The sequence below is a fragment of the Diadema setosum genome, chromosome 4, assembly GCF_964275005.1.
Source record: "Diadema setosum chromosome 4, eeDiaSeto1, whole genome shotgun sequence".
NCBI classification, from domain to species: Eukaryota; Metazoa; Echinodermata; class Echinoidea; order Diadematoida; family Diadematidae; genus Diadema; species Diadema setosum.
In genome coordinates this window covers 45,377,383-45,490,924 of record NC_092688.1, presented here as the reverse complement: position 1 = coordinate 45,490,924, position 113,542 = coordinate 45,377,383, and the positions used below count along the sequence as shown (strand labels likewise).

The 113,542-nt window shown below is 37.9% G+C and overlaps 4 protein-coding genes across 5 annotated transcripts; 2 read left to right on the top strand and 2 right to left on the bottom strand.

Annotated features, from left to right (window-relative positions):
• Window positions 1–1,148: 1,148 nt before the first annotated feature.
• Window positions 1,149–29,819, bottom strand: LOC140228046 (septin-2B-like). 2 transcript variants are annotated; one of them, XM_072308446.1, is made up of 14 exons: window positions 29,783–29,819; window positions 29,632–29,645; window positions 19,914–20,019; window positions 17,237–17,323; window positions 16,283–16,406; window positions 15,762–15,896; window positions 14,689–14,806; window positions 12,323–12,424; window positions 11,194–11,290; window positions 8,790–8,838; window positions 7,105–7,206; window positions 5,739–5,811; window positions 4,475–4,606; window positions 1,149–3,686 (listed from the first exon to the last, which is right to left on the bottom strand). In XM_072308446.1, the coding sequence occupies exons 1-13, from the start codon at window positions 29,790–29,792 to the stop codon at window positions 4,517–4,519; spliced, it is 1,107 nt and encodes a 368-aa protein (XP_072164547.1). In that variant the 5' UTR covers window positions 29,793–29,819; the 3' UTR covers window positions 1,149–3,686; window positions 4,475–4,516. The 2 variants fall into 2 exon arrangements, with proteins under 2 accessions (XP_072164547.1, XP_072164546.1); XM_072308445.1 differs by lacking the exons at window positions 29,632–29,645; window positions 29,783–29,819 and adding an exon at window positions 29,454–29,520.
• Window positions 29,820–40,413: 10,594 nt separating this feature from the next.
• Window positions 40,414–61,412, top strand: LOC140227936 (uncharacterized). The gene is made up of 15 exons (XM_072308320.1): window positions 40,414–40,539; window positions 46,695–46,816; window positions 49,423–49,667; window positions 51,781–52,029; window positions 52,642–52,759; window positions 54,109–54,344; window positions 54,800–54,935; window positions 55,421–55,644; window positions 56,182–56,275; window positions 57,049–57,278; window positions 57,494–57,620; window positions 58,117–58,250; window positions 59,472–59,642; window positions 60,234–60,356; window positions 61,170–61,412. Exons 2-15 carry the CDS (start codon window positions 46,714–46,716, stop codon window positions 61,410–61,412), a joined length of 2,433 nt encoding a protein of 810 aa, XP_072164421.1. The 5' UTR covers window positions 40,414–40,539; window positions 46,695–46,713.
• A 12,122-nt stretch (window positions 61,413–73,534) lies between these two features.
• On the bottom strand, window positions 73,535–104,282 carry LOC140227339 (ras-related protein Rab-34-like). The gene is made up of 8 exons (XM_072307754.1): window positions 103,843–104,282; window positions 102,652–102,740; window positions 92,042–92,209; window positions 81,985–82,049; window positions 78,555–78,685; window positions 76,657–76,750; window positions 74,970–75,107; window positions 73,535–73,952 (listed from the first exon to the last, which is right to left on the bottom strand). The coding sequence occupies exons 1-8, from the start codon at window positions 103,891–103,893 to the stop codon at window positions 73,885–73,887; spliced, it is 804 nt and encodes a 267-aa protein (XP_072163855.1). The 5' UTR covers window positions 103,894–104,282; the 3' UTR covers window positions 73,535–73,884.
• A 482-nt stretch (window positions 104,283–104,764) lies between these two features.
• Window positions 104,765–113,094, top strand: LOC140227340 (large ribosomal subunit protein uL23-like). The gene is made up of 6 exons (XM_072307755.1): window positions 104,765–104,839; window positions 106,523–106,632; window positions 106,969–107,108; window positions 108,802–108,978; window positions 112,362–112,431; window positions 112,999–113,094. The coding sequence occupies exons 1-6, from the start codon at window positions 104,773–104,775 to the stop codon at window positions 113,011–113,013; spliced, it is 579 nt and encodes a 192-aa protein (XP_072163856.1). The 5' UTR covers window positions 104,765–104,772; the 3' UTR covers window positions 113,014–113,094.
• The last annotated feature ends 448 nt before the right edge of the window (window positions 113,095–113,542 follow it).

Here is a 113,542-nt window from a genome sequence, read left to right as displayed (position 1 = left end):
ATACATTATAACCCTTCCTTGTCAATGATGATTTTAACATAGTTTCCCAAGTGCATTTCACCATGATCATCTCGGAGAACCTCCTTGTTCAAATATATGATTTGTATAATGAGTCATTGCCAATTTCAGATTTTCTCAATTCAAAAGTTTTGTGTTTAAAGTTAATCACAAACAAGATGTATTGAAATTCCTATAAGAGGTCTGTTCCGTTGGTTAAACTCAAGAAGAAAGTTAGGTTTGGATCAGAATGATGGCTATAGAAGAGTATGATGCAATGATCGTGGTGCACTTGGAATGTGGTAGTATTAACCCATCAAGGACAGACTGATTTTACTATAACACGCATTTCCCATAGACCCCTGCCTGAGTATACTCGGCAGTTATCTTTACTTGTTCGTAGAATGCCCCTGTAGATGAATTCCTGAGGCTGACCATCAAATTACAGTGCAGCATTTTCTCCAAATGTCACCAATCTTTTACTTACATTTCATTGCCTATGTTCAACTCATTGTAAAAGTTACAGCAAGCCTCTAGGTCTAGTCATTCTTTACTTCCATAATACTGTATGAGCTGAAATTTTCGCGTGCAGATATTTTCGCAAATTGGTACTTCGAGGTCGCGTGTTATTAATTTCGCGGTTGCAAGGGTCTAACTGAACTTACTTATTTGCGCATCGTTATTTTCGCGTGTTATTTTAGCGATTCGCGAAATTCGCAAAAATAAAACCACCGCGAAAAATTTCAGCTCGTACAGTAGCTGGTGGAAGAGTGGGTACCTCTCATGTATCTACAGTAATCCTTATTTACTAGCACAATTGTTTTCATCACTGAGAGGAAACTCCTCACATACACAACAGGATTCCAACCCACCAGAAAAGATAGATCACGTTCACCTGCAATTTTTGAAGTTTTCTGTATGAATATCCCTGCACATGCCAACATTTCACTCTTTGATTCCAGCTGATTTTACATTAACTGCAGAGCAAGTGTCAAAATTTTTGGGTCTGTTTTTAACAAAACGGAAATGAAAAATAATTGTTTACACACACATGTACCCACCCACCCCATCCACTCACACACGCACACACACCCATAAGCATAATAAGCATACACTTATACAACACAGTTGCCATGAGATATTGCAGTATATCATTTGTAGTAAATATACATATTTATTAATATCACTGAGAGATTTGCTTCTCTCTGGTGTAATGACAATTAAGACATTTTTTCCATTATCATCTATGTATTAAACATTGTTACAGGTCTTTCCGGTACACACATTCTATTTGAGATGATGTGTTTATCCTGCAACAGCAGGTGGATAAAGGGTCACGGTCGGTTTCACGATTTAAATGGACCAAAGATGTGATCAGGACAACTCTATGTGGGAATGCTACAGGAGTGTAAGTTACTTGGTCATATATATCAACTCGAACACTAGAATGATATCTAGAATCTGCCAAAGGATTATAATATCTGATCTACAACTACCCACGGGAATAGAATTTAAAATCAAAAACATAAAAGTCTCAGCCAGGAAGGTGGGATAATGTTCCTTAAACAAAAAATTAAATTGTTTTTTACTTCCTACTTACATAAATAAATAAGTACATGAAATATTTTGTTAGTTTTGTCTTTTATATAAAAAAAAAAGTTTATAAAAGAATATGCAATTGTTAACATAGTGTTAAAAGTTATTTCATATAGCGACACTTATATAGAAACAGAAAGGCAGATGTCGTGAGTAATGTCGTTCTTAACTTTGGTATAGAGAGAAATTTCAAAGACTTGCAACAACTGAGCCCGATTTCCCATCAATATTTACTGCTCCCAAATGCTACCCTGCCATTTACATAATGGTTGAGCATGATTACGATTCAACTTTTACATCAACTATTCTACCTTGCCCAAGAGCTAACTTGCTACTTGCTTAATTGCAGGGAAATATAAGAAACAAGATGCCATTTCTGTGGTCTGAGCAAATTCGTAACTTGAGCACATCTTGATCACAAATTGAAATAGCTGGAGCTAGTTTGTAGCAACACAAGACGAGGGTACAATGCACTAAATATGTATATATGTACAAGGCAAATTAAATAATGACAATGAGTATGCGATACACAAATGAAAAATGAACTAAACGTTTAAAAACAGAATACATATGACCCCAACAAACCAACTACTCTGTCCCTTAAAGGCAGCATCTCGTATTGTGCACCATTAATTGTCTCTCTTCAATAGGGTTTTGCATGACAAATGCAAGCTGACCAAAAAGTTATCAATTTTGATGCTTGACCACTACCATCAATGTCACATTAAGACAATGTAATTTCATATCTGGTATCAAGAACTCGAACCATTTCACAAAACTTTTATATCAATCAAAAGGCAATAAATTTTGACAATTCACATCAAAAAAAAAAAAAAAAAAAAACAGGCTCAGTATAGACGTCTGAAGACCAAGTCATGCTTCATATATTTTTGTACAGGACGGCGCCAAATGACGCAAATGAAGAAAACCACAGCATGAGAACTTGGGTGGTCTTAAAGATATTTCTGTGTTTCTTTCAGGATGATACTTTTGAGGTACACTGTGAGGGAGATGCAATGTGCCGCTCCAGGATAGAAATTTGTCAAAAACCAAAGGATATCCTTGACCACCTTGTGTGCATGCAAACCTCTACGTAGTTCATATCTTGTCCTCATCTAATTCCAATTGTCATGCATATCTATTGGACTACATTTAAAAACAATGATTAAACCTCAATACTTTGAACTATGCAAATTTGAATTTTAAGCTATCACATTTATTTAATCATCTTGTTTTCTATTGTTTGGGGGGCGGAGGGAAGAACAAAATGAGATGATTTTGCTACAATTTATGTCAAACTCCTCAAAATTTAATAATTCTATATGTGAAGACTAAAAAAACAGTGCATAGCTTGTTTCACCTTCTACATCATTCCACCTCCATGCTCCCTACCTGAGTGGACTTAGCCTCAAACCGATAGAAGTAATGTAACCTTTGAAGTATGAATCAGAGAAAACAAAACAGCAGGAGCTTTTCTTTGTGTTTTCACACACCAAATAATCATGATTACTTCACTGCTACAATCCCCGAATGCCAAAGAGATTTCTTTTAGCTTTGTGTTTTAATCTCTCTGCTGTTCTCTTGCGTGCACATTCCTTGCATAGTTTGCATGTTTACACCTTAAACAGTTTCTTCAGATCAAGTATTATGACAGAGATATATATACCCTGCATGAGTTGGAATATCAGCTAGGTCAGAGTAGCTTGTATTATAATCTGGCTATATCAATTTTTTGTTAATGCACGCTGCTGAGTTTTCAAGGTTGTAGTGGGGAGGGGGCAGCGAAAAGCATGCAATCGTGTGGATACTGAAAGAATTGATTATGAGAACTCTCGTGTCCGTTGCTACTTCTGCTTCCGATCAGTCCCGTTATCACACTTTTGAAGCGGGCACAGAGGCGAGTCAATACACAAGGGATCTCTACAGGTTACTCGTGCATTTCTGTAGCTTGAGACAGGAAGAAAGGTGAAGCATCCAGAAAGTCCTATCTCCAGTGGAAGCAAAGGAAAGTGAAGAGTGGAATAAATGGTCCCCAAAAGCTGCCCAGCAGTTTTCTTTCTTTTTCTTTTTTCCTTAATACTTGTGTGATCCACCTGTAAGAAGTGTAGAAGCAAATGAGAACAGTATAAATAAACTGTAGAATCTTCATTTCTATTATGTATTTATTACTACTTTTTTTCTTGGGGGGGAGGGGGACATTTTTTGAAACGATAGTATCAGTACTGACTGCTTTCGTAACTTCTGATGCGGTAATGATGGCTTGGCCTCACAGGTCTCACACTGACCTGCAAACAAAATTTCACTAAATTTTTTTGTGGCAATGAAATCAAGGAGGAAAAAAAAATAGACATTGCATCAGCTTTTCGCCATGTTTCAATAACCTACCAAGGTAGAGCGGAGGGACTGAGGCTGCTAAATAATACCCCAAAAAAATTGTTTATTTTGCAATTAAAAACAAACAAACACACAAACCAATGCAAGAGAGCGTTGTGCACCATCACCTGAGGTGATGCAGTTGCAACCATTAATATTACTCTTCAGTGAAAACAAAAGTGGAGCTTTAACATTCCACGGTTTTCTCATCTTTGCTATTTTTAAAGATTTCAATGACATTTCTACTATTCTGTCTGTATGGTTTGAGCCTATTCATTAAATCAACGTTGTGGGTGGATTTAAACTTTCAAGTTGTCGGGTTTGAATTGATGAAAAGAAAAAAAAATGACCAACTAACTATTCCTAGCTACATCCTTTAAAGACTACCAAAGTGGTAAAACAACAAAACTTGAGTTATGGCACATTTCTTAATCCAGGGATGCAGCTTTCTTTCTTTTTTATTTATTTACTTTCTATTTTCTACTACAAGACTGAGTGAGGTATGTACCATAAAAGGCTTGTCTGTGGTCCCCCATCCGTGGCCCGAGGCTCACACCTCCTCCGACTGAAGGCCACCAGACTGGGCTTGCTGCTGCATCTGTTTCTGCATCTGGGCCAGCATCTCTTGCATCCGTCGCAGCTGGAAAGAGAAAACACGGACATGCACATAATCAGATTGGGGCAAAAATTTCAGACAATAGCCATATAATGCTGGTGTGAGATGTATTAAGCAAATAATCATCGACTGGGAGGGCGATGGTTACAATCCAACATTGCCAAGGTGATCCACGAGGTGTCTATCAGGCTGAGCCGAAGGCGAGGGCTGATAGACACGTCAAGGATCACTGAGGCGATATTAGATTGTATCCATTGCCCGAGAAATAGGAGATGATTATTTGCTTTATATCCCACATCGCTTTACAAACTTGAGATTTGATAAAAATGTATTCCATCTACCACGCAGATTTTTATTTTATAATCGTGCTGAATGTTTACAACACAGGTGGTTGTTCCGTAAAACCATGGTCCGTGGCACGGCGGCAGTTGAATGAACGAGAGTAACATTAGATCTAAAAGACGATAACAAGTGATACTGATGTATCGATAACTGTGCGATGTGCACGGATGTGTGCCATTAGAACTTGCGAGCATCCCACATGGCCGATAGATGTGAGTGATACCTTTAGAGATTTCAATCGCAGGTATGTAAAAAGTGCTAACAAAAAAGATAATCACATGTGACCTGTAGTTCCACTGCACACTGTCGCTGTCAGCCATGTAATTTTGTATGAACAAAAATGGATATCGCATGGCTGACATCACCAATTTCCATTGACTCCCATGCTAAACTCATGATTGTGTGTGCCATGCACACTCAACAGTTACAAGTGTATTTACAACTGCGCATTTTGTCACTCGTTTTACTTCAAACAACTTCGACCGATTGGTTTCAATTCACGTAAGTAGTACTGTACACGACTGAACCGACTGTGACAGTGTTACTCATTTGCCTTTTGTGAAAATGGTTGCCATTTCTGTGCTTATTTCAAGAATCTGTGTGGACCACATCTGCTGACGTTCAAGGTGTTGTATAAAACAAATAGTGTATGGTCTTTACTCATGCAAAGGAACAAGATTTTGCACTTGGTGAAAGATGAGGTGCTCTATTCAACTCGGCTTTGCCTCATTGAATAGAGCACCTCTATCTTTCACCTCATGCGAAGTCTTTACAATCCCACTTGTGACCATTCACTATTTGTATACAATCTTACCTCAGCCTCCTTCTCTTGAAGCATCCTGTCCTTCTCACTGGCTGGCTCCTCAGTAGCCATTCCACCTCTCTTCCTGCTCACATCAATACACAGAGAGAGACAAGGACTCAGTGAGGTGGGTCATATTTGTGTGTGCATACTGCGAAAGCTGGTATTTTTTGCAGACATATATTTTTGCAAATGAGGAGGTCACAAACATTTCCATGAGATGTTGTTTTTGCGATTTGACACCGAGGCTATCGTAAGCGCACTAATGCCTGTCCGTTCACTCCACCACTTTAACTGTACATGTACTTACACTATAGTATACGACTGAGTGCACAAACATGCTAGTACATACCCTAGTGATTGCGACTAGACTGGGAGAAAAAATACATGGCCATGCACGCCCTTATTCACGGTGCATTAGTATACCTGGCTGTGGTGATATTTTCAAATGTTAAATTCGTGGCCCAACAGTGATTCCCAAAATATGCAAAATAAACCCTCTCAAAATAACATCTTTTACAGCGTGTACAAAGAACTATAGGGAGAGCGAGCGAGCAAGCGAGAGAAAATATAAAGAGGAATTCCACAATACATAATTTCTCAATGAAAGATACACAGTCCTTAGACTTGCTACTGATAAATCATGAGAAGGGCAAGATCATTTTCCCCCGACTTCAGAAAGAGGTTAGTGTTTCATTACTAAGACAAAGCTTGAAAAATGGAAATACATTGAATTCTCATTCCATTTATTGTACATCAATGTCCATTTTCATATCCAGCAAAGAAGGCACACGGATTTGTCCAAAACTTTAAAAAAGTTCACAACTTTTGTACAAATTGTACAGTTTTCCTGAAACTTCACTGCTGTGCATTAAATCATATTTCTCCATTCACTGGATCCCAACGATATATTTGGAGTAAATTCTACTTTAAAGGAATGGTACAGTATTGGTGGAGATGAGAATTTGGCTTTTAACTTTTTGTGAGGTACCAAGAAAACACTTATGAAATAGTACAGAGCATATCATTTTAAGAGGAATTCAAAGTTTATTTGATGAAAATCAGGGTTTGGAATCACTGAAACATCCAGAAACAAAGTAAAACAAAGCGATCGTAATAAAGTGTGGGTCCCACACTTATTAGAATCACTCTGTTTTGGATATCTCAGCCATTTCAAAACCAATTTTCATCAAATAAATGTTGAATTCCTCATGGAATTACATGCTCTTTCATATTTCATAAGAGGTTTCTCATTATCTCACCAAAAAATGTTAGAAACCTGAAATCAGGTCTCAACCAAAACTATATGATCCCTTTAAACTGAGTCACAGATGTCCATCTAAATGTCACAAGACAATAATCATCACAGAGAACTCACGCTGCCTTCTTGGGTGCACCTCCACTCTTTGCTAACCTCTCAGACCGGAAGGCTTCGTAGTGGACTTCGTGTGTCACATCCTTCAAGTCCTCCATGTAGGCACTGTAGTCAAACAGAGAGAGAAACACAACAATGTTTAGCCAAACACAAGGTCTATATAATGTAATTAATTTGTAGTTACTATGGTAACCAACATAATGTGCCTTCTTTACAAGTACTCATAATTTATCATGTGCACAAGCAGATTAAATTTCACAATTTTCCTGGATATTTGCTAATTGCTGTATAGTTACCAGTCTTACTAGTCCTGATATCGTGAACGTAAATCCCGGATATATCTTGAGCAGAAACATGGAGAAAAACAGATGTATTCTCACAACAACAAAGAAATTGAGTATCATTCTCACTAACAAGAACACAAACATACACCCATATTGAAAAACAACAGCAACAACAACCCTGTTTTTTTATGCAGGCTCTTCAACAGAGAAAGAAGTGTCACAAAATACACACAGTACATTTTACCATCCCGTAAGCAATATTACAGTTCCAAAATGATGAAAACTAAATAATTCACTGATAATCACATGGCAAAACCCATCCCAGTATTTTCATGATGTCAACAGCTTTAGGGGATTTTTTTTTTCTTAATGTATCAATCACTTCCCCAAACCTCTACAAATTTCTTTAAAGAAAGGTTTCTCTCTAAGATACAATGCACATTCATTTCCAAACAAGTTGAAGATTCTGATCGCAAAATAGGTTACGGACTATTTTGTAACATTTTCCAGCACATCAATCATCACATAGAAGAAAATAAAACCTTTCCAGTGATATGTCATTTGTTACCTATCAAGGAATATTCTTGAAGTTGTAATAAAAAATATCCCATATTTTCCTATTATTTTCATTGTTTTTAGCACATTCAATCATTAACTTCTCAAATTAAAGGGATGGTACAGTATTGGTGGAGATGAGAATTGGCCTTTTAACTTTTTGCGAGATACCACAAAAACACTTATGATATAGTACAGAGCATACCATTTTAAGTGGAATTCAAAATTAAAAAAAACAAAGTAAAACAAAGCGATCATAATAAAGTTTGGGTATCACACTTTATTAGTACCGCTCTTTTTTTGATATCTTTGCCATTTCAAAACCAATTTTCATCAAATAAACGTTGAATTCCTCATAGAATTACATGCTCTTTCATATTTCATAAGAGGTTTCTCATTATCTCACCAAAAAATATTAGAAACCTGAAATTAGGTCTCAACCAAAACTGTACGCTCCCTTTAACATGACAGGAGTTAATTTGTTTTGCAATTCAACTCTTCAGTTGCATTATGTTAAGCATGGCTGCAACAAAGGTTAAAAGAAAGCAAACTTACATGAGCACGCTCCTGAGCTTGATGAAGTCACAGTGATCTGGATTCTCAACTATTCCTATTATTTTCATTGTTTTTAGTACATTCAATCATTAACATCTCAAATTAACATGAAAGCAGTTATCTTGTTTTGCAATCAAACTCTTCAGTATTCCTATTATTTTCATTGTTTTTAGTACATTCAATCATTAACATCTCAAATTAACATGAAAGCAGTTATCTTGTTTTGCAATCAAACTCTTCAGTTGCATAATGTTACGCATGGCTGCAGCAAAAGTTAAAAGAAAGCAAACTTACATGAGCATGCTCCTGAGCTTGATGAAGTCACAGTGATCTGGATTCTCAACTAAATGGTATCAAAAAGAAAACAAAGGTCACCAAATCAATTGCTGGCTCCGAGTACCATGTGACATTCTCTGCTTAAAGGGGATGGCTAGTAACTGATCAGTGGGAATCAGTGGGAATGCTGGGTGATGATTGTTCCAATCCTTGTGGGATTCATTTAAGAGTACATTATATGTCTTTTGTTGTGTGAAAATTATTTGCTTCAGAATGGTCTCATATTCAAGTAATGTGCAGTTTAATGTTTCCAGGTTAGCATGCCTGTACAGTGACGGGGCGATTAAACTGCACACTACTTAAATATGAGACCATTCTGAAGCTTCACACAACAATAGATATATAATGTACTCTTCAATGAATCCCACAAGGATTGGAACAATCATCTCCAGCATTCCCACTGATAAGTTACTAGCCACCCCCTTTAAACCATAATTCCACATCATGCTAAAATAGACTTCAATACATAATCAGACAAACAAAATGATTAAAGCTTCTTCAAATTTAGATATCAAGTAAGAAAGTTATGAAATATAAGGTTATATACATTGTACAAGTGCATGTTTTTTTTTTTTTTTATACATGCAAATTAGAAGAGGATATGTCATCACATTACAATTTTCCCTTTGGTTTTAAACACACAGACACACACACACACACAAATCATGTTTAGGGCCAATAATTTTGCAACTCCACTACCTCTCCTCTCAGAGGTCCTTATTCATAGGTTTCTTTTTGACTACTGCTGTAATGTGATCAAAAGAATACAACAATGTTGTATGTCATGTCAAAAAGACAATTCAGCAAAGATTTCTGCAATGGTCAAAAGGAACTTGTGGTGGTGACATTATCACATCCTCCAATAGACCGATTTGGGTTCGTTGAGGGCAGCAGGCAAGTTGCGGTTACAGGACGCAGCCATTAGCTCTAGCTGCGGTGTCCCCACCTACCCCCCCCCCCCTCCCCCAGGCAAACATGTTTATCGCGCACTTGTAGCAGGAGTACGCGCACTTGTTACAAAGGTTCGCGCATTAAGCAAGCGTTCGCGCACTCAGACACCTGTTGGCTAAAACAACCATGCAACAGTTTTTCATTTCCGTGCACGTGCATCATTTGCTAATGTAGGGAGAGGGGTGGGGGAGTGGGGTAGGCATGAACACCGCAGTAATGGCGCTGCCCATGCCGATAATACACAAATCGCCTCGTAGAATCGGTCTATAGGCATACATGGCTGTTCCTGATACTGGTTTGCAAAACTATGATGGTAAAATTTCATACATGTCTTACCTCAGATTTTAATGAAATCACTTTATCATTTTCTTTTATATTTCACTTTATCTATTACAGTTAACTTGAAAGAGATGTGGAATTGCACTTAAACAATATTCACAAACAAATACTAAAACTAAGCCATTTTACACAGAATTTCTTTTTTTTATCATGACTGAAAAGTCCTGTCCCTATAGGTATCCACTCCCATTAGATTTATATAGGTCTGATAGATGAATGCACTCCCAAATCTTTGCAGCTAGCTGAGTTACACCTTTAACACAGAACTAACCATGCAAATAGAACTTTGTTTCCTGGTTGGCGGGAGCACTTCCATGCTTCTGATAATGACCACTGATTATCACAGTGCAATTCTTGAAATTAGAGTACAAGGTTTTAATAGGTGCACAATTCATTTCACTTCTTTCTCAAGTGATACAAAACTACATTAAAAAAAGCATGCACAGCGTACTAGGTGCACAATTCATTTCACTTCTTTCTCAAGTGATACAAAACTACATTAAAAAAAGCATGCACAGCGTACTATCAGGAATACAATATATATAATGGGTTTCACATTACCCCCACTGATGAGTGTTATATCACATGAAAGAAAAGTGCAACACCTACTTTCATTCCGAGCACTGCACATGCCATCTGTTTAGAGAGTCTAAGTTTTACGAATTGAGACTTCACAACAATTTCGCGAGTGGTTAAATTCACGATCATTGAGTGCAGTAATGAACGGACAAATGTATGTGTGCATGTCACATTTAAGTCGGGATCGGGGTAAATATCTTTGCATGTTGTTAAATTTGTGAACAGCACTTGACTTGCAAGAAAAAAAAAAGCACCTCGCACAACATATGGTATATAGTGTTAACAGGAGAAAACATTAAAACTGAAAATGCTGAAGTAAGATACTTGTTGCAATAGCATGTATTAACAACCTATTGAAAAGGAAAGTGGCAATGGCAAGTTGAAAAAATTTCAAGGAACAAATATATACAAACAACAGACAGTTCAGGCGCACATTCTGAGCATGTTGTGGTATACATTGACGGTCATGTAAAACAGAATGAGCAAGGCTTACCCTCAACGACTCCCCATGGGTACAGACGACCTCTGACCTTTCTACCTTTGACCTCAATCAGCTGGCTCGACCCACAGACAGCAAATGGTACACTTGCCTGTGAAAAAGAAACTGCCTTCATGAAAAAAACTGTGTAGTCCTGCCTTCCCATACTTTCTGTGCACAATGTAATTTCACATTCACTATGAACAACATTTTCTTGAATTCTCCCCCCCCCCCCCCCCATGAGTGGTATCAATCATTAAAACTTGACTTTGAGGTTAGCTTCCATTTCTATTTCTTAGAAAAGCAGATATACATTTTTCTTTCATATTTCCCAACAGACATGTCAAATGACTACCCTACTGCCTATGATTTCTGTCACACAAAGTCACCACATAATGAAAAGTTTATGGCCTTGATTTGGTGTACTATATGAAAAAGATTAGTGAATTCTACCAAAGGCATAGGACAGAGTGAAAAGTCATTATTGTACTCAGCCGAAATAAAACTAATTGCTTTCCCTTTCAAGAGTTTGTGAATTCTACAATGGATTACAGGCAATGCCTCTTGATCGAGACAAATGTTCGGTGTTCAAAGAGAGTCCTCTTTATGAGGAGTCCACAGTACTCTTATCTCAGACATCACATGGATTTGAACACTTTGTAAAAGAAATAAAAAATTTGAATTAAAAAACAGCGAGATGCCATTTTTTTTTTTAAGTACGGTCATTACCAAATAGAGAGAAAATTAAATCCTTTCAATAATAACCCACCAGTTACATAAGAATACTTTTGAAGATCTTATCAAAATTATCACACATAGTTTAAATCATTTTCTTTGTTTTGATCACATATTTATGACAAACATAATACTTGTGGTATAGTGTACTATACCATGAATATTTCATCATGGTATAGGACACTTTTCTTCATCAGCGCTCTATCTTCAAAAAAGCAGTGATATATTTGGTGGCTTGATGCTTTGTACACCAATCACTCACCAGGATTTCATTCAAAGTAATGAACAATTTCATTTCATTTTATCAATGAAGGATATGATCTTCATTTCATTTTATCAATGAAGGATATGATCTTCATTATTGGGACCATTGACTCAGGGGGATATATTTCATGAGACCTATTCTCACCTTGAGCTGCTTGTTGTGCTCCTTGAAGTCCTCATCCTCGTCGGAGTCGGAGTCCGGCATGTGGTAGATTTTAATCCCATTGTCATGGATCTCATCCAGCACCTGTATTACATACCAGGTATCAATATGAGTTTTATCTATGATTTCCAACTGCAGCAAGTACTGGTGGTTGGTTGTGGTAATGTGTAAATGTCTATGTGTGTGTGTGTGTGTGGGGGGGGGGGGGGGGGGGTTAAGTTGGGATTAAGAAGATGGATCAAAGCTTTCGGTTTTGTTTTTTCTCACCCCTAGCCTTTTTTAAAAACTTTTATGTAATCCTGTCATCCTGTTATCAACTGAATGGAATAAAATGTAGATGATTCAGTATACTATTATTGAAGAGGTGTTTTAAATTAGTGAGAACAAACAACTTTCTCATACTTTCTGCATTAACTTGAATATATTCCGCAAGACTGAAAAACCTCTAATGTACAAGTTTCTTAGCTCTCAGACATATCCCAGTGGGCAATGCTTAATGAGCAAAAACAAGGAAAAATAGAAATTACGCGGTGCGTAATATATGTCCCCGCCGGAAGTAGCATTTTTTAGCAAAATGTACAATATACAAATTTTTAGGTCAAAAATCAAGGTCAAAGGTCAAAGAAGTCAAAGGTCAAAATTCTGTGTAGAAGTTATGAAGCCCTCACCTAGTGCTATCACATAAAGCAAACAGAATCGAAATCGGGTTAGAAATGCCGAAGGAGTAGCATTTTGTAGCAAAATGTACAAAACAGGTCAAAAATCAAGGTCAAAGGTCAAAGAAGTCAAAGGTCAAAATTCTGTGTAGAAGTTTTGAAGCCCTCACCTAGTGCCATCACATAAAGCAAACGGAATCGAAATCGGGTTAGAAATGCCGAAGGAGTAGCATTTTGTAGCAAAATGTACAATATAGGTCAAAGGTCAAGGTCAAAGGTCACGACTGAAATTCTGTATAGAAGTTTCAGAGCTCCCATGTAGTGCTATCATATAAAGCAAACAGAATCAAAATTGGCTCATAAATGACAGAGAAGTAGCAAATTGAAGATTTTGATCACACACGGACGCACACACGGACGGACACACGGACGGACGGACGGACGGACACACGGACACACACACGTACGGAGCCCGTTTCATAGTCCCCTGCTCGAACTCATTCGGCGGAGACAAACGAAATAGTATCTGAACATGTCAAAGAATACAGATGAAGACATTTAAGGACAAGTTCACCTTCATTAACATAAGGATTGAGAGAATGCAGCAATTTTAGTAGAACACATCAGTGAAAGTTTGAGGAAAATTGGACAATCGATGCAAAAGTTATGAATTTTTAAAACTTTTGCATTGAAACCACTGGATGAGGAGACTACTAAGGCTCGTGATGTCATATGAGTACATCAGTATAAAGAAAATGTAAAGAAAATTCGACATATTTTCACTTTTTTTCGCATTATAAAGAGCACTTGACTTGCCTCTTTCTAAAGGCAATGGGAATAATATTACCCATAACATGTCAGTAACGAGTCAAGGGAATGTGTACTTTTTCAAAAGATGAAATTTTGTGAAATTCTCTTTATATATTCCTTAAATTGTTGTACGCATGTGACATCATACACTGCAGTAGTCTTCTCATCCAGCGGTGACTGCACAAAAACTTCAAAAATTCATAACTTTTGAACGGATTGTCCGATTTTCCTCAAACTTTCAATAATGTGTTCTACTAATATTGCTACATTCTCTCAATCCTTATGTTAATGAAGGTGAACTTGTCCTTTAAGCATTCAAGCTGTAATTGAGACTGTGAGTAATCACATGCATTCAATTAAAAAGACACAGCCAAGGCAGGGCTCGACACTAACGGTGGCCGGGTGGCCCGGGGCCACCAAAAATGAAAGTCGGGCCACCAAATTTCAAAAAAGGGCAAATTTGGTGGCCCGGCTCGGGCCACCAAAATTTTTTGAAAAGTATGTCAATAAATTCGTAACTTTTTGCGTCGGAAATTAGCAGTTAAATTTGTTTCAAGGATGGATGAAAAGGACTGAATGAGTGCCTGAGAGTGAGCGTTGCAAGTTTGTTGAAGTTTATTTATGAGTAGATATGTCCAACTTTTAATTCTTACTATCATAAAACTTGTATGTTTGACTCATTAAAAGAAAAGGACTTTTAATGTTTTTTATTGTTTTTTTTCGGGCCACCAAATTTTTCTCTCGGGCCACCAAAAAATTGAAATTTAGGATTTTGGTGGCCCCATCGGGCCACCAAACAAAAAAGTTAGTGTCGAGTCATGGCCAAGGTATTGCAGTCGGGGTCCTGAATGATCGATGGAGAGAAGGAAAGAAGCAGCGTACCTTTTGCTTGAGCTTGTTCAGTTCCCTCTTGGTCAGGGTGTCGGACTTGGCAATGACGGGCACAATGTTGACCTTGTTATGCAGTGCTTGGATGAACTGTATATCAAGGGGCTTCAGCCTTGTTCCAATAAAAAGAAGAGGAGAGTCACAAGAACAACTTTATCATTCATCTTGCATTTCCCTGATCTGCCAATTCATACAGGCCTGGGAGAGGTTTGAATTGTTTCAAAGAGATCCAGATTTTCTAGCTCTCAAGTGGACTGTTTAAAAGGGTACCACGAACGAGGTGTCGTGGAGGTTGTACAAAAATTCACATCACAGAGTATGAAAGTGAGAGTAAATGATGAAGAACATAAAGCATACTTCAGGCGTTACAATTCAAACTTGAATGTATCGTTTACATTGTATGGTGGCTTTGGCAATGTGATGCCAGGAATATCCACAAGTTAATGGGCATAACTTTCATTTTCAGTTACATTCAAAGTATTGAGAACCTAGGGGTCCACTCGTGGTAGACTAGTGACTAGGACTTTCTTGTCTTTCTGTCTCATTCAGGCTATGTACAATTTGTATAGTATCGGTAAGTCTGCATGTATGTTTGCATGCATGTATGTATGAATGCTTGTTATATGTACCAGTATGTATGCATGTGTGTATGTATGTATGTATGGTTATGTGCATGTTCGTATGTGTACACGTATGTTTTACAATGATGTATTAATGTATGTCTATTTGTATGTATGCATGTGTGTATGTATGTATAGGTGTGTATGGATGGACATGTGCATTTCATAAAGCGATTCGGCCTCCTTTTGTAAGGCAGTCCCATCAGTGACTGACACACCATTTGCAGTCAAAAAATAAAACAAGAAGAGCATGCAGCATACAAATATACACTGGCATATTTACAACAAAACACATTAAGACAAATCTCAAAGACAAAGGCGGTTACAATAGGAATGACAAACATTTGTGCACAGCAATAAAGTAGCACTTCTATGAGCAGATCTCTGTCTTCCTACAAATATCGTGCATGATGGTCAGTATGGACGATGTGCCAAATGGTCACTCACCCGTGGCCGGTGGGCGAGATAAAGTAGAAGCAGCAGTGGACGCGGTTGTCGACGATGTTTCTCCTGTTGAGACCGCTCTCGTCGTTGAGGTAGCGCTCGTACTGGTCGTCAATGTATTTCAGGATGGGATCGAAGCTGGGGAGGTATAAAAAGAGAGAAATGAAACAGCCATGTCATGAAATGTTTCTGGATGCACAGTGTCTGTGAGATAGCTAGTAACCTCAACCCATTGTTTGCACAAACCTAGTGGGTCATGAACAAATTCTATGAGGATTCTATAATTGATTTACCTTCAACCACAATTAGAGAGAAAATTTGGTAATACATTAATTATAAGGAAGTTTGCAAAGATATTTGATATTACACTAAGACTTGTTCTCCCAATCAAAACTAAACCCATTACCTCCTAGACATACTTGTAGATAAAATAGAATGAATCCAGCTTGTGGAGCCAACAGGTTAACATTAACAGATTAACAGCCAGAGGCTCAGATCAACATGTGATAAAACTGCAAACTTACCAGTCGTTGTTATTGATGGCATCGCCATAACCGGGCGTGTCCACAACAGTCAGTCGAAGCTTCACTCCTCGCTCCTCAATCTCCACCGTGGAAGCATCAATACTCACAGTCTTGTCAATCTTCTCTGTGACACACACAGGAAATCGAGGGCGATAAACATACATGCCCGAATTCACACGAAGGTGGTACAAATGAAACCATGGACAAAAACCATGGAGCGCCAAGTGTCGCTCGGAATATTTCGTTATGAAATTGGTCATTTCGTCAACAAAATGACCGTTTTGTTAACGAAATTATCATGTCATGGACGAAATGTTCATTTAGTTACAAAATGTCATTTCTTTACAAAATAATCATTTCATCGACGAAATGACTGAATTCGTAACAAAATATTCCATGCAACACTTGGTGCTCCATGGTTTTTGCCCATGGTTTAAACCATGGTTTCATTTGTATCACCTTCGTGAATTCGGGCCTTTGTGTTATACCAGCATTTACAGCCAGGCTCATATTACATGACTAATGCCTTCAGCAAAAATAGATCAAAACACACACAAACCCTTGATGATAGATATTAATATCACTCCCATGTTATGAATTTATCATTCTAAAAAAAGTGGTCAAATGTAATCTGTAAATCAAGCACAAATAAAATTCATGACATATACACCAATTTCAAGATCAGTCCATCAGAGATTGCCCATGTTAGATAGGCAGCACAACAACAGAGCATCTGTTGCAGGAGTGTCCCCTGCACAACACCTTGAGGCCACACGCTTTGCCACAACCACAAACACTGGAGAACAAAAAACTGTGTGGGAGTCTAACTGACCTGAACAGCACTGCATCATTCATTTTGGAGATGGGCATTCCCATTTACAAGTAAACAAGAAGAAGAAATACTGATAATGGTGATATTTAACCAATCCAAGAGTTAATTGCTTTGTTAGTTACCTGCCGCACTAGGAATGTGTCTTTCTGGGTAGAGATCCGTTAGAAACAGACTGTTGATCAGTGTGGACTTGCCCAGACCAGACTCACCTGTGGAATGGGATGATATTACTCACAATTGATCACATAATTTCAAAACATCCAACAAACACTACAAAATACCACAGAGAGCTGGATATTGCCGACGATAATAAAGATTTGATAGATTTGGAAAAACAAAGGTGCAATGTCACATCAATTTTGGTGATAAATATATGATAAAATGAAACAAACATTTTACAGGGCCCAAGGGGAAAAGAAAAAATGCTGCTAATTGTTATATTCTAATTTGATAAACAATTAATGCAAAGTCCAGCAGATATAAGTCTAGACAATGTTTATAGCTATGTTCAAACACATAAAAAAAAAGACAAATGGCATACTGTAGAGAATTAGCACAGATAAGCTACATTACATTAACACTTTCATTATCAACTAGTGCTTTCCATATATTATTCACATGACAATGTGGGCGTTGCCTGTAGGCAGGAAGTTATAAGGGAGCTCATTTTTTGGCACATTTGTTTACTTTTACACCTTCATGTTCTTCCCATCTAAAATAAACAGTGCTCCATTGATTTCCTCCTAATCATTACAATGTTCATTGAGTTTCAACTGCACACAGCTACTCTTGCCCACCACAAGTACCACAGTAGGGGACAGTATTATACAATTTAAATATTAATCATCAGCCTCAGATTCGTTACATGGAAAGCTTTAAACTGCCTTATAAAATTTGCATCTGAACATAACATTTACACAACATTCAAACTGATACACTCATATATGCAGAATTAATCTGATTCTTCAAACTGATTTTACGCTTGCTGAGAATAAATGAAACCATTACAGTCTAGTACCAAAACATTACATTAGAAAGCTAAGCAATTCAGATGCTATGACACTCACACAAGACTAATGCCACATCATTTAAAATGAATTTAAATTTCAATGAGTAATATCGCATTAACATGTTGCAAACAAACCTGTGTTCATCCAGTCTTTCTTAAACAAATTGAAAGTTGATTTTAACCATGGTGAGATAAAAGATTAATCGCCATTTGTTAAATATTTTCTGTCCCCAGGTGCCAAACAATGTGCTATATATCTTGCCCAATGATTTTTAAACCTGATTAAGTTTTCATAGTTATAACTAATAACTCCAATTACAATTTTCACCGCCTACTAACTGATCACATGTACACCCTATGTGAGATGGGATCGACAGAGGCGGCAGCAAGATTTTAATCAAAACATCCTTTCTGAAATACAACGTACAGTGTGTCGAAGGCGGCACATGGAAACTGCTAAGAGGCATGCGGCTTCCGGCAATGACTTTATGACTGTCACAGCCACTTGACTTTTGTCATCTCATGGGCCTGTCTGAGCCATAGGGTCATAAGGTCACTCCTTGCCTGGCTGAGGTATTCATCTATAGCCATGACATCAATTATATTTTATGTGGGAGTCATGTAGGATTAGCTGCAACAGCGTAAAAACATGATTTTCATAAACTCCCCCTGCACATACGATTCTTTTCAGTCCCTCACGTTGCTGTAGAAGTTCCTGTCATTGAATAAAACCAGTACTGAACTGGTTTGTGTATCCATGAACTATCCAGGGCATACCAGTAGTCACAGATTTGATACATAGTGTGAACAGTCCATCAAATACACAAAACAATCATACTGATGACAAATAAAATTCTTTGCTTAGGGTAAACAATAATTCCAACCAGTCTACAGTCTGTAATGACAAAGTCAGTCCACTTTATGAGTATAGGAAAATATTTTGTGTCTTTAAGTGCTGTTGATTGACATTTCCAAGGTTTTTGCTTCTGCATGCCATGCTACATATTGTATACCAAACATATTTTTAGGTGTACACAATTTTGAAGAGTTATTATATCACTCTCACACTGGGGGGAAAAACAAACAAACACATGTACAATTTTGTACAAAAAAAAAACTTTTTTTGAACAATCTTGTGGTAGATAGGTATTGTAGCTCTCTGAAGATTTGATTCTGCTGCTATGCTGTGCATTTGCTCGTCATCTAAAATCAAGATACACTGCATATACCGCCAACTTCTCACAAGTATAAACATGGGCCCCTCAAATGAGTGAGATATCTTCCTTTTTGCAAAAATTTATGAAATTCCCAGAGGAAGCTTACACTGATGTACTCATACATATGTAGGACATCTGGGCCCATATCAAGAGATATTATCGATTATTTCATAAATTTCCTTACCACACAGGCTGCCATAGACTTACCACAGAAATCAACTATATAAGCAGTTACAACTCTTCATAAAACAGGGCCAAGGACCTTTTCAAATTAAAATCTTATGCAATTATCTTTGGTATCTTGCTCTCTTGAACTGAACCCGATACTAAAACAGCAACCTGATTTTACACCACAGTTTGGGTGTGTTTGGAAATTTGTGTTTCTGTTTCTGTCAGGAAGAGCAACCATCAGGCAAATGTGACGATACGTCATCAGCCAACAACACAATTTTACTGAATGCTACTACAAGGTTCAATATCACAATCCCATGCATAATTACATTAGACATTGCATTAAATAATCAGAGTTGGATACCTAAAAAAAAAAGTGAGAGGAAAATTAAGATGACTTACCGACAACCATGAGTGTGAACTCGAAACCCTTCTTGACTGATTTCCGGTGCACCTGGTTGGGCAAGTTGGCAAAGCCAACATACTCTGGGGTTTCTGGATTGCTGAACTGCAAAGTGAATGGTGTATTCATTAGTTTCAGGTACAATTGTAAGAACTTTTTAATTGCTCGTTTCCATGACATTTGTTCCTGTGACAATTGCTCCCACAAAATATCTGCACGCTAAGCCAAACATAACCCCAACCCTAATCCTAATCCTCGCATCAAACTAAACCGAAAACCCTATCACAACCCTAACCCTAACCTCAAAGGGATTGTGTAGTACATGGTTGAGATCTAACTTCAGGTTTCTAACATTTTTCATTGGTGAGATAATGAGAAACCTTGTATGAAATATGAAAAGCATGTAATTCCATGAGGAACAAAACAGAGCGATCCTAATAAAATGTGGGACCCAACTTTGATTACGATCACTTTGTTTTACTTTGTTTTTGGATGTTTCAGCCATTCCAAACCCATTTTTCATCAAATAAACTTTGGATTCCTCTTAAAATGGTAATGCTTGTACTATTTCATAAGTGTTTTCTTGGTATCTCGCAAAAAAAGTTAAAAGCAATTCTCATCTCCACCAAAACTGTACCATCCCTTTAAGTTCTCAGAGAAAATAAGACCGGAGTAAATGTGACAGAGCAGATGTTGTGTCTCCATTTGCATAGGGGTAGACAGTTTTCTCTCTTCTCTCTTCTTGATATAGTAGCATTTCCTTTAATTCATCAAGGATGCATGCCAAGAGAATTTGGATGACTCACAACTTTGATCAAAGAGGAGTACATTTGTAAGCAACCTCAAGGGGTCAGATTTCAAGCCGGCTGTTAAGGCTGTATTGTTCCATGGTACTACAAGAGCACTCCATCCCATGCAGTTGTGATAGTTTGCAATAGTCACAATGTGATTGCAAGCAATTTCTTTGGAATAATATCGGATGTCATGCCGCCCAAAGAAAACAATTATTCCATTATCCAGAGGGCCTGAACAGACAAATATGCATGAACTAGTCACTTCCACAATACAACATAGGTATAGTATACAAATAGTGACTGCTATGAGGGGCACAGTTAAAATTATGGGCCCAAGGTGATGTGAAAACCAGAACTATGCCCGAAGCGAAGCTGAGGGCATAGTTATGGTTTTCACATCACCGAGGGCCTACATAATTTTAACTGTGCCCCGAATATCAAGCTGTCATTATTTGTTTTATATACCGAAAATATAGATTCCGAAATATAGATACCGAAAATATAGATTCTAGTCTCTTTTACAGCACTCGTAATCAACGCTGATCGACAGCGCGGCGGTCGTATCATTGGTGCGTACATATGAGTGATCTATGTGTACGGGGTTGCGACTGTCTCCAAACCTATTTACAGGGCACAGTTGATTCTATGCCCCGAGCACAGTAAATCATGACGTCATTTTGATAAAAAATGGGGCACAGATATTTTCATGACTCCACTTTTAACCAATCAGATGAGAGGAATCTATATATGCAGGGTCCGAAATTGGCGATGGTCCGCTGGCCATTGGCCACCCAAAATCACGTCGGATTAGCTAAAAATTATAAAATTCTGAAGTTACTAGTCCGTCTGGCTAGCCAAAATATTGCTTCAGTGTCAAAATTGATTCTAAGTAGTCCGCCTGGCTAGTTAAAAAAAAAAGTTAAGTGCAACCCCTGATATCTATGAGGTATATAATAATATCTATAGACTAGAGTTCTAAAGACTAGTCGCATTCACCTCAAACTGATACATTCCACAATTCACAATTGTTAAGTGTATTACTCTACATAGAATAATAGGATAAAGTGTATAATAGGATAAAGTGTATTACTCTACATAGAAATATGAATGACATCTGAAAAGTTAACACAGCATCAAGCTTTCAACCCTGTAAAATATCTAAATGACTTGCTACAAGGCCCTGATCTCATACAGAACACTAGTAGTCAGTGGAGTGTTTTTTGCCTGCAGAATCACCAACAATGATTCTCTGTCATGCACGTACCCTCCAACCTCAATTATAGTTCAATATTGATATCAAAAGGAACAGGATATACATGCTTAAGTCAGACAAGTTTTCAATGCAATATCAATATCACACAATAGTTGATAGCATGAATGCAAACAAGGTGTGCACAAGAAACTGCTAGAGGAGAAATATCAAGTTACTCCTCTGATATTCTTTGATATACTTTCCTTTTCCTGCATTAATTGCACTTGGTTCCAGAGTCCAACATAAATACCCACACCCCTATCAAAAGTTTCTATTGTGTAACATCATACACTTTTGTACACAGCCAGTTTTAGTAATTTTGTACAATATTTGCCTAGATATCTAAGAGAAAATAGATATTTGTCAATGACAGAATAACTGTGCATTACATAATCAAAATTTCAGAGCAAATTAAAAGACACATCCAATCCTCTCTATCTCTTTCGCTCAACACATCCCCCCCCCCTCCCCATTTCATTATCAATGTCAACCCATTGAGAAGGGGCTGGTTTTACTACAACACAGATTTTAATGGTATGGTTTCAACAGCTCTGGACATAAATTATAATTCTAACTTGAGAAAGGGGGTGGGGAGGAGAAACAAATAAAACAAAGTTGCAGCTGACACTGAATGCTAAGTGTGTCACCATATAAAACAAACAGCTTTTCCAAACCGCACAGTTTGATGCCATAAGAAACAAAGGTACCGGTAATCTAACTCCACTGGCTGACTGGAAAATGTGCTGGTATCCCTCAAAGACTTCAGCAAACAAACAACAATAACATTTACTTTGGTAAAATATCTCTCCTAATATTTGACCCTGATGTATTTATTGGGCAGACGTTCAGACAGCTGAGTTATGGCCTTGAATATAAGGGTTCCAGGATGTTAAAGGCATAATTTACCATTTGCAGATGAAACAAAAACCCAGCATTAGTGCTTAAAATAGTTCTAAAATGTAAGTTAGGGATAGAAACAACCACTGTCAAAATTTGAATCCATATAATCGATGTTAAGTGTTGTTAAATACACCAAATGTGAACAATAGTTATAATAAAAATGTTTCCAGACTGAACCGTATACAGTTACGGTTTATTGAGAAAAACCCGATATCTCCTTATATTTTAGGTTTTATTGCAAATATTTCATATGGTAGGATGTTTTATGATACAACAGACCTACACATATGCATCAAATGTGATATCTTGAACATTTTTGAAATCACTGCTCCCAAAGATAAACTTGACCTTTAACTTGTGCATGAAATCCAATCTACATTATATTCTCACAGTTTGACAAGCATAATATGAACTAGAGATTGTAATTTGTCATCACTGACAAATTAAGGTGATCCGATTTTTTTTTAATCAATGATTCGAGTCCTGATCGCAATAGGCATGACCATACAAGTGTCATGTGTCATGTGTTTAGAGACATTGGCCGTGTGATGTTTGAATTCTCACTTAGCAAAGAGAGTCATATCTGCCATGTTTGGTACCAAATTCTGTATACACTATAACGAAGAAACAGCAACAAGTACATATGACCTTTGACCCACCTTTGCACTCCCAAGATTGCTGATGAAATAGTGGTTATTTTGTGAAATGATTCTCGCAACATCGTCTATACGTGTGAAAAATATGGGAAAGATAGGACAGGTATTCACCAAGATACAAGATGAAACATTTATGACCTTTGACCCTAATTTACATACCCAAAATGTTGTCCGATCTAGTAGTTGTTATTTTATGAAATAATTTACGTGACATGAACTAAACATGTGCAAAATATGGGGGTGATAGGGCGTGTTTTTCTTGAGTTATAGCAAAGAAAGTTGTAGAAAAAAAAAGAAATATCTCAATACATAGAAGATAAGCTTTAATTTCAACCAAGTTTTTTATCGTGTTCCCGACATTGTATGAAAAAACCATGGGCAACTTAACGATAGCGCAAAGTCTCAGCTACAACATATTAAAATCTGGGAGAAATTCACTTAGGGGTAAGTGAGCTAGTGCTCGATAAAGACAATCATGTCAATTTTCACATTTAAAAAAATTCCCTCCCATAGAGATAACACGTCATGACGAAGGTACAAAAAGTACATATGCCCTTTGACCTCAATTTGCACAGACAAGATGGCATCTGAGTAAAAAGTAGTTATTTTGTGAAATGATCCGTGTAACATGGTCTTTGCGTGTGCAAAATATGGGAAAGATAGGACATGTATTCACTAAGATACAGGATGAAACACTTATGACCTTTGACCCTAATTTACATACCCAAGATGGTGTCCGATCAAGAAGTTGTTATTTTATGAAATAATTTACGTGACATGAACTAAACATGTGCAAAATATGGAAGTGATAGAGGCCGTTTTTCTTGAGTTATTGCAAAGAAAGTTGCAGAAAGAAAGAAATATCTCAATACATTGAAGATAAGCCTGAAATTCAACCAAAATTTTTGACGTGATCCCGACATCGTATGAAAAAAACTAAGGGCACACTTACGCTAGCGCAAAGCCTCAGCTACAACATATTAAAATCTGGGCGAAATTTACCGAAGGGTAAGTGAGCTAGTGCTCGATAAAGACCGTCAGGTCAGTTTTCATTTCCAGAAAAACTGCACTCCCATAGAGATAACACGTAAACTGGTCAAATTTTACAAGGATACTTTCAATCCATTTTTATGAGGTGATGACGTCATCCAATCAAAATTTTGTAATTAAAAATATGAAAGTAAATTCAATAAGCTACAACATACTGAAAACTGGGTGAAAATTGGCAAAGGATAAGTGAGATACGCTCGAGTAAACTTGAAATTTGATGACGTCATTTTGAAAACTTACTTTTTTTACGTTATTAAGAAATTTGATATCTTTTAATCATTTTGCCAGCATTGCCGCCCCATGAAATAACATGTGCAACTCATCAGCTTTCAAAATACGTAAAGAAAATGGGGGGTCACCGTTCATCCTGACGAGTAAAATCGGATTTAAAATTGGCGGTTTTTTGGCATTGTTGCACTGTATATCGCCATTGACGCGCGCGCGGAATTTCAACTTTGACGGGCCCGTATGACGTCATATTGAGTCGGATTGACTTGAAACTTGGTATAAGTATTCCTTGACATTTCAGACATCCGATCAAAGTGAAAAAACTTGAAATTTCAATTGCATATGAGCTGTGCGTGCGTATATGCGCGCGCGCGTACGCGTCCGTCCGATTTTTTCAATTTTTCAAAAAATGCTCCAAATGGTCTGAAACGTGTGCAAAAAAAATTTTGAGCTCGATTGGAGCATACAAATATTTCAACGCGCGCGTACGCGCACGTTTTAAGAGAAAATATGAATTTTGAGAACATGAATAGAATGCGCATAACTTGAAATATATGTGACGTAAATTTCATTGAAAAACTTCATTCCATTAATGAGATATGATTGAGAATGTGTTTTCACATAATGACGTCATAGTGACGTCACGGTCGACTGATCACAATGATACATTAGATTTGCCGTCTTTGGGACATGATGCATGCATGGTATAATTTTGAAATTGATAGGCAGCGGACTTTCTGAGCTAACCTCTGCACAACTTTTGCGGAGAAATAAAGAAATAAAGAAGAAGAAAGAATCCGTACAGATACAGAAGGTGATCCGAGAGGATACTCGGATCACCTAATCATCTTAACCCTTCAACACGCAATCCAATTCCTAGTACACTCTATGGTTTACTACATGATGATTCTAAATGCAGGTTTTAAAGGTAGGGGATACCTTTTACAGACCTCCCAAAATGCAGCAAAACATTAAATATGAACCTCAGGGGACTTGTTTAGGCCACTGCTTAGAAATTTGGAAGTCAACAGTTATCTACAATTTGAATAATGCACAAAACTCAACTGCTCAGTAGTTCTGTGTGTCAGCCACACTTAAGCCTTTTTGTTGTAGTCTTCTGTACTTTTTATCTATAAACACAAATCTAAAAGAATAAGAGCTGATGTAATAACATATAGAGTGTGTGGCAAGAATGTAATGTTTGTAAGTTTTGATGAACTTTATTCACAAAATATACATGATGGACACACATGCAGTGCATGGGTCTGCAAAGGTAGCCTAGTAATGTACTGGAATTTACGGTGAGCCCCGAAAAAAATTCAATTCAAAATCTAACGGTCAATAAAAATGTACTAAATGTTACCTTACACTTTCAATACTTTATGGGAGTTTCTAAAATGATACTCTCTTCACCATACCACTGTATTTATACAACTCTTCATTTAAGGCATGCAAATGGGATTCCCTACCTTTAAGCCTCTTATATTCAGATCCAGATTTGGTCCTGCCTGAATTGGACTGGGCCATGGCCAGGTGGGGTGGTGTCAAACTTAAAACTTGATAGGTTCGTCATTCTAAAACTTATCTAAACCAATTTCAAAGCTGTAGAAACCGGGTGCATCTAATTAAGTTTTTATGCTAAACTATTCCAGAGTTTTGTATTGCGCACTATAGGACAATATTTTTTTTTCCTTGTAGTGGTACGTGATTTAAAATCATACAACTTTTTACCATGCCCGCTTGTGCCTTCTTTTTAATCAGACCTAAATCAGGAAATACTTTTTGATCATATTTATGAAAGAGCTTGAATGCTTCAATCATATCACCTCTCGCCCGGCAATAAGTCAAACTTGGGAGTTCAAAATGAATCAACCTCTACTCGTAAGAGAGAGCTCTTGTTTCAGGTACTAGTACCAGTTTTGTGGCTCTCCTTTGAACATTTTCTAAAACTAATACATGTTTTGTTTTGTTTTGTTTTTCAAATGAGAACTCCATACTGCATGGGCATATTCTAAGTTAAGTCTTACAACCGCTTTACACAAGAACAAGTTATCCTTGTGTAAATGTACAAATGTTCTTCTTGAAATTTCATTAATCTTTTAGTTTTATTAATTTGTGCCTGGAAATTCAGATCAAAAAAAAAGTTTAGAAGGTTATCAACCACCACTCCCAAGTCCTGACATGAGCCTACATGTGAGAAGTAAAATACACAAAATTTCCAATATTCATCGCATAATCATGCCACTTTTCTCGACTGCCAACTGTAAGAACACAGCACTTTTCCGAATGGAACCCGAGAAGCCACTTATCTGACCAGGAAATGAGACATTCAAGATCTTTTTGCAAAGAAGCAGCATCACTATTGGAAGTAACATGCTTGAAATTTGTTGTGTCATGATCAGCAAACAAATAAACATGAACATGTACTTTACATGGTAATACTTTAACTACTGGTACGGTGGTAACCTCTTGTTCTAACCACTATCCAGGCTATCTATGATGAAAGAGAATCAAGATATCAGGTTTACACCAGTGCATCACTGTAGTGTATGTATTACATCTTTACTTCAGAACTGTAAACACTGATCTATCTAATCAACCATCATTGGTTCTAACCAAACAACCATATGAACACTAATAAAACTGAAGTTACGTGATAAGTGGCGGCCAAACAGTCACGGATCATAGCTCAGTAGCTTGTCCGTACACTCTGACTACTGCATTTGGCAATCCAAGGGTTTAGGCTGCATATAGTTAGGACTTTAAAATGACACTTAAAACTTACAAAGTATCAATATTCTAGGTTACAGACTAGTATTGACACAAGTTTCAGTCTTTCAATGGCATACTGATGATCCAACTTTGGCCACTACTATTAAAAAAAAAAAAAAAAATAACAAACAAATGTCATTATTATTGCCCAATGCACACAGAAAAATTGCATTGTTAATGGACTTGCCACTCGCTCACTAAAAATAATGTACTACCAGGCACTTCCTGTATACATTTACATAGTATGCAAGCGTATGCATATGTTCCATTAAACTTAGCCAGCTGCACAGCTCCTCAACTGTTGAACAATTCTGACAATTTCCCCTTGGTGGGTTGTTATGTGTTTGCCTCCTTCAATCTCAGTCTACGTAACAAGAGACAGAGAAAGGGGAAAAAACACACCAAAAACAAACTTATAACCTACAGAGGGGAAATTGTTGCATTCGTCCAAACAGATTAGGAGTGTTATAATAATAGATTATCAGAAGCAAATATAATATTATATGCATACTAGGTCTACAACATGGCAATTCATGTAAAGTCGCTGGCTAATTTCAGCAGTATGCATGCAAGGAGTAGCAAGCAAATAGCAAAACCAGTAGATCTAGATCTAGAGTAATCACCCCAGTTTGCGGCAAGGTGCCTATTTCTGATCTAGGTAGGAGCACTTTCATTCATCAATAAAACAGCTAATGAACATCATGTGTGCTTATTACCAGTCCCACTTTAAAACACACAGGCAGGAGTTTACTTGCAAGTGTTATAACTATGGGAAGTGACACCTGATCCTGAATGGGCCTTTTCATTGATGAATGAAATGGCCCCTGAACAAATACTAGTACCAGTAGGCACCCTGTAAATCTGTACAAAGTCTGTCGCAAACAGAGTAGGGTTGGACCTACTACTAATCGACCGCCTAATGTTTATTTGCTTTATAAGAATATTTAACACTGAAATTCACGTAAAAAACTTGACCTACGTGATTGAGAAAATCCAGCTCTATCAAATGCCGTTGTTCCCTTTTCGATTCGAAGTTTCAGTGCAAAAATATCGCCGACGAACTTGCGTGGCCTCGTTTCAGCTCCCCGCGGTAAATCGCGTTTTTAGGATCGACTGCTGATTTTGCATTGACAATGCACGTAAACTGAGTTGTATTGAACACCGTGTTGTACGAAGCTTTTTAGAAGCCTTTTAGAAACTTCCATAGACATTACATTGTGCTGTCATTACGATTCGGTGAAAAAATTCATTCGAAATTTTGTCCTTGATTAAAACCATTAATGAACAGTGAATTATCGCGTTTTCCCACACCATCCTAATCTACATTCAAAGCCAATCCATTTTTATGTGCTTTGCGCGCAGAGAAGTGCGTACTAAGTGTTCAGTGCGCGAATTATACGCGGTCGGTTTCAATAAGGGTGGTCGATATGTAGTAGGGCTACCATACTATTTTACCCAGCATATGACATTGGAATTTGTAAATACAGCACACATTAACAATGTTAAACTAGGTCTAGAACTAGTAGTAGTAAATTACCCATTTATCCTTTTCTTTTTCTTTTTTTTTTTTTTTTGAACATTGATTTTTAGCTTCCGGTTATCAAAACAGATACCACATAATATCATACTACGGCAGCGTACGTCACAACGACACAATGTCACAAACTTAGTCAGACCATGTCGACCAGTCACGTCACGTCAGTAACACTACAGAAAAGATTAATTTTTATTGTGTGTTGAACTATACAATTACAAATGACCTGAAATGTAGCATGGAGACCTATACTCTCATTCGGATCGTTCATTCCAATCCACAGCGAGTCGAGTAGCCACCCACGACTATCTACACTAGCGGAAGTTCGTGTGCCGCCTTGACTGCCGGCTTACTCGAGCTCGCTGACAGCTCGAGATCTCACTTTTACTGGACGTCTGCCCCATACATAACCCCAACAAGCAACACTTCACCCGTCATGTCCATAGACTTGTGTGCGATACTGGAGTGGAGACCAAGGCGAGTAGCAGTTATACCGGTGAAGAACTGAAACGCCGCAAGTAAATCACTTACCGTAGATCTGGAGTCTGAAAATAGAAGACAAAAAGAACGTCATATTAGTACATGAGGCATCAAGCTTATCTAAAACGACAGTCTCACTGCAAACGACTCGCATTTAAAGACGATTTTCAACAGAGTATTTCTCAAGAACGAAAGATCGTACCTGCCGCCATCTTGAATCTTACAGCGTGTGATTGTGGATAGCGCCACCACGAAGCAGCTGCCACGCCCTCGCCATACCACCAAATAACAAAAGAAAGTTTTGGGCTCTCATAATAACCCATTTTAGACGGGGAAAATAAACATACACCAGGGTAATGCGTTACTAACTCGTCAAAATTAAGTAAAATAATTAAACCTCCTTCCGACAACTATATCCACAACCATAATGTTTGTTTGTTTTTTCATCGCGGGAATTCTGCAGTCATTGATGAAATTGTCGAACTCGACAGTTTTGCGTTTATTTATAGACCCAATAAGTAATTACTGAAGAATGAGGCAAAATTTGAGTGATTATCTACAATGTTGTATACGAAGAGTAAGTCCTCAGATCTCAGCTGTATCGAAGTACTACCCGGCTAACCTTCGTTCTGGCCACACGAACGGAATGAAATCTAACATCGACCCAGTAACAGACAAACAGGCAGACACAGGTGCACACACACACTGAACGCGGATAATAACAACTTATCTCTATTTCCTGTAGAGATCAGTGGTTATCACGAGTAGGCCTATATGCACACCTTGAGATAATTAATTGACCCATTGATTTATCAATAGATTGGTTAATCAATTTAATGATTGATTGTCGACCGTCTCTTTTTTTGTCATCTTTAAGATTTTCTTTAAGATCTTTAAGATTATGTTTTTTCATAATTATCCCACTAGGCAATCTAATGAGTTTCATTTGCCTCTCCTGAGAACTTTATTAGCTCAGAGTACAATATACACCGGTCCTAGATTTTGGAATTCATTAAGCTGTGAAATAAAAAATTCCCCTTCTTTTCATTCTTTTAAACACAAGTTGAAATCATTTCTATTAATCCTCTCTGATATATTTCTTTATTAGTTAGATCTCATCAACCCCAGGGTTCATCATCCATCCACCAATCTTTCGATCACTGACTTCATTATTACGTAATGGATTACATGGATTATTATGTAATAGTCATCAAATCCTTGCAAAGCTGCGTCCAGTACCAGCCCTCTGAAGCACATTCTCAATCACCCCTGTTCCATTTCCCTAGTTCAGCGTGTAGGCATTCTCTTTTTTTCCCTTTCTCTCCCTCCATTCTTTCCGTCTTTTTTTGTCAAGTCGTGTCATGTCTTTTGTATTTCTCCCGTCTTGTTCCGTTCTGTCGTAAATTATATCTGTGCTAAGTATTTGAAGAGTTTGTTTGCAAAAACCGATAAGTCCATTTTTTAAGATTTTGAAGTACGGTCTCTGTCATTAAGTACAAAATAATACCTTTTAAATGATATATTGGTCACTACATATAAAGGTACATTTTTGAAGTTATGGTCAAAAGAAGCGAAACTTTTCTTATTATTCTCTTTATTTTTCTTGACCTTTAATCGCAAATATCTCCATTTGACAAATATGGACTTATCGGTTTTTGCAAACAAACTCTTCATTTGTAAATAAGTAATTCATAAGTTTGTTCATTTTTTGAGTGGTTCACAACATACAAGCTTGCTTTTTAGTGGACCTCTCAATTCTTTTTTTCCCCTCAACTAAAGCATAACTTTGTACTTTTTTGCCAGTATGCATTCTTTTGTTTATCTGTATCATTTATCTTTTGCAAAGTTGAATGTTTATGTTTATGATGTAATTCCAAATTTATTATACGTTATGTTTTTTTGAAAAAAAAGAAGAATGAAAAATAAATGAATTGAATTGAATTGAATTGAACTGAATTGAATTGAATTGAATTGAATTGAATTGAAGATATAATTTTGCTCTGCTTCACCTGGCAGTGTATTGTAATATCAATGAGAGCACATCTTTCTATAAACTTTTCCTAACTCACATACGCATAATGACATGAAAATACAACACTCCATCTATCTTTTTTTTTTTCCTGGAAATTGACATTGTGACTATTTTCTCAGATGCACAATTCTGATTGTTTTGTTTGTTTGTTTTTTCTTTGTAAATATCTTACCAAATGCTTTCCCCCATCTTGTTTTGCTCATAATAAAGCTAACCACTATACTTTTGCTTGCATTAGGTCCACATTTTGATTTTCTTATATAGATCTATATAGGTCTAATATGCTTCTTTGTTTGATTAAAGTAATTTGGGTAATAGAATCTTTGATTGACAATTCTGGACCAGTTAAAAGTTAGTCTGAAAAGAATATATAGCAGGCCCTAAATTATACATTGACAACGGTGAAAGTTTCATTAAAATTGGATAAAAATTAAGGAAGTTACGAAATTCTGTGAAGTTTCGCTAATTTTCACAAGACAGTTCCTGGAAAGTCATAATAGATATGCAAATGATGAGTTGATAATGTCATGACATCGCCTCACAACTTGCAATTATGTACATGTAAAATCTTGAAAATTTCGGGTGTTTTTATTTTGTTCAAACGCAATTTTGTCACAGTCTCATATCTTAATGTATCTGACTAATCATTACTTTGAAATTATTTATCCAGGAGTGACATATTTATTATGTTTCACACTTTTACAGCAGGAAAGTTTTATTTCCGGCAGGGTTCTTTTTTTCTCACCTGTAATTAATAACAAATTGTGAGGTGACATCATCATCATCATCATCATCATCATCTTTCAAAAATAATCTGATTTTTTTTTTTGATTATTGACAAAATCTATTTAAAGGGGATGGCTAGTAACTGATCAGCGGGAATCAGTGGGAATGCTGGGGGATGATTGTTCCAATCCTTGTGGGATTCATTTAAGAGTACATTATGTATCTATTGTTGTGTGAAAATTATATGCTTCAGAATGGTCTCATATTCAAGTAATGTGCAGTTTAGTCGCCCTGTCACTGTACAGGCATGCTAACCTGGAAACATTAAACTGCACATTACTTGAATATGAGATAATTCTGAAGCAAATATTTTTTTTATACACAACAATAGATACATAATGTACTCTTAAATGAATCCCACAAGGATTGGAACAATCATCCCCCAGCATTCCCACTGATTCCCACTGATCAGTTACTAGTCATCCCCTTTAAGTCTTATCACCAAAATTAATGTTTTATAAACATAACATCATGAAATTGTAAAATTGTCTTGATCCTTTAATGGTTGCAAAAGAACCGGAATATCCACATTTATTTTCTCTTAAAAGCAAGCAATTGTTGCTGAGCGGCTCCAACCATTCATTACCACTCCATCATCTTCACACCACGTAATCAGTTTAAACAACCCCCCCCTCTCTCTCTCTCTCTCTCTTTCTCTCTTCCTTTTCTCTTACACTGCATGACAGCGACTTATAGTGTAGGGATTCGTGGTGTTTGTTTCAGGTTTGTTAGGTTTCCATAATATTTTTTATTTTAGTTTGTTTTGTAATTCCACTTCTTGTATATTACAGTAGGCCTAAACATAATAATTGTTGTGTTATGTGGGGGGGGGGGGGAGGGAGGATGCACCCTATACAAGCATTGCTTTTTGGCATTCCTCCCCATCATTATGTCCGTATATATACAATATGTTTTAAACTTATCTTTTATCATGCATTTTGATATGTATGACTTATTCAATTTTTGTGACATGAAAGAATGAATGAATTAATTAATTAATCAGCTTGTACATAGACCCTTATAACTGCTCGATAGCTGTTTTGAAAACATTAACCAATCTGTAACATTTCTTAACACCCTAATTTTTATCCATTTTTGATACAATTTTCACTGTAAAATTCTGCATTTTCTTTTCAGACTAACTTTTACAGACTGGTCCAGAATTAAGATATTTTGAAGACGCTGTTGTGATGGACTACCTGCATCGATGTGTTCCGGAACAGACACCGCAACCACGGCACATGATATTTTAGTCAGCTGCTCGTCACGCTAGATTAGTTCCAGAAAGCTGTAACTTTTATGTTATAGATCCACATGGACTCCAATAGGTCTTCATCGGTTTCAGTTTTGCTTTGCTTTCCTCAGAACTAAAAATGGTTTCTGTCACATTTTGGATTTCAAGGTTCATACAGGCCTATAATTACATGCTAGCTTTTGTTCCCATCATTCCTCTTCCATTCTATACCTCGTCCATTTTTATTTGTTTGTTTGATTTTTTTTTTCAAACCTAGGCACTGGCATCTTTTCTACAATAATAATTATAGAGACACGTGCAGTGGTCCAGTGATCCTTGTGTAACCATTAGCGGGCTCATTCTGTTTTTGGATTTTATTCTATTCATTAAACTTATATCAAGAGTAGACGAAATTACATTCCCACTTGATCTGCATTTTACTGTCGCGGTGTGTGTGTGTGTGTTTGTGTGTGTGTGTGTGTGTGTGTGTGTGTGTGTGAGTGTTTTGGATATGCGTTACGTCGCAGCAAAAGAAATGAGATGTCATGTTTTGTTTTATACATTAAAGTGAATGGAATGCACAGTATCAAGAGTAGACGAAATTACATTAACACTTGATCTGCATTTTCCTGTCGCGGTGTGTGTGTGTGTGTTGTGTGTGTGTGTGTGTGTGTGTGTGTGTGTGTGTGTGTGTGTGTGTGTGTGTGTGTGTGTGTGTGAGTGTTTTGGATATGCGTTACGTCGCAGCAAAAGAAATGAGATGTCATGTTTTGTTTTATACATTCAAGTGAATGGAATGCACAGTATCAATGAGTATAATAGTCAATAGGAATGACATAAAGATATCAAGAATATTTATTCAGATTCAGATTCAGATTCAGATTCATTTTATTGTCCATATAGGAAATTCTTTCTGTTGGTATTTATAAAGGGATAACTACGTTATACATACACCTCATCACTGCATGAATTCCAATTACATATCAAAAAACATTTAAGACAATAGACAATATTACGCAATCACATGCTCACAATACAGTGAACAAATACATAATTACCAGTTTATTATCTATTGTAATTCAGAACAAAGAGACGTGGAGTCCGTACATGTGTATAGGTCATATGCTAAATGTTTGAGGTGAACACTCAGTGCCACGGAGGAAGCGGCGGAGAGGGGGAGGATGTCGGAGCCTCGAAGGGGTATCCCCTAGTGGCCTCCCACACACTGACGAGGGATATTTTGCATTCTTACAAAAGTGAAATCTAAAGATATGGTTACTCACTGTTTATTGTCAATGAATATGCAAGAAAAATTAAGATTAAAGGACAAGTCAGGTAGGCCTACCTCATATGGAATCTATCACCTTCTCTTTTCGTGTCTGCGTTTTCGCTGTGTAGGCCTATTACGGAGATGGACAGAAGGGGGGGGGGGGTTGGGATGGGGTATTCCAATCCGAGGCGAGGGAGGGAAATTTTGCATTTTTAAAATTGAAATCCAACGATCTGGTGAACACGTCGGGGGAATATTTAGAAAATTGTCAATCCAAAAGTGAGAAAAAATAATATTCGAGGACAATTAAAATAGCTAATGTATCTATGACACATATGACCTCTTTTTCTGGGTCTGTGCTTTCACTGTGTGCTATGCCGGCGCAACGTTGTCAAAAGTGGGGAGGGGGCACTTCCGGGTTTCATGAGCTAACAAGCAAAACAAACAAACAAACAAACAAAAAAAAACAAAAAAAAAGGCCCTTCAGCGCAACATCGGGTACCACTTCCGGGTTTCTTCAGCTGACAAGCAAACCAAAAAACAAAAACAAAAACAAAAACAAAACAAAAAGGTCTTCAGCGCAAAAACAAAGCCTTACCGCGCTCACACTTGAAGGTTTCTATCTATTCTTTCTAGTGCCACTAACGCACTTCCGGGGTAAAAAGAGGGGGCGGGTACCAAAGTGGTGACACCTTATGTATTCCTTTGTATGGTGAAAAAAGTGGGGTGGGAGTCCGAGACCCGAGACCCCCCCCCCCCCCCCCCCGCGGTTCCTCCCGCCTTGATATAGGTCTACCAAGCCTACTGAGAGATGGACAAAGAGGTTAGGGTAGGAGTATCCCCCTCCCGTGCAGGCGAGGGAGATTTTGTATCACTTTTCACTCAAGAAGTGAAATCCACATACAGTGCACCAACATCGAAGACATGAACGGGCACCATGTGAAAGCCTTATGTGCTGGGCCCTGTTTTATCAAGAGAGATCGAGTTGATTGATCCTTATCAATTATATTGCCCAACTATAAAATCGAGTATAACTTTCGATCAACCATAAATCTCTCTCTCTCTCTCTTTATCGAAGAGACCACTAGCTGGCTTCTATGGAGGTATACATAGATCAGTGGGAGAGAATTGATTTCAACTCATACTCATCGTCGTGACTCATGTACTAGTAATCACTAGGCTATGTTAATGATACGGCCGGACGTAGCAGATCGTATAAGTTATGATTGAGTAATGCACTTAATTGATTGTTGGGGATCTTAATTCATTTCATTTTGAAATTTAGTTACGATTTTATTACAAATAATAGAACTAACAAGGTAGGAGGAGGGGTTGCATTTTATATTAAACAACATTTTGGATTATTTTGTACGAATGAATGAAACTATAGAATCTTTGGTTGTTGAAATAGATATCCCAAAGTTTAGGAATATTTTGATTACATTGATATACAGACCTCCAAACTCCAGCAGTGCATTATTCTTAGAAGCTTTACAGGATCTCATCCATAACCCAATCTTTGTTAATAAAGAATGTTTTATTATGGGCGACTTCAATATAGATATTCTTAAATGTCACACAGCAAAATGCTTCTCAGAATTTACTTGATAGTATGTTTTCAGCTCCCTTTTTACCACTTATTACTAAACCCACCCGAGTAACAAATAATACAGCTTCTCTTATTGATGATATATTTTGTAATGTTACGCCCACCCCTAAATCGAATATTATTTTATCCGATATAAATTATAGACCACTTCCTAATTTTCACATCCATCCCAGTCACCACGAAACCAATCAGTCCCATTAGAGAAGTTTTCAAAAAAGTTACACCGGATAATTTACAGAATTTGAAGAATAGTTTGAATGAAGAAACTTGGGGAGAAGTGGGGCACTCATGATACGGATCTATCATTTGATGTTTTTATGAATATTTTGAATTCTCATTTAGAAAAATAGAGTTCCTTTGGTTGAAGTTAAACGTAAATGCAAAAAGTATCCTACAGATCACCATGGACAACAAAATCTCTTTTACGATCTAAAAATCGAAAAAATAATTTGTATTATGCAGATAAAATCAAACGCACCGAACAATCTCACTGTAAATATACTACGTATAAAATACTCTTACAAGAATATTGCGTTATGAAAAAAAGAAGTATTACGCGGATCAGATATCTTTTTTTAAGCATGACGTGAATAAGATTTGGAAAATAATAAACAGTGCTATAAATAAAGAAAATGATAAATCCTGTATAACAAGAGTTGTTTCTCATGATAAGGAAATAACAGACCCTGCGTCGATTGCAGATGCATTTAACCTTTATTTTTCTCAGATTGGACATGATCTTGCCAATAAAATTCCTACATGTCAAAAAGAAATTTTATGAATTTCGTCAGTCACCCAATCCAAATTCATTCTTTTTTATCCGATTATTAGTTATGAGGTAAAAGATATCATTATGAGTTGGGAAAGTAAAAGAAGTTCGGGACCTGATTGTAACGATAATGTCATTTTGAAAAGTATATATGAGAGTAGTGTTGAACCCTTAACTAATATTTTTAATTGTTGTTAAGTAATGGTATTGTTCCGTTACGAATGAAAGTTGCCAAAGTAATTCCAATATTTAAGAAAGGTAACAAGGAAGATATTAATAATTATAGACCAATTTTATTGTTGTCATCGTTTTCAAAATTGTTAGAAAAAGTCGTTTATTCTAGACTCCTTAAATTTCTTGATTTTTATGATGTTATATCCGATTCACAATTCGGTTTCCGTAAAGGACATAGCACTTCTCAAGCAATTCTCTCCTTTATTGAAAAAGTAGCCAAAGCAGTAGATAGGGCTCATCACACAGTGGGTGTCTTCCTGGACCTCTCCAAGGCCTTCGATACCATTGATCATATTAAAATATTACGTCATAAATCATGTCACTATGGTATACGTGGTAAGGCCTTGGAGTGGTTCAGGAGTTACCTTTCAGATCGTAAACAGTACTTTTCTTTATCTGGTCAAAACTCCTGCAAACAATCTGTCAACTGTGGTGTTCCTCAGGGTAGTTTACTGGGACCTCTTTTGTTCATTTTGTATATAAATGATATAACAAATGCTTCTAATATTTTATATTTTGTACTGTTTGCTGATGACTCAAATGTTTTTCTTTCTCATTCAGATCCTTACATTTTGGCGGATTTGTTAAATTCTGAATTAAAAAGAATGTTATGTTGGATAAGGTCGAATAAGTTGTCTTAAAATCTTCTTGAAACTAAGTGTATATTATTTAGTAATATTTTGAATAGTCTCCCCAATAATATAAAAATAGATGATATAATAAGCAAAAATCAACGTTGGTGAAGGTGATGGGACAAACTATCACTTCTGAGGCGATCTGGATGTAGCTATCTTTCCGAAGCGCAGCTGAGGAAAGATAGCGTACACATTCAGATCGCCGAGGAAGTGATAGTTTGTCTCATTGCCTGAAACTAAAAGTTGATTATTTGGTTTATATTCCACATCTAGGGTCCTAGATATTCCCATTTTATTCCACATCTGAAACCGTTTTAGCTGTCTTAGGCTACGTAGTTTACTTTATGACGTATGCGCGTAGATGACAAAACGACAAAGCATTTGCTCCGCGCCCCGCGCGTGGCACCGAAATAAAAGTGCGTTGCACTGTGGTCTATCACTTGACCCAGGTCAAATGATAGACCACAGTGCAACGCACTTTCATTTCGCACGTGAGTACTCAAAATTGTAAGTTATATCACGCGTGTGTGGACTAAGCAAAGAGATTTTCCCCTCTTTGGGACTAAGAGATCAGCGAAACAAAATGACTATCATCATAGAGTGTAACGAACTTTTCTTCTCAGGTGATGTGATCTGTGATGGGCAAAACTACGCTTTATCACGTGATCAGCTCTTGACCAATCCTATAGCAAGATTCTTAGTATGTGGAATATAATTATAGATGAAGTTTCATCGATGAACTTTTTAGGTTTGATTATTGATAATAAACTTTCTTGGAAGTCACATATTGATAGAATTTGTCACATAATATCTCAAAATATTGGTGTTATTAATAGAGTTAAATATTATTTCCCTACTCCCACCCTTTTAATGTTATATTCAGCTTTAATTTTACCTTATTTTAATTACGGTATCATAGCTTGGGGGAACATACATCCAACCTATCTCGACAGACTGTCCCGTCTCCAGAAAAAAGCTCTTCGAATAATTTGTCATGTATCTTGGAGAGCTCACACCGATGTTTTATTTTCTGAAAACAAAATCTTAAAGATAACCGATATTTATTATTATTGTCTTGGCCAATTTATGTATAAACGCTCTAATAATTTGTTACCGACTGTTTTCACCAGTACGTTTGTGAGAAACCGCTCGTTCCATAAATATCCGACTCGTCACTCTGATGAATTCCATCTGCCTTTAACTAGAACTATGTTTACACAATCTATATTTACATTTGCTGGACCTAAATATTAATCTGAAGAAAAACATTTTGAACAGTTACAAGAATTTATCTAAACATCATTATGAAAATTAATATTTTGTATATTAATTTCATGAAATTGAAAAATTGTATTGATCCTTTATTCTGTGGTTGCAAAGAAGTGTAAAATCCAACCTTATATTCTGTTGAAATCACAGCCAAGCGGCTCCATCCATCCACTACCTCTCGTCTGGTTATAATCTTCTATTGTTTTGTCCTCGCTCCACGTAATAAGTGATCTCTCTCACACTCTCCCCCCCCCCCCCCCCCTCTCTCTCTTTCTTTCCCTCTCTCTCCCTCTCTCTCCCTCTAATTTCTTTCCCCTCTCTTCCGGTATGACAGCGACTTAGTGTATAGGGATTTGTTCTGGGTTTTTGTTTCGGATTAGTTAGGTTAGTTATAGGTCTTTTTGTCTTAGTTTTTTTGTTTCATCCATTTTCATTGTATATCAGTCAATCGATCATACAATTTCTTGTATTACGTGTGGGGGGAATGCACCCTACAAGCTCAGCTTTTTAGCATTCCTCCCCATTTCCAACATTTTCGTATACTTACAATTTTTCTGTAAACTTATCCTTTACTTTGTATTATGATGAAATCTATGTATTCAATTTCTGTAATATATTTATATGTTTCTGTTGGAAATGAAAAATAAATGAATGAATGGAAAAAAAATTACAAGTAGGCCTAAGTTTTCATAGAGTTATAGACTTACATGGCTAATTGGGGATCTTTTAATTCAATTTTTTCGTTTGTAAATTTTTTTTTTTTATTTTTTTTTTTTTTTTAATGAAACAATGTCATACCATATTACTCATACCCTTAGAATTGTGATTGTACCAAAGATCTGTAAGATCTTTGATTGTACACGTACTCGTAAAGTTCGGTACGTGGAAGATTGCGTAAGAATTTTCAATATTGCTGACTAACAGACTACAGCTAGACTGACTGCATGCAGAAGACAATACAACCGGCCACTTGGTTTGGCGGATCAATCCATCGCAAAGACCGCGCGCCAGTGAAGCCAAGATCGTAGTCATATCGATGTTTGCACACCGAATAGTACTTCCAATTCTGTGAAAGAGATATACTACATGCTGAATAGCTGAGCCGTGGTCAAGCAGATTATGTAAGTTTAGAGTTTGATATTTAAATAACGGGGATATGTGTGTTGCATAGCATGTAATTGCATGAACTGTGTTTGCCGGCTTTCGTTCGATATACCAGTCCCACATATTACTTATTTTGTAAGTGATGTAAACGCTGTCATGGCGTAGGTATATCAAGTGGGCCGGTGGGATGGGATCAGCTGGCCGGCAGGGTGGTTGGACACTAACTGCGACCAGCCCGAACATTAAGATAGAAAATCAGGAATGACAATGAGATTTGTCTGCTGTGAATGTAACTGTGAGTGCTAATTTTGTAGTTCCCCCTGCCTTGATATTTTAACATGTTTAATGCTGATTATTTCCCTCGGGGCCTCGGTCATATCTAACTGTTAGACATGTAACTGTTAAACTTTGTTGTCTTTAATTCAATTTGATCAATGATGCGATGGCTTTTTTTTTTTCCTGCCATTATCAAGCATTTTTAACCAAATGTAATGAAAATATGTGTAATGATTTTGAATCTCACCTGCTGGTGAACTTTTCAAAGTTAACTTTGAAAACGTTTTATACAACTGTAATTTTCAGGTTGACATGCATTACATTTGTTGATACATATCTATGTACCATACCACTACAAGATATTGAAAGTCATGAGACTTGCCTATCATGCAGATTATGGGAACATAAGGCATTGTAAAATACAAGTCACGATTCCCTACTTTGTGCTTTGCCGAGTTATTGAAGTATTGTCTTCTTCCAGGCCTGGCCTTGTAGACTATACGGTAGCTGTGATATCAACATGTTGATCAAAAGAAGAGGAATGCAAGACATTACAAAACATTTTTGCCCAAATTGCCTAAATGGTCACCGGGTTGGTTTGCTTATTTTCATTTTTCATCTGACAAGATGCTGGATAGCCCATGCATTTGCTTCACTGCTCTTTGCAACGAATGAATGAAGCAGGGTGTGTGAAGATGAGACTCTGTCACACACGAGAGCTCCGTTTTATGTCCTATCTGAGGGACAGAGTGTTTTGCTTCTACTAGCCATACTAGAGAGGCTGGCATGGTAAAAACATAACATTGCTCAGTAAGACTCACTTGGATTGAATTTGAACGCACGACCGAACCTGAGCCATTTGATTGAAGGTATACACTACCTACTGAGCCACCTTGTACCCTTTCAGTAATAGATTATGAGGTAAAGACCCCATAATCGTTGTGGGTGTTAAGTTGCTAGTATTTTCACTTGGCCAAGAATGAGTTTTAGCTGCCCGAGGCAATTGGACAATGTGGGTTTGAGTCAAGATTCCCTCTGAAAGTGATGTGCTGATTGCAAAATGAGTGCAGCGTTGCTCCCCAGGTGGTCTCACCAGATTCAATATACTGCCATGACTAACCAGATAATGTCTTACAAACATTTTGCATGGTCTTTGGTTCACCGCAAAGAGGACAAAGGCTTGACATCATTACATGTCAAAGACAGCTCCAAATTTGACAGTAACATCACAGTTTATTTTTGCATAAAAAATAGATTAGCAAAAAACAGTGAATGCACATAAAAGTCAACATCAATGCAGATGGGGAATTATGTCTGTAATCCCATGATTGTAGCTGTGGTTTAGAATTTTGTTTACTCCCTATTAAAAGGAAAGACATTGAACATCAATGCCCAATTATCAATGGTTTGGAAAAGAAAATGAAGGTCTGTATTTTTGGATCTCTAGACCATCTAGATTTTGTTTTGAGTGCACAAAATTGAAGGTCTCATCAATTGCGGATTTTGTCTCCTAGTGAAAGGTAAAACACGACTGAAGCACCCTAGGATATGCAGATTATGCTTTAGAAATCTATAGAGATGGGCAGTGGATAAGTAGTTAGATTTGTTCATATGAGTGTGTATAATTATGTGTGTGTGTTTGTGTATCTTTGGGTATTGAAAATATCCAAATCTGTGTACAGATGTACGATTCCTGAAACAGGTGATTTGGTCATACTTTCATGTCACTTTTATGGAGATTTTAAAAAACATTTTTCTCCTAGGTTTCTTATCTAATCGCTGTAATACTGACATGCAGTGTGGTGTCTTCATTCTTTGTACAGTGATTGTGAAATAATGCAAAGGTGTTTCATACATTCTTTTGGGGAGGGGGAGGGGGAGGGGGGAGGGGGGAGGGGGAGGGGGAGGTGAGGCGAGAGAAGGGGAAGGGGGCTTTTAGTCTATTTGAGCATCCTCCCTTACTAATAATGGGGTTCAGTTTAGCACACTATTGAGAGCAGCACAAAGTTTAAGTGCATAGCCAATACTGCCAGTCAAGTGGGGTTGATGCACTATTTGTTTCAAAATGTTCACATGCATTAAAATGTGTTTGTTTGTGTGTGTATCTGAGTGTGTGAGTGCATGCATGTGTACGTACAATCTATTATGTACAATTTTGATTTTATGACTGAATTGACAGGATAATGTGCATACTGTAGATGTTTGTTCAGGAAATCTACATGCAGACAATGTCCACACACAGTGGACTTTGATAAGAAGCACACACAGATTAGCTGACCTGATGATGTCATCAACACAGCTTTTACATTGATTTGACCTTAAAATACATCAGTACATTCATGTCTTTGGATGATAAATTCAACAACTACTAACCCCTTTCCTTTGAAAAATCAGAATTGGTAGGAACAATATTTAAAAAGCCTGTTTTTATTTTAAAAAAAAAAGAATTGTAAAACTCTTCAACTATCTTGTTTTAGTGTGATTTGAATGAAATTGCTACTATTTCTTTGAACTCCTGCCAGTATTAAATGATAGCAGCCTTAAACAAAGACTATTCACAACTCTTCATGTGCCTGGGCATTTAGCCTAACTTGTCTTTTTTTTTTTTTTCATCAGCATTTTGAAAATCTGCCAAAACTGACATAATTTTACAGAGCTCAGCAAACCCACGACTGAAAGTATAGTAATGTGCCTCAGTCAAACAAGAAGGCCTTGGACATAAGTGACACAATGGGGATTACATTAGTAGGTGGATTATGTAATCTCTATTTATAGACAATTTGTTTGCAGACATCCGTTTCAATCAATGAAGAAAGCAATGAGAGTGTGTGACATACCATTTGGCTAACACAGCACAGTAAGGGTTAGAGATGTTGTAATTTCAAATGTGTTACATCTTGTTATGTTGTTGTTTTTTTAACAATGGATGCTAGATAGAGATTCTTGTAAAAGAAGGAATTTAGAGTGATTTTGTATGTTCAGTGAAGGAGAGATTATACAGTGCTTACGTTGTAGTTATTGCAAGTCCTGTGTGTTCTACTACTCAGTCTTTTTTGAGTTTATCATCTACTGTAAGTTTAATTCTTTCATATAAATTCAAGTGCTTGAATGTAGCATGGAAGCATTACCAGTGATGAATCAACAGTAGAGAGTGGCATTCCCGTGGAAAGCGAAGCATCAAATTTCCGTAATGAGGTACACTTGCATAAAGATGCACTTTGTCCACTTCAGTCATCACCAGTAGTACAATGTAGTCTAGCTTCCAGACTATTAAAAACCCTTGTACCATCTTCTCTTCAAATTGAGTGTCCTGTGACTAAAAGGGACATTACATCAGGGGGGTGTTTCATCAACGAGTTCGTCGGAGTTTTCACCGACAAATTTGCTATCAGCCAATCAGACGCATGATTTCATAAGCTTTTAACAGTTGTCAGTGTAAATCCTTGCGTCTGATTGGCTGATAGCAAATTCGTCGGTGAAAACCTCCGACGAACTCGTTGATGAAACGCCCCCCTGCAGGTTCTGTATTTATACCCCCGCCAAACGAAGTTTGAAGGGGGTATATAGGAATCAGCGGACGGTCGGGCGGTTGGTCGGGCGGTCGGGCGGTCGGTCCGTTGGTCCGTTGCAAATCTTGCGTTGCGAACTACTTCCTCAGTTTTCAACCGATTCCCATAAAACTTGGCACAGATGTGTGCCTTGGGTTGTAGATGTGCAAGATGTATTTTTTGACAGTACCCAAAAGTACGTTGCCATGGTAACGGCATATTATGGGCAAAAATGGGTACAAATCTTGCGTCGCGAACTCCTCCCACAGTTTTTGATCAATTTTTATGAAATTAGGTACAGATGTTCATCTGAATATGTTAATGTAGAAGACACATATTTCCGCAGTGGCAAAAAGTGCGTTGCCATGGTAACGGCATGTTATTGGTAAAATATAGGGCAAAATGCTTCATGGCAAAACTGCTTCATCGGTGTTCTTTCAATTCTCATGGAATTCATATTGAATGTTTGTCTTAGGATATAGGTCAGCATGACACATTTCTTGACAGTGACAAAACGTATGTTGCCATGGTAACAGCTCACATATTACATGTATGAGCCAAAATGATGGAAAATTTTGTGTTGCAAACTACTTCCTCAGTTTTTGCCCAATTTCCATGAAACTTGGTACAGATGTGTGCCTTTGGTTGTAGATGTGCAAGACGCATTTTTTGACAGTACCCGAAAGTACGTTGCCATGGTAACGGCATATTAAATGCAGAAGATCAAGGAAAGATCTTGCGGATTTAACTACTTCCTCAGTTTTTTGACTGAAGCTTATGAAATGTGGCACACACCTTGATCTTGGTGGGAAGATGTGGAAGACATATTTTTCGGACGTGTCGGAAGCTGCGTTGCCATGGTAACGGCATATAAATGGCAGAAGATCAAGGAAAGATCTTGTGGATTGAACTACTTCCTCTGTATTCGACTGAAGCTCATGAAATGTGGCACACACATTGGTCTTGGTGGGAAGATGTGCAAGACATATTTTTTGGACGTGTCGGAAGCTGCGTTGCCATGGTAACGGCATATTAATGGCGGAAGATCAAGGAAAGTTCTTGTGGATTGAACTACTGTAAAAGTGGAAATTTTCGCGGTGTTGAAATTTTCGCGCATTTCGTGCAACCAGAAACTAGCGCGAAAATAAAAACACGCGAATATTTTTGCTTGCCATACGTTCCTGTGCGTGATGTCTTGATTCCGCGGAATTAAAAACACACGAAACTCTTCTGACCCGGCCAAGCGCGAAAAATTAGTCGCGCGAAAATATCCACTTTTACAGTACTTCCTCAGTTTTTGACAAAAGCTTATGAAATGTGGCACACACAATAGTCTTGGTGGGAAGATGTGCAAGACATTTTTCGGACGTTTCGGAAGCTGCGTTGCCATGGTAACAGCATTTAAATGGCAGAAGATCAAGGAAAGATCATTCCTTGGGTAAGACTGTCGTCACGGGGCGGGGGTATTAATCACCTTCAGTGATATTTCTAGTTGAATCTTGATAGGTTGCTGAATTTAATGTCCCCACAAGGGGGAGTTCCTGTCATTCTGTCAGTGTTATTTTGCTTTAAGAGGGATCGACACCCACTTAGAAAAAAACCAAACAAACACATTTTGCTGCTTCTAAAATGTACATTGTCTTCTTGCTCACTTCCCTCTCTCCCTTCCATGTCAACATCAATCCTTATTCTGTCTGTTTAATCACTTATTGTGTGAATATTTTAAGCATTCATATCTAAAAGTGTACCATTTGCATGGGTCTTGAAGAACTGGTGAAAGCTACGGTACCAGTTGCTTCCCCTCTGTGTGCAACAAGTAACCACACATTGCACAAGTTGTTGTTGTATATAGTGAAACATATGTATGTGAAATTCATATCATCTTAACATATCTGTGTCCTGAAGGATTTTTTTTTTTTTTGGCTTTTTTTGTTGTTGTTGTTGCAGTGATTATCATCTTGTCAGCATTGCTCAGGTGGTACCTCTGAATTTTAGCGCTTATATCTTTTCTTCAAAATCAACTAAATAGAACTGGTTAAATCAATAAAATCTGCACAAGGTTAAAAAGGAGGATTGTCTAAAATGTATTACTTTAAGGGAAAGAGATGATATTTACTCTTCTGGAGCAGTTTAATGATATGATTCATGAAACTTTCCATTGTGTGTTAGAAGATGGAGAGATTTTTGTGTGGTACTAATCCTTTAAAGTACTGTTTGGATGAAAGACAATGAATCAGGTACTTGTGTAGGGTTTTCGACTGCTTGCAATCATGATCAAAAGCGTGAATTTTTTAAGGGAGCATTTACTCGAGACATAATATGTTTTATCTTTCTTATATCTTCGCCAGAGATTAACACGACAGCAGCATGGCGAAGGTCCGCTATTCAATGCCATTCTGGCGCTTCAGCACTCTCATGCGCTTTTTCCTGCTCATCGACGGGACAACATGCCTGGTACTCTGGCTTACAGGTGAGTGAGTGAGAACTCTGTGGCAAAGGAGATGTCGAACCTTCAGCTAACTGAGTAACGGTGACATTATGATAATCATTCCTAGATGAATGAATGTTGCTCATCGCAAGAATAAAGTAACCCCACGCTTATATATGACAAGCAAGAACCCAGCCAGTCTTCCTGGTGTGAAAAAGAAATGGTGTAGTTTCAAATTTCCATGAGGAGTGTACTATTACAGTTCAGCCTTTGCTATAAATAAATCAAATGTTCGTGATGAATTCTATTCTGAGATGATTTAAGGCAATTGAAAACTGAATCCTATAGTGGTCTTGTCGGACCCTATCTGTTGAAATATGCAGTAGTTCAAATCCTTTCCATCTTCATATGAGAGCTTTTAAGTTAGATTTGATTTCATTTCATTTGATGATGGTTTATTGAAACAAACATGCAAAGTACAGGAAATGCACATGATTTCACAGATAGATTGTAAATGTTTCCCGTGTACCTTATTGATAGCTATTTGATAACTGTTGATAACTAGAAAATGGCAAGAAATGTATAATGTCACAGCTCTCATTTCATTCTGAGGTGAGATGTATTTGTCATAGTGTGACTGGACGACCTTCTATTCAATTACTGAAAATCTGAAAGAGATATCTTTCTTATCGCACTTTGAAAACAAAATGCGGAATGTTGGTGGAAAAAAAAAATGACCCACAAACTGTACTGTCTTGATGGTGATTTTGATGTCTAGGAGAAGTTTGGTAGAAGGGTAGAAGGCTAACGAAAGATTGAGGGCCGTGAACTTTGAGCTCATTATCCGATGCAATCCACAAAAGGTCTTGCATACCTGTCCTGATAGTTTGCGCAATGCATGTTTAATCATTTCATTGTGTGTATGGTGGTGCACGTGTTTGTCATGCACATCAGCTCTAGCTATATACTGTACCTGCTAAAGCTGTCTTTGCCAGGGAGAGGTTTTTTATTTTTGTGTACCTGCTGTCTGTACAATGCACAGTTTCTGCACAGCAATGGTGTCCCCTTTTGGTGTAGTTTTGTGTACTGCTATCAAGGCGCAATCTACAGCAACCTGTATCAGTGTCAGAGGGGGATCCAGAGGGGGGCGTATCGGGCGCGCTCCCCTCTTTATTTTTTGTTAAAACAAAAGAAATAAAAAGAAAAAAATGGGGGGGATACGTGCACCCCCCTTTAATTTTGTAAATGCGCCTCCCCTTTACGGACGGATTCCTGGATCCACCCCTGAATGTAGCGATAGTGAGATAAAATGTACATTTAAAATGCAAACTGATGTTAGTCAAGCTAATACACAGGTTCGTAAAAGCTGGTTTACAAGGAAATATACTTTAGGAAAAGATCCACCTGATTGAAAATAACAACAACTACAAAAACAAGCAAAATCTATTTGACTTCAAGTAATGTGACCTTAAGTTCACATGTTCTGCTTTTACTTGTGAAAGTAGAGATTGGTGGAATTAATGTAATATCTGCTGTTTACATCGCAAAATGACTTGGAAGAGTATGTCCAGTTCATGGTTGTGTGAGGATCATTAAAATCAGAATCAGAATCATGAAGATTGGGGGGGGGGGGGGGAGGGGCGTGCTACGAGCACTCGTTGAGTACATAATAACTACATGGTATACTTAACGCTTCATTTGTACATGTATGGAACACGAGATAATATTTCCCTATGGATTATTTCTGCCACTTGAATGAGTTCATGATTACCTGTGGCAATAAAGGGAGAGTAGACTTATCTAATCACATGAATTGTCAATTTTAACTGGAGTCCTTTTCACCTTTTACAAGTATTGGACTTTGATGCCTCCCAAAGGGCTTTACAAAGATTGGATTATGTAGAATAGATTCAAATTGTTCAGCTTGATAATAATAATGTATTACATGTGTAAGTATGATTATCTGCAGACATACATTTTGATTATATCAGTTCCTTCATACAATAACTTCTGAAGCAAGGAAACTAAAAAAACTAAGATAAAATATATGGTGGCAGTCTGCTCTTGGTATCAAGTTCCTGTTCAGTAGATGCATTCATAGTGACGGTGAATGTACAATGACGGTGAAATAAGACTGCAGTATTATATGTGGTAATTTTTATCATGAATGCAAATACACCACAAAATGACATCACAAATGATGTTTAGGGTGGTAATTCAAACTTTATATGAAACACACATGTGAGATTTGAGTGTACATTGTGTCACATAATACCACTGTTCATACAGTAGCATTTATTATGTTACCTGACACATGTCCAGGCTTCTCCTAATTAGAGATATGCTTACAAAATTACTGTTGTATGTGCAGTGCTTACCAGAAATACCATGGTTATTTTGTGATTGAGAACTGTGTCAAATGAATTATTGCAGTATCTAGTATCTTGATGTTTAATACCACACTAAATTCCAATGTGAATGCAGGTTGTACTGAAGAGCAGAGCGAAAATGAGACATAGTTTTACATTCCGAGTGAATTAAAGTGATGATTGTTGAATGGGATGAATCAGGTGTGGAGTGCCCAAACAAGTGAAGAACCAGTCATGTCTGTCATAACTGTTTGACATCCCGACTGGTCAAAATGGCAGGAGGACACTCCGCCTACCTGGAGTCCGAGGTGGTGCACTGGACGATCATGGGGTCAGCCTTCGAGCTGGCCTGTCTGGCCCTGGTCCGGATGATGCTTCTCTTCTATGCCTTCACCAGGATGGAGGACTATGCCCTGGCCATGCTTGACCAACCCTACAATGCCTCGCTGACCGCCTGGAAGCGCTGGATGCACATCTTCACCATCGTCTTCAGTCTTCTCGGTCTGGCCTATTCAGCCACCAAGGTCAGCAGCCACAAGCTGTGCTAGTCAAACCTTTAATATTTTTCACTTTATTTCACTTCTTTTTCTGTTATTTTTTCTTTTTCTTTTTATGGTATTACATTTCATTTTGTTTCAATTCACTTCATTTCATATCATATCACTTCATTTCAATTCACATCATTTCATTTCATTTCATTTTGATCTATATTCATATCGGTGCATTTCATTTTCTCACTTTTTTTTTTTCATATACCTTCTGCCTTGATTTTATATTATTTAAATGTTCCTATCATTACATTTCATTTTTACATAAGATAGAGAAACACCAATGTGCTGACAACACAGCTGAATCTGAAGTTGAAAGTAGAAATACAGTATTCATCACATAATCGGGACAGGTTGGGAGTAGCAAACACGGCCCCTTTAAGCGGGGTGCCCGATTTCGCGATGAGCATTCACCATACACTAACGGCATACGACATGTACATGTAGTGCACACACACACACACACACACATGCATACTGACGTAGTACTGTACATGTACATGAACACACAACCACGCTACCCCTCGGCGCTACCCTCTAGCTCTCCCTGCACATGGCTTTGCTTATATGTAGGGGAGAAGAATGTTTTTATTAAGAGTAATTCTCGATTATTTTCATGATTATTCTACTCAAGTTTACCAATTTTTGTCAAGTTAAAAATTCTAGCCATTTATGAACTTGTTTGATTTAATGTATTAGTGTTTATGTTTAAGTATCATAAAGGCATCCTCCCATTTTTGTTTCATGATATGTCTAAATGGAATTTGTATTTTCATGATTATTCTACTCAGGTAAGATATAGCCTGAGAATGCCATTAGCCTGCTTATGCCCCAGTCACATAGACATCCCGGATCACCCTGGACCACCCCGGATCTGATCCGGGGAGAGATCTGTGTTGACGCCGGGAGGCCAACACGGCAACTTTTGGAGGTCAAAAACATCCGGCATCATCCGGGGATTGCCGTGTTGGCAGAGCAATCCGGGGTGGTCCGTGTGGCTGCTGTGTAGCTGCCGTGTTGATCCGTGTAGATGCCGTGTTTGTCCGTGTAGACGCCGCGCTCTTCCGGCCTTATCCATGTAGCTGCTGTGTTGATACCGTGTGTACAGTCATACCAAAATCCCGGATCTCCCCGGATATCTCCGGATCTCCCCAGATCACCGTGTAGATCCTTGAGCATCTGTGTTTATATGTGACTGGGGCATTAACAGTTAGGACTCATTCAATTCATTTTACAGGTGTACATGAATGGAATTCAATTAGTCCAGATCTCAAGTCCAGCACTACACTTTCTCGCTTCAGAACACTGTTCAAACAGCATACTTTTAAGAAACTGTTATCCATGACTGAGTAGATTGCTTGTTACAAAATTCATTCTTCTGTTCACTTCTCTGATCCTGACATTGCTATTGAGTGTGTGTGTTACGTGTGTGATAAGAGCATGGTGTATGTAGGGCTGCTAAGTGTTTTTTTTTTTTTTTGTGTGTGTGTTTTTTTTTTTCTTTTCATTTTGCACAATACGCCATTTAATGACTGTACTTTGTGTAATATTGTTTTGGGCCCTGCTGACGTTGCTAACAAGCACTAGATGCTTCAAAGGGGTTCCGGCATTAATTTCTTTAACATGTGCATGTATATACACATTGCTTTTGTTTTTATTGTGTACATAATGTACTTTTGATTTATTTTGCGCCGAATAAAAATTGAATTGAATTGTTTCAGAGACTTTAATATGTCTCCAAGGAACACACCTGTTGCTTACAGAGGATGCCAGTGAAAAGAGTTGTTTCATATTGCTCCAACCAACCATAGCTTGTATGTAGCAGCTGCAGTAATGAAAATAAACCATGCATGTCATTTTATACCAAAAATGCACATAGTATGTTATGGTTTGAATGCAGAGTAATCTGAATCTAAACATCCAATCACTATTAAAGCATAAATTAAACCAAATGTCAAATCTGCAAATTAGCAACATATATATGTTTACAAGGACTTGTGTGATAGCTAGGAAGTATTTGACAGGTCAAAGGTCAAAAGTCATTACGGGTATTAAAAGGGACCATACCTGATCTTGATGCGGTTTGCAGGGAGGGCTTGTGCTCAACGCCATCCTGAACTTTACGGACTACACGCCGATGCACATCACCTACAACGTGCTGGTCATCGCGTCCGTCGTCTTCACGCTGGTCGAGCTCGTCGCCTCGCTGGCCGCGCCCCACTACATGCGCCGCCTCCAGCTCATCCGCATCGAGCACCAGATCGACGAGGAGGAGGAAAAGGAGAAGGCGTCCAAGTCGAAGGCCGACCTGGCCCGTGTGCTTGCCCTCGCTAAACCGGTGAGCAGAAAAGAAATCGGGCTTCCGGCCTCATATTGCAGTGCAGAATAAATCACGACAGACAAAGTCTTGATGCAAGTCTACGCCAATAATATCAATTTTCTCACCCTTGTCCTTGCCCATGACCTGTTCACCAATGTCAGTCATTGCCACATAAAAGAGTATCAAAAAATTAAACATCCCATTCTGATGGATACTAACATGAACACTGCAGCACCCAGATTAGCACATGACATCTTCGGATTATTGCTACAAGTAAAAATTGACAGTGCACTTGTCAACCCGTTAAGGACGAGTCCTGAGTATACACGGGCAGGTGTCTGTGGGAAATGCATGTTGTAGCAAAATCAGCCCATCCTCAGTGGGTTTAGCCATTGAATGGAGTTGCTCTCTCTAGAATTTGATTGATCTCTTCAATCATTTCTGTCAAGAAGAAAACAAATTTTGCTCATCATGACTGTGTATTCATTCATCCAGTAGTTTTGCTTTTGTGATGTTAAAGCGGGCCACCCCTTTTCTTGTATGAATTACATTAGGCTGGAATGACAATTGGAGACACAGAATATTTGCTCTTTGTGATGACATCTTACATTGCTCCTTCCCATTGTGTAGGAAACTGGTATTATCACTCTGGGAATGGTAGCCCTCATTGGATCCAGTGCCTCGACCATGGCTGCTCCCCTCTTCTTCGGCAAAGTGGTGGACCAGGCCCTAAAGGCGTCCAGCATGTGTAAGAATTGTCCAACGATTTGATGTGTGTGTGTGTGTGTGTGTGTGTGTGTGTGCGCGCGAGTGTGTTTGTCCAGAGCTCTGTATTTTTTTTAATTTCCTTCTTAAACTGAATAGCATTAGCTTATTTTACTTCATAAAAATAACTTGTTTTTTATATACATTTTATATCACACAAAATACATCTATATAGTGTATGTTGTTTGAGAGTTTGTATTGGTGATGTAGATGAGAAAGAGAGGTTTGCGGTAACACCATGCGTATGTAGCGCATGGGTGCGTTTAAGTAATACTCTAAAGCGAACCAAAGTGAACTGAATTGTGGGAGATTTGGAGCATTTGAGTGCTCTGTGGAGAAAGCGTACCTCATGAGTTATTTTTAGAGGGAGTCATGCCTTTTGTAGCAAAAGGGTCATTCACCTGGCGCGCTTGAACTATTTACAGATGTCCCGAACAAAGAGAATGAATTCTTTGCATTATGATGTACATGTATGTGTATGTTACGCACATTCTTCACATGCGAACTTTGGGTACGCTTTTGGTATCCTTTTGGAGCACATCGGGAAGTGGTCCAGTTCGAGCACCCCTCTGGTACGGATACGGTACAGTACAGTTCACTTGAAGAGAGCGTTCGAACGCACCCCATGAAAGGACTGTTGTTTGGAGAAAGAAGACCCTGGAAAGAGGGTATAAAAGAAGGGAAGGGACATGGAGAGTGTGTAGGAAAGGCAAATAGTGACAGTAGCAGAGCAGCCGTGAGCTGGAAGTTGAGGTTGCACTGAGGGAGACGGGAGGATAGGAGACAGAGGCTGTAACAAATGATATAGCGAGGATTAAGAAAAGGGTTAGAAATCAATGGGTGGAGAAAGATGAACCAGAAAGGAAGGAGAGGGGGCAGGAGGAGGTTTGAAAATCAGGCATATAAGAGATAGAAGTAATGAAGATGTGAAGATACATGTAATTAGACAATCTGTTCAACAATTATTATTATTATTTTTTCAGGGGGGGGGGGGTGGTCAAATCCATGTACCCTCTTTGGTGGAGAAGAAGGTGAACAATGAATAGAAAGTAGAAAGAGAATTCTATCAATACTTGACTCTTGACACTTGACTTAACTCCTTTAAAAGGTAGGAGGAATCATGTTACCCCTAACATTTTAAGTCAGTAAAAAGCAATCAGGGAATGTTGACTTTTCAGTAATCGACATGGAATAATAATCACACTGGTGTTGTACAACCCACTGGGCCTTTGGATGTTGTACCTAGCATGCAGGGCAACTCAAGAATACTTTATTCCAGCAAAATTATGTATATGGGACTGAAGAAAGTGTTTGCCCCACTTGCTTTGACAGATCAAGTCAATAGGATGGTGGTCATCCTGTTCCTCATCTTTGCCGGGGGCGCTGTTTGTTCCATGATCCGCTCCTGGGCGTTCACCCTCGCTGGGATGCGAGTCGTCTGCCGCCTCCGCACGCGCCTCTTCGGTGCCATCATCCGGCAAGAGGTGGCGTTCTTCGACACCAACCGGACTGGCGAGCTGACCAATCGCCTCTCATCGGACACGCAAGTCGTGCAGAATGCTGTCACGGTAGGTTCACATCACACAGACCCCAGAAGCAGTCTGTAGAATGTATCATGCCGTATACTACCCAGTATCTGTTGTGAATTATCTGTTAAATTGGAAATGGTATGCATATTTCCATATACTTTTGTTTATGGTAGATCAGTCATAAGTAATAGTCATAGTAACTTATGCAAACTTGTTAAGAGATTTCATGAAAACTAAAGCCTGTAGCCAAAATAAATGTATGTGGGGCCATGTAATTATTGTGTTGCCACTTGATTTCTTAGCACATTGGCTAGATGTGTGTAATGCATGATGCTTTATTTTAGATCAAAGTTAGATTCAAGGGTTTCCTTGAGGTAAAAACCATTTTGATATTGCAAAATGAATTTAATGTTGTAAAAAGAATGAATTATATCTGCCTATCACCGAATGATGTATTCAAATCTAGTATCCTCATTTCTGGACAATATTCACAGGTGAATGTCTCAATGCTGGTGCGATACAGTTTCCAAATCATCGGCTCCATCGCCATCATGTTCAGTCAGAGTGCAGCTCTTACGGGAGTGCTGCTTTCTGTAGTCCCTATCATAGCAATTGGTGCAGTGCAATATGGTGAGTGCTTCTTCTTACCTTTTAATACAACCTCACAAGTACTTCTGTTATTGTTTTCACCATGTATTTGGCATTTCCACAGTAAAAGAGTCATTATCTGGGATGTAGCTGTATTTATGCCCAAATGGAAAATTTTGGGTAAACGTATGTAACACTGGACAGAATCTATGTGCTAACATATGAAGGTCAGATTATGAATGCTCATTGAAACTTTGTTGTTTTTTCAACTGAATGGCCTAATATTTATTAGAAAATATAATGACAGCTCTAAAATTCTATTGAACATTGTGTTTTGTGCCTTAATGATGAGTGCATGTAATATGGTCAGACCACAAGTTAGTTTGAAGTGATATGCAACATACATATACACAACATAATATATACATACCTGAAAAGAAGAAGAAGAAAAGAAGAAGAAAATGAATATATTTATGCATGAAATGACAAAACAAACAAACAGATGTTACAAATTTGTGCCTTGGCAGGGCGGTACGTGCAGGACATTCGAAAGAAGTTTCAAGATGCGCTTGGCGATGCAGGGACTGCTGCCGAAGAGGCCATCTCTAGTATCCGCACGGTTCGATCCTTCAGCGGTGAGAGCAAGGCAAACTCCACCTACGGGAAGGAGATTGACAGGAGCTACTTCTTCGGCAAGCGCATCGCCATCGCCTCAGGGGTCTTCAATGGAATCGTTGGAATTGTCATGCAGGTGGGTTACACAAGAGGATGCACCGAAATGAGAGGATGAGGAAAAGAAGTAAACGAGAGAATGGGGGAGGGAGAGAACGGGATGATAGTGAACGGGGAAAGGAAAAGACAAGAGAAAAGGCATGAATGAGGAAGGAGAAGATGAAAGGAAAGAGCACGGAAAGGAGATAACGATCAAATGAGTAAGCCCGGCTTATGAAATTAGATATCTTAGAGAGATCATTGATTACCTTACTGTTAGAAACTGAACTGTAAGAATGATAAAGAAATGCTCCCTCTGTACTACTAACAAGAATTCTATGCATTAAATACTTCCTGTTCTATGAAAAATATTTTCCTAGAATGATAAAAGTTTTCCTCTTTTTTTTTTTTTGATGCTATATTCTCTTTCCTTGAACCTCTAAAGATTATCTTTGTGTTCAAAAAGTATTTTGCAAGATTTGTGGTATATCATGCATAGTTTCTTGCTGTATGTTATGGGATTACTATCAAACAAAATGCCATGACCATTTGTTTCATTCCTATGCAATTCCGGCAGGGAGCCATTGCATTGGTCCTGTGGTACGGAGGCAAGCTGGTCTTCATGAACAAATCTGACCCATCTCAGGGCATCTCCGTGGGACAACTGACCTGTAAGAACCTACACCATCATGATTCCCACTAATTAGGGTGCAGAACTGACCAGTCAAAGTTGTACCTTTCATATAAAGTGAACACAAATAATGAGGGAACTATCCACTATTATTATTGCAGGGTTAAAACATAAAATCACCGTCTTACTCTGGTATATTAGAGGAAGCGGGTTTATGCCAATAGTTTTTATGTGATCAATGATCACTGATCAGTGATGAAGATGATACGCTCTAGCATTTGTTACCTCTGCAACTGAAGGAGGAGGTTAAAGTGATCATCGCCGTTGGCTTGTCTGTTTGCAAAATAACTCAAAAAGTTGGTAGCGGATTTAAATGAAACTTACAGGAAAGGTTAAGAATGACACAAGGAACAGATGTTTAAATTCTGGTACTGATCCAGGAATTTTTATTGATTTTTTTTTGATTTTTTATCTTTTGGCATGTAAGGTCAACAAATTCTGAAGTTCAGGCAGCACGAACTGGAGGTTTTCATACACACACTCGAGTGCGAGCTCTAGTTTCTGCTAGGACAAGGTGCGCCGCACAGCTGGAAGTTTAAGACGTAACAAAAGGCTTCTATATTTGGAAATCGTGCGATTTTCAGTATACATCGGTATGAGTGGAAATCATTGATCTCTATGGAAGTTTAGGAGAGTGATGATGATAGCCATGATTTTGAAAGTGATTATGGTCATGATGAAGAGGGTGATAAATTATGTAGCAAAAGTGATTACAAAACCCGTCTTTATGTTTCCCCTCTTTATCCTCCGCAGCTTTTATGCTCTACACCCTGAACGTTGCCATGGCGTTTGCTTTCCTCTCCGCCCTCTACGGAGACTTCATGCAGGCTGTGGGCGCCTCCATCCGCATCTTCCAGCTCATGGACCGCCTGCCGGAGATCAGCAACGAGGGCGGCGACCAGCTGATGGACTTCTCGGGCGAACTCGGCATGGAGGGGGTCAACTTCACCTACCCCTCACGGCCGGACAACGCTGTCCTCACGGTGAGCTGAGTTTGTTAAGAGAGTGGGTGGGGGGATATCTTTAAAAATATTTCTTGCTATGTAACAAGTGCAGTATTATGGAAAAGATAATATTTTTCTCTGTTTGATGATGACCTATAAACTTTCAGAAATCTGGAAATGGCATTTATCTGATTTTGCATTCAAACTCCTTTTATGATTTATTGCAATGCATCTGAATCTGGTTTGTTTCACAGGATGTGACTTTTGCGGTGCAGCCGGGTCAGATGGTAGCCCTGGTGGGTCCGTCAGGGGGTGGGAAATCCACAATCGTCAATCTCTTGGAGAGATTCTATGTGCCAAACTCTGGAGAAGTCAAACTAAGTATGTTTCCTGATATTCATACTTCTATGTTATGTCACTAATCAGTTTTCAAAAAGGTATTATTTTGTCAATTATGAAAAAAATGTTTTACATTGTGTTTTTGCATTTCATCCCTTTCTTACTTCTATAAATGGTAGATAAGTATGAAAGATGGAGGTAAATTTGGTTACTTCTTTTTTGTCAAAATTATGAGGGGTTAATACTTCAGCTGCTAGATATTTTGACTGTTAGGGTCATATTGTAATGCAAGGACATTTAAAGGTACACACCAACTACTGAAACATGCAAATGAAGCTCGTTACCTTTTAGGCCCTTTTCTCTTGTCTACATTTCAGATGGCTGTTATTTCTTCAGCTGCTATGATATATTTTGTCTATAAGGGTAATAATGTGATGTAATAACATTTAAAGGTACATACCACTCATTGAGATGTGAAAATGAAGAAATCTAACTTCGAGGCTTTTTGCTCTCTTTCTATTCTCCTCTTCTCTCCTAGGCGGTGTTGATCTTGCCAGTCTGGATCCCAAATGGTTCCGACAGAAGATTTCCATCGTCAGTCAGGAACCGGTCCTCTTTGCCTGCTCCATCAAGGACAACATCTCGTACGGAAGGGACGCCACCGATGAAGAGGTAGGAGAGAGAGAAAGGAAGTATTTAAGCACTCTCCTAAAACTTACCGTACTGTACCATACCTGCACAGGAGGAGCACTCGAATGCTTTCAAAGTGTACTGTATTGTACCATACTGAGCAAAAAGTGGACCACTTCCCGATGTGCTACAAAAACATATAGGCCCTACCATACCATACCATGCCATGCCAGAGGACACTCAAACTCAAAGTGGTCCAGAACAGCTGTTGAAAAGAAATGAATGCACATAACACACACTATGTCATAATACAAAGAGTGGATTCTGTCTGTAAGGGAGACCTGTATGTAGCGTAGGTATGCAAGGTTAATGTGTTGGTTGCTACAAAACATGTGAACCCTCAAAATAGCTCCTGAGGTACCTCCAGACAGTGTTCGAACGCTCCCAATCTGGCACGGTTTGGTACGGTACAGTATGATTTGTTTAGGGTAAGATCAGTTAGCTTTTTGAGTGTTTGAATGTGGCCAATGAGAGAGAGGAAACTCTACTTCCTAACTGTGTCATCAAAATCCAAGACAAGGTCAAAGGTCACCTGTACTATGGTGTAAACTGCAATTTTCAGCCATTACTTCAGCTGTCACTATCTAATGCTGGTATTTTGTAAGAAGGATCCATCATTCGTCCTCCGTTTATTTTTATCCCAGTTTGTCCCGATAACTGGGGTGGCCAGATTTACCTCACTCTAACAGGAACCACTTTCACATCTTCTCTCCACTTCACCCAATTTGGGGCATCCTCTTATTCCTCAAGTGAACCTTCCCAAGCTCCTCCTCCACCATCTGTCTCTTCCAACGTCTTCTTTGGTCATCCTCAACCAAAGAAGAAATGAATAAGAATAAGGGGTCAAGCAGTCACAGAAATCTAGCCGAAATTTAAATTTCCCAGCCTTGACTTCCACTAGAAAAAATCAATGAGTGTTGTGTGGTGTTTTTGGAAAGGAGTGAAATGGGACATATTATTTTCTTCACTTACCTATTGCCTATGAAGCAACAACATTGTCAGATTCAGTGTATTTTATTTCTTGAATACTGGGCCATGTTTTATGAAGAGTTACAATTGATTATGTAGTTGATTTCTGTTGTAAGTCTATGGCAGCCTGTGTGGTAAGGAAGTTTATAATCGACTCCATCTTTTGATAAAACGGGGCCCTGGTATGGAATGGATCAGTGTTGTAATGAGAACGTTTTGCTGTGTTTCTCCCAGATCTACGAGGCAGCCAAGATGGCAAACGCTCACGAGTTCATCACGTCTTTTGAGGAGGGCTACGACACCCTGGTGGGAGAGAGAGGGGTGAGGCTGTCTGGGGGCCAGAAGCAGAGAGTGGCCATCGCAAGGGCCCTCCTCATGGACCCAACAGTCCTCCTTTTGGATGAGGTAAGAATAGAAAGATGGTTGGGGGGGGGGGGGGCATGTTCACTCTTCATCTTAATCTCATATGAATCACACTGCTTGCACTCCATAGAATTAGCATGCCCAAGCTCCCTTGATCTCAAATAGAATCACATGGTTGATATTCATGTTAGTTTATGTAAGAGACAGAATGAGCATGTTCACACTCCCTCATATTTACATGTCAAATCATGCCTTGCACTGGAAAACACGATATCTTCGTGGCATGAAATTTTCATGAATTGGAGCCGACGGCCTTTTCCGCCACATGAAATTTTCGTGACTTGCCTCTGATATTCAATGCATATAGTGTAGACAAGAGCTTTCGCGTGCATTTTAATTTTGTGAATCTTGGGTCTCGCAAAATTCACGAAATTAAAATGCACTGGAACATTCTTCGTTTTACAGCCTGTGACATGAAAGTAAAAGTATTGCATAGGAATGAACATTCCATTTCTATGATGATATTGCTCAGGATATCAGCGAGATGTAGTGGAAATACATGAAATTTAAAAATGAACAAATGAATGAATAAATGGTAGTTCAGTGCCTATCATGATGCCTTCTATCCCACAGGCGACCAGTGCCTTGGATGCAGAGAGTGAACACCTGGTGCAGGAGGCTATAGACAGGGCCATGGTGGGACGGACAGTGCTGGTCATTGCTCACAGGTTGTCCACTGTCAAACACGCATCTCAGGTAGGCATGGCAATGAGATGTATCTGTCTTTAGTTAGAAGCAAGTTGTGGTCATTGGTCACGACATTCATTGATTTAAAAAAGATAGTAATTTAAATTTTCATTTTGTTTGTTGCTTCAATTCCAAAAACACATGGCCAAAGTGTTTGAATGCCCTTGGCCAAGTCATCTCTGTATATCTCTCATTTCTTTCTATATTTCCCTGTTTCTGTATATCTCTCCATCTCTCAATCTATCTACTTACCTGTTTATCTATCTGTCCATCCATCTATCTCTATATACCTGTCTATCTATCCATCTGTCTATCTAATTATATTTCCATTCACCTTTCTATCAAGTATGTTAATTAATCTATCTATCTGTTTATCTTTATATCTATTTCTGTGTTTACCCGTCTAAACTAACTTCCTTATTGTCTTTCCATTTATGTCTTTATTCCATACAGCTATTATCTCTTCCTCTCCATTTCAAAGGTGGAATAACTTATTTCCTGGAATAACTATTCCGCGGAATAGTTATTCCAGCTTTGAGAATTCGGGCCTATATGTTCATCAGTCCCCGTCTATTACTGTATAAAATGTTTCTACTTATCTATCATTTTCAATGTATCCCCAACCTTTTTCCCCAGATGCCATAACTCCATGTAGAAAGTTGATGAATCATGAAATGTAGATTAAAAATCATTCAGTGAATAGTGAAGGCAATAAAAAAAAGGAGAAAAAAGAATGATTGACTTATTGTGACATGATAAATATGTTGATGTTTACCTGATTGTGTATTTCTATTTTGGTTTTACTCCTTTTTATCACTGTAGGTGATTGTGATCAACAAGGGCAAGATAGCTGAGAGGGGGACACACGAGGAGCTGCTGAACAAGGGAGGGGTCTACAAGAAGCTGGTCCTGCGGCAGCTGAGCGCCGGAGGGGGTGCGGCCGGGTCCGCCACCGGTCCCCAGAACCTAGGCACCATCAACGGCGAGATGGGCGACATCGAGGAAAATGGGGAGGATGACGATCTTGACATCAACGACGACGATGATGTGGCCTTAATTCAGTGATTTTATTGTGATGACGGGTATATGAGCATTGATGATGATGATGATGATGATGATGATGATGATGATGATGATGATGAAAATTAATGTTAATGTTAATACTCTTTACGGTGATGATAAAGTCAATTGAAAGAGCATCAGAGAGTGATCATGGTTGTACTAATAATCAACATCAATCTGATGATCAGTGTGATGACGATGCAATTAAATGTATAGATGAGCTTTCGTCTTTGCAGACCAGTATGAGAAAAATGAATGAAAATTGTGTCGTAGCCAAGCTGCCTGTAGTTATGCAATGTAGATGGAAAGAAGTGAAATTAATTTTATTAGGGTATGTTGACATAGTGGTGCATATTGTTGCCATGGTGTACTGTGGTTTATATGTATTTCTTCCTTCAGAAACCTGTTGTATGCTTTTTTTGGGTAATTCGCTTTGGGAAATGGCGTTTGATATCTGCGTTTATAAAAAGTGGAAATATAATTTGATGTCTTGTCAAGTGTGAATCTCCCATTGATTGAACAGAGATTGAGGCAGATGCAGGTCCATGAATTTGTCATGACTGGTCTTTCAGGGTGAAGTCCAGGGTCAAATGTTACCCTGCATCACAAAACCAACAAAAAGTCGCCAGACATGGGTTTTAAGTTAAGAACAGAGTCTCAAAGAGCAGACTCTAAGCTTTAAAATGATGTATAGCTCAATTGAAATGGACTCTCCTTACCTATATAAATATTGGAAAGAAAGTACACGCTCTGGAAAAGTGTGAACCGAGAAAAAAGGCGCTGAAGTACAAGCGTAACAAGGTCTATTCAAGCACTTTCTTTACCAAACCGAGCTAGCTGTGCGATGAATGGGACAAAAAAACAGGATGTAAACCACTGGAGCAACAACAATGAAGAGATTATCAGATTAGGATGAAATTGGACACGCTCTATTAACTCATTCTGTACATGATTAATGCCAACTTTCAAAGCAGTAGCATTATCCCTTCAAAAGTTATTAGACTTGAAAGTGAAGAGTGTGCAAAGGGTTATCAAGAAATGAAAATCGACCTCTGAGACATACCTGATCACACTACTCTACAAAAAAGGGTTGTAGAAAAACTGCTAAAAATGCACTTTCCCATTCATTCAATGATCCCAAACTTAATTAAGATAGTGTAGAAGAAGGGTAGCTCTTTCAGAAAATATGAAAAACCCAATATTGACTTGGTTGACCTGTTTCACCTTTTTATGAGTCCTCGCGTAAAATCACGGGTGCGACTTTTTGTTCGTTTTGTGATGCACGGTCACAAATGATGGGTGACTTTTCAGAAATTCTACACTTGAAGTGACCCTGGTAAACTCCCGAATGCCCCTTGGAATTCCTAGGTGGTGCTGCAGGGTGAAAGGCATCATTGGTAAGCTCCCTTGTGACAAGCAGAGTTAAGTATACCAACAACGTCTTGTGACCAGTTTCACGCATGAGCCATGAGGTGTGCTTGCACTCCACTGCGGAAGAGCAGATGAGAGCAATTCATTCGCTCGTTTGACAGAAATTCCTTGTGGATGTTCCATGTGTGATTCCCCGTTGAAACACCATGGTGATCCCCTTGTGATTGGTGTGAAAAGGGTATTAGATACCCCTTCACATCCTGACAAGAGAAAATATTACTCTCCCTCATTCGGTTATGATTTTTGCTCATTGAGTTGCATGTAACACAGTGGTATTCTGATCGCTTTTTGGAATCTTCCCGATTTTAATGTATGAATGTTAACAGTCTTATATTAAACCACCCCCTCCACATGTATATTCTAACAATCTGTTGTGTGTCATGATGAATAGATCATCTTAATTTCTAGCATTCGTTGTGCTGAAAAAGACAAAATTCCAAATAGAAAATGCAAGTTTCGGGAGAGATTGGTATATTTGCAATGGCCTTGAATGAACCCTATTTGCCTCTTACAAGAAAAAAAAAGAGAAAATTTCTTTCATGTCCGTATTTGTATTGCAGTTGTAAAAATTGTTGTAAATATTCAATTCCAGGAGTATCTAATGAGAAACAAGCCAATATAAGAAAGAATGAAATGTTCATAGATTGTTTAGGAGTCGATACATTCCTTTTATGATTCGACAATCAGCTACACTCTTGTCAAAGTGGTGTATGAAGTGTCCATTAGGCTGCATTCCTGTGAGAAATTTTACGGTAAATGCCACTCTGAGCGTGCATCAACATAAGCCACAATATTTTTTGAAAGCTTCAAAGCTAGAATTGATGAGTGTGGGTCAGTGTTCTCATTTGTGTGTGAGAGGTCAAAAATGTTTGGAAATTTTGCTTGCTGATGTATAAAATGTGTTCATTTTTTTAAAATGGTAGATATTGTAGTCTTTTGTAATTGCTATATTGTAGGTGTGTACTGGTATTCACTGAACATTACTAGAACCTTGTCTCTGAACATTAATTCTCTCTGCTCCTTTGCTGTTTCATTCTGTAAATGTGTAGATCATATGTATCTTTTTAAGTGTACAAATTAATATTTGTCTGTTTTGAAAAGAAATATTGTAATTGTAGCTCATTGCTCATGTAGCTTCTGTGTTCAGTGGAAAGGAGAGAACCCTTTTGTTTTGCAAAGATCTGTAGTATTTGGGAGAGGCTAATGTTTAAAGAAGTGGACTGGAATTCATAAAAATCTGGATGGCACTGTCACCAAAAAGTGGCAGTTACTACCAGTAAATGATAATCACCAGTAAAACACATCGGTGTGGATTACTTCATTTGATCTTCACATGAATCATTTAATCTTTGCCATGATTGTAGGCCTGTCATTATTATAAATGTGACCCGCTACAACAAAAGGATCCTAAAGTCGCTGACGGGTGAGCCGAGAAAATCGAGTTTGAAGTCAGATCACCAAAATCTGTCAAAACGTTCGGATTTCTGTTTTTAACATAATTTTGTAGTCTAATGTATCTTCTATCATCTGCCGAAATTTCGAAGCTAAATGATCAAAGGAAAGGCCTGAAAATAGCATTTTTTCTGGGCCATGCTTGGCTCGCCCATCAGCGACTTTAGGATCCTTTTGTTGTAGGGGGTCACAAATATATATATATTTTTTAAATAATAAGTTATTCATCTTAAAGATCATGATAAAAAAAGTGGGCATTAATATTCTGTCAGATTGTTGTATCTGTTGCCAAATGTTGAAGTATATGGATGTAAAGTAATGAATACTGTAAAAGTGGACATTTTTGGGCCAGCAATTGTTTTGTGCTCGGCCGGGTAAGAAAAAGGATAAAGTATCATTACATAAAACAAGCAAAAAAAAAAACAAATTCATGCTTTTATTTTTGCGCTAGACTCATACCACACAAAATGCATGAAAATTTCCACACAGTGAACATTTCCACTTTTCCAGTCCTTTAAGGAAAGCAGACATACGTGGGGGCGGTGTTCAGAGTGAATGTACAGTCTGGAGAGCAGGGATTGTTAACTCTAACCCCGACCAGGAATGTTAGAGTTAGGATTTTGCAGTAGAATGGTTCTTGTCTAGGCCTCTCTTTTTGTTCTGTGGAAAGTGATTGCTGTCAACCTTTGTAAGTGCAAGTCCACGCCAATTTAAAATTGACTTTAACTTGTCGTACACTGTAAAATCATATACTGTACGTGCCATAAATTTAGCAAGTCAAATTTTTTTGCGAATTGGGACTTCCCAACATTTTTGCAAGTGGTTGAATTTGCAATTGTCGAGTACAGTAGTGAATAGAGAAATGCATGCGTCCACATCGCAGTCATGTCAGGATTTTAATTAGTATTTGTGCTATTTGTTATATCCACAAATAGCATCTGACTCATGAAATGTATGGTGTATACAGTAGACAAAATGGTAGAAGTTTTCATCAAAATCTGTCCTAAAATGAGAATGATTGATCAAAATTTATTTAGTGCCAGTTTGCCTGTATGCACTCTTATGTGTATTTGCAGAGGAAAGGGATAGCTAGAGAGAGAGAGAGAGAGAGAGGGGGGGGGGAATGTTAATAGTAATAGAGAGGGAGATGAAATATATCTTTGCTTTAATATTAGCAGTTTCAGGTTTTAGACAAATTTTCAGAAACTTTATCAAATCTTAGCAATATTATTATTCTTGCATCACACAATCAGAAATTATGTATTTTATCTTCTTCTTTTTTTTTTCTAGGTACTTGATTTAAGCTGTAGAATAACAATGTGAGATCCTCAGTCATTAGTAATTCTTGATGTGACATGGTCCTGTGGTAATTCTATGCAATTATGTCCAAAGTTTAAAGACTGCTGCTGCTAACTGCCCACATCTCTTGCTGTTAGACACAAACCGTAGCTTGCCAGTGCACATATTCTAGCTGCTGGGAGAGTTGACATGTATTTACTAACACGCACATCATGTGCGGTCAGAGCTGCCAACCGTTCTGAAAAATTCGTATTTGTTACGAAAAATCGAAGGGAATAGGAAAATACGAAAACGTCCTAAGAAAGTACGAATTCACAGTGGGAAAAAATAATGGGTAAAAAAATGGCAAATTTGATGCAAATATCTGTAACTCTGCAAAGATTGTTACCATTTCTTGATCCAAACAGACCAGGGCACGAGTGAGAACATTTCAGCAGTGTTTGATATGTGTCAGTTTGCAGAGCAAAGGAGTTGGTCATTACACAATGTAATTTTTCTTTTATTTGCTGTGAAATGTGCTGCCATCCTACTATAGTTTGTGCTATACTAGATTCCTGAACACATCATTATTTTAATTTATTACAGGTGCAAGGAGTTCAATATGATGATAACTTTAAATTACCATTTTATTTATTCACTACCATAGATGAATAATTGTAAATTGGTATAAATGAAGTAGCAAAGTATTTCAAATGGATTCATCACTATCAGGTGTCAATTTGACTCAATTTTCTGTCTATATGTAGTACTTTTGCTCATCCTTTGCACGATACGTGAAAGGTTGTTTTGTCTTGAGCTGAGTTCCTGATCTGTAAAGGTTTGTTTACACTGGTAAGTGAAATAGTAAAGTAAGATCTTTCGCTGTCAGCTGTCAATTTTACTCAATTTTTCAGTCCATGTTTTAATGTTTGCTCATGCTTTGCATGGTGCAATGAAGACTGTTCTTCTGAAGCAGAGATCCTGTTCTGCAAGTCTCAAGTAAATCAACTCATCATGCCATGGGCTAATTATGCTGGAGATATTCAGCTTTTTGTCCTCATCAAATTGGCAACATTTAATCTTACTGTGTATCCATCACTGATGAAAGACTACTGGCAGATGGAACCGTTAAAATCACTGATCTCTGTGAGGAAGTAACTAGATATCTTATTGGCCCATATTGCTTTGAAGCCACCGTGCCACCATCTTACCACGCACATCACCCATACACTTGTGTAAGGCATTCATAACATCACATGATCTTGGCGACAGTCTCTGCTGGAAAGTGCCTGCATGTCTGCATGGAATGTGTGTGATAATATGGTGGCTCATGTATGAGTGGGGGCTTCAATTGCTTGTAGAGTGTGAATAGGAATATTAGATATCCAGATATATTCACTAAATCTGCATAAAATCCAGAAAAATCACAAAACTTAAATCACAAAAATTTTTTGTCATTAAAAAGAGAATCGAGAACTCTAATCCTCTAAAATGCATTGCCAATTTAAGGATCAGTTGCTTATGCTGAGATTTAGAGGCTTTTGATCATCCTGCAGCTTAAATGAAAAAAAAAAAATGGTCTGTATTGTTAAACCAAAACGGGTCAGAGGAGATGAAAGAGAAGTGTTTTGCATCACTACCAATGAATACCATAGAGTTTGCTAAAAAGATAGAGCCCAAAATCATAAAAATTTGGTCTCTGGGACTAGAAAGGTCAAACTGCCATGGAGAGGAAGTGAATATGCCGTGAATTGTGTTTTAGGAGAAAGTAAATGTAAAAAAACCCCTGCAAACCCTGCCTGTTTTTAATACTGTACAAACCTGCTGTATCCGCTGGCTGTGAAAACATTTTGCAATGAAAGAAGGTAGCTTTATAGTGAATGTTGCCCAGAAAATTGAATGTTTACTTGTGCCATGTAGGAAATGTAGAATGCATTTGTGTACTTTTGCTCTCCATCTTCATTCATGCATTTAAAAAAAAAATCAAATATTTGTGTAGATGATTAAGCAAGAATCAATACGATGTACTCAGGTGAATAATGTTTGTAGATTTTTGATGGGTAAATGGTATCACATACTTTTTATTTATCGATATCTTGGATCAGAAATGGTAGAATCCGCTGGGTTTGGTGAAGGGTTCTACTGTATAAGCTAGTATCTTCGCATACAGATATTTCCACAAATATGAGGTCACGGACATTTTCGCGAGATGTTGTTTTCATGCATTAACATCAAGGCTATTGTGCAATTTGTAAGTGCACTATTACCCTGGCGCATTGTGACATTATTGCATGTTGGAACATTTGCGAGCCAACAGTGATTCGCAAAATTTGCGAAAAATAACATCTCATACGGTATACCAAGTTGGACAATGTTCAGGGAGGTGATGTTGCTGTGTGTTAGCTTGTGCCCTCTTACTTTGTATGGAATGTGTTTGATTTATGCATAATACTTGTATCGTTTACTTGAAGAAATAGATGTCACAAGAATATACTGAATGTGTTGAGTTGAAAGATCAGTGTTGTGGTGTAATTATAATCATTATTTGTCATTGATAATATATGGCCAATGGGTAGTAACTGTGCGGTTGCACTTATGGATTAAATCATATGTATATTTATAGATATATATGATGTTCAAATTTTAATAGATGAAGAAAGAATAAATTACATCTTTTTTCCACATCTTACATCTTACATCTTTTTTTTCTGTTTGGACTTTGCTCGTTCTTTGTGATCTTGCTCCAAATGATATAATACTGTACAAATAAGGGCTGTTTGTGTGTGTGTCTGTGTGTGTGTGTGTGTGTGTGTGTGTGTGTGTGTTCAAACTTTATTTGAACAACAAATCTAATGTGGAGAAAAGGATGTGTAACAAATCACACATCAACTCACTGCAACCAAGTACGACCACAACACTAATGATGATTGGATATACTATTTTCATCTCGGCACATCATTATATTCTTTATTCACAGTTTTCCAGATATGATAACAAATCCGGTACTTGTGCAATCTTTACATATTCTTTTTTTTTTTCCAGCAATATAACTTAACACACCATGTGTTAGACCCACTCACCCGGAATAGACCAAAACTACTTTATGCAATAACTGAAGCTGTATTCCCAGCAAAACCTGGCTTTACATATCTTTGTCATACCAATACACAGGAAGGCATCTGGGCCAAGATCTGTGTATCTTCTCTGATTCATCAGAATACTGAATGCGCCATATATCTCGCAGGGTTTCTATTTTTGAGAATTTTGTGAGTCGCGCATGCCCTTTGCAAATTTAACGATACACGAAAATATCAACTCTGACCCCAACATGAATGTGACGTGCATGCATACATTTCGCCGTTCATTACTGTACTCCATGATCGTGAATTAATCCACTTGCAAAATTGTCGGAAAGTCACAATTTGCTAAAAAGAATAAGACTTGCTAAACATATGGCGTATACGGTATGCTGTTAATGTTAGACATTCACCCTTGACTACCAATCTATGAGTTACTAACAAGATTCCACTATCACCCATGGGCCCTATACTTACAACTGATCACATGACAGCTATCACATGATACTTACAACTGATCACATGATTCCCTGTAGGTACTGCTCTAACTAATGAATCACTCACATCTCTCTTATGCTGCACCTGGTCCCATAAAAACAGAAAACAGAAGTTGAAAATTCAGTGCTGTATTTGCCCAGATAGTAGATAGGAACTTTTAAGTAAGGGAGTACTACAAGATGAAGAAAAAAAAATCTTCAAGGTATAAGTCCTTCATGAGCAATTACAAGGAAAAAAAATCCCCAATCAACTATAAAAAATCAAAGCACTGTTTTCACACGCACTTCAAAGTAATAAGTACTTAATTTGTATAATTATTTCATGCAGAACTGTCCTTTCTAATAGATGACCGATAAATAGCATTTATATAGATTATCCATAAATAGTCACATCAAATACTGGATTAAAGAACAAATGAGAAATCTATGAACTATGCATGCTAACATATTGTGGCCTAGCTAAGGTGTGTTTTATTTAATTCTTACTACGAGCAGAAACAAGCCTTTAAACATCTATGAAATTCTTCACTCACTCAAATTCATATTATCAAATCAGCTGAAGCAGGTAAAGTGAACATAGATAGGAAAGGAAGACATGCAGATGCATTCATTCATGGCAATACGTTACAGGCTGGCAGAGGAGCAGTAAGTTTCTTAGGAATAGACATGTCATGAAATATCTGTAGCAAACATGATTAAGAACATGGTGCAACATTACAGGCTTGTCAAAAAAACACAGATATTACTGACTTCAAATCCAAATCTTCAAAGAATTAAAAGCCCTTTTATCTCCAAGGATTCTAGTTATTGCCACACATATCCTTACAATGTCATGCAAAAAAAGAAATAAATAAAACAAAACAAAACAAAGCAAAAAAAAATTGCTTGCAGTTGATCTACTTGTATTTACTATTCAAAATAAATTTTCTTATGTACTGCCATCACAGAAGCGATTATTAGGTCAAGTATTAAAGCATTATGATTTCGGAATGCATAGATGAAATAGCACAGCACAAATTGAAAGTGAAATGCCAGATGCACAATTTACAAATACGGGAGGAAATGATTAGCATAGACTGATACACAAGCAATTTTTCACACGTATATTCTCTGTCAGAAAAAACAAAACAAAAACAAAAACGACAACAGCACAGTCATACATTCTCACAAATCATCTAAATGATCAGAAATTGTAAAAATTGACTCTTTTTCTGTCTTGTCAAGTTACTACCACATTTTTAAAAAACAAACTGAATGCATGATTTTCTTTCAGAGTTCATCACAAGTTTCCACTACACTTTCCCTGTCTGTCTAGTCATTGCTGAAATGCCAACTACAGAAAATTTCTGAACTTGATTCTGTTTACAAAAGCATTAAATAAGAAATAACATGTTCTTCATGCAAGGAATATCACAGACAACAACGTCCAAGGTTATTTTCCAACACCATTGAGACAAACATATCATTAAGAATGAAAGCAAGAATTCATTAGGCGGAGGGAGTGAAGGTATGGGGTATAAGTCTTCTTCAATTTGTCTCCCTCTGTACAAATGAAATTTGTACGATCGCAACTGCTGATCTACATTTTAACAAACATGTCGGGAAAAGGGAACCAGTGGGAATCTAACGTGTCATCTACTGCTTTCCGGGCAGCGACACTACCACCAGGCTGTCCCTCATTGCAAGCAGTGACACAATGAACTTGGAGCAAATGCCCAGCTCTGAAATTCCAACACTGCTATGTTAAGAATGCAGATCAGCAGTTGCAATCTTACAAATTTCATTTGCTAGAGGGGAAACAAATTGATAAAACTAAAACCCAATGTCATTATTGAAGTTGGGAATTTCATTTTCCCCTTGGGAGTACATTACTGTAAATATGCTCATTATAGTTTCAGCAACATTCATTCGCAAAAGAAAAATTGACTGTCCAACTGATGGCCAATAAGTTTGACTGACACTAAGCAAATTAAAGATGAATAGATAAATAATTAAATAACTGATAAAAAAAAAACATACATGATAAAAAGAAAATACAAATCGGTCTACTATAGTATGAGACGACTGCTATCAAGTACAAATGACTGTATAAGTCATTGTTGCTACTTTATATGAAATTTCAGAACTTTTCAATACCAAGCATGTAATGAACTGCAGAAGTATTAATTGGACTTTCTAAGCGGAAACAAAATGCCAAACCAAACCAGGATTGAGATGAAATAAACAGACAAAATTGAATAAATACTGCATACAGTACATGAGGAGGAGAAAAACACAACTCGAGATGCGGAAACTCAATTTTTTTTTTTTTCACCTCACATCACCAGCTTATCTGTACCATGATCTGCTTTAATACATTATTACAAATTTTATGCCGGAAGGGGTAAAATAAACTATGCATCAATCTAAACAGAAAAGGGAAAAAAAAAAACCCCAGAAAGAAACTTAACATTAAACAAGCTCTCAGCATCTATTTCCCTTACTCATAAAGGCACTTTCATATCTCGATACTGGTGACAACAAACAATAAATCTAAAACAAATCTAAAGTGCAAGACCTACAGCTGTATTGCACACACACACTCCAAAAAAAAAAACCCTCAAAGTTATATTAATAAGTGGAGGACGTTTTGCTTTCGTGGAAACAAAAATCACGAGAGAAAATTCGATTCTGCAAGGCAGACTAGTTTCACTTTCCGGTGTTCAAGTTACACACATCTTTTTCACCAACTACCAATACTTTACAATCTAACAAAAAACCAAAACATAAATCAAGGTGAAATAAAAAACAAAGAAACCAAGAAAGGTGAGTGATTACATCAAGTTCACAATGCTAATATGACAAGATGACACTGGTAAGAAAGATTACTAAAAGAGACAGAGAAAAACAAAACAAAACAGCAAACCAACAATCTTCACTATAAAAGTAAGATGCGAAAATCTTAAAAGCATTGTAAAATTTTAGTATCAATAATTGGAGTAAAATTAGTTCCAAATAAATGATCATGTAAAGTTTTGTATTCTTGACTAATTGGACTATTGAAATTAAAACAAAAGTTTGAAAGTCTGTAAATTTTAAGTATCACTATGTTGTTGTTTTTTCTGTTAATTTGTGGTGGCACAAATGAAATGCCTAATTCCATATCTCCCTTTCTGCATCTCTCTTTTCATGGGTGACAAAACTTAGGTCCCTTTGCAAAATGTGAAAAACTACAAACTATACTTTATGATAAGAACTAATCAATCAGCATTGAATGATATAAAGCAGATTGCTACAAGTGTTGGTTCACTCAGTGTATAAAGATCTGTTTTTCAGAAAGACATTCATTTTTCAGTTACAAAGATTACCAAATTCTTTCTTTGTATGTCAGTGAACTTAATTGAAATAAATTAAAGAAAATAGAAACGTAAACTGCTCATTGCGTAGCTTGAATTTGCAAATATCTGAAGTGCAACTTCAGTAGTACTCTAGTCTATTATAAAACTAAAGCAGTGTTCTGAGACACTTTTATACTGATGTCTTCCCAACCAAAGCATTATATTCATTCAGGCTAATGAGACAGATAAACCCCTAAAATCCCCTAAAATTCAAACAAGGAAAGGTGAAATGGCAACCCTAGGACAGAGACTTACACTTGATTTAGATTGCATCATGTAATACACAGTCATCCCAAATGCCCGATATAAACAAAAGAGGAAAAAAATACTAACAGGATAAAGAGAATTGAAGAAAAAAAATATACAGGAACCCCATTGCTAACAAATATGCAACTCTACTAATGTGGACAACATTTACAACTATTTTAATAATATATTTATACTATATCTATAGTATATGTACTGTACATCATGTTTTAGTACTGCCACGCAGTTCTATACCCTTACACAAACTGGTCCTAGATGACAAATGACATAAGATTCAGTCTAACGTCATCTCATGAACAAGTTGCTGCTGTTACAAGCACCTGATGCTGTAGTGAGGTTGACTATCGTCACACTCGGGGTCGAGTTGATGAGTCCTTTTTTCAAACAGTTCAGAGCACCGCCATCAGAGTCCACTTAAATAGCACTTACACTTGTCACATTTCCACCTCCCAAACAATACGGACATTTTCATAATTCTTGACAAAAATGAGCATGCTGCACTCCTACGGCCCTCTTGGGACTGGGGCGGGACTGGGACCTCGCGATGGACGTCCCTGACAATGTATTCCAACAGGTCGTCAATGGTAACGACAACAGTTGCAAGCTCTGACGAGAAGCGCAAGTTTGTTGAGCGATCGCAGAATCACAATCATCCATTCCAGCCGAACAGGATTGCAGAGGCCATGTCGAGCCAAACCGCTTGGGCATCTCACGGCATATGGGGTAGCATCGCTTCCGGTCCTTGTCATGGCATCACAGTCCAAACAGTGGTAATCAAGATTCCAGATGATGGAAAACTTCCTCACTGCAGCGCAAATTTGTGCAAATGGTTTTGGCAACAACGAAAAAGAAAACATTTGTGAAAATTGATCCCTCTCTTCCCTGCTTTGAAGGAAACGGCAAATCCAGAAAAAAGAGAAGACGGAGACGATTAAATTGCCATGGTCATTTGAGAGGGTGACTCTCAATGTTTGTAGACCCACTTGGTTGCCAAGGGTTAAGGAGGGCTGGGTTTCATCCTCTCCAAAGCACTGATGGGAGCTGAGAGGAACTTGACCAGCAAGCGGTGGGTGTAGGCTCTCACCTCCAGAGCCGTTCAGTTGCAGCAGGCCGCCTTCTTGCTCTTGCTCGACGACCGGCCGTCGATGTCATCTGGCTTCAACTCTAAATTGGCAACGCACAAAATGAAAGATGGAGAGAAGTGGGTTTTCTTTGTGTTTTACTCATCTTGGGCGTCATTGCACAAGACTTTGCAAGAAAATGTGAAGAGAATCCAATCAAGTTTTCTCTCCTTTGACATTTCAGAACTGAGTAAGAAAGAATGAAAGATAATTGCTGTGAATATTAATCCACTGTTGATGTTTTTCTTTTACAAGGAACAAATGGCTTTTGCTTGCCATGGCAAATTGTCAATTCCAAACTTTTGATTTGCAGAATGGAGATGAAATTTTAATTTGGCGAATGGAGATATGGAACGTGTCTCCAACAGTTGAATTCAATCCATAGCAGTGTTGCCAAGAAACTAACCATGTCATACTCATCATTGCATTGGTAAATTAAATCCTGAAACCATACAATGTTACATTCTGACTCCTCATTCAAGGGATAATTGGACTTCATGGGTTCTGTGTGCAAATAGGCAGAGCCACGAGGGGCATACCGTTCTTGCTGATTAGCACAGGTCTCATGAAACTGTCAAACTGACGAGGTAACTCGGTCCCTTTAATTCTCAGAGTATCTCAATGGCTGCTATATTGTACTGTTGCACTGCTGCACCTGAGTGGGTTTGTGTGACACTGTAGTTTTCAAATTTCATCCTACATTTTTTCATTTTCATTTTTAACCTAATCTTATTTCATTTGATGTTACCTATTACTATCTTTTTTTGTTCTCTCTCTCTTAATTAAACAGCTTGGTAAATTAGGGCCAACTGACGTTGTATCCACACGTATCACTTGGTGTAACAACAAATAGACCTTGACTGACATTTTCATATTGGGAATATAAAAAGAATATTTTGAGGGAAACTCATTTTTAACAAAACCAGCAACAGTACTCTTGAGTTTAGATGCCAAAGGAAAACTGAAAATATTCATAGACTGCACTTTTCTTGTTGCACATTCCATATTCTATGAAAAAAATAATAATATGAGAAGCCATATGAGACATAGAAGTACTCACTTATTCTGTTGTTGCTGCTATCTTCAATGGCAATTTGTCTGCTGGCTGACTTTGCGTCCATGTCATCCAGAACTTTGAGCACTGACGAGTTGAAGGTTATCGCTGCCAGCCGATTAAAGAACTCTTCCACATTAAATCCTACAGTATGGTCGGAGAGGACAGACATTCACAAACATTTCAGACACTCGCTGTACCTAAGATTTGCTCATCACAAAGAATGCTGCAGAATTTACTGTCAAAGCTAATCAAAACAAGGTTACAGTGTTAAGAGTTATCTCTTTTAAGTTAAGGCTCTCTTTAGAAATCCTAAATGTGTGTCATAGCTATGGTTATATTCCAGTAGTGGACATAATATACAATCATGGAGATGATGACGATGATGGTAATGATGATGAATGATGACTATGATGATGACGATGATGATGGTGGTGATGATGGTAATGGTGGAGGTAATGGACATGATGATGGTGATGATGATGGTAATGATGATGGTGGTGGTGGTGATATTGATGGTGACGGTGATGATGACTATGGTGGTGATGATGATGGTGGTGGTAATGAATATAATGATAATGATGATGATGAGAGTGATGAAGATGATGATGATGATGACGATGGTGATGATGGTGATGATGGTGATTGCACTGGTGATGATGATGATGATGATGATAGTAATGATGATGATTGTGAAGATCATGATCGCAGTGTTAGTAGAGAATACAATAATGATTATGACTGTAAATTTGATTATGGTGGTGCTAAAATGATGGTGATGACAACATCGACTGTAAAGGTGATAGCATTGATGATGATAAAGGGAAAAAATGATTATAGTGATGATGAAAACAGGAAAATACAAGACAATGCTGATGGTTGGGGAGAAGATGACAGGGAAGATGATTATAAGATGAACATTTTAAAACCAGTGATGAGAATATCGGTAGCGGTGTAAAGTAATTCATGATGGTAATGAAGAGTACGACAATGATTATGACAATGCAGACTTAAAGGACAAGTTCACCTTCATAAACATAAGTATTGAGAGAATGCAGCAATATTAGTAGAACACATCAATGAAAGTTTGAGGAAAATTGGACAATCGATGCAAAAATAATGAATTTTTAAAATTTTTGTGAGCTTGTGAGTCATATGCGTACAACAGTATAAAGAAAATGTAAAGAAAATTCAACATATTTTCACTTTTTTTGCATAATAAAAGAGCACTTGACTTGCCTCTTTCTAAAGGCAGGGGGAATGATATTACCCCTAACATATGTCGGTAACGAGTCAAGGGAATGTGTACTTTTTTCAAAAGATGAAATTTTGTGAAATTCTCTTTGTATTTTCCTTATATTGTTGTACGCATGTGACATCTAAGTTATTCATACAATGCAGTAGTCTTCTCATCCAGTGGTTACTGCATTAAAACTTCAAAAATTCATAACTTTTGAACGGATTGTCCGATTTTCCTCAAACTTTCAATGATGTGCTCTACTAATATTGCTACATTCTCTCAATCCTTGTGTTTATGAAGGTGAACTTGTCCTTTAAAGTACAAGATAATGAACCCTATCTGTGCCAGGGTCTTTAGACAGCATGTACAATGCAAAGAGCTTTTTCAGTACCAGTTGGCATTCAAAGCACTCAAAGGGTTAAAGAGCTGCCCCGCCCACTCTGCGCTGCTCACCTGAAAGAGATGACACCGACCAGTATTCTGCCTTGATCTCCTCGGCAACCTGCATCGCTGCCGTCTCCACTTGCTCTATTTCCTTCGGTGTCTCCTGCCGGTGGAATTCAAAGAGGGATTTCTTTCAAGAACACCACAGAAATGAGTAAATCAATAATCTCTCTACATCAGTTTGGGTTGTGCGAAGGATTGGTGGTAAGTGTAAACTAAGCTGCGCCATAATACATTTACTAAAAACCAATTTTTTTCTCGTCGCTGTGGTTTGTGAAAATTACATTGCATTGTTTCTTCATGCTGATGGATCAGTTTGCAGTTACGAAACAAAACTACACAGTAATGAAGTATGCTTCAAGTGACTTCCTTTCAAGAATAAGAGTGAAATTGTTAAAATGAGTGTTTTATGTCATTTATTAAACCTCATACACAATGCATATCATGAAAGAATACAGACCTTCAGGCTGAGTGGCTCATATTCTATGTACCTATAAAGGTTTATTACCTACCCATGCAAAGTTTATCACCACTTGTACAAAGACAAAACACAGAGGTGCCCTTGATGCACCAAACTTTACAATGAACTTCATGATGAAGTTTTATCACAGACCATGGTCATGGAATTTCTCCTTCCCAAATGTTAATCTTAAAAGCTGTCATCAAACTGAAATGTCCACTGCATATCACGCAAACACTAAATGTCATATGTAATACATTGAAGTCCATAATGGTTTCCTGTTGACTCTGCCTGCCTAACTAATCTCAAGTTAAAAGTGAAATGTTATTGGTTTTAAGTGAATCATATTACCACTGGGGAGGTACAATGTGTACATGTACTTGCATGCATGATGTAATGTATACTTGGGTGACCCGCACCTCATCATAGTTAATTTTTGTTCATATTTGAATCACATTTCGTCACTGAAATTCTATGAAATCCCACTCACATACAGGAAAAATGCTGAAGATTCCAATGGAATCACAAGTTCACTGATCGATATCGAAAATTTGCAGCTATCGTCGTCCAACGTGAACGATGCGGAATAGTTGTGCGCTAAGGAAGGGGCCCGCAACTCGTCATCCGCACTCCCATAGACGAGTACACACGTAAAAGATTCGTGCATGTGACCTTGATGATACTTATAACACGTATTCCCAATATAAATTTCAGATTTTCGTGAAAAACTGTTCACCACAATTTGCTTGGTTGTGGTAGCCCTGCCAAGTTTCAAGCGTACTGAACACAGTCCTGGGCATAAATTTTTGTTTAGTGTGCTTGTAACAATTTTAAGCGGGGTGACGGTATTCGGGCCCCTGATGAGGTGCGGGCACCTCACTATTATACTTTAATATCAGTGCAGGCATTAGTCAGCATCACCCACACAAGTTACCTTTTGGAACAGTCTAATACATTTGGACTGTTTCCAAGATACCAAGTCTGGGTAATTACACTAATGTCCAGACAACATGATCTACGTATCATTTGTTGAATGAAATGATGGACCAGATCCTTGTCAAAAAGAATTTCAAATGTTGATGTTTTAAATTCCAAAGCAGCAATTTTCGTGAGTGAAATAAAACAATGAAATCTCGCCTAGTCACTATTGCAACATGAAAAGTGCTAATGACCAGTCAATATACTTTTAATTACCAGTCATTAGCAAAATTATGTATATATTTTGGCAAAATAAATACCCTGTCATATGTATGCTTTCAACCAATCATGTGATTTAGATCTGCTTCATCATTCTGCAGTAGACAACATCAATGATTGAATCAGAGAGGTTTTACATGTATATTCTTTTGACAGGAAGCAAAGAAATTGTTAAAATCTGTTTCTTCTTTTTTAAGGAGCCTCCTGCAGGATCGAGAAGAGTTGACAGATCAGAGTATTGAATACTCACGCAAAGATCCTTCTTTGTGCCGATGAGGAAAATGTGAGGGTCATGCTTGTTTTCCAGCAGTGCCTCCTGGTGCCAGCGTTTGACGTGATCTAACGTGTAGGCCTCCTTCATGTCAAATACTATCACCACAACTGCAGTCAAGATAAAGGCAGACAAGAAATTCAATAAACAAGGCAACAGACTGGTCAACATTGACAAAAGATGTGTCTTGCACTGATCTACAAAGTATTTTGGTCACAGTCGCCAAATTTCAAGGCAAATGCTAAAAAAAACTGAGGGAACTAGCTCAATCCACAATATATTTTGTATGATTTTCTTTAAACAAAATGTTGCTGCCATGGTGATGCACTGTTTGACACTGACGAATGATGTACATATATGCACTTGGATTCTTGCTCATCTACATACTACAGCAGTCTAAATTTGAAGTCAAATGCTTGATAATTGAGAGTAAGCCTATTCTACCTGTACAATATTTTCATATGGTGGAGTAAAAGAAAAATGCTGCTACCATGGCAACACATTGGCTAACCTTGACAGAAAATATGTCTTGCACATCTTAACAGTATTGTGGGCATATGTGCCAATTTGAAGTCACTTGCTTAAAAATTGAACTCAAGAGTAGTTTGTAAAGGCAAACTTTTGCAACAGAGTGACAGACCAACCAACCAACTGACCACACAGTGATTCCTATACTACACCCCCTTTACACAATTTCTGTGGTAGAGCATACAAAGATAGTGATCAGTCAATACTTTCACTTTCTCTGGGCATCAAGACCAAGCAGAAGTACCATCTGGTATCATCCTCTGGATAAAACATTGACAACTTCAAGGACAATAAGTTTCACCTACGTTTTGTACGTGACACTACGCAATGTTAATGAATTTTCTGTGTGAAATAGCCAATCGTTTGAAGAGACATGTATACAGCTGTATTCTCGACAGGATTTGAATGTTCTTCATTTAGAGTGCCGATGTGGTGATGTCACAATCTTTTGTTATAGCTCAGTGCTGGTTACAAACAATTGACGGCATTGTTTACCATTTGCAGTTGAAACAAAAACCCAGCTTTCGTACTTCAAAAGAGTTCCAAAGTGTGAGTTAGGGATAGAAACAACCAATGTATAAATTTGAATCAGTATAATGAAGTACTGTTAAACATACAAAATGTGAACAATAATTATAATAAAAATGTTTCTAGGCTAAACCATATACAGTTATGATTTATTGGAAAAAATAGTGATATCTCCATATAAATTAGGCTTTATTGCAAAAATTTTACATGGTAGGATGTTTTGTGATACAATTGTCCTACACATATGTATCACATGTGATATTTCAAACATTTTTTAAATTACTGCTCCCATGGTAAACAGTACCCAAGTTTTCCTTGCATGGGGTTTCAGGCAGTGGGTTGGACTCTGATACTAGCATTGTCAGCAACTACTGTGTTTACAGACATTCTGGGCTAAAGATATGAAAATAACACATATTGTTTGTCAATGAATAAGGACTGGAAAAAAATCTGGAAAGAAAAAAAAAAGATAATTCTATTTTCTCACATTATGTGAAGAGCTACAAGGTGTTTAGGTATAATGTTGGTTCAAATATAATTCATATAAAGATACACTGTGTAAATAAAACATATTTTGGTCAATCAGTTACCATCATTATCCTCCTTCTTGTAATCAATGTCCACACTACTACAGTCAACCTTGCTTGAGCTGACTTCACACAAGTCGAATAATCGCCTAAGTCTCACATCTTTTCAAGTCCTCTTATCTTTTTATTGTATTTATTCTAATCCCTATTAAGTTGCCGAAGCTATTTCTTCAGTCCAAACAGATTCGAATTAGGCAAGGTTGATGTACCAGAAATGTGTAATACTTTTGACACTGGTCTCATGGCATCTTCACTGTAGCTGACATGACATTCTATTACAGGCCTCTCATTACATAATAGAGTGCTGTATCCAGGCATTTTACTTTTGATCCTGTTGACAGACTATTGCATGCAACCATAAAGAGAAACATGAGAAAGCAATGAAGAGCATAAAAATACAACATGAAAGTTCAAATCAGCAAACAGGAAAGCTGATGTGAGTGATGGCATATAAAGACGATTCCACTGTGGAAATGTTTCCTTGAAATTTGATATCAAGTGCAGCAGAACAAAAACAATTAGGCACTGTCTCAAATTCGTTAGGAACAGACACTTGTGCAATTAAGTGTCCATTAGGAAGTGTGTGGATAAGTGTAAACATTCAAACAAAATCCTGCAAGATACAATTCCAAAGACAGCGTAACACTTAAGCCAGGGTATGGGTATGTGCGACAAATTACATTATTTGTTTCTCCTCATTAAATAAACAGTTTGATTAGTATTTGTAATTCAACTTCCAAACTGTAACTTCCTAACTATAACTTTACCAGCAAACACATCTGTCTTCTCTTTTTAATGTGCTAATACTGAAAAAGAACCTTGCATATTTTTCTGGTAACTTCCCTCCTCAAATTTCTAAATTTTTAAAATTTCTAAATTTTTAAATTTTTGAATACAATTAAAGATGGCAATAGAACCAAGTCAATTGACTGAAAATACAAATATTGCTAAAGGGCAATGCCTTCACTACTGTTTCTTCACTGTTACTTTAATACACACAAACACACACACACACACACACACACACACAAAGCCAAAATACAATGCTTAAAAAGCATTATAAATCAACTCGTGTTGTCTCAGAAGCTAAAATGATCTGGTATCTGTGCATATATAACATCCTATGAGTGTGTTTATATATCCAATATAAATTATAAAAGCAGTAATACAGCCGCATGCAGAAATCCTGCATGATGATTGGCTGTTGCTATGGTAGTCGCTAGTGTATAGCTGCAAAGCTGCAAAATTTCAGCAAGGCCAAGATTATGGAAGAAAATGTGATACCTATGTATAATAACATACTCTGCATGATGCATCAATATTCTACCAGACTATTACCCTTTTCATAAACTCATCCTCCAATTATCCGCCTAAGAATTATGCGGACATTTCAATAAAAAATGTGTTCACAAACTCTGAAAATTATCCGCACTTTTTTTTACGAGCGCCCATCCTCAAAAAGGCGGATAATCGTCATGGTGACTGCACACGTCCCTCCTGTGACCGCACCCCGGCAATTATCCACATAACTTTGGATTTGCGTTCACAACCTCCAAATCTGGTCCCGATGCTGCTATTATGCGGATAATAGAAGCGTCGAAAAAAAGCGGATAATTCTTGCCCCGCTCTGATTTTACGACCAAATTATGCGGATATTATCCGCATAATTGAGTTTATGAAAGGGGTATATGGTACCCTTGAGTATGCTACCACAACCGATAATTTTATCAAATTTCCCCAAATTTCTGAAGAGTTGCTCTACTCACCATGTGCACCTCTGTAATAAGCTGCTGCTATACATTTGAATCTTTCTTGACCAGCCGTGTCCCATCTGTGAAGGAGTGATGGAGAAAAATAAAGAAACATGACATTGATATATCTGAATATGAAAATTCATCAGCAAAGTATCATCCTCAAGTTCAAAGCAAAATGATTGGTGGTACTACACAGCAATTTTTCCAAAATAGCATGATAATTCCAATATTTGGCCTGCGTATCACCACCTACAGATGGTTGCGCAATGTGCATATGATCATTCATATAGAAAGTACACAGTATCTGTAATATCATCTTTATACGTGTAGAATTGACATCATGTGACTACTGCTATTTTTGTTCATGTGCGTGGCTGATAAACAGCCATGTGCTATCAACTGTAGAGTCTTGAATAACGGAACATTATCATATCAAGTGGTACATACTCTCTCATGCACTATTCTTGACTATATATGCACTCCTGGCATTGAGCAATACTCATATATGATTCAACTTTTTAAAGCTCTACCTTTGCTGAGATGAAACTGCCACTGAAACTTCCCTGGGGTCAATTATAGATCTATGCGTAAAGTGTATAATGCAGTATAGTAAGTCTACTACTCATGGGCCACCTATTTTTAGATTGACCACCCCCATGCAATGGCTTTCTAGCATACAAAATCAAAAGTACCCGTGGGACGGGGTGCAATACGCTGGAACATTCAAACATGAATACAAATCAAGAGAATATGGAGGACACAGGTAAATAACCTGAGGAAACAAGAGGAAAAAAGAATTGACGAAAATCCTCATTAGTAATCGTACGTAATTATTAACATGTCTTTGCCATTCACTAGATGTACATGCTTTATCAACGGGAGAATGGGTGGTCGATGAAAATGATGAGCTTACAAGTCAACAAACTGAGCCCGGGATATGAATCTGCGGTATTTTCTGCCTTGAGTGAAATCAAATTAAGGTGAAACTGAGGGATATTTTCGAAGATGCAAGCCAGGGTATTTAATCAAAAAATGGTCGATAGTAGTAGGTCCAACTATATAATGTATTACGTTCATGCACTAGTCTTATACCGTATGTCTCATGCCACATACAGTAAATGAAGTCGCCAGTATACAAGTGAACATCTTAGGGCACGTTCGAGTGCTCTCCTACAGTGTACTGTACCATACCCATGCAAGAGGAGCATGCTAACGCTCCCAAAGTGTACCGCACCAAATCGTGTCAAAAGTGGATTATTTCCCAATGTGTTCCAAATGCATACCATACCGTAATGCCCTATGACAGAGAGCGCTTGAACGCAAGGTGGTCCAATAGCATACTATATAAGCTGTTATTTTCGTGAGGGTGTAATTTTTCGCGAAATTCGCGAATCACAGTTGGATCGCAAATTTAAAAACATGCAAAAATGTCTCCATGCGCCCTGTTAATAGTGCATTAACGTAAGCATCGGCGTCAATTCGCGAAAACAACATCTCACGAAAATGTCTATGGCCTCGTTATTCGCGAAAATAACAGCGTATACAGTACCATACCAGCTGTTGACATGAGAAGAATGTGTGCAATGTTCATGCACCTCATCATAATAGAAAGAGTTGACTCTCTTCGTTCATGACACCTGTGTGTACTATAGCGTATATACATATAAAGTGCGCTAGGTGCATGATCCCGTAGCTACAAAACTGCACCCCTCTAACTTGAGTCCAAAAATAACTCATGAGGTACGCTTTCTCCACAGAGTGCTCGAATGCTCCCAATCCGGCACATTACTGTACGGTACAGTACGGTTCACTTTTGAGCATTCGAATGTGGCCTTTGTGCCACAGAAATCTGGACAAACATACTTTCATTTCTAGCTTCTGTTTAATGTTCAAAAGGATGCATGATGGAGGCATTAAAGAGCCTGAAAAAGACAATATTTATCATACTCAAAAGAAAAAAAAAAAGAATGTGTGGGCCACATTTACCAACAAAAACCATGAAATTACACTGGATAGAATTTATACTTTTTCACAAGGTCAATTACTTGAAATGTGACCTTCATGACACCCTGTACCTGCAAAGGTACTTGATTTTAATCATCAGCCATAATGCCATTTAATGACAATGAATGAAATTTAGTCTTTGAGCCAGACCCTGCCACTCTCTGCCAAAGTGCACTACACAGACTGACCAAATGTGAAGCACTTTTATCTGTGACACTCTTGCCATTGGGACTAAAGGCGGGATGGACTACAGCTCTGTTTGCAATAATAATAATTTTAAAAAAAGGTACTAAGACAGTGGCGATGCAACCTTGATAAGTTATTGATTAAAACAAGCGAACAAGGGATCAGCTGCCTGAATTTAAGACTAATCAAAGTGCGTAGTAGGATCATATGAGTTTCTGTGCATGATATAAACCAAGTGTGTAGAACACTACAATGTCAATGGTACACATTCGTAGTTACAAAAGGACACAATAAAAGACAATGATAGATAAAATGGGGAAGTTGAATACATTGTATGGATATTTAAAGACATGAGTATTCAGGTAGGTTTAGAGTGCTATTCGTTTACAACATTTTCTGCAATACAAGTGCTACAGCTAGTATGTATTAAACATTATGCATGTATTGTATGTCTAGTGTTTCATGTCAAATAATTGAGCACATTCCTAAATTATCACTGTTACCATTCCAAAATTTTTTGGGGCAGGCATACATGTAAGTAAAAGATCTTTCTCCCCATGATTTGGTATAGAAATATAGTACCTTGTTTTCTCGATGCATTGTTCTTTCCTTAAATAATGGATACATAACAATACATGTTTGTGAGTTATTTTGTAGTTGATTTTTTTTGCAAGTAGACACACAATAGAATCACTAGACTGCAAGTTTTTTTGTTTAATGCTTCTAAATTGTACCTCATTATGCAAAGTACAAGGAAGTCAAGACCTAATCATTTACAAGAAAAAAATTTCACACAAGTCTGCACTGTTTTGTTGATACACTGATCATTTACAATTTTGGGTGTGTCCAAAACTCCCCAGAACAAAGCACGCTTCAGTCCTATTCATGAAAAGACAACTGGCAGCACTCTGTCCATAAGGCTTATCTTTTTCTTTGAAACCTTGTCATTAGACTACATAATGGACAATTGTATTCAGACACCTAAAGAAGGAGCAGCAGCAGCGACGTGGGTTTCTAATGACTTAAGAGCCCCTGCTTTATTGAAGCAATCACAGAACCTCTCCCTGATGGGGTCAGCTTACTGTCAGAGCGAAATTAAATCGAGAAAAAATATCAATATAACGCAGGCTAGAGAAACGTTATCAGACGATGGAATCCCCTCTCATCTCACCACCCTGCATTGATTTTGCAAAAGAGGCTCGGTACAATGGCAGAGAACCTACACCATCCCGCTGAACAAAGAGACAATGTTTCTGTACAAACAAGGTGCATGCACATTAAAGGCATAATTTACTATTTGCAGATGAAACAGAAACCCAGCATTAGTGCTGTAAAGTGGTTCTAAAATGTGAGTTAGGGATAGAAACAACCACAGACAAAATTTGAATCCGTATAATCAATGTTAAGTATTGTTAAATACACAAAATGTGAACAATAGTTATGATAAGAATGCTTCCAGACTAAACCGTCTACAGTTATGGTTTATTCAGAAAAATGCTGAAAGATATCTCCTTATATTTTAGGCTTTATTGTGAAAATTTTATATGGCAAGATGTTTTGTGATACAACAAACCTACACATATGCATCAAATGCGATATCTTGAACATTTTTTAAATCACTGCTCCCAATGGTAAACTGGACCTTTAATACTCTGAGACCACAACACACAAGTGCTTTTGAAAAATATTCTGTTTTACAAAGCCATTTGCATGCCAGGGTATAAACCCTGTGTGTGCCACATTATTTTGAGACCGCAACACACAAGCGTTTCTGAAAAATATTCTGTTTTACAAAGCACTGTAATTCTTCATAGTTTGTTGAAACTTTTATGCTGGAACTGCTGTCCAGCAAAATTGCAGAGAAGCTGCAAACTTTGCTGTGATCAACTCTTTTATGACAAAGCTTTGGATGTTTTTCTTGCAAAATGTCCAGTATTCTAGAAGCACATTGGTTCATGCCTGATTGCTCTTCTGAGCAAATAGGTGAAGTAGGCATGTCATTGACTGAGTCGGGTGAGCGAACATGGCACAAGTAGAGTTAATGGAGCTTTGCCCAAATAACCCTGAGGGATATCAACATAATGGGCAGACAGTGGGTGACAGTCAGAGGAGGAAACGGCCGAGGGAAAAATACACATTTCTCTGACTGGCAAACTTCCCTTATCCCCCTAAACTGGTTCCTCTTTCAATAGTTTCATGTCTCTTCTATGCTATTAATGTTTTCCCCATTCAGTGACTGCCGTCTTTACAGAAACAAATAAACCAAAAAAAAAAAAGTTTATTTCCAATTTTTAGACTTGCTGTCAGAAAGCCTTCATGTAGATAAAGTACAGAGAGTAAAAAGGATAATATTACAGGACAATAATTAAAGAGAGAAGAATGCTGTACTGTCTGTTACAAGAGGAAAGGATTAAGCAAAACAGTGTCTGTAAGCATGTGACACCTTCTCAGAGGCATGTACAAATTTGAACATAATAATCAATCAATATTTATGATATCACGGAAGGATGACTATAATTCTAGACTTTGGCCAAATAAACTAAAACAACAACACAAAATATTATAATATTCTGTTGTACATGATCACCTGAGAGAAAAAAAAAAAACCAACCCAGATGTGTTAAGCATTATAATTGAACTTCATCCAAATGGTCCTGAAATATGTGATTACAGACATATTTCTGGTCATTGTGCACCGTCACTTTGTAATCAAACTTTGCACTTTGTTTTTAACTGAGAGCCGAGGTTTAAAGCCTTCACAGTATGTCAACATTACAGAATCAATCACACATTTTATGTGTTCGGGTCATATCAAAGTGACACTATGAAACTGTGTTTGGCAATGGGTGCAAGAATTTTGTCTATAGTATTGGTGAGCTTATGATGTGCAGAGTTCAGCTGGACTGAACTCACAGAGACATATTGGACAATTTAAAATGTCACTTATCACGTAAATTATTAGAATGTAAATTTGTCCTTGGTGATAAGTCATCATATGCTTGACAATTGTCATTTCTTGTTGAATGCTGTGACAAAAAAAAAAAAGAGAATTGAGAAAAATGAAATGAATGTGCTCCCACATAAAATAGCAGAATGCATAAACTACCAATAATGATCATAATGTGAAGACTACAGCAGGATAAGATACAATAAAAACAAGAATGTATTACTGTGTTTGAATTATCTTTTTGCTGATTCATATTACAGTAGTCAGAAACATAGCTTATGAGTATAGCTCTCCAAACCTGGCTTGCTCTAAACTGTAAACACTTGACTGATGGTATGTAATTTATGCAAAGCTGTATGTGTACAATGTATTACACCTTTCAAGAGAGTATCTTGTTACTATTAATCTGTAATAAAGGGAATACATAAAGAGAGTTTTGAAAAATAAAGTGGATCAGCTCAACAAGTTTCTCTTACAGTACATGACTGAACAAGAGTCTTTTGTCTTGGATGCACTCATGCACGTAAGTGGCAATACTGCTTGTCATGGGATAGTCAAAAAGGGAGAATAACATATTGAAAAGCATCCATAGTCACTGTTAGACAATGGAAAAGGTGCTGGATTGAAAAGTGTAAAACACCATCTTTTGATGTCCCCTAATTGGTTCATGACAGAAATACAAGATTTCACTGTATCAAAGGCTCTGCCACATGTCAACATTCTTAGCAGTTTTTTTTTAATTGCTAGAGTTCAGGAGCTATTAGATTGGCACTGCAAGCTCAATGTCACAAGGTCACAGCACTTTTTCCTACCTGTCCTTTCTGGCTGCTTGTAGACTTTGCTGGTAATTTCAATAATCGAAGTTCAGCTTAAAAGAATGTCAATTTAGTTGAGCACTGCGATATGCCATACTCATTATTGCCCTACATATTGGCTGCATTAATTAGGTACTTGTAGCCTCCATTCTCTGGTTTTGTAATGTATGATTTTAAGACATTGCCCTGACTTTTGACATTCTCTGACGAAAAAAATAAGTAAAACTAGACTTGGAATTTGTCAAGACTGACAAATTAGGTGATCCGATTTTTTTTTTTTAAAATCAGTGATTCGAGTCCTGATCGCAATAGGCATGACCATATAGGTTTCATCTGTGTTTAGAGACATTGGCCGTGTGATATTTAGGTTCTCATTTAGAAAAGAGAGTCAGGTCTGCCATCTTTGGTACCAAAGTCGGTATACACTATAACGAAGATACAGAATGAAGTATATTTGACCATTGGCCCAACTTTGCACAGCCAAGATAGCATCTGAGCAAAAAGTGGTTATTTTGTGAAATGATTCTTGTAACATGGTCTTTGCGTGTGGAAAATATGGGAAAGATAGGACATGTATTCACCAAGATACAGGTTGAATCATTTATGACCTTTGACCCTAATTTACATACCCAAGATGGCGTCTGATTAAGTAGTTGTTATTTTATGAAATAATGTACGTGACATGAACTAAACATGTGCAAAATATGGGGATGACAGGGGCTGTTTTTCTTGAGTTATTGCAAAGAAAGTTGCAGAAAGAAAGAAATAGCTCAATACATCGAAGATAAGTTTGATTTCAACCAAGTTTTTTGACGTGATCTCGGCGTCGTATGAAAAAAATGGAGGGTATAGCCACGATAGCCCAAAGTCTGAGCTACAACATATTAAAATCTGGGAGAAATTCACCGAAGAGTAAATGAGCTAGTGCTCGATAAAGACCGTCATGTCAATTTTCATTTCCAGAAAAATTTCCTCCCACAGAGATAACACGTAAACTGGTTAAATTTGACAAGGTTACATTATATCCATTTTCACGAGGTGAAGACATCATCCGATTAAAACTTTGACGAACAAAACTTAAAGAGTATTAAATTGGCTACAACATACTAAAATCTGGAAGAAATTCACCGAAGGGTAAGTGAGCTAGTCGTCGATAAAGACAATCATGTCAATTTTCACATCTAGAAAAATTCCCTCCCATAGAGATAACACGTCATAACGAAGATACAGGAAGAAGTACATATGACCTTTGACCCCACTTTGCACAGACAAGATGGCCTCTGAACCAAAAATGATTATTTCATGAAATGATCCTTGTAACATGGTCTTTACGTGTGCAAAATATGGGAAAGATAGGACATGTACTTACCAAGATACAGGATGAAACATGTATGACCTTTGACCCTAATTTACATACCCAAGATTGTGTCTGATCAAGTAGTTGTTATTTTGTGAAATAATGTACGTGACATGAACTAAACATGTGCAAAATATGATGGTGATAGGGTATGTTTTTCTTGAGTTATTGCAAAGAAAGTTGCAGAAATTAAGAAATATTACAATACATCGAAGATAAGCTTTAATTTCAACCAAGTTTTTGGACGTGATGCCGACTCCGTATGAAAAAACAATGGGCACACTCACGATAGCCCAAAGTCTCAGCTACAACATACTAAAATATGGGAGAAATTCACCGAAGCATAAGTGAGCTAGTGCTCGATAAAGATAGTCATGTCAGTTTTCATTTCCAGAAAAACTGCACTCCCATAGAGATAACACGTAAACTGGTCAAATTTAACAATGTTACTTTTAATCCCTTTTTACGAGGTGATGCCGTCATCCAATCAAATTGTTGTTATTATATATCTGAAAGACCATTTAATAAGCTACAACATATTGAAATTTGGACGAAAATCAACAAAAGAATAAGTGAGATATGCTTGAATGAACTTGAAATTTGATGACGTCATTTTGAAAATTTAATTTTTTAACTTTATTAAGAAATTTGATATCTTTTAATCATTTTTACAGCATCGCCAACCCATGAAATGACATGTACAAGTCATCAGCTTTCAGAATATGTAAAGAAAATGGGGGGTCACCGTCCATCCTGACGAGTAAAATCGGATTTAAAATTGGCAGTTTTTTGGCATTGTTGCACTGTATATCGCCATTGACGCGCGCGCGGAATTTCAACTTTGACGGACCCGTATGACGTCATTTTGAGTGGGATTGACTTGAAACTTGGTAGAAATATTCCTTGACATTTCAGACATCCGATCAAAGTGAAAAAACGGGAAATTTTCATTGCATATGAGCTGTGCGTGCGTATATGTGCGCGCGCGTACGCGTCCGTCCGATTTTTTCAATTTTTCAAAAAATGCTCCAAATGGTCTGAAACGTGTGCAAAAAAATTTTGAGCTCGATTTGAGCATACAAATATTTCAACGCGCGCGTACGCGCACGTTTTAAGGGAAAATATGAATTCTGAAAATATGAGTAGAATGTGCATAATTTGAAATATATGTGACGTAAATTTCATCGAAAAATTCCATTCCATTAATGACATATGATTCAGAATGTGTTTTCATATAATGACGTCATAGTGACGTCACGGTCGACTATGATTTTAGTTTATGACTTTGATTTTAGTTCGATTGCCGTCTTTGGGACATGATACATATATGGTATGATTTTGACATTGATAGGAAGAGGACTTTTTGAGCTAATCCATACACAACTTTTGAGGAGAAAGAAGAAAAAGAAGAAGAACAAAGAATCAGTACAGATACAGAAGGTGATCCGAGAGGATACTCGGATCACCTAATAAGAAAAAATTCTGTGTGCTCTGCAAGTCAATGGTATCTGTATTGTACATACATTTTGTAAGCAAGAGAGAAAAAGTGTGTTCGATTTCACCATATATGTTTACATTACATGCAACACTGACGTGTCACACGTTTTGACCACATCCACTGTAAATGGTCACATGTAATTGCAGCTTGCAGCATGCACAGTTACAGATTTTATTAAGGTACTAGTAACCAGTTTTCCTTTGCATTTACATGAAAGATATGATGCAACTTTAATTAACATACAACAAGCACAGATTAAAATTAGCCTCCTTTGTTGCACTTACAATGTCACTATCTCAGTTTCTAATCATCTGCCGTCTCAATGAAATATTATATTGCACAAATTTGTCTGTTTGCTTTTGTCATCGTTTTTATCGTTGCCATTGTTTTTATCGTTGCCATTGTTGTGTGCACTAGTATCATACTATGTCCCAGTTGTCTACTGTTTGCATTATATATCATCATTGTGCTATATTGAATTATATGGGAGTCAAACAGAACAAAAATCAATAAATAAGCATTAGATGTGGCTCAAGATTGAGGGAATATTCTCTGTTCAGGCCAAGAAAAGTCAGCCACCAATATCTGTACAATAGGTACAATGTATGTATAGTAAACTGTGACATGGCAGAATTATATCTGGACCACTGACCCTCGACCTTTCAAGAGATTTTCTCAGCAGTTAGAGAGCAAATTCTGCCCTTTACACTTAAATCTTTCATAGAAACTGTGATGATTTTTCTCTTGGTCAGAGCCACGAAGGTATTGTATAAAATATACTCTGAGACAGACAGACAGACAGACAGGCAGACAGACATCCAATAGTTTAGAGGGATGACTCTACAGGAAATGGTGCCCATCATATTGAAAAGTATCAGTATCACCTCTTTGGAGGGCAATTCAACAATTGTATACTAGCTGATACAAACATCATCAAAGCTACAATAAGACAATCCTAATGTGGCCTATGAATGCAGTTTGATGTGGATTCCCCTTTTGTCACCATCATTCTAAATACAAACAATTTCTTCATATATGCTACCTGAGCATTCTTCATATAATACCAGATACACTGGGTGACATGCAAAGGTCGTCTGCAGGTCAAAGTTCATAAACTTACAGTAGGAGATTCCACCTTATTGTTGTCATTCCAGACATACAAGGTATGTAAATCATTACAAAGAGGAGCATCTATGATACAAGATACACTGGGTGATATATCATGCAAAGGTTACCTATGGGTTCAGAGTTCACAAACTTACAGTTGGAGATTGAACGGCACGCCCAAGATGTCGAACCTCTCCACCTCAAAGTCGACGCCGATGGTGGCCTTGTAGTCTCTGTCAAAGACCTCGTGGCAGAAGCGGTTGACGAGGCACGTCTTGCCCACTGACACATCGCCGACCACAATCACCTTGGACACCTGCAAGCTGAAAGCGAAAGTGAAGAGATTGGATTTATTAACTTCTCTTTTCTTTCTTATGCTCTTTTTTTTTTTGCCTCAGGGTGACACTGCATGTCGTAAACAACACTTGTGACATGGCATCACCGGTTTGAATTGTTTTTGTTTTTCTGATAGCTTAACATGTACAGTGGCACTTCATGTTAAGGTTGACTTTGAAAAAAATCTTTTTGATTAATGACACAAAAGGAAATTTAAAGACAATTTGTGCGCAAGTCGGTGGCAGACTCATCTTATTTGCATATTGGGTTGCCACCAAAATCAGTATATCAAGAAAAGTATGGAACCAAAAATCCCATAAAGTCTTTCTTTCATCAAAGTCCAATTTTGACAAAAATTCTAGTATTCTGCTTCATTTTACTCCATATATTGAATGTACACTGTCTGAACAAACTGTCTGAGCAGGGACTTTTACTTTGTGACATGCTGAACCCAGGTACCAGTCAGTGGTACCTTTCATCCGATACTCTTCAGGTAGAGCTATCCTTATTAAATACTACACTGTCGTACCAAAGAAATCCACCGAAACACCTGCCGTCGCAACAGGTAGATATCAGTCCCACACTGTGATAGAATTTTCTGCTTTTTCCTACAGAGTGGACCGACAAGCTTGCACGTACACACGATACATACCGTGCTCTACTGTACTCCTACCACAGGGAAGTTTTGCTCCTACTGTGTCTTGAGACCATGACATCTGCGGTCTAGACATGACTAAACAAGCATACTCACATGCATGCTTTGCATTTTGTAAACTCAAACATTGTATTAAAGTAAATGCATTCATTTCTTCCTAATCAATTTACATACTGTATATGCCAAATATCTTGTGATTTTTTTTATTTTTGCAAATTTCACAAGACGAGTGCTATTTGAAAATTTAAAAACACGCAAAAATGTGTACTCTGATCCCGAAATGGATGTGACGTGCACACAATCACTTCTGTGATCAGTACTGTACTCTTCAATTGCGAATTTATAACCACCCGTCAAATTGTCAGGGAGTCCTGATTCGCAAAATTTAGACTCGCTAAATATATGGCATATACAGGTGTTTCATGCCAACTTTCCATACCAGGCTGTCACAAATATAATAGCAATCACTCCAGTTTGAGGAAATACTGGTACACTCTGATGTTCTCATCAGTGCAACATTGGATCATGTTCAAGTTGGCTTTAATAAATGGACTAAATGTTTGGAACATGACAAGAAATTCATTAAGATGATTTTCAGGTTGAAAATTGTTGATACTGGACCAGTCAGAGTTATTTGCATGTTATGCCTTGGCCAAGCACTGGATGAGAGGTTGTATACAGTGTATATTGAAAATATGGACAAAGATCTGTACAGTAAGTAAAAAAAAAAAATACAGTTGGATTCTGGCATTGATAACACCCGATGTGATTAACAGTCTAATGCTACTTCAGGGTCTTAAATGATAATTTCTTAGCTCTATTTTGCAGAAAACCCCATTCAATTTGGTTAAGCAGTCCCAGAGAAATGTGGATTGTTGTAAAGCATGTCATGAGTCTGATTCTTCCAAGTTTAGTACTTGGATGTTCTTGGTGGGTCTAGGGCAATTACCCCCTGAACAATTACCCCGGACCCTTCCCCTGGCCCTAACCCTAAACCTAACCCTAACCCTAATCTTTACTCTAACCTTACCACTAACCAGTATTTAGTAAAAAACATCTGTGTCCAGTTTAAAGTGAAAACATAGAATTACATGTACATTACATCATTACATGTACAGTACATCTGTAGGTGTTTGATGGGGAGGGCACAAATGGAGAAATGGTTCATTGTTTACAAAGTCAATAGCAAGAATTGTGACCTTTATCAAATACAAGTGTACCTGTGCTAGTTTCACTGCATTACAGCCGTCACCTAATACTTGTATACACAGGATGAGATACATGTAGAAATGAGATGGCAAGCTACAAGTGTCCCTTATGATGTCGGAGTCACCTCTATCTGGAATGATGCTGATAGCCCTTTGACCCGCGCTGCTTTACAATGTATATGAAAAGCTGGTTGTACAGTATGTCCCCCCAAAAAAAAACAAAAAAACAAAAAACAAAAAACTACCAGTACAATCAGATTTTCACATTGATAACACCCAATATGATTAAATTGTCTAAATGCTACTTCAGGATCTTGAAACATAACATCTTAGCTCTATTTTGCAGAAAATCCCATTCAATTTGGTTAAGTAGTCACAGAGAAATGTGGATTGTTGTAAAGCATGTCATGAGTCTGATTCTTCCACGTTTAGCACTTGGATGCTCTTGTGTGTGAACACAATTTAGACAATAGACAGAACTTGGAGGGAAGAGATTCCTGACATGCTCTACAAATTCCTTATTTCTCTTTGACCACTGAAGCAATTTGAATGGGGTTTTCTGTAAGATCTGTGGGCAATGAGTTATAGTTTCATACCCTGAAATTAGTTTGGATTGATTCACTATTCTTAAAGTTATAATTGCGGAGGGTCCCGTTGTAATTGTTTTTTTTTTTTTTTTTTGGGGGGGGGGACATACAGTTGTACGGTACTACAACTACACTGTATGGCAAATTACAAGATTTTGGTGGTATCACCTTTGTACAGGTACAACTGTATTGTCTTTTTAGAGGTGTAATATAACACTCGACATCCCTGCAGGAATTACATTTTCCCTTAAAGATGCAACACTGAGAAAAAAAACAAAAACAAAAACAAAAACATACATGTGTATTGTCTCGAGGGAGAAATATATATTGTCTCGAGGGAGAAATATAAAGGGCCTGTCAAGTGTTAAATTCCAACTTTACACAAGAAAATATTTGTTTTATTACAACTGTACAATCGATGGTCTACATATGTGTACATGTATGTGTACACCATTGTAACAACACATCATTTCATTCTAGTCCTGTTGGCAGCCAGTCACATTCAGGAATTATATTACTTGACATTACTGCTGGGCAACATAATGATTTTGATCCTCGCTGCATTAGTCATGTGATTGCATTACAATTTGCGTGGCCAATCACTGACCAGTACTTATGGAGACCATTCAATATAACACTGATAGAGAAGAGACTGTGACCTTTACTGGGTAAAAACATGGCCAGAGCCACGATTGGCATTCTATAGCCATAAAATGTCACACACAGTCAAGTGAAGGAGGAAAAACAAGATCAGAATTATCATGATGTATCACTTGACTGTAAGATATAATGATAATAATATATAAATCTTTAAAGCGCAAAACCTACAGATATAGACATATATTGCAGTGCATGTCTATATAGGTTTTGCATTGTATCTCACAGTCAAGTGATACATATCATGCGCCATAATTCAATGCTTAATGTGCTGTTTGAATTAAAATCAATGCTTTTCTTTAGTATAGGGTGAGAACACTGACAAATAGTGTGTGTGTTTGAAGACAGCAAATGTAGTAGATGGCTATTAGATTACATAGTCCATGAAATGGTGCTAAATGTGCAGCCAGCCAACAAGGAAACATAGCGTATTCACGGCCACACATTTTCACAGCACTTCCTTTTGTGCACAATGTTGCCCATTTTGTAGGGAAAGGTTTCCCTGGTCTATTGTGTATAATCTGAGGCTGTGTTTATCATTATTCAGTATCAAGATATAGTGCAATTTGTGTGTAAACCTGTACGGGAGATGTACTACATTGTATGTACTGTCAGCTAAGTCAAAGCTATGGTGTGAGTGTGTATGTGTGTGTTGGGGTGGGGGGTACTCAGAAGGATGATGGAGAAAAGGGGGTTATGGTACAATTTTTATAACTACGTACACATACAAGTACCAACATGTAGGTATATAGAGGACATTAAAGTGCAGGATAGCATTCTAGATATATCACAGTGTAAGTAGGAGTATGGTATGGTGTAGGGGTATGGTACATGTAGCACAGGGTATTAAAATGTAGAGTTGGAGGATGGTGCAGTGTTATAGTGCAGAGTTGCATTTTCCATGGTTTAGTGCCAGGGGCATGGTGTAATCATGGAGCTACCAAAAAGATGGAGTAACAACGAAGGCCACCAATATTACGTAACCCAACTACGAGCGGTCAGTTCTGACAGACTTCAAAGCACCGCACTCGCTGGGACGGCTTAACTCGTCCCGCAGGGGATACTTTGGCAAACGATGCTCCGAGCCGCAAAAATGACGTTATACTCACCGACATTGCACATACAATATAGTGCTGTATCATGGAGCTACTTTTTGGTAGCTCCATGGCTGTATCGAGTCGAAAACTCGACTTGCAACAACATATGGCTGCGCAAAACTTTGCTGAAGACCACGCGCATGCGCATAATATCCACAGGCAAAACAGAGGAGATACCGAGTGCAGTGCACGTTGAACGAACTGAATTGGCCCATGAACAGCGAAGGTACTGTACAGTGTATTGTCGTCATGCTTTGTGACTGTGGCGAGTACATACCCTAAGAATAAAATTCTTAATAAAAATCCCTCACATTTCTCCACATATTTCAATATCTGTCCGTAAAGCTGACATTTGAAACTACAATCTTACGTAAGTGTTGACTGCGTACAATTGCGTACATTTTATCTATACCGTTGTGAAGCCAGCTGTTATTTGTCTTTGTGTTTGTTCGGGACAGCGTGACGGCCATTATTGATCGTGTCGAGAGTGCAGTGTTTGTTTACATGCCGGTCGTATCATATCGTGATTTACATACTAAACGACGGTATGACATGTTAAACAATTTGTTACACTGCAGATTCACTATTTGTAGCTATAATTACTTCAGAATCATGTTAAATCGACTATGCTCGAAGTCGACGGGGCAGTTGCAGTTTGTGTAGTCCCATGCATTGACGTTCCACGGTGGACCATGGAGCTAAGTAGCTCCATGGTAAGAACCAGTTTGCGAACGCGCTGCGGATGACGTCATTGTGCGTACGCACTGTCTCATCTGTCATCGCTCTCGCTCACGGGGGCTTAGCGAGGATTACTTTTTACGAGTCGGCTTCGAGCATCACTTCAAAAGGACCCCAACCGTTGTTACTCCATCTTTTTGGTAGCTCCATGGTGTAATATAGAGTGTGGAAACAGTCTATGGTGTAGGAGGACAACAAAAAGAAGGAGAATGATAGTACATGTATACTATCATGGTGTAGTGTAGGGGTATGGGGCAGTGTAGGGTGTCATGGTATCAGTGTACAGTGTAGTAGGCCAACAAAGAGTAAGTGGATAACATCATGAAGTAATGTAAAGATATGGTGTAGGGCAGGTGTAGGGCTGGTGCATGGTGTGAAAGGAGTGGGTTGCAGATCAAGAGGAAGAGTGTATTACACCAGTTGCATTGGGTGCCCATTTTAAAGGCTCTAAAAAATACATTGATCAGTGAATTCCGCAAGGCGTTTGTCAGATGAATAGAGCCGCGTCTAATGGTATTGTACACAATGTAACTTAAGGAAAACAGAAGTATTGCTCAAATTTGTCACATTAATTCATAAATGAAATGTTTTAGTGTCTACAGGTCTTTTTTTTTTATGGATTGCCAGTATGAGCAATTAATTGTATTATTTACTCAGTGTGTTATAACAGACTAAAATTTAGCTTTACATTGCAGCCTGAAAAAAAGTGCTATTATAATGGATATGAAATATTTCAGTGCATGATATGACAAGACATTAAAGTTGGGTCTGGACCATTGCCAGTGCATTATGATATGTGTAAAATGCCACATCTCTATGGCAAACAATAACACAGCAACAAAAAGGGCATCACAAAATTTTGCCTTCAAGTGTAACATTTGCAATGTTTAAATGGTCAAAATGTTAAACATTCCTATAAACACACAGAAATTGATACTCTATGCTTAGTCCAAGTACTGTGGACAATGCTTAGTCCACTAGTTGACTAGACACATCATGTGCATGGGGGGGCATTGCACTATGGGAATTTGGGCAACTGTGTCAACTTCAATGCAAACACAATCTACCTACTTATTAAATGGGTTAGTCAAATACCGGTTTACTCATAGTTATTGGCTAAACACAGTCACGTGACGGAGGAACATTGGTTATGTTCGCCCATGGGAGAACATTTTTGTAATGTTCTCCCATGGGAAAACACTTTTGTAATGACAATGTTCTCCCATGGGAAAACATTTTCACGTAACAAATGACAAAAGGACCAGCGCGCAGTGAATTTGGCTCTGCGTGAGCGATTGAGTACGTTGTGGTGGTGGTTGACGTTGATGTATTTGACGTATTTGACTAACCCATATAAAAGAACAGATGATGACTTTTGTTGTCGGGAACATGTACCAAACGTTCCACCCTCAGGGTTTGAAATGCTATTTCGGGAGGCTATAAGTCCCTCGACTTCGTCTCAGGACTTATAACCTCCCTTAATAGCATTTCAAATCTTTCGGGTGGAACATTCGGTATGTTCCCTCCCCCGCCAGTCATCATCACACACATGATGTACACTGTATGCTGTATTGGCAGACAAGCTGTCTTCTATGCAGCTGGATGCAAAGGCATGTCCAAGATGTGCTGAAAATTCTCCACTTGTAAGGAATCCGCAATGGGAAATTCCCTCTTCTGAAAGAATTGGTTGTTCAGCACTGCAGCTGATCACTTGCAGTGCTTGAGGGTACAAATGTAGCTCACTTTCAACTGTATTAGGTATTAATCCTTCCATTATAATTAAGATGAAAGCACTTTAACCTATCAAGTCTTGGGATTGCATAATGTTGCACAAATCATCATTTTGACTACTCACTAAATTGGCAACTCTACAAATTTGTGTATCAACTATTAGCGAGAGACTTGATGGTACTGGTTAAATTCAATAAACCTGCACAAAATCAGTCCACAAAAACAAATGTTGATTTGAAAGAGAATATCAACTCTGATCTTCCAGAAAGTGTTACTTTATGAACCAGTCTATAAATTAAACAATTTACAGCCTTTTGACAAGTCTGCAACCGAAATGAACGATGGTATTCTACCTTGGGAAATACTGATATGACAGTGAATAGAACAAATTATCTTATACAGCATCAAATCATGAAAAGAAAATGTGGCTTCTTGGACTTGACGGGTAAAATTAGTGAGGCCTGTGGTTATTGCTGAGTGATGACATCAGTTTTTAAAGGACAAGTTCACCTTCATAAACACGTGGGTTGAATGAATGCAGCAATATTAGTAGAACACATCAGTGAGAGTTTGAGGAAAATCGGACAATCCGTTCAAAAGTTATGAATTTTTGAAGTTTCTGCTCATTCACTCCACTTCTTGGAACTGGTTCCCCCCTAAATATATTCCTTTCATCAATTAAAGATATGTGTGTACACATGGCTATTGAAAATGCACAAGTTTGACCACCTCTGGACCATAACTTTAAAATACCAGTGATAAATACTCCAAAGAGTTGCCAAGTTGTTAGTACATGTATTGTACTTCTTACTGAATGTTTGGATGTGATCACAGATCTCACCCACTCCCTATCAATGGTTGCTGGTTCTAAAATGTCTTCGTAAATGTGAGTTTCAGAGCTTCGTCTGGGCATGTGGACATTACAAGCCCATTCATTTGCACACATTATCCTTTATACTTTTTATCATCATCTTTATTTTTATGGCATTCATCAGTATCAGCAATAAATCATCTTTGTATCACATGAACAATTGAATACTGCAGCCTACTGTAGATATCAATGTTCTGTATTAGGTCTCCATGATACATACAATTATTGTACATGACATCAGACATGTTCTCTGAGTATTTAAATTACTACAAACACTTTCAACCAATTGAGGTACACACATACTGAACATGGCTTTGCGTAGAATCTAGATGGAAGAGGAAATAATGAAACAAGGAGTTAAGTTTTCTTCTGAGAGTGAACAGAGGCTCCCATTTCACTATATCACACAGTGAGAGTACATTATTGTACACAGTGTAAACCTGAGCATACACCATCACATACATAGACAGTACACCATATACCGCTCAGTAGAATTCAATGTGCAATTACTTTTATACTGAATGGAAAACACACTTCAATGTCTACAGACAGAAAAACAAAACAAAACAGAATAAACAAACAACACTTTTCTGCTTTGTTTGTCTCTCAAATCGGTTGTAAATGAAAGATTTATCAAAATGTGACAAAAGCAACCACAAGAAGATTGAAAGTCATGTAGAATTCTAGACATTTTAAACTAAAATCTGATGCAATCAAGAGGAAGATCGTACTGTGCAATGCTATTTGTTTACAACATAAGACTTTTCCTCTCACCTCCCTGCTTCTATGCAGATCCAACTCAAACCCATGAACCCATCCTGAATGACCTACAACATGCTCGTCACGGAAACAAAATATTTACATCAGAAACTACAATGAAAACAGCCCCCAAACAATGCCATATCATGTTACACTTGACCCTGTGTTGATTTCATTTGAAAGGCATGCAAAGATAACAATGCACCAGGCACTTGCAGCTCTGTATTGGCACATTCCTTACATCTCAGCCCCAAGGAGCGACCTTCTTAATCTTATCTCAGGTACAGGTACAGGTACATCAATAAAATGTAGGGAACGGAAACAAAAACAACAAATAACATTCCCTTCCTGTCAGTGTCAGGTCTGTCACGCACATCACACTGGGGTGTCGTGTTATTTATCGACTGAGTCACTGCAGGTTGTTGTTTTTGTTGGGGGGGGGGGGAGAGGGGCAGGGTAGCAGTTTGGCGAAAACAGTCTAGTTACGTTCACACCTAAGCTAATCATCAGTGACAAGATCTTGCTTCCTAGACTGTACAATGCACATCCAGATGACACCTACTGTAAATCTTTAATAAAAGAATGAACTTTCGAATGACAGTCCCACTCGATGATAACACCACAGAACCGGAAGAAATACATAATATACCTGTATATTCATTATATCGTACAAGCTCATACAACACACTCTGGAGGTTGACTTGGAATATGACGGGGATGGGGTTCACAAGAGGTCACACTAACTTTCCAGTTTGTTGATTATCGTGTCCACACGATACTGTATTCTCCATCTCAGCACATAACTGAGCCACAAATTTGTTTTTTTGGTTTTTTTTTCATAGTTGTCATTGATTCAACGAGTGCAAAACTTGAACAAAACATTTCACAGAGTATACTGTACTGACATACATAAATTTTGTGATGTACAATGCCTTTATAAAAACAATAACAATTGCAACATTTTGGTGCAAGTTGCTATAAAGCTACCAAGCCAGACTCTCTTAAAACGCAGCCAGAACCACTCAAAGATGGAGTACGACATATCTGAAACTTTGCGAAGATTTTAGTGAGGTTATTGAGTGTAAATAGGCTTTATCAAATGTTTCAGCAGCATTAAGAAAAAAAGTTTTCTTTTCATCCCCCTCCAAAAAACAAACAAACAAACAAACAAACTGAAGTTAAAGTCATTCACATTTTAAACAACATCAAAACCTAGCGAGCAAATCCATTATTTGAACAGTACTTCTGTATCATCCCTATCTTAATGATACAGTTGTATGTCTGTGGTTTGTTGTCCCAAGTAGATTCCAAATCAGCTAGTCTAAATTGATCCTTGATTTTATTGTTCTTGTGGATGCAAACCACAACTACACACACACATCTGGGTTTATAATGTTCATTTCCTATCTCACACCTACAACTGTATCCCATGGTGGATACTTCTGTGTTCTATCATTCTGCCATCAAGACTTTTCTTTTGAAATATAAAATTTATCTCTAGAGGTGTCTTGTTGTTGTCTTTTTAACCCATCAAGTTCTAGAAAATCTTTTTTTTTTTTTGGGGGGGGGGGAGGTGATGGTTTGATGCTGCATAATTATGTTTTACATAACTTTTGTAATTCATTGTTTGGATTTCATGAGGTAGAGTCTTCTACTTGAGACATTTTTCTTGAAATGCACTGTTGTTTTGGTTGCAGAAGTTTCAGACTCCTGTTGATTGCTTTTAAAACTGATGCTTAAATTGGCAATGCATGCTGTGATGATCCAAGTACAGTGTACCTGTTCCTTTCTCAAACTGATATATTTCTTTCTGATTTTGTACTGTATGATTTTGTACAGATCTTATGAATTCAACCAGTTCTATCCTACCTTTGTGCAATGAATTGGGATCTTGGGATAGGCATTCAAAAGGCAGAGTTGCCAATTTAATGAGAATGAGATGATCAGTTCTGTGGCAAACTATCACCAGGACTTGATGGGTCAACTGAGACTATCCTGCTGCACGTTGTTGCCATCAAGTCACCGAGTTCTGTACTATGATGAAAGCAAAGGTTAACTTACAAAATGTATCTCTTGGAGTTCACTGACCAGCGTATGAAAAGCTAGTAAAAGTCAACAGAACTTACCCAACTGTTCCAGTCTTGTTGGCAAGGCAGGCGTCTCTCACTCTCGAGTCAAAATCTGTCTCCTCATACGGTGTCGTCTGTCTGTATGACTGTCGTGTCAGAGAAACGATACACGGTAAAAAATTTATAGAATTTCTTGAAAGTCTAGGAAATATCTGGGTGTTATTTAGGGAATGGTGTCCAGGCAATCCCTACATTGTATGTGCATCTCAATCATAAATTTAATATGCCTGGGATCAAGCTGTCATCCCTTATCAGGGGTAATAAAGCCAGGTAGGCTACTGAGGTACTATCTATAATTCAATAGTATCTATGCAATCATTATGGATGTGTACATGTGACTGCTTAGTTTATGACTTTAAAATACTCAAGCTTTTCACAACTGCCCAGTTTATATCTTGTAATATATTCAATACTTAAGTGAAGGCATAGGCCATAGCATTTATTGATACTTACAAAAAATATGTATTTGTAATGGAGGCATGCTTTACCTTAAATACTGTTGTTGTGCTGCATATTCAGTCCCCCCAGATTGTATTTTCCATCCAAATTGCTGGATTTTGCTTTGCTGATGCTGCACTGCTGCAGGGCATTCAGTCATTCAGTATTTTCTTTTCTACAACTAACTGTGTCCAGCCCGAACGCAAAGCGTAATATCTGTGTGAAGGAGCACCCCAGGCCAGGGACACAGGGTTATTCTACAGCTATTTTGACTGTTATGACTAGCAGTAGCATAGACAGAAAGATCCGTCTGTCTGGAGGAGTCTTTTACTTTTATGACGTTATCGCTACTGCAGGAGGGGATCCGTGAAGCCAGACGCAGTCTCCGCGGAACATTTCCCCGACGACCAGATACAGACCGACCTTTCGGTCGAGCAGTAGCATTAATTAACACGTTACAAACTTTCCATCTGTTATTGTTAAGCTGATAGACCTAGATTTTTTTTTTTTTTGGCTCATTTTCACTTTCAGCATATAAAAACATTTTTGTTAACAAACTTTAGAAAATTGGACTCTAAACTGCTAATCAACTTCCAAGACTTCTAAACAAGTGATTGTGAAGTGTGAATGTAGTTTACAGGGTGATATATCTCCTATTTGAACTGACACAATCAGTTGAGTCTCCTAGTAGTAGACTAGACAGTGTTTTGAGTGTGAAAAAAAAAATAAAAGATAGGTTCCTAAACTTACTTGGGGAAACTTGGTTATAATCCGATCTCTGGCTGCATGACTGATTCTCATGTTGACTTCCGACTCCTAATTATGTCATTTACGAACAGAAATCACCTCACAAACAGAACGAACGGCGGCCTTCTAACATTTCTTTCAGCTTGGTGGTATATTTTTCGTAGGCCTACAAGCTACGCGTAAAACTGGAAACAGCTAGCGGATGAACTGCATAGCCCAGCGCGCTGGCGTCGATCACTCTCCAACGGACGGATGCCCCAAAGGATGCGGCGTCCCAGATCCTGGATATGCGCACTTTTTGACCACTCGCGACACTGAAAATCGGTGAGTTTACAGACACAGCTCAGCTCAGGTGATGTCCTTGATATACGGTACTACGAAGTTAACAGCTATCAATCTCGTTTTGCTGAACTACTAAAGTATATGGCAAAACACAGAAGTACAAACGACGTGATTCGACGTGCTACTACTTCCCCAAAGATGGAGCTACATATTTATGCGCTATATAAATGCCCCCAAATGCTGTGCCGTCGCGCATTCATTCCGTCAAGAACAGCGTGTGGGTGTACACTGTGGGACCGACCAACTTGATATTGACTGTCCTTATCACACATTCTTCATTTTCACACCCATCCTTTGCGTTTCTTGAGCTCTTTTTTCGGGCTTTGACTTCTGACCGCGCATTCGCACTAATCAACTATCCTTGCGCTGTAAATCTGTGAGAATCACAACGTAAATTTTACGCGCGCGTAGCGCAATTATATTCATCTAGATTTATCAATAATTGTGACAAAAATATCATATTAAAAAAAAACCAATATTCATTATAAATCTATATTATATAACATTTAGTGAATATATTATTTTTTTTGTTACAAATTTATCGCAAATAAGTTAAAGAGTGAGTTTTGAGTAATATAATTTCTGCATTGCATGCATGCCATCTTTCTTTTTGATCGTCCTCTTACAAGCAACATGGCTCCGAAGGCGAGATCTGAGGGTAAATGACAGAGAAAAAGCTTGTATTGGTTACATTTTGGTGTACTTTTGATCACTTTCCCCAAAGTATATTCATTTTTATAATCATGCGTATAAATCGATACCTGATATTCATGTGATTTGATTGATGCAAAAAGAAGAAATGCCAGAATGAAATACCACGCGTGCTCGTGCTTTGAACGTCTTTTGTAGGTAGTGCAAGTGGTATGGTGCATACATTACATTGTACAGCGGCCCACCACTGGCCACACGACTACACGCACACACGCATACTGAGTATGTGATGACTGAATGATATCCAAATTGAAATGCCAAATGGGCATGGCCAATGGCTTGAGAGAGGCTGAGTGGTGCCGAGGTGAAGCTACTGGCTGGATAATGGATATGTTTATGAATATAATATAATATATAGCTTACGAAGAATTCCACATATAACCACGTGGTGACGTTAACACAATATGAAATATATTTAAATCCGAATTCACGCAATCGTGACTGGATGAGAAAATAAGGTGAAATTAAAATGAAGTGGATGCAATCGTAAGAAAATAAAGTTGTCTAAAAATTAAAAAAATATGAGGTTATTTGTGTTGTCATGCCTGATGCTGGTGCCGTACCCATGCCATAGTGTGAACTGTAGAAGAAGCACTCGTAATCTTTATGTCGTTGGCGTTGATACAGTCGCATGTGATACGTGTGTGTGTTAGTGTTACTATTTACTGTTGCTTATGACATGATGTGTGAGTGCGCATGCGTGGATGGTAAGGACACATGCACCCCTGGGATGTGTGTGTGTGAGTGCATAGTGGCTGTACTACGAGTAGTACATTGTATTACTATTAAAACCTATGCCCTACGGAAAAAAACCAAACAAAATATTATTTCTGCTCGTGCTTTTAGAAGTTTTAGATCCAGCTGGGTTGGTGTGTGTGAATGAAATGTATCAGGTACCATCACTTCAAAGTTCAAAGTGGTGAGCTGCAACACTGCAGTCTAAGAGTGCAGGTCTGATGTTTCAACTTGATCAACATGATAACCCCTTCCTTCCCCCCCCCCCCCCACAAAACAACAACAACAAAAGAAAAGCAAAAACAAAACAAGAACAGGTTCACATCTGCTTTAATTTTTAAAAGCACAAAATGTTTGTGTTTTCATCAGAAGTATTGGTCTATTAATATTGTGCCTGTGTAATGCTGTTTGCACTGTTCTGGTTTTAGCATCCCTGTGGGTTTTTCTGGCTCAATTATGAATGAACAGATGATTATAATGCATTCTTTTAAGTATTAGATACACTGTTCTTTTTTTTTCTTCTTAATGAGAGCTATAGCTTCGGAGACTTCAGTTTGAAGACAATCTGTCCCTGCTTGCCTTGAATCCCAAAGCAAGTTAAAAACAAGGCTACTTCATGAGAAAGACAAATGTGTGCTATCTGTCATGTAGTAAGTTTTCTTAGGCCTTGAGAAGTATTTTGATGTTTCCATAATACCAACATCGTAGACAGTCATGTATGATTAGGTGTTTCTCTGTGCGTTATTTGAGAAAGACTATACTTTCAGTAGCCTGCCCTTGCTGTTGGGAGAGCAATCATACTGAAATGTTTTTAACTGCCATGTTTCATGAAGTTCCTGAATTCTGTTGGTCTCATTCTAATATTGCTCCCCTCTTGTACTCTTTTCTCCAACAGCTCAGCGAAAGGCTGGAAAGAAGGGCCCTGCCCAGAGGGAACCGGCGGCAAAGGTTGAGGCCCGGGCGGAAGCCAAGGCCAAGGCCAAGGCTAAGGCAGATGCCATCAAGGTAAGCATTCTAACGAAAGGTAGTAGCTGGTAGATTGATGATCAAAAGTTATTCGTTTGAGTTTTATCCCATTGCTAGATAGGCAGGCTACAGCAGTTCATGGTGTTACTGAAGTGGAAGAGTGTGGAAAAATTTGAAAAGAATTCAGCACATTTATTTAGATTTTTTGCATAATTAAAAACTTTTGACAACACCTGCATTTAGGACCAGTGGGAACTAGTAGTAATATTACCCTTGGATTATATCAGTAACAAGGTAAAGGAATGTGTATCTGTAATGAAAGATCTTTGAGCAAATCCTTGGTCCTGACTAGTTTTTGTCCTTCGCTTCTTCCAGGCAAAGAAGGCTGTCCTGCGTGGAACCCATTCCACCCGCAAGAGCAAGATCCGCAAGAGGGTGACGTTCCACCGCCCCAAGACTCTGAAAACCCCACGCCACCCCAAATACCCCAAGAAGAGCAGCCCCAGGCGGCCAAGGTAAACGACAAGTGATGCCTGTGGGCAAACATCAGCGAAGGAGAATTAGCAGTAGCTGCATTATGCCTACAACAAAATCCTCAAATTACGTTTTTTTCAGGTGATGGGTACTCTCTCACTCTGCAGTAAATTTTGGGATTTTCCCATTGGTGGTGTAAACAGTTGCATGCAATGTGAATTTCAGACACGACATGGGCAAATATTCTTTTCCTGCCATACAGTTATTAGCACAGTTTTTCACAAACGACTTGTACAGTTAACAGTGTTACAAGTTGTTACATTTGAAATTAAAAAAAACAAACAAACAAACAAACATGATGATGGAGTGAGAAACATGTTTTACCCATTTTTGAGAAGCAGAGTTCTCTATTTTCCACATTGTAGGCAAATTCCTTTACAACTGTGTTATGGAAGGAAGTATCTTATTGTATTTATAATTAGCTTGGTTGCAAATAATAATCACTAGAGAATATATGGCATATTCTCTATGTTCACATGGTCCTTTAAAAATGGTATGGTTTACCAAAGTCAAATTACGTGCTGATGATGAATATATTCATTTTATGTTGTCTTTCTTGTTTCTTTAGTAATTTGTTGCAACTTATGTGCATGCCACTCCAGTTTTCAATATTGATAATATTTTGTGTCATTTTCATGTTTCTGTGGGGATAAAAACTGTAAAATTTCCAGTGTTTCTAGCTCATCTGAGCCGAAGGCTCATTAAGCTATTGCAATCGCTCTTTGTCCCGCATGCACCATCTGTCGTGCGTGAACTTTTTAAATTTTCATCTTCTTCTTAAAAACCCCATGACGTGCCCCCCCCCCCCCCCCAGTTCCCAGTTAAGGTATCTTAATTTTCCTCAAACTTTCACTGATGTGTTCTACTAATATTGCTGCATTCTCTCAATCCTTATGTTTATGAAGGTGAACTTGTCCTTTAAAATCTTATTCTCTAGAACCAGAAGTGATAGAGCTAAGTTTACACTATGAGTACATTGATGACTGTAGTTTCAAGTTTGTTCATGGTGGATCCAGGGGTGGGGAGGTCCAAATGGGGGCCTAGATTGTACATGTTCTTCTTCTAGAAACCCCATGATGGATTTCCACTGAACTTGGCAGTTAGGATCCCTAGGGGTAGAATCTCAATTTGTTCAAAAACGCACCATGCATTGCTCCCCGTGGGGTCTCCTGGGGGCCCATACCCCCTAAAACCAAGGAACCTCTAAAAAATCTTCTCTAGAACCAGAAGTCATAGAGCTAAAAGGTAAAATAAATACTATGAGTTAGTACATTGATGACCGTAGCTTCAAGTCTGTTCATGGTGAATCCAGGGGTGCCCCTCCCCCCATTTCATCTTCTTCTTTGATTCCCTTCTTTTTTTTTTGGGGGGGGGGGTTGGAGGGGGCTGGAGCACAATGCCCAAAGTGGGGAGGGGGAGACAGACAAAACCTCCAAATTAAGGAATCTTTTCAAATCTTTCCTCAAATTGTAAGCGATAATCTTCAGTAGTGCTATGTGTAATTTAGATTAGTGACTGCGTGGAAGGTGAACTTGCGATGTTCAGGTGAGTGTGAGACATACTCAGGTCGTGTCAAGAAGTATTCTTGACCTATTGGGAGAACCATCTATTATGGCAGAGGCATACCAGTCACCATAATGACATTTCTAGGTGGTCTGTCGTTTTTCGTGATAGGTTGGATCAGTACAGCGCCATCAAGTTCCCGCTCACCACAGAGAGCGCCATGAAGAAAATTGAGGAGAACAACACCCTGGTGTTCATCGTTGCTCTGAAAGCCAACAAGTTCCAGATCAAGACGGCAGTCAAGAAGCTCTACGACATCGACGTCGCCAAGGTCAACACCCTCATCAGGTAAAGATGCTGCTGCTTCATCTTGGTCCAATTTCCAAGACCTTGTTTGTTTGTATGTTTGTTGTTTATTGTTTGTATAATATATTAATATTTTATTCATGTGGTATTACTAAATTTAAATCACTTTACCCTTGGGTAGAGACAATATTTTGCAATCCAGTGGTAAATACAGTTAAACTCGCATAAGTCGATCCTCTCGGGACTGAGCAAAACACATCGACTTAGGCGAGTTTCGACTTGTACGTAAGTCGAAAAAAATTGACTTAAAGTTACACCACACGTACATATGTATAATGTACATGCGATGTTGTCTACTCTGGAGCCGAGAGCTGGAGCGGTGTGCCCGATATTTGCCCTTCAGCAAGACACTTTATCCACATTGATGCAGGCCAGGGCTCCACACTAACTTTTATTTTGGTGGCCCCAAAATGATTGATTTTTATTTTTTGGTGGCCCGAACAAAAAAACAAAACAAAAAAAAACAAAACAAGCAAAACTAAATCGGTCCTACGTTCGGTCCGAAAGTTACCGTTATTTATTTCTGATTGTAAAAGCAATCATCCACCATTTACAAGTATTTTAACACCTTCCGGAGCCGAATGTTGCCGTTAATCATTTTCAAATGTAAAAACAAGCAACCGACATTCATTCTAGGATCTTACGGAGCTGAATATCATCCTTATTCATTTCCGAACGTGAAAACAAACATCCGCTTTTTATTTCATCATCTAAATGAGCCGATTGATACCGTTAATCATTTCCAAATGTAAAAGAAACAATCTGTTACTTATTTTAGCATCGTACGGAGCAGAATATTACCGTTATTCGATCTCCAAATTCAAAAGCAAACACCCGACATTTATTTTATGATCGTAAGGAGCCGAATGTTACTGCTGTCCACTTCCGAAAGTGTAATGAATCATCTGACTTTTATTTTGGCATCTTCAGGAGTCGAATGTTACATGCTATTTACTTTCGAACGTAAAAGCGAACTTTCGGCAATTATTTCATCATCGTACTGAGTTGAATACCATAGTTATTCATTTCCGAACGCCAAAGCAAACATTCAACATTTATTTTAGCATCTTCCGGAGCTATTTACTTATTGCTATTTACTTTCGAACATAAAAGCAAACATAAGACATTCATTTTATCATCGGACGGAGTTGAATACTATTGTTATTCATTTCCGGACGTTAAAGCAAATATCAAACATTAACTTTACCATCAAACGCAGCTAAATGTTACTGTTATTCATTTCGAAATTTAAAAGCAAACATCCGACAGTTATTTAGCATCGTATGGAGAAGAATATTACTGCTATTCACTTCCGAACGTAAAAACAATCATCTGACATTTATTTTAGCATCTTCTGGAGCCGAATGTTATTGCTATTTACTTTCGAAAGTAAAAGAAAGTAAAACACCCGACATTCATCTCATCGTCGTACGAAGTTGATTATTATTGTTATTCATTTCCGAACGTCAAAGGGATAATTCGACATTTACTAATAGCATCTTCCGGAGCTGAATGTTAATGTTATTTACTTTCGAACGTAAAAGTAAACATCCAACATTTATTTCATCATCGTACGAAGTTGATTATTATTGTTATTCATTTCCGAACGTCAAAGGGATAATTCCACATTTACTTTAGCATCTTCCGGAGCTGAATGTAATTGTTATTTACTTTCGAACGTAAAAGTAAACATCCGGCATTTATTTTATCATCGTATGGAGTTGAATATCATTATTTTTCATATCCGAACGTCAAAGCAAACATTTGACATTTATTTCAGCATCTTCCGGATACTTTTTTTTTTATCCTTATTCATTTCCGAACGCAAAATCAAATCTCTGACATTCCAAAAGTATAAGCAAACATCCGACATTTATTTTAGTATTATACGGAATCGAATATTACCGTTATTCATTTCCAAAATTAAAAGTGCAAACATCTGACATTTACTCAGCATCTTATGGAACCAATTGTTACCGTTTCATTTCCAAAACTGAAGGCAAACATTCGGCTTTTTTGGTGGCCCGGCGTGCGTTTTTGGTGACCCCGGTCGCAAATTAACCATTCGCGAAATCGTGATTCGATTCGCGAAAAGACTCCGCCAAATATAAGACATAGATCGCTACACTCGGCAGGGGCTACGTCGTCCTTTCACCAGGTCTCGTTACAAAAACAAAATCTCGCGTGAGTTCTTGCGTTACCTATCGTTAATGTTAACGAAACATCGTTAATTTGCGCTAGGGATCGTTACTCATCGTTGCTACAAACGTTAATTTTCCCGATCGTTAGTTTGCGTTACTAACGATTCAGGTGAAACCGCTTGCGTTAATGAAACGTTAATGTTTATTTACGCAGTTTCTTTTGGTATATACTGTATGTAAACAAAAACTGGCGTCTCGTGATTTTGACAGTGATTTATTACACAATAAAATCTTATTCAACTTAGGCACAGTGAATTCAATGGTTTTTCCATGAAAGTGTTCTTGGAATTTCATCGACTTAAGCGAGTATTCAACTTAAAAAATTCGACTTATGAGTGAATTAATACACGTAAGTCAAAGGGGAAAAATCAGGACTTTTTAAAATTATCGACTTGCGCGATTATTCGACATATGCGATGTCGACTTAGGCGAGTTTAATTGTAGCTGCATGCAGAAGTTTCGATGAAGTTCCATTTCTCTCTCATTCTTATGAATTGGAGGCCTTTTTTTTTAGTTTGGACAGTTTGCAAGTACCAGATATACTGCATTCATGTAATTTGTAATCATTAAATAACATAACTATATCACAATCAATGCAATTGCCATGCACACCCTTTTCTTGTCCGAAGCTATGGCAACATACAGTGTGTGTAGATTGTGATTGCACGACGGGTGCATTTCATCGGGCATTGAATCGGCAATAGTGACGAGGTGAATGCTCAATGGTCGCATCCGGTACAGCCTCAGCAAAAAGTGAGCAAATTGATCGGGCATATCTGTTGGACTACCTCTGCATGTATGCATCTTGCGTGGACAGTCTCCTCATTGAACGTGGAAAATATTCCTGCCCTAGTTAGGGGCGCATTTAATAAGCATTGAAATTCTGGTACAGTGCACTCTGATTATAACGAACATGGTTATAATGAAATCCTCGCTACAACAAGGTACAAATTCAGGTCCCAGAATTTTTCATAACTACATATCTTTACATACTTTACTGCTCAGCTATAACAAAATCAGGTAACAAAAAAAAAACAAACAAAAACAAAACAAAACAAAACACGGTGGTCCCGAGGACTTTGTTATAATGAGAGTGCACTGTAGTGACAAGTTGCTCATGTTGGCTACACTTACCTGTTTGCCCTATTTTTTACTGTTACACAGGCCCGATGGACAGAAGAAGGCCTACGTCAGACTAGCCCCGGACTACGATGCCCTTGATGTTGCAAACAAGGTAAAGGGTGAAGTTGACATGAAGCCAGCTGTGTTGCCATCTCATGTTATGACATTTTGATAAATCTTGTATGATTAAAATGCCTTTGGTTGTGTTAATGCTTTGCTTTTGAATCAAATCAAGGACATTCTTTAATTTCTAGAGGAGTGACTTTGTTTTGGTACGATCATCTACAGGCTTGTATCTCCTCCCAGGCCATAGAAAAGTTGTTATCAAAATGAAGTAAAGGGAAATTGCTGTTGATTGACTCGTACCGACAAAAATTGTCTCCATGAGTAGTATGCAAAGTATACTGTAAAACCAGAAATTTTTGTGTGCATGCAATTTTTTGTGCATTTCGCTAGGAGACAAGATTTGCAAAATTCAGATGTACACAAAAGTTCTTGCCTACACAATGCATTGAATGCCAATGGCAATTCAATTAAAATTTGTGCCACGATAAAGGCCATCAGCTCCAACTTGCAAAAATTTCGTGCTGCGAATATTTCTGGTTTTACAATGTTTTATGATCAGAATATCAATAGTTGACTTTGTTAATGCTTTCTTGTGCATCTTCTGTTTCTACAGATCGGCATTATATAAACATCTCTTCACTGGTCAGCACAGGAGAGGGTATAAAGCCATGCAGGTCATCATGCTGTGAATAAATAGCATAAAATGTCACATATCCGGCTCCTGTGTGTCTTTCATATCTACGGAGTCCCAGTCTCCCATGGTGATTGGGTGTGAATTGAATTGTAAGTGAGGTTGGTTGAACCAGGCTGCACCACTTGGGCAAGGGTAAAGACTACTGTACGAGCTGAAATTTTTGCGGTGGTTTTATTTTCACGAATTTCGCGAATCGCCTTTGAACTGCGAAAATAACAACGCGCAAATAACTAAGTTCAGTTAGACCCTCGCAACCGCGAAATTAACAACATGCGAAAATGTCCTCCAAGTAGCAATTCGTGAAAATATCTGTACGCCAAAATTTCAGCTCGTACAGTATTGTTTTCTTTCTCAACACTCTATTTGTGTGCATGTGTGTATTGAAGGGTTATGTATGTATGTATGTATGTATGTATGTATGTACAGTGTGTATGTGTATGGTGATGTTTGTGTGTATGTATGT

Coding starts and splice junctions, on each gene's coding strand:
- LOC140227339 (XM_072307754.1), bottom strand. CDS start 103,893: ATGAGAATCAGTCATGCAGCCAGAGATCGGATTATAACCAAGTTTCCC. Junction 92,210..102,651: donor AACAAGACTGGAACAGTTGG/GTAAGTTCTGTT, acceptor TTTCGCTTTCAG/CTTGCAGGTGTCCAAGGTGA. Junction 75,108..76,656: donor GTCGGTGTCATCTCTTTCAG/GTGAGCAGCGCA, acceptor ACCATACTGTAG/GATTTAATGTGGAAGAGTTC.
- LOC140227936 (XM_072308320.1), top strand. CDS start 46,714: ATGGCGAAGGTCCGCTATTCAATGCCATTCTGGCGCTTCAGCACTCTC. Junction 57,279..57,493: donor CGGACAACGCTGTCCTCACG/GTGAGCTGAGTT, acceptor TTTGTTTCACAG/GATGTGACTTTTGCGGTGCA. Junction 57,621..58,116: donor CTCTGGAGAAGTCAAACTAA/GTATGTTTCCTG, acceptor CTTCTCTCCTAG/GCGGTGTTGATCTTGCCAGT.
- LOC140227340 (XM_072307755.1), top strand. CDS start 104,773: ATGCATGCCATCTTTCTTTTTGATCGTCCTCTTACAAGCAACATGGCT. Junction 107,109..108,801: donor AGCAGCCCCAGGCGGCCAAG/GTAAACGACAAG, acceptor TTTTCGTGATAG/GTTGGATCAGTACAGCGCCA. Junction 108,979..112,361: donor AAGGTCAACACCCTCATCAG/GTAAAGATGCTG, acceptor ACTGTTACACAG/GCCCGATGGACAGAAGAAGG.
- LOC140228046 (XM_072308445.1), bottom strand. CDS start 29,504: ATGGGGCAGACGTCCAGTAAAAGTGAGATCTCGAGCTGTCAGCGAGCT. Junction 8,839..11,193: donor CCCATGGGGAGTCGTTGAGG/GTAAGCCTTGCT, acceptor GATACCATTTAG/TTGAGAATCCAGATCACTGT. Junction 4,607..5,738: donor TTCAAGAGAAGGAGGCTGAG/GTAAGATTGTAT, acceptor TTCTCTTTCCAG/CTGCGACGGATGCAAGAGAT.